The sequence below is a fragment of the Equus asinus genome, chromosome 4 (assembly GCF_041296235.1).
Source record: "Equus asinus isolate D_3611 breed Donkey chromosome 4, EquAss-T2T_v2, whole genome shotgun sequence".
Taxonomy (NCBI): domain Eukaryota; kingdom Metazoa; phylum Chordata; class Mammalia; order Perissodactyla; family Equidae; genus Equus; species Equus asinus.
Window position 1 is genome coordinate 111,462,029 of NC_091793.1, and position 121,896 is coordinate 111,583,924.

Genomic DNA, 121,896 nt, shown 5'->3' on the forward strand with positions numbered 1-121,896 from the left:
ACAAACTGGGGCTTTTTATTTCAGAGGGTTGGTTGTTTAAACATTTACCGGCATACCACTGCACAGTCACACACACCCTCCCTCAATGCGGACTTCTTCCATACTCTTTTTAACACAGGCATTACCACCTTTGCTATATGTGTCAGCACAACGTATCAAGGAAAACCTTGTCATGCATCAAAATATTGTGGTATATGCATCATTCATGATTAAGATTTCTTACCAAGATATTTACCTGCCTGCTTATTGGGGCAAGTAGGTAAACATTAGTAGACATCACAGTGCTTACATTTCTCTCTGAGTTCCCTTTAAGGGGTTCCGTATCATGAGGGGCCTCACCCAAATAAGATATCTGCATCTCCTTTCTTAGTTGTGGCATTTTCCCCCTATTATAAGACAACATTTGAGAACACTGCTGGTACAGAACCAGAAGTCTTGCTAATTTCCCAAGTCCTTGAAGGAGTAATCACTCAGTAGCCAAGGATAAATTTATATTGGATGAGTCTTTTGGCCTTTCTCGTGAATAGAAACATATATATGAATTCAGTGGCTTCACTGTCATATTATTTTCTTGCTTTGTGCAATTATACCAAGTGTAAGCTCAAAATAGAACCAAATCCTGAATAAATACTGTTTTAAGTTTGATGTAATTTCTTGCTTTTTGCAAGCTGCAATTGAACATACCCATCGAACAGACTAACCATACAGCAGCCCAGCCAATGCTTTAGACTTTTAATCTACTTAATGGGATAAAGGTCAGGCATAATTAAATATCTTTGAGCTTGAATTTCTCAGTGCAATAAGCAGATGACTTTGAATTAAATCCATCCAGGGGATAAAATAAAAACATTCATCAAGGTAGCGATCTTGAAGGAATAACTCTCCTAGTTAAATTTAAAATGGCTTGGTGCTTTGGCCAAATGCCTGAAAAATGCATATCAACTTTAGCACATTCTTAGTAATGGCATCATAAAGAGAATGAATAGAAAGATGAATTCCCTCATCTCAGTCTTCCTAGAGCCCCAGGATTTTCCTTTTGTTCTTTTGTTTCCATATTGTTCTATGAACTTTCTGAAAGAATGTCGGGGGCCCTGATGCAGCAAATGTCTTGGAACAGCAAAGGTCAAACATTCTAACTCTGACACACTGGAGGTTTTCCTACATCTTATAGCGATAAGGCAGCATTGAGGACAGGCAAAGACTCTGCTTTGAGAAAGTTATCTGTTCCTAGAAGAAAGTGCTCAGCTCCTGAAATGATAAGGGATGCCCATGGCCAATCAAGCAGAATTCCTGTGAGGTGCTCCCAAGCTTGACATCTTGCTGTCGCAGATCCTATCTAGAACCACTGTTCCGAGGTCTTGGTTTCAGCTCAATGTGGAATTCTCAGGGCTGATGACAGCTGACATCAGTCACTCCTCTTTGCTACTTGGCCTGAGAAGACTGTGGTCAGCACAGTTGCCCGTGCAAATATAGCTTGGCATCAAGGCTCAGTGCTGTTCTCTCCCACCTGTTGACCAGAAAATAATTCATCTATCTGCTGTCCAACAAGACAAACCAGGTAGACAGGATTCCTTGCAGGTAATTCCCTAAGAGAGTCCATACTACATCTGCAGAGAGATCTGTGCAGCTGTGGGCAGTGACATGAAGGCCAGGTGAGTGAAGGGATGGGAGAGGAAGGGGGCTGGGTAACCAGGGTCCTGTGTCAAGATAACCACATCGTGTCATGTGACAGTAAAAAGACTTTCTGTTAGCTGCTCTGATGCCCTTGTGTCTAATATCCGAGGGGGGTCCCCTAACCTAAAATTTTAATCTTGAGGGCTATTTCTTTGCTTCTTAGAATTAGCTAGTAGAAGAGAGAATGGGGGCCAGGAGATCTTCCCCAACTCCGCCCCTCTCTCTTTGTACATAATATATGCACGTGTGTATATACATACATGTATGCAAATGCACATGCACACACAAGCCTACACTTGTGTGTATGTATGTGTAAGCCCTGACATCAGAGCTTGTTTCTGACCATGTTTTGCATTTTAACAGATCTTTTTCTGCATCTCTATTTAGGAACACTGTATTATACTTTCGAGTTGTGACTGTGTTTTGCGATCTTTCACCTCCATGTTTATTTTGAGCCACTGATTCCTGGCACTAAGTTTTTAATATTCTACATTTTAAATTCTATCAGTGTGCTCCATACAACAAAACTTGTTTGGGCCCAATGCCCACAAAGAGACTGTTTGCTTAACAATAGAATAGGTTCTGTTTCCTTGTTGACTCACTTCAAGCCCTAGAGAGTGGAATGCTTTGCCCTCGCAAGCTGTCTGATAACCATCAGAGTCGCCCTATTTGACTAGGGGGATGGGGAGCACAAGAAGAACATGGTATTTAAGCTGTGATGACCAAGTCAAGTCCTTCCCTCAGCTGAAACTATCTGAGACAATTCTTCCCGAGGAAATGCAGGGATAGAAATTTTCCATGAGATCCAGAGGAAGAGGAGGCAAGTTCATGACTGACAAGTGCTGCAGTTTGAAGGACTTGGGGCCAAGACTAGGGATCCCTGGGTAGGAGCCAAAGGATGCAACTGTTCCTTTCACCAGCTGAGGAGCCTAATGGACACTACTTTCTGCCGACTCCTAGATCAAGTACTTCCTATGGCCAGCCCCCTGTGCTGGAACCTTCTCTGAATCCCTGGAAGTCCTACGTCTGGAATGTCTGCTCAGTTTCCTAGGGGCTTGAGCATTTCTTTATCTGTGTTGAAGAGGTAACCCAACCCAACCCAGACATCTTTCATACTTTTCAGCATTCTTTCTCAAGTAATGGAGATGAAACTAGAAGATGTGTGTGCCTGACGGTGCCAGAGGGACCCGATGGTTATGCATGCCTTCTTCAGACTAGTGGACACTGCTACCCCTCCCCTAGGCCTGAGATACACGTGAAGTCCTCACAGGTGTTACCCCTAAAAGACAGTCCCAAGGTCTGAGCTGCTTGGGTGAATTCAGGCACAGTGATGAGCTGAAAATCCTGAGTTTAAGAGCTTATGAGATAAAGGCTGTTCATTCCCAGCTGCAACTTTCACAAATTCAGTGGCTGTTAAAAAATAGCAGATGAGACTCAAACAGCTGGGTTCTTTCATGCCACGTTCCCCAAACTCGCGAAACCCTCCCATGCAGTTCTCTGCACTGGCAGGACTTTGTGCCTGGAGGTGATGCCCCTGAGCTTGCATCCTCTGTGATTTCTATTTAAAGGCAAATCCCAGACAGAGCAATATTTGTCGTAAATTATTACAGCAATGTGACACATGGCTTTTCTGCCACTAAGGTCACTCCACCATAGGCCTCTTGCTTCCTCCTCAATTGCTGTTCATTCCAGGAGGCTTCCTCAATTTCAGCAATTCTTGTGGTGCAGAACCACCCACCCAGCCATTTATCGCTGGTAATAGCCAGGAGAGTTGCGATCTTTCGCATCTCCACACAATGATCTAAGTCTTGGAAGGCTTCCGAAACGCCCCGGCCCCCTCTCTCTGGCCAGGGCCTCTCTTCCTTTCTAAGTGCAACAGATCCAGAGTTCAGATGCAGGGCTCTCCCGCTGTGTAGGAGCTTGTAGGTCACAGCGACACCCAACAGATTCATTAACATAGCAATAATGGGAGAGAAAAGAAGGCTGGGCGTCCTGGTGAATGCTGAGCCTTGTTCTAAATCCTCATATAGAATCTTGATAGACCCGCGAGCTGGGATTTGAGGCAGTGTTTTGCAAAAGAATTTCAGGGAGCCAAAAGCATGGGAATGGAGCCATCAGGATAGAAGGCCATGCATTGCAAAGCCCTACTGCAAACAAGCTTGGCCCTGGGGAGAGGTCTTAACTGAAATAAAACCGCGCCTTGGTCACTCTAACTCTATTCCAACAGGGGAAAGCATTTTTAAATTTGGAATGAAGCATTTTAAAAGTTTGAATGAAGGGAAGAATTCCTTTTCTCTCCATCGATGGTTCCCGTTCCTTACTCTCTTAAAACACAAGGTCCTTTCTTCAGTCCTGTCTTTCAGAACCAGAGGACCTTCCTGCTACTTGCAGACATTTCCATAGTTTTTGATGGACCCATCCTGGCATTGAGGGTGGAAGCACCTTGTGTCAATTAAAATACCAACTGCCAGGGGAGGCATTTCTTGAGGAAGCAGGCCCGAGTGTGCCTACATCCTTCTTAGTTCTTTCTTTGGATGTGTCCTGCCTGTGAGTGACCTTCCAGATAGGCACCCGTAGCTGGCCTGCCAGGACCCAGGACTCAGGGGTAATCCACAGTCAAGAATGTGGGGTCTGAACAACAGGTCATCTTGAACTCATAACTATATTTTGGGAACAAAAACTGCGCATAGAGATTTAAGGAATTCAGCATTCAGATAAAAGAACACTAATACTATGGGGGAGGGGGCCGTTTTTTGTCCTACCTACTTTTTTTGGCCACAAATTCCAGAAAACTTCTGGAATTGCTTATTCTAAGTCTCCATTGGAAAAAAAGAGTCTGAAACACTTCCCCAGTAGTATGAACCTTTGCCAGCCACTTTCTCATGAAAGAGTTCACTTTACAAGTACTGGATTTGAAACTTTAAAAAAAACCAACAGACCAATCGCCTTTCCCTACTTGGTGACTACATGAAATCAGACACACAAATAAGTTGTATTTGTGCTTTTGAAATTACCCTATTTCTTTCTCTTTACAGTTTATTCGGCAGTGAATTGCTGTAAAGAAATGTAATGGTAGATGTGCTTGCTCTGTGCTGATCCTCCCTCCTTGGCACCCCTGCTTCTTTGGATCACCCCCAGAGGACAGAGCACCAGCATGGCTGCCCCTGGGCCCTCCCTAGGAGGTCCCACATCACATTCTCCTTAATTCAGAAGGAAGAGTTGCCGTTTGTTAGTGGCTAAAAGTCGTGGTCGGCTGATGCTATTGATCTGGGTACCTCTTGTGTCACAGCAAAAGGAGCTGTAGTGGGATTGGGGAGAAGGGGACTGAGTAGGAGGACTTGGGTGTTTGAAAAGTGATCAAGTTGGGGTTATCTCTTGGAAGCACAGTGAGATGGCACAGGTTAGAGGTGCAGGGGGTGGGGAGGGGGCAGGCTCAGGGTCTGCTGCTGCTGAGGGAACATGTTTTCCTGCCACTGGGCCTCCTAAAGGGCTACCAGGCAAGGCTGACTTGTATATCTCCAGGGCCCCCATTCACCCTGAAACTGTGTAATGCTGGCTTCCTAGGCTTGCTGCCTGAGGGGAAGAGGTGACAAGGACTGGGCAGACCTATGACTCTGCCTCTACTCCACCTGCGTGTCCCAGTGAGCTTCCATTCAGAGTCACGCGGCAGACTGTGTACCAGAGTCTATCTCTGAGGGACAAGATGTGCCCCACATGGAGAGAATCTCTTCCTGGTTTTGCCACACACTAAACATCTGGCAAATTATTCTATTCCACCAGTAGAGGCCAACGACCAAGAGAAGGCTCATGAATGAGTTTTTAGAACTTGGCCTTTAAATTGTACTTCACGTCCTCTAGATTTTCCACTAGAACTTCTTTTTCTACTCTTGTTCTTTCTCTATTTGGCCCAAGCCCATTCACGTGACGTCCAAGGTGTAGCTGGGGCTCTGGGGTAGGGTGGTTCATCAGGCTGCCTCAAGTAATGGGGGATGTTGTAAGGACAGACACAGCAGTGCAAGAGATGGGGATCCCACAAGAGCCCAGACTAGAAGGCAAAGGGTCCTAATGGAAGAGGGAATAGAGTTCAGGAATTGGAAAGATCTCAAATTTCTCTAGGGCCTATTTTGTCAGTCCGTCAGGGGGACATTTTGAATCTCCACCATGACAGTGGCAGAGCTCTTCTTGTCTTCCCTGGGATTTTCCCAACATCTACCTGCCACCTGCATCATGTTCTATCCTGTGTATCTTTTTCTAGGTCAGGGATTTCTACTAGCCCACAGCTCAGGAATACTTATGCCTTCTGTTTCCTCCTAACTTTGGTTCCCTTGTGGACTCTCACTGCTCACTGCCATTCAATGCACTTGTACCTTATATTTGAGATTCTACAAGAGACAGAATCTGACTGGCCTGGGGTTTGTCACCAACAATCTTCTGGCCAGAGTCTTTGTTGTCAAACCACCCACCAGTCTATGGGTTGCCTGCCAGTCGTGTCCCATAGCAGGGGGCCCTTGGGCTTTTCCCCAGCGGAAAACTGAGGGCTTGTAGCACTTGATGGTTCCCTCCAGAAGATAAGACAAAATGTGAAAATGAAGAAAATGAAATTTTCTACCATTCCACAACAAGTTGGATGCACCCCTGACATTGAGGCATTTCGGGAGCCTGCTCTTAGCAAGGGTCCTATTACATGTATGGCATTTCTATCAGTAGCAGAGCCTGCAGGTTGCTGGCCGGAAAGTGACAGCCAGCATTATCTGCCTGCCATTTTGTAAAAAACAGAAAAAAACCCCAAACCTTTGCTTAAGGCTGTGAATGCTAAAATTTACCAAAGGAAGTGGTGGGAGCTGCATTACTTAAATCCTTTCAAAATTGTCTGAATGAAGCACTTCACTCAGACGTAAGGAGAATAGACCGGCTCTGACCCTGCGGGGCATCCATAAGATGACCTCAGAGGGTTTTCCTGTGTCTGGTTTCTATGAAGGAGAAAGACTGGAGCTGAACCAATGAAACAAAGAAGTAAGTTCATACCCCTTCCACCCCAAAGCCCTTTCATCTTTAGTTGGGTTCTGATTCCAGATTGTCTCCACCAAAGAAGTTTTAAAAGCATTCATACATAATGCCATCCTAAAATATGGTAAGATCATCCTTTCCACTGTAAAGCGAGAAATCATTTCCAAAAGCCTTTCGTGTTTCCATTTCTTCTTCTATAATTACTGCAAATGTCATCATGAGTGGACTCTGAATAATCCTCCCAATTCCCTCTGGTGCCTCAAAATGCCCTCCACCTTACAGCAGTCAAAGAGTAGAAGGTTCCCTCGCACGGCTTTTCCACGTCTGTTATGAAGTAAGTGCTATTTGTTCTTTGAGATCCAAATGATCACAGGGCAGCTTCTCAGTCAACAGCGAGAATCCAGAAAAGTAAAACCAGAAGGAAATGGGCATCTTTTGCAGGAGGTGTAGCTTGCTTTCTTTTCTTCTTCATTCATTCTGTTTAGAAAGCAGATAAGGAGGTATTATTTATTGAGAAAGAAGTGTGTGCATTAGCTACCATGGTAACTTATTTTACTATTGGCGATGTCCAGGCCAATTAAGGCCCTTTCATAAAGCTCATTTTCTTTCTAGGGGCTGAGAAAGCCACTCAAGTCAGAGACAGATAAGTATCTTACAAGCCCTGAGCATCAGGCTTCGAATGTCCCTCTATTGACTTTCCTGGAAATCTTACTGTGCACAATGGAGTTGCATTTACTCCAAGCCTCTGGGAGGAGTCTGGGCCCTGGACTGTACCCAGCTCCAGCTCTGGGCAGGGAGATCCCCTTTAGCAGGGGTCAGTCTTGCCACCATACCCTTCTGCACCTGCTGTCCAGCCACTCTGCAGTTAGATTCTGAGCCTCACTTGTTCGGTTCTATGGAGATCTTTCTTCCCTGGGCTCTTTACCCAGGCCCTTGGTCCTTGTAGTCATACCTCTTTGATGCTAAAACTGCTTTTCCGCCGATCACTATGTATTTATCCATTTACCCATCTGCCCATCTATCCATTTATTGCCTTCCTACTACATGCCACATTCTGTATTTGGTGCAGGGGCTATTGAGATGCATAGGACTTGGTTTCTGCCCTCAAGGAGCTTGCAGTTTAATAGATGAGGCAGGCAAATAAAAAGGCTGGTGATTTTACATATGGGCATATAAAATTCACGTCAAATCAAAGATTTACAGTGAAATATTTCCTTCCCACTCCTGTTGTGCAGATCCCCAGCTCCCCTCCCCACTACCTTCAACCAATGATTTGCAACCCTTCCAGGGATACATGCACAAGCATACCCAGCTATCTGGATGCGGTGGGCATACAGTGGATGCCTTCTGGCCATAGGGACTCTGACAGAAGCGGTAAGCATACAGTCACTCTAGCAGGGTTCCTGTGGAGCTCTGTCCCAGTCCTGGTACACCGGCAAACACACTTGCATTCTTTTCAACTCTCGTTTGTACAACTGTAGGTTAATCTTCCCAGGCTACCATGATATCTGCGATGTGTGCCAATCCCTAACTGCCTGCTGATCTTGACACATAACTGTTTCCTCAGCCACTTCTTTAGAGGTGACGTGAGGCACCTAAAACTTGCATTCCAAATCCTACATGAGTCACTTCCATTGCTTCTTGAGAGGCTCAGCTCCATCATTTCACACTTTATTATCCACCAACATGGGTGTTCACCTTGATGGAAAATGATGGGCAGGAAGAAAGGCCACATCACGTTATAAATGTGGTTGTATAACTTAGGGGAGTATAGCTGAGTGCTAGTGGCTCATAGCGTGGAGAAAATATGCACTAATCGAGGATGTCTAGTGGATAAATTTTGTATATGTTCAGCACTTACATTCGTCTAGTATGCACTGGGACAGCTATACTGGTTGTTAATAGCTGGTGTATTTCTGATTAGTTGGTGTCATGCCATATAGATTGGAACTATTTCAGCTATTAACAGTGTTAATATAAATAAGGACCTCATGGGACAGTTTTAAATGAAGAATGCCTATATTTTATGTATAATCGATCATATATTATATGCTTGGGATTTTAAAAGCATTTTCTGAGACCTTTAACCTTTCCCTGGAAATTTCTCAGAGCAGCCCTCTTGGGTGAGCAATGAGGCCAAGCAGGTAGGGCCTTGGGTCTCCTTCCTTTTCCTGCCTCCACTTCCTCAGAGCACCTGCTCTTTTGTGTTGGGTTCTGAGTAGGATTTCTTTTGAAGAAAGTACTTTGTTAATTAAAAATAAGGTTGAAACCCTATGAGATATATAATTCCAGTATTCTGGTGGTATTTCATTGGGGGCCATGGAGGTGCATGGGGAAGAATGCCTAATCCAGTCTTGGGTGTGAAGCATGGATCAGGGAAGGTTTTCCATAAAGAGTGATTCCTGAGTGCGTGGGAGCGGGGGTGGGGGGTAGCGCAATTGTGTACCTTCCAGGCTGAGGCAGCAGCTTGCAGAAAGTCCCAGAAGCAAGGCAAAGAAAGTTTAGCTTCTTCAGAAAAGTTCCAAAGGGTTCAATATGGCTAGTGTTTGGTTTAAGACCAGACTGAAGACAAGAGGGGAGGTCAAACCTATGTTCCTGCCTGTTTCACTTTGTCAGTTTCACATCCTTCAACCAGCACTCTAGACCTGGGCAGTGCCACCCAAACTCTTGAACTTCAAACCTAGTCAAGATACCATCTGTTTCTCCCCATCCTTTCAGCTCTGCTGAACTCTGACCCAACCACATTATCAGAACATACTTCCCACGTGAACCCAGCCTGAAACCTGGACGTTGAATGCAGTCAGCTCTGTTAACATGTAGGTTCACTTTTTAGCCATCTGCCTAGACCCATCAACTTTCCAATGTCCTGAGCCCTATCGAGCCTGATGTTTGATTTGTCCAAACTAAGTGCTGACTGACCTTCTGCTGGCTATGGCCTAGCTTTCTGGTTCTCATTTGGTTTCTTAGTCAATTCTTTGGACAAGAATCTTGCAATGGAATGATCGAGTGACCTCGCCAATGCTCAACACCCTAGAGCACGCTGGCGCACCTTTAGGAAGCCAGCCTTCGGTTGCCTATAGTTTCGGTTTGGCTCACCCTCAACAATTATTGCGATCTCCCTCCAGCTCACTAAGATATCTTTTATACCAAATTGTAGTCTGGGCTATGCCATTTTAGTTTAAAATAAAGATTTTTATTTGTGGAAAATGTTCCATCCTCTTCTTCACATTGGACTTCTTTTAGTCAAAGGGGATCTCCAAGTTGTGAGAAACGAAAATGTCAGAAATTTTCTCCCCTGGGGCCCTGTTGAGCATCATGATGACTACCAGCAAGGGAACTTTGGGCTTGTCAAAATCAAAGAGCTCAGTTCAAAGTCTTTAAGGAGCTGTCTTTTCTGGTGGAGAAACCATCAAGTCTTATACTGCTTATTATGGTCTTCAAATTGTTGATTGTGACAAAGCAAGTTTTGTGTACAGGAAACAACCACTTCCCTTCTCCCTTTGGAGGACTTAAAAAAATTTGATCTTAGATAAGAAGCCATAAATAATTACATAAACAATTACTCAGCCTTTGACTTTTTTCTTTTAATCCTGTAATGGTACTTTAGCAATAACATTAAACACTTCTATTTCTCTTCAATTTTCACAGTGAATAAAAATAGGAAGAAAATTTAAATATTATAAGTATTTGGTTTTTAAGACTTCCGTTAGCTCTGAGAAGACACTGTTATTGATGCATTGCTGGCTCCTAATTTGCTAACCATGCGTGACTATGCAAGTGGATGCAAGTTTTTTATTTTCCCCAAGCAGAGAACAAGACCATTTTTACAATGTGTCATTGAGCACATAAATTTCCCAGCTATATGAAGTGCTTCTATTAAAACGATGCTTTTAGATGTGAACCATAGCTCCAATATTTAGTTTTAACTATCTAAACTTTAACTTCTCCCAAGCCATAAAGAAGTTAAAAGCCAGGTCACTATCTAAACAAAGGTTGGGCTTTCTAATATACTGTTATCTTTTATGAGACAACAAGTGATGGCAACGCTCCATAAACGTTAAGTTGGCTTATCCTATGCAGTTTTCTACGGGAAGTTAGGAATGAAAATGTGATCCATCAATGTAAGCAATAAATATTTGCCATGTACTTAGTGACAGATAAGACATTTACTGTTTGAAAATGTTCTAGAAAAAAAAAGGAGGAGCCATTTTACTGTGGAGAATATGACTGTCATTAACGTGAGAAAAGAATTTCCTGAATTGGAAGTGACTCGAAACAGTTGATTTGATGTTAGTAATATGTACATTTTTAATATTTTATAACCACAGCAATACCTGCTTATCATTTGAATGTTGTAATGCCGGATAATACCATGTGACCAGTAAAGGTTATTTCATGAAAATTATCAAGGTGGAAGCTTCATTTAATGCTCTAAAGTAGTTGTGTAATTGTACCTTTTATTTTATTAAGCCTATTTGCCTCATAGTAGTAGGATTGATTGCATAAACACCCTTCTCTATGCCTCCTTATGGTGCTTTTGTCATTCATTCATTCACTCTACTTAAATCATTCATTATTCCTTCATTCCACGTAACACCTGTTGAGCTCCTACAGGGGCCAAGCCACTGGGCAAAGGTGCTGAGGAGGAATTGAAGGTGAGTGAGACCTGGTCTTTGCCTTCCAGGAGTAAAAACCAAGTGGAATGGAGTGTTTACCATGCTCTGACACAAGTGGGCACGTAGGAACAATGGAGGGAGGGGCTGGGTCTAGATAGACAGGGGCTGGTCTCCACAGTCCTTCTACAGCGCAGAATTTACCCACGAAAGGTGAGAAGGTGTCATGAAAACAGCCCTGCGTTGGGAATTAGAAGGCTGGGTTTGGGTCCTTGTTCAGCTACTTACTACATTTGTGACTGTTGGCAACTCATTTCAACTCCTTGTGTTTTCTCATCTACAAAAGAGAAATAATAATAGCTGCACACTCATTTCACAGCATGGTGGTTTTTAAGGCTCAAATGAGCTAGTACATATGCCAATCTTTAAAAGATTATGCATATAACTTTTTAAAAGATTTTCTCTATATATCTCACATTATGGGCACCAGCGTCCAATTTTAAATATTATGACTACTTCTCAATTTCATAATGAGAAAGAGAGATGAAGAATTTGCAGAGGACTCAGAAGACATGGATAAGAAGGGGGAAAAAAAAGAATAAAATGGGAAACTTGAGGCAACATGTGCAATAAACACAGGAAGGGCTCCAGGTGTTTCCTATCTTTATCAAGAACGAAACAAGAAGAAATCGATTTAAATCGCAGCATGAGGGACTTAGTTAGGAAAAAAGGTGATTTTATTTTCTCTAAAGAGCTATTAAAACGTTAAAATGGCCAGTAAAGGAGAGCTCTGGTTCTCCTCCTCTGAGAGTCTTTAAAGGTGGGAAGAACCAAGTCATCTCACAGTGGGTCACTGTTCAGTGCAGAGTATATAAACAGAGTTCAAGCACAAGAAGTGCCCAGGTGATGCTTGGAACATGCACCACTTTAAACGATTCCTTTGGGGGAGAACCAGAATCTGGAGAATTTCATCAGGACCCCACTCACCTTCTGGAAGAAGTAGATGGAAAAGATATGCCTTCTCTTCTGCAGACCTCTGTTATTCTTTGTTCCTTATTTTGTGTAACTTTAGACATTTTATGGCGTATCTACATAGCCTGAAGGCCATGAAAATCATTTGCTTCAGGACCAACCAAACATACAATTGCTTTTTCTTGAGCATTTGGGTTGCTTGTCATTCTTGGTGGGGTTCTGAGATTTCATCCCAGTTCCGTGTAGGGTGCCATACAGGCCTAGTGGACACCGGACTAACCCAAGCCCCTGACGTACAGCTCTGACCTCAGCAGAGTGTATTTCAAGGATCCCTAGTATGTCGCTGGCTGGAAACCAGGTACATTGGGCCCTAAAGACCATACTTGGTTATCTTCCAGGCTCTATAAAGTCAATAAAGTGCAACAGAATCTTTAAAGCAGCCAGGTACAGTCCTAGTCTAGGCAGAAAGCAAGGGATAGTTTGTATAACCAGCCCAAAAAACATACTTCAAAGAAGCCATTTGCCCTGCTGGAGTTGTTCTGGAATGTTCTTGAACCTACACCATGATCAAACCTGGCTTCCATTTCTCAAGAGATGAGCGCCTGCAAAGGAGCAAAGGCCTACAGTGGGTTCGCAACTCCTGCTGTAGGTTAGTCCCACATTACTCCTGCCTCTGCCCTTCTTTGGCTGGGGGAAGAGGAGGTCAGGGCCAGAGGATGCACCAGTGGGTCTCCTACTGTCTAGGTGTGATATTTGGGCCAGACCTGTTCCTAAAATGGCACTGTTCTTTCTTCAACTTGTTTCCCATCGGATTACACCGCAGCTTGGATCACGTACCGCTTTTCTCTCCCCTTCATGGTTGGAGTCTGCCTCTGTATTTGTGTAGCCAACAGGGATAATGGCAGAAACAGGAGGGAGTTTCTGTTGTAACCGTCTATTTTTAGTGGCTCATAACCTTCCCAATATTCCTTTGGCGTGAAGCTACATTTGCTTGGTCTCAGCCCAAAGGGAAGTTATTTTGGAAAGTTTGAGCAAAATCCTCTCCATTGCCGCTTGGGCTGGGTAAGGCAGACAGAAAAAATGGGATTCTGGAAAATCAGGTCAGTAACTTTGGGGCTGGTGTGGAACTGGACACTGGAATCCAATGTGGTCCATCCTCCCCCAGGCCCCCGTTAGAGGCAGGGCTGCCAGACTGAACTCTTAGGGGCCCTTCAGGCTGCTTCTAGTCACAGGAAAGTGGCTGCACCATTGCCTCGGAGTCGAGGGTGATGGCAAGTTGATCAATGGGCTACACCGTGGTATGAAAGGAGAAAGAACTGGATCCAAACTCAGGAAACTCAGAGTCGCCTCTCACTAGTTGTGTGGCTCTGGATGGATCTTCTCCCCTCCCTGGAGTTCAGTTGCCTCTTCTACAAAATAAAGTAGCTAAGCCAGCTCTCAGTTCTAATTCTGCTCTGGAATAAGGGGATAGAAATAGATCTCTTTTCAGGATGAAAGTACTAGGATAATTGGGAGGAAAGCTTCTTTATCCTTTAGGGGCATTGCTGGTAGGAAACCATTGAGAGCAAAGCCAGGCTTTTCCTGTAGCTCATATGAGGGAGAATAAAAAATTGAGTACAAATACATAGAGGATTCCTTGCTGGTGGAAGGTGGAGATGCAGGAGAGAAATAAACAAAAGTGAAGTGATGGTTTTTATATGGTCAGCCCATGTAGTTTCCCAGAACTGAAGCTATTTATCCATCAAAGCAGATGAAAACCAAGCTCAATTTTTTTTTCAAAAAATGTGAAAAGTTCATTCATCTGTTTATTCTTCTATTTATTTCTTCAACTAATATTTATTGAACGCCCACGAATTTTCACCCTTTCCTCTTGGAGTGGGAAAGGAAGTGGACAGGGGATGGAAAAGGTAAGAGAAAAAACTAGTTGACTATCCAAACATAAAAGGTGGGCTTGGGGTCTGGGTAGTACCCTGAACATGAAAATGGTGTCATCCAGGGAGGACCTAGAGCATCCCTGAGCAAACGGTGGCCACTTACATTATACATTTGTGCTGCCCACGTGATTCCAGGTTTCAAAGGCAAATTTCCCTTGCTGATTAGCAGAGGTGCTGGGGCTCTGTACTCAGGGACAGTTGGCAGGATGCCATCACACCTACATCAACCTTCTCGCTTCCTTGTTCTGTCATCCATTCCCATGGGAAGCTCTGAGTTCCCACACGTCCTCAGCCAGGAAGGTCAGTGTGGACACATCTGTGTGTATCACAGGGTGCAGCTGATAAGCACCAGCTGCTGGACCCTACTTGGCCCAGAGCACCACATCCTCTTCCATATCCACTACTGCAACAAAACCGCAGACCCCATCCCACAAGTCTGATCAGAGCCAGCTTTTAAGAAGGGGAGAAAGAAAGAGTGCAGGAAGCTTGATTGGGTTTCTTGCCGACCAGGCAGGACCTGGCGTTGGTACTGCTGCTATCAGAAGCAGCAGAGGGGGAGTGATGACATCCTTTTTCTGAGGGTTTGATGTGAAACCAAGAGAAAGGAATACCTACACTCTCGCCAACCTTAGAAAATGATCTCAGAGCATAGAGCAGTCCTTCTCAAGCTTTCATATGCATGCAAATCACCTGGGGATCCTGTTAATGCAGGCTCTGAAACAGCCGGTCTGAGACGGGGACTGAGAATTTCCATTTCAAGCTCCTAGGTGATGCCTACACTGCTGGTCCATGGATCATACTTTGAACAGCAAGACTTTATTTTATTATCCCTAGCACCCCTCCTCAGGGGTAGGAACATGAATACAAACCAAGCTGGACCAAAGCTATATCTCGACACAGGTCAAGGGGTGGCACATGACCCCTGTGCGGCCAATCAGAGTTTTTGTCCTTTTATAAATTGGGGTAAGGGGTCAAAATGGAACTAAGAGAAGGAAACCCCATCTTCTCTAGTTGCCAAAGTGTAAGCCAGAACTGCTCCTAGCAATGACACCCGTCTCATAGAGGAATTGGTCTGAGAAGATGCAGCAGATATATAGGAGAAGTGAGCAGGGCAACAGAGAGGATCTTGACCGTGTTCAGTGTCCTGGTTCTGGTTGTCCCTAAGGGCAGTTCCACCTGGCCCTTCCTGTGGTTTTCCTCAGTGACTCTGCAAATTACCCTCTATTGCTTAAACCAGTGTTTCTTAACCCGGCTGTGCATTAGAATCTGATCCTGGAGGCCCTCACATGGGGACTCTGATGCAATCGGTCTGGGATAGGACTTGGGTATGGGTAAATTTTAAAATACCCTAGTTGAGGAGTCGGCCCGGTGGCTCAGCGGTTAAGTTTGCATGTTCCACTTTGGCGGCCTAGAGTTCGCCGGTTCGGATCCCAGGTGCAGACATGGCACTGCTTGGCAAGCCATGCTGTGCTAGGCGTCCCACATATAAAGTAGAGGAAGATGGGTATGAATGTTAGCTCAGAGCCAGTCTTCCTCAGCAAAAAGAGGAAGATTGGTGGCACATGTTAGCTCAGGGCTAATCTTTCTCAAAAAAAAAGAAAAAAAATGCCCCAGTAGATTCTAACATGCTCCATGATTGTGACCCACTGAGTTAGATTTGTTCAAGTTAGGTATGCAGCAGCAGCAACTGAGAAAGTCCTAAAATAGGTTCTTGGGAACCACTGAACTAGAAGAGTCAGACTGAGCAAGAAGGCCAGGACAGACTCCTGAGAGGACAACATCTCCAGAAGGCCTGAAGAAAGGGAGGCTGAGGAGCATACTCCAGCCTTCAGTGACCTCTTTGCTCCCTAAACACTGTGCGCCACAAGATACCATCTCTGAATTACGTGTAGTGTTCAATCTTGTTTTGGTCTTTAGTTCTTTCCAAGGGGATTAGCTCTGGTTCCAGATCGTATGCTCCTTCAGGGCAGGGATGGTATCTGATCCCTATTTCATTTCTCCCAAAGCACCAGACACTGCACATGCACTTGAGGGCATTCCTAAATAGGAGGTGGTTCATGCATATCCCAGGACGTGCCGTAACTGGTCGGCCTCATCTTTCAAACCTAAGTCTTCCTAACTTCCTCCTCGATTGTGAAGAATTCCTAAGGCTGTTCACTTATTCTCAGCATGTGTTTTGGAGGAGGGGAAGTGGAGGATCATCAAGTGCTTATTTTATAGTCCAGACCCACATCTTTGCCCAGAGTGGATGGAACGTGCCAGAAGTTGGGGATCAAGGGGTTTGTGAACTCTCCTGCCACTTCAGGTTCAACAACTTGTTCTCTTGAAATAGAAATAGCTGCTAGTTCTATGGGGGTTTTTTCCCTCTTCAAGGTCAGACCCTTTTCTCGGAAATGCAGTTGCCTGTGGAAAACTGACACTCCCTAATGAGTCCTCAACAGCTGTCAGCCCCACTGCAACAGTAACTGTTCTGCAGGCTTCTTGCTAGATTCCAGTGATGGTCTCTGCCAGAGCCTGGGAACACATGCGCACTGGAGCGGCCGGAGCTCGCAGAGCTCTTTGGGTGGTATCCTCTCCCTTTCCCTCAGGAGGACTTGCCCTGGGAGGCTTCCAGGAGGTCCTTCCACAATGGATGTGAGGAGACCAGAAGTGCGTGTAGAGCTTTCAGGCTGAGCCTTAGGGCTGTTCCTGAATGGAAGAATTTGAAGCACAGGCAGAGACTGAGCTGATAGCTAGGAAGGGTCACCAGCCTTGCCAAGAAAAAAAACATACATGAAAGCTTGTTACTATGTAGAAAATCTTTCACAAATGTAAACACTGCCGTTCTTTCTTCTTCAGTATCCTTGTATGGATGAGAGCCACAGCAGATGGAAGACGCCTTCTGACCAAAGGCCTGGGTGAGGAGTCCAGAGCCCGGCTGTGGTCTTCTAGACTTATTCTACCACTAACTTCCTGTGTGACAATTCGGTTAATTTGTCTGGGCCTCAGATTTGTCACAGCTGGGTATCTACCTCTTCTAGCAACAACATTTTTACAATTTGGCAAATTATTCATTAGATAAGGTGTCAACGGTCAATGGCCTTCAAATAATGTGTGGGAAACTAATTACAATTATTGGCAAGAATGCTAGGGGGCTAATCCACACGGGGGTCAATTCTTTTATTTCCTGGAGACGTGGCCAAAATAAAAGGCTAATTGGGAAGAAATTGTATCCCCCTAGTTGTAGCCTTGGTTTGTTAAATGGATCCTCTTTGGCTTAGTGAGATAGAAAATTTATTTTCCAACTCAGTTGAGAATTTCTACTGTGCTCCGTTTCTCTCTCCCTTCTCCTGCCCCCAGGCTCAACAACTTCCTGGGGTGGGGGGGGGGGTGGTTTACCAGAACACCTGGGAAAGGCATGGGGGCGGGGGTGTCCTTGTCCAGTCAGCTGCTGCTTACAGCACATGCTAGAAGGGCTTTAAGCAAATAGTGCGGGATGCCTGTCCAGAGAGCTGCCCCTCCCAGGCCATTCCGTAGAGGTGGAATCCGGCCAGTTCTCCCCAGCTGGCTCCGAAATCTGATGCCTCAATGATTGATTTCACCATCTGACTTGCACGCTGGGGTAAAGGGACATCTCTCAAGAGTGTGATAATCCACGCTTCCTGATAAGGTTTCCAAATGCCATGCTTGCCAGTTTTTTTCTCACATGGTGGCAGATCTTTCTCTTGAGTCTGAAAACAGCCCACAATATTATGATGAAGTGGGTTTTGTACTTTCTTGTTCCTAGAACGGGAAGGATCCAGAATCCGTGGTTTGTATCCTTCACATGCCGACAGCACTTTGTACGTTCCTGTCTGTTGCCACATATCATGAAGTATTGTAATTATTTGTATACTTCTCCTTCACTCAAGAATGACCTCCTCAAGGCTGAGAGCCATGCCTTATTTATTCCTGAAGATTCAGCAACTAACAGAACATAGTTCTTAGCACATTGTAGGTGTTAACTAAATGGTATTTGAATGACATCTATCTATGAACTACATCATGGCATTTTGGTGATTTTTCCAGGAAAAGTGAGACCACTAAGAGTCAAAATATAAAAAGCCACATGGTTTTAAGGTTTCAGTAGGGGGAATACATTTGACAGCAAGTTCAGAGCGTGAGTTAACTTTTGTGTCTGTATAATCAAATTATTGGTTAAATTGGTTTTCTTGCTTATAAATAAGAACCCAAAGTCTCCTAAGATAACATAAAGGAGTCCTATGAGGCCTGAAACACGTCAAAGTGAAAAGCCTGTATGCTCATTTACCCATTCGTGAGTGTTTGGCAAATGAATAAGTGAACGAAAAAACGAGTCCTTTAATAAACAGAAAATATATAAATTCCCTTTAATTTTCTTTGAACTCCATTATTTAAAAAAAAAAAAAAATCACTTGGGCCACCTCATGGCATAATGATTGGGTTCGTGCACTCTGCTTTGAGGCCCAGAGTTTGCAGGTTCTGATCCTGGGTTCGGACCTACGCACTGCTTGTCAGGCAATGCTGGGGTGCTGTCCCAAGTACAAAATAGAGGAAGACTGGCACAGGTGTTAGCTCAGTGACAATCTTCCTCAAGTAAAAAGAGGAAGACTGGCAACAGATGTCAGCTCAGGGCTAGTCTTACTCACCAAAAAAAAACCAAAAAAAGATGTTTAAAGATGCTAATAAAGATCTGTAAATAAAATGGTGGGAATACCTTTAAAAAAACCCCCCAAAACAAAAACTGTACCTTTAAATGTATACATAAACCTAGCATGGTGTGTGGCACGTAAATGTCAGCTATTTTGATTACTTTAATGTAGGTAACAGAGTGGCATGCTTCCTCATTCAATATAAGTCACAGGTAATGCCAAGAACTCTCCCACCCTTTTGTTAAATTAAAAGCAAATAAAAAATAACTTTTGAAAACTTCTCTAGCTAAATATACAGAATAATTTCTCGGATCTGAAGCCTTTTTTGTTTTGTAGTCTTTAATCTTTAGGCACACTTTGATACAGCAAGGCAAGAAATATTATCTTCAATTTATAAATGAAAAAATCGATGGTGTAGGAGCAGAATTTGGCTCCAGCTCAGGTCCCAGTCTCTCTTCGGTGACCTGACTCTCAGCTGGTAGCCCATTCGTTCTCCTTTTTACTTCTGCCTCATTCCCTTTGCTTTGCATGGAGCTTGATGAGGACAATTCTATAACTGGGATGTTAGGCCCCAAAGGCTTCTAGGAAATGGGGCTGGACTAGAGGATTGAGAAGGAGAAGAACAAGGGGAAACGGTGTGCAATTCATTACTCACTGGTGTCTTCGAAACTCCTGAGGGGATTTGACTCGTTCCCTTAGGGAACTAGTGAGGGTCATTACAGAGGATCTGATGTTGTTTTTAATAACCCAGGTGAGTGAGGCCTTTTTATAGGGCAGAGAGTCCACTCTCCCTCTACGCAACCCTCTGCTCACTCAGTGGTGAGGACAGGCTTCCATCATCCATGCTACCCCATTCCAAGCCTAAATTGGGTATAGGGTGCTTCTCCCCTCTTCCCTCCCTCTATAGGGAGGTGCAGATTTTAGGTACAATTTCTGGCTTCACATTATCCAGGTGTCCCCCAATATGGGCACACGAGCCATGCCCATTTTAAGGATTGTTTTGCTATTTAGGACAAGATGACAGACAGGAGATGACAAACCTTACAAGGTGCACAGAGCCACCATCTCCTGAACGGGGCTGGAATTAGAGTGAGGTGAGTGAGGATGAGTCACACGAGCTGAGGGTCTGATCCTGTCTTTATTTAAAATTTCGATATTTTTTTGCATTAAATATTAATTACCTTGATTACTGACTTCTTTGGCAATCCCTTAATTTTTTTTTTTTTTTTTTTTTTGCAGGGAAAGATTTGCCCTGAGCTAAGATCTGTTGCCAATCTTTCTCGCTCTTTTTTTTTTCCTCCCCAAAGCTCCGGTACATGTTGTAGATCCTAGTTGTAAGTCCTTCTAGTTCTTCTATGTGAGCCACCACCACAGCATGGCAATTGACAGACAGATGGTGTCATTCCATGACCAGGAAACTAAGCTGGGCTGCAAAAGTGGCGAGAGGGCTGAATTTTAACCACTAGGCCATCAGGGCTAGTTCATGACCATTTTCACTGAGTCAACAGTATTTTAATCACCAGAACTATCAGTCAGGTAGCGGTTGACTGGTCTCAGAACATTCCAAGGCCTGGGCACCTCCATAACGTCACAGTGCACCATCTCTTCCGAGTTAACATACAGTGACCGTGCCCGGCACAGGGTGGGAACTCAACAAGTATAGGTTCCCTTTCTTCCACTTGAGTGTGGAAATGTCTCAGAGCTTGAGGGAATCTTCCCTACCATAATTAACATGTTTACAGTGAATGTGGGAGGTGAGCATGTCTGCGATCTATTCTCCACTGAAATGTTAGGGTTGTTTTTCCTTCTGATGGAAGGAAGCTGTTTGCTTCCTCCTTGGGGCTCTCACAGCACTTTGCTTCTCCTGGATTATAGCTCTTCCTCTGCTCCTGTTCACATGTCCGTCTCCCCAGACTGTGAGTTTCTCTATGCCGGGGTGCTGTCTTACTGTTTCTCCCAAGCACCAAGCACAGTGCCTGGCTCTGGACCTGTCCAACAAATGTTTATGGAGTGAAGGAATAGATTATGCAGTGTTTCTGACTCATGCAAAATATTTTGGGGAGACACCCTATTGCAGTGCTTTTTGTTGGCATGAACTTTTTGTACCAAAAAGTCTTTTTTGTGTGTGTGTGAGGAAGATTTGCCCTGAGCTAACATCCATTGCCAATCCTCCTGGTTTTTTTTTTTCTGGAGGAAGATGAGCCATGAGCTAACATCTGTGCCAGTCTTCTTCTCCTTTGTATGTGGGATCCCTCCACAGCATGGCTGATGAGTAGAGTAGGTCCACACCCAGGATCCAAACCAGTGAATCCTGGGCTGCTGAAGCGGAGTGCACAGAAGTTTAACCACTCAGCCATGGGGCGGCCCCCAAAAAATTTTTTAATAAATCAAAACCAAGTGATTTCTGTGAATGCTATCTAGTTCTTGCTTCCAATATTTCCATTTGTGAGAGCTCCATGTATGTAGGGTCTAGCCACTTAGAGAAGTCCTTAGTAACTGGACAGAATGACCGTCACTTGAAAACATTATTTGAGTGACTGAAAATTTTCTTGAATTAATCAGGACCTTTTGGGTTGCAAGCAACAGACTCCAACTCAAATTAGGTCAATCGAAAATGGGAATTGACTCAAATAACAGAGAAGCCCAAGGATGGCTGTCAGCTCCTGGGGCTGGAATGATGTAACTAAGACCCCCATCTCTCACCACTGGGGAAGATGGTTTCCAGCAACTCGAGGCTGCATGCAACCTGCTTCTAGCTCCCAATGAGAAAGAGCTCCTTCACTTGAACTCCACCAGGGAAGTCCTGGCAGAGACTGCTGGTCGAGCCCAGATCACATGCTCACCTGTGAACCCATCACTGAGGCCGGAGGGAACGGGCCACTTCAGACAGGCCTGGGTCAGATTCCCACACCTTCAGTGGAGGAGGGGCCAGGAGGGTCAGGTCCACCTGAGCTGCATGGCCTGGGGCCCTCAGAGGAAAGGGAGGCTCTGTTACAGAAGAATGGGGGTAGGTCTGGGCAGGCAGAAACAACAGAGGCCCACTATACTTGTTATATCAGACATACTCTTTTTCCATTTAATTTTCATTTTTTTTCCTTTTTCTGCTGAGGAACACTGGCCGTGAGCTAACATCCGTGCCCATCTTCCTCTACTTTATATGTGGGACGCCTACCACAGCATGGTTTTTGCCAAGCGGTGCCATGTCCTCACCCGGGATCCGAACCAGCGAACCCTGGGCCACCGAAGCGGAACATGAGCACTTAACCACTGTGCACCAGGCCGGCCCCTAATTTTCATTTTTGCATTCAATCTTATTAACTTATCTTCACTTAAGTCACAAGTTAGATTATTATAGGAGCAGTTGTATGGTTTGATCTTTACTTTTTTTCCTTTGGGAAATCTTTTCAGGCCTTTCCTGAGGTAGCCTGTTGTCTGGTTTCCAGCTCTCTATCCCTGGTCTGCTTTTCTTTATTTATCAGTCTCTCCCTCTTTGTCCTTGGCTCAGGGGTTGGTCTTCATCATCCAGGGTGTATCTTGGGCTTCTGGTTATTAACAGCAGAGTCGTGCATTTGTGTGTGTGTGTGTGTTGTTTCCAGTCCTGACTATCTTCAAATGTCACCTCTGATGGCTTCTAGATGGTTTCAACAAGCAAGCTGCCTCATTTCACAGGGCTTGCTCCTGATAAGCCCCACTGGGTGCACGTGGCCCGGGTGCTCAATGCGGGTGTTAGCTGAAGGCGCGCTGATCCTCCTGGATATGCACTGTGCTCTCACTCCACCAAGCATTTGCTTGTGCTGTTATCGCTGTCTGAAATGCCCTTGCTGGTCAATTTCTGTTTGTCCTTCAAGTGTCTAATCAGGCATCATTTCCTCCAGGAAGCTCTCTGGCCGTTCAGACCCGGCTAGGGACAGGGTTCTTTCATAATCAGCCGGTATAGCCATTTATGGTGCCAATTGTTTACGGCTGGAGTCAGTTCTGACCGGTCAGTTACTCGTCTTGAGTAGCTATGGTTAGGGCCCCTTCTGCGAGTCCCATTGCATCCCACATGTCGCATTGCATTGCATTGCTGCATATTCATCTGTTTATCTTGCTCTCCTAGAAGATGGTAAGCTCCTTGAAAACAGGCACTATCTTTTAACTCTATTCCTAGTGTCAGGGACCTGTTAGTAGGCTTCTGAGAAATGTGTGGAGAATGACCCATCCCCTGCACTCAGAGTCTCTTAAGCTCTGCTGCAGGTCCCTAGTTCTCACATCTATTACAGCACCTTGGCTATTTGTTACATGTCTCATTTCCCCTATTACATCGTAAAGTTCCTGTGGTAACCAACTATGTCTTTATTCATTTCTGTTATCTGGCACCCAGTCCACTTCCTGGCATATATAGTAGCATAGAAAACATATTTTAAACTTATATCTCTTTAATGAAAAAGTTTCCAGCCAGCCCTGATGGCCTAGCAGTTAGGGTTTGGTGTGCTCCACTTCGGTGGCCCAGGTTTGGTTCCTGGGCATGGAACCACACCACTCATCTGTCAGTAGCCATGCTGTGGCAGTGGCTCACATAGAAGAATTAGAAGGACTTGCAACTAAAAATACACCTCTAAGTACTGGGGCTTTGGGGAGAAAAAATAAAAAGAGGAAGATTGGCAATAGACGTTAGCTCAGAGTGAATCTTTCCCAGCAAAACAAAAAAAGTTTCAAAGTGGCAGATTATCATATACCCTTTTCTTGGTATCTTGCTGAAGTGCTTGGCTAGTTCAATATGAACCGAACCAAACCATGTGTTTTTTGTCAACACTTGGTTTGGATGTTCCTTAAATGTACTCAGGTGCCAGACTATTAAATAGCATGACCAGATGTCTGTTACTCTTGATACAAGGATGAGAACAAACTCTGAGAGACAATGAGCACAATCTGGGCATTCTGTGCATCCCACAGTCTTATTTATATCCTGGGTGCATCTTTATTAGGTACCTTGCAGAGGGGATCCAAGACTTTCACTGAGCTGAGATTTTAAGACCCCAGACTGTAATGGAGGTGAATGGGACTGGAGTTTGTGTCAAAAACGTGTAGGGGCAGGGCTGGCATCAAGTTCATACTGGTAGGTGCACAGCAAGAACTGGATTCCAAGTAGAGAATCCAACAGGGAGAAGAAGATAGAAAGACCCTGAAAGACGGTACTGGAAAGACTTCCAGAGGCATGGGAGGCAGCAAGGACCTTGTCACCACAAACCTGCATTTGAGTCTGGGTGGAGAGGGATCATTTGGGGCAATGGGTGAGCTCTGAAAGAGACAGGAAGAAGCTGGCCTCTTGGCTATATGCAGAGGCAAGCTTGAGGGCCACCACAAACACACTATGTATGTCAGAGGACATGGTGTAGACAGACACCCTAGATAAGTGTACCCCAAACCCGTCTCCACCAGGCCGCCTTTGGGGCCCGAGGCAACGGAAGTCACATATGGAAAGACAGGCTGCGAGACGGGGTTGTTGCTCTTTTCTAACTGTGCTGAGCAGCCCAGATTCGAACAGCAAAAGCTTCTCCTCATCTCACGGTGAGGCAGAGTCAGCTAAATAAATACAATTAATAACATGTCAGAAGCAGTCCAGATAAAGGAGTTCAGACTCAGCCCAGGTTACCCAGCCAGTGATTTACATGAGCTCCGTGGCAGTGGGCTCGCCATCTATGCTGGATAAAGGAGGGAAGACTGGGACGACAGAGAAAACGGGAAAGCTCACTTCTACTTTTTTATGATACCAATCGAGTTTGGCAGGATTAAGTGGGAACAGACTTGATCCCCTTTCCTCTCGGAAGGAGGCTCTTTCTTTCCTAGCCAGCTTACGTCAGAGTAGATGATGAGGATTTGATAAAACAATGTCTTTATTTCCTATGTATATTTCTTTGTTCCAAAAAGAGCACTAATGTGTTTTCATGTTGGGTTCAAAGAAGAGATTGTCCTGGACAATCACAGCTCCTCTGGAAGGGCAACCGGGACACGAAAACCTTTCTGCTAAACCTTCTCCCTGTTAAGCTGAGAACTGAATCTCCCTGGCCAGCGTGAGCTCACTGGCTCAGGTGGTTTTTAATTAAAGCAATTTATAGTCAAAGAATGTGCGCACATGCAGACTCACGCAAAATCAATGCGGTCAAGAGAGCAAACAGAGAAAAAACTAATGTAACCGAGAAGCACTTAGGGAAGGACAAAAAGAAATTTTTTGTGTCTAATTTCTGTTTAAAACATTTGTATACATAACCTCATTTCAGCCAAAATTCTAAATATGTTGCACGCTATTTACGATTCTGCCCCTTCCTGACATCCCCCTGCAAAATAATGCTGTTTCATCCTAGATCAGGCACTGTTCCTTTTTTTCTTACATTTAAACAAGTACACAGTTTGAGTGCCTAGTAGAACATGTGGAATAATTTGCTGCCACTTTCCTTCAACCAACTCAATGGGAATGAGGTATTAATGAGAGTGTCCCCTTAAACAAGCGGCACGGTTTTGTCATTTGCGTGAAGCTGGCTGGCATATAAATATAACCCCACATTCTTTTATGAAATACATAAATGCAATAAAATAGTTGCTTTGGTTCTGTTCTGGAGGCAGAGGGAGAAAAATGTCAAACTCTCATTGTTCAGTGTTCCTAACAGACCCCTTTTGTCTGACCGCCATGACTTTCCAGCGTGGTTCCAAACTGCAGAGAATAGCTTAAAAGGCTATCTGAACCCATTCTGTTATGGAGATGAAAGGAAGTCTTTAAAATTAATCTATGGCATCTCTGAAGAAAAAAGAAGGGCACTCATCCAACTTATTTCCTTGGGCTAAAGCAGTGAGTAAGCAGAACAAAAATGCCAAAATTCTGCTGCTCAAAAACCAGAGTTTGATGTGGCACAGGCACAGCAGATTAGTCACCAGATTTTTGCTTCTGACCTGTCACTGTTTGGAAATACGAAACAGTGTGTTATTATTCAACGTTATCACCAAATTAGCAGTTAATGTAAGCATCTGACTAAATAAACTGTAGCACAGAGGCTAAGAACCTATAACGTGGCTGTTTCATAACAAACCATTTTACCAGAGATACGTATTAAAAAAGAAAGCAAATAACCTTTATTTAAAAATTAGAACACTGTCTAAACCAAGGGGAGCAACCGAAAAATTCACCATGTTCGTCAAATTGGAATGAACAGACTGGGAAATATGCATGATGCATCATTCTAGAGAATCAATTTTATTAATAAAATTGCGTCGCCAAATTTATTTATATTGTAACAAATACCATATGAAGGAATCAAATGCCAACACCAGCAAAATAAGAGATTTAAAGAAATTCTGACTTAATAAGATCAGTTAAAATGGCATCTGCCATTTGGAGCACTCAGGTGAAAAGACTTGGAAGTCCTCAATTATCAGACCTAATAAGCATTAAAGGGGATCAGTTACAAAATAATTAAGCAGATCGATACTGTTCCTATATGCAAGTAATAAATGAGAAATATAATAAAAATATAGATCCCATTCACAAGACATAGACACACACAAAACATAAAATACATAGGAATAGAAATATGCTAGACCCATATGTAGGGAAAAACCAATTTCCTTATTGAGACATGTAAAATAGGGTTTCAATACATGGAGAAATACGTTTTATATTTCTACCAGTAAAGACAATGTTATTAATGAGTCAATCCCTTCAGATTAAGTTCTGATTTTTAACACATTCCTAATGCAAACGCCAATGGGATTTTAGGGAGAACTTGACAAAAATGTTCTAATGTTCATCTGGAAAAAAAAAAAAAACCCATGTAAGAATATCTAGGAAAATCCTGAAAAAGTCCAATAATGATGTAGGACTTGCCTTGGTTTAAAAATGTTTCATAAAGTTATTTTGATTAAAACAGTATGATACTATCACAGAAATAGAAAGATGAGACAGGAATAAATAAGATATTTGGTCGCTCCACCAACTGGGCAGACAAGGTCAGAAGTGAACATACATACCTGGGGTTTTACTCCCCAAAGAGGCTTCTCACCTCCCGGGAAACAGATTTCTACTGGGCATTTCTTCAGTTCATCAACTATGCTGTGAACCCTGAGGGTAAAAATACTATCATATTTCTCATTCTCATTCCTGCACAGTGCCAGGAAATAGTAGGTATTCAATGTTTGATGAATGAATAAGTGAATATATGAATAAATATGCATTGAAAAAGAAAACTTTGAATAATATCAGGAAGATCTATCAGCTTTAAAATCTCTGCTTAAAAGTTATTGCCAAATTCCTTCATAATAGCTAACATTAGAACGAGATTCTCTATTTAATAAACCAAACACCAGCTAATGCCTTGGTTCAGCGTTTTTCAAATTAAATTAATTTATAGACCTCTTTTCCTGGAAAAAATTCTTATGAGCCCAAGTGTGACAAATTATTTGTTTAAGTAGAATTACTTAAATATAGACACACAAAACTAGGTATATACTTCTTAAGTTTATGACCCTTAAACAAGCATAATACCAAAATACATTTAGCAATTAAACATCTGTAATTATAAAATAAGTAAAATTCAAATGAGCAAGAGATGATATTTTATGGAAACTAAATTGCTGATGTTGGGCTTAATAATAGGAAGATGTGTTTAGTCGTTGTACATTTCACTAGTTGACTTGACTCTTTTGATCTTGAATGTGATGGACCATTATCTGAAGCTTCACTGTTGTCACTGCTGTAATTTTTAGTTTTTACAGTTGGGTTCATATCCATCAGTCCATTGTATCCATTGTGCAATCGATTTAGTACACTGCCTTGTGTACAACGTGTGTACAGTGTGTATACAACACTGAAGAGTTAGCACCAGGTCTCTTGGAAACACAGATGCTGAACTCAAGACAGCATTTGGTTACAAGTGGGCATCCCGATAGTCCAGAACATTCTTATATTGCTTTTCTTAGATCATAATCCAAAGGAAAGCCCCAAATTAAAAAATTCTTTCAGAACTTGCAAATTTCTACCCTCATTTATTTCAAGTAGTGCCTGATTTCTTTTTTTTTAATTCCAGGATAACAGAAGAAATTGGGCAATCTTCTGTGATTGTTGTAAACGAGACTTTGTGACCATTGCTGGATGTTTTCAGCACCCATCTCGAGCATGGACCAACTGATCCTCCTTTGGCAATCAGCACTGCGAACCCTATTATGCAGATGAAGAAACTGAGGCAACGAACAGCACTCCAGGGGCACAGAGAAAGTTGTGATGAAATTTAGGTTAGAGGTCAAAGTTGTGCCCCACTGAGGGGAAAAGTGAGGGGGTATCACAGAAATTCCTTAGCCTTGGGCTTGCTCTGACAATCCTTTAGGCTTCCGCTTCTTTCTTCTTCTGGCTGAAGAGGACTCATTGGGATCTCAGAGCACAATGCACAGAGCCTCATCAAGCACTTGTGCTAAACACACACTCGCTGTTCCTCATCCCTATGTGTCCTATTCAGCTGCAGGGGACTAACCGGAAGCTAATAGCTTGTCTGAGACCATGAGAGCCAGAAGTCTGCTTGCAAGGTGTTATCCACTTGTAATTATAGACCCGCAAGGGGTGAATGCTTACCATGGGGAGTGACTCTTCTTTCCCAAGTACAGGTGTCCCTTCTTCTTGAGCCCCTGCCAGGTGCTCAGCAGCTTGGGATCCCGTCAGATAAATAGCAACTGAGGTTATGTTGCCTCAACTGTGGCATGTGCAGGCACGGCCCTCAGGTATTTGGGCCTGGACTTGCCTTAGTCACGGTGAGACTGGAAAGAACGTGCCTGCAAATCAGACCAAGTTATAACCACCTCTCCAAATATCAGAGGAACATCACCCTAACCATAGTGACTACTGTAACCGAAAGAAAGCACCAGAGAACACAGAACACCAGAGAGATTGTGCCAAGTAAAGTCCCAACTAGTGTTAAGTAAGATACTATTTAGTATCAGATAGAGATTTCCTATGCTTGAAGTCTTCTGCCACTCAGCAGAACAGCATTGGAAAATAATTTCAGTTCCATAGTTCTTATTATAAACTCTAGTAAGAGCTGGAGTCCTATTTTTAAATTACCAGATTTGACTTATTTGCATGTCTGGCATAACCTACCAAAACTAGTCCCTGCAGCCCGGTTGCCCTCTTCTGTGCTGATATTATTTCATTTGTTTGTATTTAGGATCCCCAAAGAAGGGCTTAATACATTATTAAGAGGGAGTTTGACCTATGATCTTTAATAAGGAGCTTCTTAGATTAGTCAAGATTTGAAAGCCAAATATTTATAAACATGTTCCTACATGTATAAAAGGGAGGATGTAAACCAAACTGTTAACAATGAGTATCTCGGGGGAGTGGTACTGGACAGGGTGGAAAATGTCACTTTCTGTTTTATACACTTCTATTGTCTAAGCTTTGTTGTTTAACAAGGAGCATGTGACTCATGTTTTAACTTTTTAAAAACATTGTGTTTATTTAGAATAATTTCATTCACTCATGGGAAATTAAACTGGATTCACACTCATGCCAAGAGCAAGTATGATTCAAGGCATATTAGAATCAGTTGATTGGAATTGATTGGCTTTAGGAGGAACTGGTGGAGACAGACTGACACAAGCTAGCGTAGAGCCTCTTCCACCAGCTGGAGGGATGCTCTCAGTCTCTTCTCATGCAAACCCCCGGATTAGGAGAGAATGAAACCAGGAAGATTGCAAGCCCTCGTGTGGAACCTAGGAGGCAGGGACTGGTGACCACTTAAAGCAGATTGGCTCCAGCCTCAGCAGAATGTGATGCCAGAACATAGGCATGGAATCGCCTCAGCTCTGCCAAGAGTTCGCTCTACAACTTTAGGATTTCTGGGCAAATATAACTTCCATGGTTGTGTTCTACTGCAGAGCCCTATGAATTCTAGTGTGTTGGGTTGTTGTTGAGAAAAAGAACATGGCACTTCTATGATGGTCTGGTCTGCTGGGGAATATACTAGGTGAGATTAGGAAGATCATGATCTGATCCTGATCCTGCCCCTAATCCTTTATAGGCCTCAGTTTCCTCAACTCTACACACATTGAGAAGACTGAATTTTACAGCATCCCTAAGGTCTCTCTTAGCACAAAACATTTATGATGTCTAAAGTGGTCCATAAGCCAAGAATTCTGAGTAGTGAGTACTACACAGTTCCTCTCTCAATCTTTTTTTTTTTTTTTTTTTTTGAGGAAGATTAGCCCTGAGCTAACTGCTGCCAATCCTCCTCTTTTTGCTGAGGAAGCCTGGCCCTGAGCTAACATCTGTGTCCGTCTTCCTCTACTTTATATGTGGGATCCCTACCACAGCATGGCTTGCCAAGCAGTACCATGTCCACACCCGGGATCCAAACCGGAGAATCCCGGGCCGCCGAGAAGTGGAAGGTCCGCACTTAACAGCTGCGCCACCAGGCCGGCCCCTCTCAATCTCTTTTAAAAAGCCCAACTTTAATTAAACACAGCAACTCAGTCAGATATGTCTATGTTGTATGTCATGTGTGGTATGATGCATCAGTTGGAGAAAAGTCAGCCTAACCTGCTTTACAGGAATGGAAATAGGAGAACTGAGAGGAGTGGTATGCTCAAGCTTTCTCATGAAATAAGTATGGATTTGGGATTAGGATTTAGCCTTCCATGCTCCAACATGGAGATAGGGCTGCCTTAAGTCTCTCTTCATCAGCATAGTACCTTAGAAATAAGGACCATGTCACCCATTTTCCTTCAAATTACGTCTTCACCCAGGAGCAGAGCTGTGCACAGCACGGGCAGCTCAGGGTGGCACCATAACTGATATTCTTCCGACCAAGGCATTCCTGCCCTGATGGAGGCCACTCCCAGGTGGGTTCCTGAAGTGAGCTGATGAATCAGTCTTGGCCTGACTGCTGCCCCCAAGGAGGTCTGCGGAGAGTGGGGAAGGGAGACTGCACACGAAGTGCCTAAACTCTTGGCCACTCTATTCGTCAAGCTCAGCTTGGGTCACTTCTAAACCAGGATGCGATTTGATGATGACCGTCCTGTTGCATACTATATTGTACAAAATAAGAGAGTTCAGAGTGACCTGTCATCTGAAAGGTAAATGCAACTTGACCACTTCCTCCGACACATGCCCCTATTTGCTTGTTTCTTCTTCTTCCTCTCTTTTTCTCCTATACTCTTACTATTTCCTCCTCCTCATCCGACTCTCGGCTCCCATGGCACTCATGGATGGACATTGTGTACTTCAGCTCCAAAGACTCTCCTGAGCTCTATTTCTCAACCATCCAAGACTTCCAGGTGTTTTCTAACTTTCTTCTCGCACATCTCCAGGGCTAGGCAGTCCTTGGCCTTCTCCTGTAGCCTGCCAACAGACTTTTCCTCAGGTTTGACAGAAAAGCTTTGACCAAAGCCCATTCCTACTTCTATGAATACAAGACATAACGGTGATTAAAAACCTTCCATATTCTTGAAGGCAAAAAAAAAAAGTAATTCCTTAGCTTTCTTCTCTCTAGAACAATTAGCCCCAATTCCTTGTAGCTTCACTTGTAAGTCGTTCTTTAATAATTTTAATTATTCTTGGAACCCTTGCCAGGAGCTCTATATCTCTTTTTTTTTTTTTAAATGGTGGCTAAAATGACACTGTGTGCTAATTAAGATTTGATTAAAATAGACTTTTTTTTTTTAAATCCTAGCTCTTTAAAAATGACAATTTATATAATACATTGTTTCAAACAAGTTAATATTGTATTGGTTTTTTAAAAAATGGCTTCACAGGAACATAATTCTTAATTTTGGATCTTTGTTTTTTCTTTTTGTGCATCAATATTACCCTAACCTAGTTTGGAGTAGAGGGATTTTGTCCAAAACTGAACTGCTTTTTACTCATCTGATTTTTGGGCTGGGTATTTCTGTTTCCAAGGAACAAAGACCCTCTTGAGTTATCCAAGGCCATGAGGCTTGTAAGTGTCAGTGTGGACCACAATGGAACATGAGAGCCAGCAGAAACCGCAGCAGCTCAAAGCATAGCCATCTCTGATTTCTCAGGTTCATTCATATATATATATCCGCTCTCTCCCTTTCTCTTTCAGTCTGTACTTCTGCCTCAATTCTCCTCTCCAAACTGACCACCTTGCTCTGCTTACTCAAAGCTTCTGCTCCCTCACAGCTTTGGCTTGCACATGCCCATGGCCACAGTGGCCTCTCCTTTTGTTTCCCTACATCTTAAGTTTTCAACGTAAGTTACTGTTGCCAACTATGTCACTCTATTTTCCAAAGCCAGTTCCCAAGAGTGAGGGTCTGATAGGCCCAGCTCATCTTCTCACTCCAGCCTGCGGGCTGACTGTGACCGAAGGGTGACCCAATACCCATCCCTGGGTCAGGTGTTCACCCATATCCAATCATCTGTGCTGGGCATGTGAGGGCATCATTCAAAGGACATGCAGCAGGGAGTGGCTGATTCAGCACTGTGATTAATAAGCATCTCTGGCACATCAAATGTGAGTTGGATAATTTTTATAGAACTATTTTCCCCATATTCTGAGAGTTAGTTTGAATTTCCATTGTCTTCCAGGATATTAACAATTTCACTAAAGTCATTATCATATAAAAATTGAGGGCATCCATTCTAATTCTTTTTATCTATGTAATAAATACTGATATTGAATGAGATGGACTCTAAGAATGAACCCTGTAGGACTTTCTTCAGAACATCACAGGCGGACACTGTCCCAATGAACACCACAACCTTTTGAGTTCAAGCTGTAAACCGTGACTCTAATTCGTACCAAAATAAAGTCAACAGATAATACTTTTTCTTAACTTAAAGAGTTATGTGTTCTGAGAATTAGCTGGGTGAGGGGGTCACACACGCAGGCTCTGGAGCCAGCCTGCCTGGTATCAAGGACACTTCTCATCTGTGTAACTTGGGGGACATATGTGACTCTGCTGCTCCTCACTTTCCTCATGTATAAAATGGGGCCACTGCGAATATTTATGATGCAGGTTATTGTGAAGATTAAATGAATGAATCAATGTAAAATGTTTGCTTCGAATAGCACATACGACAAGGTAGGAATATCCCATAAACGTTAGTTATTATTGTCATAATTAGTTCCATAACCTTTGGTGAATACAAATTGTATAGCTTAAGCTAGTTTTAGGTGGGATTCTGTGAATTTTACAACCACATTGGTCTTAATCAAGAAAATGCAGGTGGATTTCCCGTCACTTTATACCAGTCTATGTGGCCATAATTTTATTATAGAAAGAAATTAGACTGCTTTGTTATGCCAAGCTCTTTACAATTCACATTGATAATATTCTGCCATCTTTATATCTACATTATTTCATGAATTTCCTATTATGAATATTTTCAACTGCCTGGGATCAAATTGAGAGCAATTGCACAATTTTTGTCTTCCAGAATATTAGATATTTAATTTGATTTATTCCAATTGAAGTTTCCTTAATTTAATATGAAGTATTTTACAAAGCTAATACTTTGAATGTTGTAGTGACATGGTTGTTTGCATTTTTCCCCTGTATTACTTCTGAGTATGGTGACTTGAAGCTGTGAGTCTATTGGTGTGGGAGTCTATACTGAAATAGACACGAGAGGCACTCTTGAATCCGAGTTCATGAACTGTGAAAAGCTTAACAACAAAAGAAATGTGGTGTTGCTGGTGGTCATCTTGAACTAAAGTACAAGAGTCCTGATCCAAGATTCTGTCATATTCAATGCATTCGTCTTGCTAAGTATCTGCATCAGGTTCATCGCCTCTAAACAAGCAGCCTCTCCTAACCTAGCGGTAAACATTTTGATTAGTGAGAAGTGTTTTCACATCTGCTTGTTTCAAGCATAAGTGCTTTTCTCCCTCTCACAGCAAAATTGAGACAAGGCAAATATCATCATCCCCATTCATTTCCACTTGCCGTTCCAGCTAGTATGTAAATACAATGCTTGGAGGACTAAAAAATGTCTTAAATTTATACAGTATCCTAACTGCATTGCCCAGTGCTAGGGCGTGATGGGAAATTGGCATTCCTCATGGAGCTGTGGTGAATATTCATTTTTCCATCTGGAAACTAAGCATATGCAATTTAGGACATTGAAAACTGGTGCAACTTCAGCACTGTAACTACATCAAGTTTATAATCTTGAGAGTGTAATTCACATTAAAAAATGAATGTGTTGCCGTAAAAGTGTACAAATGAGAAATAGAACTGAATTAGTTGCCAAAATTAATTAAGTCCATTTTCAGAGGTAACCTGGGGAACAACCATGTTAAAAAAAAATTCAAGGGTGAGGAGTCAGGACTACACTTTGATCGCTATTATAGGGGCCATAGGAACTTGGAGACATGCTCTGCTCATTTCTCCACAGGATTCCAATTTCAACAAGAATTGCCAGGATCGCCTTAGAAATACAGAATATTGAGGAAATGGAAAGAAACTGAGTAACTCGAAGACACACCTTATGCCATAAATAAAAATCCTGTAGTTAGGGCTTGGATTGAAAACCTCCTGGGGATCGACAGCCCGTTCCTCTGTTAGCACCACTCTCTGGAAATTAATGGGCTTGGCTTTGTACCTCCAACTGTTCTGCACAAATGAACCAAACTGGGAATCAGTTGGAGTCACTGAAGCTGAACACAACTCCAGCTATTGTTTACATGGCTCCCATGAAACCCCTGTGCCAAACTGATTAGATTTACAGTTCATTCGATAAGCTTGTCTGCTCATGGCACAGAAGGCAGGGAACCTTTCCACAAAATGAAACTAGAGCTGGAGAGCAAAAACAAAATGAAACAAAAACAAAGCCTTCAATGAAGAGGGGGGCTGAGAGACTTTGGGGAGGAGGGGGTCGTTTAAGTTTTTAGAAAGCCTCTCTTATGCTGAGATTCAGATGCTCTGTGTTGGAATGACGCTTTGGTATCTGCCCTCCTGCTTACCAGAAACTCTGCAGTGCCATTTTAAAATTCGTTGTGATGATGGATATGTGTGATGCTAATGGGATCTGGGTCTATTATAGACTCTTAAAGATGAAGTGGGTCAGGGAGCACCATGGGGATCAGTGGAAGCTATCACCAAACAGACAATGCCACACAGAGCTGCTTTTTGTTCTCCCCCTCCCCATGCTAGAGGCTGGGAGACACTGCATAAAGCCTACCCTATTTGCACATGCTTTGGACCTATTATTGAGGGATTGGGAATTAGTCATGGAGCCATGAAATCATCACCCCTAAAACTCTTTCTAGTCACCTTTAAGCAAGTATAACTGATCTCATTTCTCCAAGACCATGACTCAATAACTTTGCCAACCATGGCCGAGCACTGTGGACTTTCTCCCGTGGAGAAAGATGGCAGAGGAGGGGCCAGCTGAATAGAAGCTGATGACTCCTCCACCCTCAGAGGAGGAGTCTCAGAGGACTCCCACATGGGAAATTTATTCCACATCTGTTTTGATTATGTATTGCTTTATCACAAACTACCCTAAAACTTAGTGGCTCAAAACAACCACCACTTTACTATATCTCACAATTCTGTGAGTCTGGAATTCTGGTGGCTGGGTCATTTGTAGGGTCCAAGATAGCTTCACTCCTATACCTGGCACTTTGGCATGGATGGCTGGGAGGCTGGGCTCAGCTGGACCTCTCCCTCTCTGTGTAGTCTCATGATTGCTCCACCGTGGAAGCTGGACTCCTTACATGGTGGCTCAGGGTCCAAGAATGAGTGTTCCAAGAATCCTGGGAATGAGCTCTAAGGCTCCTTATGCGTTAGCCTGGAAAGTCTCAAAATGTCACATCTGCTAATTTTTATTGGTCAAGAAAGTCACTAAGGCCAGTTCAGATTCAAGGGCAAATAGATAACACCTCTCAATGAGAGGAATATCAAAAATATGTGGCTATCTTGAGTCTGCCTCAAACACTTTCTTGTGATCTTAGAGAAAGAAGCCAGTATTATAAGTTGTCATTTTCAAATCCCTTACCCAATAATGGAAAAAAAATAGAAGAAGAAAACTCTCAATAAACCCATATGTATACAGTGAATATGCACTGAGTGATTAATAATATTTAGTAACAACTGAGAGATCGATTAAATGAAATACGTGAATGAATGTAATTGCCCAGGTTTAAAATAGATAACCCCTGGCTGACAATTTTACTATCAACCTTGAATAAATCACAGAGAAAACTGATGTTTATATAAAACAATATAGTATTAATATTAGTCTGTAAGTATCAAACTCTGAGACTCACACATTGGGTGCCTTTTCCCATTGTTTACCTCATGTTCTATTATCTTATTGTTATAACCATACTCCTTCACACACTGCCCATGTCTCCAGAATTCTATGAAAACTATCGTTGTGGCTTTGAACCACATCATATCATTCTTGCAGATGCAAACAGAAGCCTATTTCCTTTAGTCTTTTAATTTGCATTGCCATAAAAAGTCACACCTGTAGTCTTGCTTCAAGTTCATAAGCCTCAGCCATGTCTGCTATGATACTCATGCATGCTTTCTCCCAGAAATCTTTTCCTGAGAAGGCCTAGCTGGCATTGAGCGTCCTCCCATGCAGACATGTGCAGCTGGAATGGAGAGAGGGCAGGGTGCAGAGATGGACCCAGTTATATACTGTTGGGTGGATTGGGCGTGAAGTGGGGGAGGTGAGGGAAATTTATCACCTGAACCATTTCTACTTCACGTCACCATGTCTTCTCTTTGTTTGGTGATTAAAGGATGAAATACACAGAAGGTGGTAGTATTGTGAGCACTTTGGGACTGTAGACCAATGAGTGACACAAGTATATTTTCCAATTTAGAGAAGCTTGCCCTCCAAGGACCATGCTGCTTTCTTTGTTCAAAGGAATTCTGATTTGCAGCCATCATGCCCCATCTCCAATCCACCCTCCTCCTCTCCACTATCCCTCCAACCTCCCCAAAATCCTTTCATAAGAATTTCCACTCCAGGGGGCCAGCCCCGTGGCTGAGTGGTTAAGTTCACGCACTCCGCTTTGGTGGCCCAGGGTTTCAGTGGTTCGAATCCTGGGCACGGACATGGCACCGCTCATCAAGCCATGCTGAGGCAGCATCCCAAATGCCACAACTAGAAGGACCCACAACTAAAAAGATACAACTATGTACCAGGGGGCTTTGGGGAGGAAAAGGAAAAATAAAATCTTTAAAAAAAAAAAAAAAAGAATTTCCACTCCAGATCATGCAGTCCACTTTCACTTTTTCCTCACTGTCTTTGCATTGTTGGCAGGATTATTGCACCAGAGACCCTGCATCCAAAATGGTCACTTGATAACTGGCTGACTTGATGCAGGGTTTTCCATTTCCATGAGAATTACTGGTCTTTAGAGGAATCTGGGTAGAGAGGATGTGCTCTTTGACTAAAGTGCACCGTTGGGTGTGCTCCGTTTTAAGCATGTAATACAAGGGTGACACATTTCCTAAAAAACCCTCCAAGTTCAAAGAAGTCTACTGGCATAAAAGTGATGATTAGCGAAAACCCTTAGGTACCACAGTCAGTCATTTTTTAGTCGCTTCCACGTTCCAGGCCTAGTTATTGGTGCCGAGGATACGAAGACAAATAAAGCATGGCCTATATTTTGAAGGAACTAACAGTTTAGCAGCAGGCAGTTTTGTAGGCTGCTAAATCACAGAGTCACTCAATATGAAGTAGCAGAGAGGTGTATCCAGAGTGTTGACAGAGTCTGAGAAGGGAGTGCCTGGGCAGATGGATAGGGTGTCTACTTAATGCTACTGTCCTCTTTGAATATTTATTCTAAGTGGCTGATGGCTGGAATATATATATCCTTTTAATGAACATTTGAGAATGTTTCAACTTTGGAATATACTTTAAAAAGACACATAATATTCAAACTATTTTTCCTGCATTTGAATTATTTAAAAAATACAGATTGCAACTGTTTATAACCAGTAGAGACATTACTAGATGACCATAGTCAGCACATAAAGAAACTCTCAGAGAAATAGATGTATTTTGGTTATTTACAGAGTGTAAATTAGGAAATTCTACTAGCCCTTCAAAATCAAAGAGCTGACTGTCTCCCATACTCTCTTACCTCCTTTTCGACCAGTGTGGCATTTACCCAACCGTTTCTGTAACCAACAGCAACCAGGGGTTGGGGGAAGTAAAATTCTTCCGGAGCAATAGGGTGGAGATTCTATTTCCTAGTAGGGTCCAAGGCGGAAAACACCCACCCTGGTTCACTGGACTAGGTAGGGCAGGAATCCCCCTGGTTAGCCTTTCTATGCTTTCCATCCTTCTGTAAACAGGAAGAACAAGCATTTGTATTTACGTATGAACACCCTGACCTAACTGATAAAATGTTACTGGTGGTTTTTCCCCGCCAGAGAACACCTTTGATCAAGATCACCCTTCACAAACTGCTACAATTCCTTGTTTGGGAGACAAAAATTTGTCTCAGCGGACTATTTGTCTGCCAAGACTGAAGAAGGGTATGAAGGTGTGGTCTCGGTTATGAAATCAGAAGTTGGGATACCCCAAGTCTTAATTTGGTCAGAGATCCTGACATTCTTATGAAAAGTCCCTTCTTCGACGTCTCCAGAAATAAAATTAGGACAATGGCTTTTGCCATTGTGGAGAGGCCCTGACTTTTTAAAGATTTTTAAAATGAAATGTGGGATGAGGATCAGTGAGCCCATTTTTCTCCTTTTCCACCAGGGAATGTCTGGAAATACGTTGTATAATGCAGAACTGTTTGGCTGCTCACTTTTGATCATGTGATCTGGGACAGCAAAGCCATTGTTACTGGAACATTCTCAGCTATTAGGTGGTCCAAATTTCCTTTTCTTCTTTCTTTGTTATTTGTTCTAGACAGTGGTTGGTTCACAGCACAGAATTTATTACATTGCCTTCAAATGTCTTGTCAATATGCCAGTAGAAGCAACTTGTTAAATATATTGAGTACTTAATTATTCATGTGCAAATAGCTTGCTTTCCAGATTCAAAGATTTTGAAGAAATTTTGAAGTTCAGGGTCTGATTTCCCTATCAAGTAGCATGTTCTCTTAATTACCCAGCAGATTTATTTTAAGCAGTACGAGCTGCTTTAACATTAGCAGCAAGACGTATTCAATAAGATAAAACTTCAAACAAAATAAGTGATTTTTAAGTTGGTCATGATTTTGGATAATCCTTAGCATTAACTCTCCCCCTGGCCGAACAGACTGAAAAGAGGAAGATAAGGACATTGGAACATTCAGCTTTCATCTCTTTCTCCCCCCAGGCCTGCTAGCTGGCTAGTCCTGTGAACTGTTTTTCTCCTCCAAACTTAAGATGCCGAGTTTAGGACCCATTGTTGCTTCTCCAAATGCTGGTAAGAGATGGAAGTGGTCCATAGCCAGTGGGAAGCACAAACTTGCTTCCAGCCAAACCTTAGGCACTGAGAAACTGTGATATGACAGGGATTATTTGCCAAGCTATAACGGGAAGGAATGGTTTATCCTGACCATTTACAGGAAGTGCATGTGGGGTGCAGGTGACCTTTTCTCACATTCTCTCTGCTCATGTTTAACGCCCATTATCTGAAGCCTTATCTTGTTTTATTTTCTAGTATATTTTCTTCTCCTTCATTTTCATAGCTACTATTTTATTCAGCACATATTTAACAGCAGACAGTGTGCTACATAACTCACATATATAATCTCATTTAATCCTTATAACAACCTGGTGAGGTAAGAATTCTGGCCGTTTTACAGACTAGAAAACTGAGTCCTGGAGAAGCAGAGGAACTTGCTCCAGGCCCTCAGCTGGGAAGTGGGTGAGGCTAAGCTGCTTTCCTTGGTTGTCTGCCTTGGCCTGAATCGACAAACCCCAGAGATCACTGGTTTAAGTCCTAGCTCACAATCAACTTGCCTTTTTATTTTTCATTGAAGATATTTTTATAGAAAGTAAGAAATTAATTTAAAAAATGTCTCCTCTAAGTTTAGCCTTTCAAGACTGCATTGTTTGTGGCATGAGACACACACAGCTACATGTTTATTTCTGATGATGGTGGTGATGGCAAAACAAATTTTCCAAGTGGGGTTTTCACCTCAGTCTTAGGAGCTCAGTTTTAAATTTAACCTGATTCATTTAAGGTTTGAGTTTATTTCTGGCTGGCCGGCAAAATGTGGCTTCCTGGCTTAGAAAAATTCTGTTAAAACAAACTTGAAATAAAGAATCCCACCTAAAATGGCAATGTGAGATATTCTACAACATTTTAATGAGCTCATTATAAGTGAATTAGAATCATTCAAATGAAATATACTTTAAAATAGATCTGAGTGAACAACCTAAGTGTGCCTTGACAGATGAGTAGATACACACACACACACATATACATACACGCATTACACACACAGTGGAATATTATTCAGCCATAAAAAAGAAGGAAATCCTGTTGTTGGCAACAACGTAGATGAACCTTGAGGGCATTGTGCTCATAAGTGAAATAAGTTGGACAGCGAAAGACAAATACTGTATGATCTCACTTATATATGAAATCTAAAAAAAAACCCAAACTCATAGAAACAGAGAACAGATTGGTGGTTATCAGGGTGGGGGCGGGGGTGGAAGGGGGGGAATGAGTGAAGATGGTCAAAAGGTAGAAACTTCCAGTTAATAAGATAAATAAGTTCTGGGGATTTAATGCACAGCATGGTGATTATAGTTAACAATACTGTATTGTATATTTGAAAGTTGCTAAGAGAGTAAATCTTAAAAGTTCTCATCATAAGAAAAAAAATTTGTAACTATATGAGGTGATGGATATTAACTAAACTTATCATGGTGATCACTTTGCAATATATACATATATCAAATCATTATATTGTATACCTTAAACTTATACAATGTTATATGTCAATTATATCTCAATAAAACTGGAAACATAAATAAAATAGATCTGGGTGTTAAAATAAGGTATAGCTGGCACTTTGGACTCTCCTGATCCCAACAAAGCAGGGTTTGCCCCTATAAAATGTGTTGTGACTTAGAGCAAATAAAATGTCAAAACAAAAAGCATTAAGGTTCTGTGTAGAAGGAAAATCCCTGGACATTTATAGAGAGACAAAAAAGCAATACAGGAAAACCCTATTTCTTTTTCTAAAACTAAAAAATCTGCTGTTGAATTGCAGAATCCCTATTTGAAACAGTTTACTATATACATCTAGCTCACAAAACCATAGGCATATCGTGGGTCAATGCATAGGGTGTAACAGGCAAATTTTGAAAGCCTGTACACGGAGGGAAATTCAGGTGTTAGCACATTCTAAGTGCTTCAGATCACACTGGCTTTATTAATCCTTAAGGCGAGGCAGCTTTGTGGGGGACATGCTATCATTACCCCCACTCCATAGCTGGGGAAACTGAGGTGTAGAGAGATTGAGTGACTTAAGGCCACCTGACCAGCGTGGAGCAGAGGCAGGATTTGAAGCAAGGGCCTTGGGCTAACTTCTCTGATATATGGCCTTTCATTTTAAAAGGCTCCCAGGAACACGTAAAACTGCGAGTATAATGCAAACACAGAACCATATAGAGATGTTTTCAATAGCTACTTTCTGTGTTGCTTTAAAGCAGCACATACGATATTCTCTGCTGCTGGTGATGATGAAGTCAATATAACAGAGAACCTGACAGCAAAATGATTCAAGTAGGTCCCAGAAAGTGGAAAATATAGGTATCAGGCATGACATGAGTTCCTCAGACTTCTCCACAGGTGACCAATAGTTTAAAATTATTTGTTCTATACCCTACCTTTGGTCAAATAATTGCACAGAATTACTCTTGAAGCATGGGGTGATATTCAGTAGAGTTAACATCTGGTACGACATGGCCACACCCAACCAGAAGACACCCTTGCAGTGCCAGGGTTTAAGGGCTTAAACCTTTAGTTGCTGGACTGTGGGGAGGTTGGTGGGTCTTAGGAAAGTGGCCAGGGAGGGGCAGTTGAACTTGGGGAGCTTGGGGCAGAGCTTTTATCAACCAGTTCAGAAGTATTTCAGCAACAATTACAACCACATCAGTGGCTCCTGCTGAGGACCAGCCTGCAGTGAGGTTCCCTGTGCGCTAAATAAAATAGCTTGGACCTGTCACTCTGGAAGAGTATGTGTTTAACATGAAGAAGAAAGGCTAACTTGCACGAAAAATCATATTGCAGATGTTTCTTAGCTTAATATAGGCTCCAGCATTTTCTCAACCTTATCAAGTTTATCACACATTTGTTGAAACGGCGTGATTTCCAAGACTATAATGAATGAACCCACTGCATCCCACTTTTGACTGTATTTGACTGTAGTTACTGATTAGCAGAGAAGTGGGACATACCCCCACTATGCTGAGGGACTCACTCTGGCAAGCTGTTACCACCTCTGGACCCTTGATGATGTTCAGGCAGCTTTTCTGTGTGGCACCGACTGCTTCCTTGGTACAAATAACCCTTGAGGTGAAGGGGCACACTACCCCCACCGCTGTGTGCACACACACAGCTCCAGCTCTTTCCTGGGACTGCACTGTGCTTCTATTTTCAATGCAGGATGTCAGATTCCAAGGCAGGCTCCCCAAGGCATTCCAGGAGCTTTCAGGCCAGCACTTCTTAACCTTTTTTGTGCCATGGGGCTCCTTTGACAGGCTGCTGAAGACCACGGACCCCTTTTCAGAACCAGTTTTTAAATGCATAAAATAAAATATATGGGATTGCAAAAGAAACCAATTATAGTGAAATATGATTAGTACAATGTTAAAAAAAACTGTGCTACAGTAATATATTGACTTTTTAATTGCTATTACATAACAAGATCTAAGGGTCTATTGAATAACTACCATAATTTAAGATATTTTCAACAACTGCGACGTGATGTAAAAAACCTATGAGTTCTACTGGAGATGAAGTCATACGTATCCTACTGCCACAACTGTGGTGTGTTGCCTACATTCATAAGGGAAGGAAACGCTAAATGTCAGAGGTTAGTGAAAATACAAATTTTTTGTCATGCAAACTCACAGTAACCCCGAATTCTCTCTCCCATGCAGGTTAAGAATCCCTGCAGGATAAAGTTGCCCCAGGGGTCAACACCTCACTGGAAGGCCCACCCCATGTCCTGGAGGCAGCAGCCTTTCAGGCCACCCACGCTGCCTCTTGGCTGGAAGTTCTCCTTCTAACCACTCCTGGACATTTGGGGACAGCAAAGAAGGGCTCCTGAGCCCATGGATGCCACTTTAAACAACCCATCCTTTACTGTTAAGGGGCTTCTTCTCAGCCTCAGAACAGCTGGAAACCAAGTTTTAATTGCTGACACCGGTGTGACTTCTCCCACAAGCTCTCCTGGTCAACTGGGCGCAGAGCCCTGGGAGCCCCGGGACAGGGCTGAGCTTCAGTTTTCTTTTCGGCAAAAAGGAGATACCCGCCTCATAGGATTGTTAGGAGGATTAAATGAGATAATAGCTGGGAGCTGTAAATTCTACAGCACTGTCAAAGTCTGTGCTATTATCACTTTTGACAGTTAGCTCTTTGAGGGCCGAGAACAATCTATGGAGCTCCATTCCTCAAATATTTGGCACGCGTTCGGCGCTCCGTAAACACTTGTGGAATGAATGAATGAAGGCTGCCTCTGCACGTGGGTCTGGGCGGCGAGAACGCGCGGCTCGGGGCGCTCAGGGCCGGCGCATCACCAGCACCTCTCTTTACTAACAGGTAGTAAACCCCTTTCTGGCTCTGCGCCGAATGGCAACCACAGTTCAAGCGCTTCTTTCCAGGGTGCCCCCGGGACGGGGCTGCTCGGCCCGGAGCGCGCTGCCCGCCCTTCCACGCCGCCGCTTCCGGGCCAGGTGAGGGCGGCGGGCCGGCCGGGGAGGGCAGCGCGGGCCGCCCCGCAGCCGGGCGGCCAGGAAGGTGCCGGCGGCGGGCGCGCGAGGAGGGGCCAGAGGGTGGGGAGGCGAGGGGCGGGGCCGGCGTCCTCGTCGCTTGATAAAACGCCTGCGAGTCTCCAGAGAACAACGGGCTCATTCAGCGCTCGGGAGTTGCCCGCGAGGGGGAGCGGCCGGGCGCAGAGCGCGACTCGTCCCGGGGGTGGGGCCGGGCGCCGGGCGAGTGGAGACGAAGGTGGCCGCGGCGGCAGCAGCGCGGCAGCCTCCAGCCGGCCCGGAGCGCAGGGCGGCGGCGCAGCTCCGCTCCCCTCCCGGTGCGCCCGCCCATGGCGGCCGCGGGGCCCTTGTGGCTGCTCTACCTGTCGGCGGGGCTCCTGGCTCGGCCCGGCACCGCCTTCAACTTGGACACCCGCGAGGAGAATGTGATCCGGAAAGTGGGGGACCCCGGGAGCCTCTTCGGCTTCTCGTTGGCCATGCACTGGCAGCTGCAGCCCGAGGACAAGCGGCTGTGAGTTCCCCGACTCCCCACCCCCGACCCCGGGGCGCCGGCCCGCGCGAGAGCAGGGGCGAGGGCGCGCCGCGTTCCCGCCGGTCGGCCGGCCCCAGGGAGGAGCGGGGTCCCCGGCCCCGCCTGGCGCGGCGCCTCCCCCATGCGGCCCGGGAGGGAGGAGAGCCCGAGGGCCGACCCTGGGGCCCGCAGCGCCGTGCCAGGCGGGGCTGCCCTTGGGCCCGGGAGAGTTTACTTTTTTTTGAAACAAAGTGCTTTCCGGCGGTCCTTCCCTCCGGGCACGTTTGCTGCGAACCCGGCAGGTGGCACGCTTTGCTGAGCTTCGCTTGTGTGTTTGGGGCGGGGGCGACGTGGGGCGCAGGGTCGCCGGATAGCTGCGGTGGGCTTGCTGAGAGCGTTGTTCAGGAAAACCCGGCCTTTCGCAAACTCACGGAACACCCTGGCCCCCCGCAGACTCGCGCGCCCCGCGCACGTTGGAAAGCCACTTTTCCTCGTGTCCTGCGGGGCTTTTCCCGCACAGCGGGCGCTCCTGTAGGAGATACTTTTACACTCCCCCCTCCCCTTTTTTTTTAAAAGATGGAAGTGACCAAACACCTGTTCGCAGAACTAGATCAGCTGAGAAAACAAGACCCTCTGAGTAGTGTGCCCGGGCCCCAAAGTGCCCGGCGGCATCGGAGACCCTCTGGGCCCCTGCACTGGGCAGGCCCAGCCAAGGGAATAAAGTAAAATGTCCGATTTGGGCTGGGGCTTTGCAAACAAGGTTTGAAAGTGACAGCCAGCCCCCCACCATAGCATAGCGGGGCTCCTCCCAGGAGAAAGTGGAGACCGCCTCTTCTAGCCTGTCCTTTTCTTTCTTAGACAGTGTTTGGTTCCCACATGATCAAACTATTTAGGCTGGAGAGGGTATTTGGGAGCTTAGTCGCCTTAATCGCTGTGGGGCTGCATTCTTGATCTGTGCTACCGAAAAATAAACTCACAAAAGGTGCCCCCTCCTGCCGGCCTTTAGTTGAACCGGTGTCCTTCCAGGACCAGCAGACCGGAGAAAGCAAAGTGCGGCCACAGTAAGGAGAGGACTTTGTGTTTATGAGAGGTGAATGGGATTTTAGAGCTGGAGGAAGCCTCTTGATTTCAGCAATTAAGAACTTTGGAATTGGTGACTGTTGTGGGCCCCTGAATCTTAGAATCAGGTTTTTTTTTTTTTTTATTACACCTGCTAGTGAAGCAAAGAAATTAGTCCAGGGTAGGGAGACCATTGGCGGGTGGTCTGCAGGCCTGGCCAGCTGCTTAGATTGTACTCTGCTTTCTCTTAGTAGAAATAATTGTTAAGCCGTAAATCTGAAATGAAAGGTGGTTTCTGTTAACTCAGTTAATGGATGACATTTAGTGTCTCTGAATACTTGAGTCTGTAGATGTGCACCCATGCATATGGAGAATTTGAACTAGTTAGTGCAGAAATGACTGTGGGCCAGCAGAGGGAATACATTCTTCTTGGCATTCCCTCTCCTGCTCCAGACGCCTCCTGAAGCCGGTGGCTTCCTTGAAGTGCTTGTCAAGCAGACGTTGTGAAAGAGAAGTACTGGGGCAAGAAAATATCCTTGGGATGGTGATTTGCAAAATGTAAATTTCCCCAGGAATCTTGTTGAAAGTAAGCAGCGTGCTTGCTAAAACTTGTTACTGCTGGTGGGCTTCTCTGCTGTTAGAGCTGCTACAAGGCCCCTGAAGCTAGCGTAAGCCTGTGATTGGGGTCTGGTGCCTTCTAGAAATGCTCTTCTTGGGAGCTGACGGAGAAGAGTGGCTGATCAGATTCGTGGTTGGAGAGAGGCCCACCTTAAGGGGACTGTATCTTTCCCTTGAGCTAGCTCAGAGTGTGCCAGTAACTGCACTCTAGGGGGCTGTGGTTATGTAAAGTATTCCGGTTTCAGGAGCAGCGCTGGTCCTCCCAGGAGAACCAGCACACACATCAGTTGTCACCTTTGTCTGTAAAGGATGTGTGTATAAATAACAACCGGTGAGACTGAGACCCCACAACTTCTGGTCCAGCTTCCTAGACTCTGCCCTCTATGGACAAGCTCCGTGGGAGTGTTGTAGGAACGAATGAGAGACGTGAGCTCAGATTCCTTCTCAGCTATTTAGCAGCTGTTAATTTACTTTGAGCCTTAGTTTCTTTATCTGTAAAATGGAGATATGACTGCTGAATAGGGTTGTTGTGAGGAAAAAGAGATAACATGCAAAGTGCTTAATTTCTGCCTGACCTGGGTACTTGCTGACTAAATGGTAATGTCAATATTGGTAAATTTCGAAGCAGAAATCGAATTCCGGCTGTGGGCCAGCTCCCGAGTAGGTGTTAAATGTTCTGTGATTCTCACTGCCAAAGAGCAAACAGTAAAGCCAAAGGTTATTGTAGTTTGGTAATTGATATTTTAAACTCTTAGTCACATTTATGAAACCCATGTTCAAAGCAATTTAACTTTAATCGTTCTTAATTAGACTTACAACAGAAGTAAATTTACTGAACAAGGGACCTTATTGAGGAAGGAGAAGTAAAACATCAAAGATGTATGGAAATACCAGATGAATGCACTATTATAGAAACCACCATAGATTTTTGTGGGTTAGTTTTTCTATAATGCTATTTAGATATTTAATAACATCTTAAACTCTAGTTAAGATTTTATAACAGAATAATGTATCTGAGAGCCTTAAAACATGTTGGGTGTTCTACTTGGGTGTAAAACTTGGGGACTATATAATTGAACCAGAGACTGTAAAACTTCACTCAGGTTTTTAGTCTGTATATTAAAGAAATTTCAGACTCCAAAAGATTATTAGATAGTTGGCTGAGTTACTGAGGTCAGAGTTCTTTGGGATCTTTCATTTCTCTTAGGTAGTTACGGTTGAGTCACTCCCCGCCTAGGTAGAAAGTATGGGATGACGTGTGGGTATGTCCATCCTCTGAATCATCACTCCTAGCTCCTCTGGGCAGACGTGGATCTATGTGTGACTGCAGGGCAGAACCTAGAAGGAAGAGATCTATAAGTGATACTCCCTTATAGAACTTTGGATTTCTGGAGCAATTCTGGATTTCTGTCGATCCCCATTATGTTCTTTTTGGGAAGCTTCTGATCACCACTATCATCCAAAGGCTCTCTGGGCCCACTGTCACTTCTGTTCTGACTCTATGATGTTTGTTCTTGATTTTTCTCAGACTTGTGATGCTCCCGCTTTTAAAATCATCTTTAGTGAACTAGAGATCATCTAATCTGACTGGTTCCTTTTATAGATGAAGAAATTGAACCTGAAAGTTAGGAAATGTCTAGTCTCACAACTGCTTAAGCAGAATCTTAACAGAATCTGGGTTTGAACTTGCTATTTCTGACTCGTGCTCGTGCCACCTCTAAAAGGAAAAGTCAGAAATGTCCTTCAGACCTCAAGAAGTTGGCCAGCATCTGCGTTTTGGAAATGTACTATGTTATGTTGATTTTTTAAACTGCTTCCCATATGGGTCAGGGCTATCTATATAAATATCTGTGCCTGGATTCTCTTCCTGTTGCCTCTTATTCCAGCTGGCCTTGGATCAGCTTCTAAGTCCTTCTTTCTTTGCCTGTCACTCCCTCCCCTTCTGAAGAAGCCCAATGAGGGGTGACTGGAGCCAGCCGGGGATCCGAGCTGTGTCCAGGATGTGTACCTAAGCACTTGCTTCCTTGCATTCATTCAGAGTGCCATGTGGCCCAGGGCCATCATCCAGGACTGTGCTCTGTCACCTTGAGTCCTGAGAGTAGAGAACGAGCCAAAATGGGCAGGGAGACTTAGAGGTGATCTTAGGACTCTGCAAGAAAGCAGAAATAGACAAGTTTAATTTTAACACAGGCTGCTGTGAGACCATCTAAGTAATGACTTAGGGTTGGAAAAAAAGGTCAGAGTACATGTTCACATAATATGAATAATTTGTCAGGAAAGTCAGGTTAAATGCTCATATAATAAGATTCTCCACTACTATAAAGAAGCAGTTACTCTCTGTTCTTAGTTGTATAATACTCTATTTTAGCATAACAATAATATTAAGGTTTAAGTTAAGCTTTAGTAATCAAATAGTACTGGAACTATGGCACTTGGTTCCCCTAGGACCTTGGCTCAATGTATCACAGTGGACAGAGTTGGCCAGTGAATTAATTGGCACTTTCAAGAGGGACACTGGAGACAGATTAGAAAATACTATCATATGCTTAGATGACAGGGTCAGTTTTACTTGGAACACTGATTGGTTCCGAGTCAGTCCATCTTAAGAAAGAACATCATATCTCAAGAACCAGTTTAAATTTCTCTGTGAAAGCCTTTTGAGCCCAACCTAAAGTACAGCAGTTTCTTCTTCCTTGGAATGTCTGTAGCACTTAGTATCATGTGTCTGACAATTCTGTTGGTTTTGTGTTTAACTGTTGTCTACCGTTTTCAGAGGATGATCCAATCTCTCCCAACTGGATTCTAGGTTATGTGAGGGCAGGGGTCTCTTGTTCATTTCTTTGTCTGATACCACCTACCGTATGCCTTGCAGATACAATGAAGTCACATCATACACTCCATTTAACTTGTAAAATCAACTCTTGCAGCTTGGGGTAGAGAGATGGAGAAATCCCTTTATTTAACCCTTTGCCCTTGCCTGCTTAAAGTAGCCCTTGGTCTCTGCTGCCCCCAGGGAAAGGAAACTATAGCTGTAATGCAATGAGATACTCAAGACGTTAATTCTTGGTTTTTGCATTTTCAAGGGCTCAGGTCCCAGTTAAGGGATTTTCATGAATGATTTTTTTTTTTTTAAGATTTTATTTTTTCCTTTTTCTCCCCAAAGCACCCCGTACATAATTGTATATTCTTCGTTGTGGGTCCTTCTAGTTGTGGCATGTGGGACGCTGCCTCAGCGTGGTCTGATGAGCAGTGCCATGTCCGTGCCCAGGATTCGAACCAACGAAACACTGGGCCGCCTGCAGCGGAGCGCGCGAACTTGACCACTCGGCCACGGGGCCAGCCCCTCATGAATGATTTTTAATTACGCTTGACTTTTGCCTTCAAGGCAGACTTTAGAACTTAACCGCAGATGTACAGGCTGACCTGCACTGCAGTGGGTACTCGAGATTTGTTGGTTGTTATAAGACTCGAAAGAGAAGGATGGCCGTAGAATAAGATCCAGAAAGCAACTTGATAAGGGTGTAAGTGTGAAATGGGAGTAACTGTGGGAGGGCACTTATGAATTGATGCCTTAAGCTTTAGATATTCAAGGATAGCAAGGAAATCTTGGGTGTATGTCACTTTGGTGGAACGGAATGGAAGCTGTAGAATGGCGATGTGGGTGGACTGCATGTCAGAACCAGAGTTCTGACGGCCTCTTGGGAGGGTGGGCAAGACTGAGCCCTGCGGTAATGGGCATCGGTGGCAGGGCCAGACCCCACTGCTTATTTTACCCTTCCGTGTTTGAGTGCAACTTTCGAATCAAATGACTTTATATCTGCAAAGAACCTTAGGGGGTTCTTAAACCCGGCTGGTCATCAGACTAACTTGGGGAATCTCCTTATAAAAAGTATAGTTTGAGGCCCAGCCCAGATCTATTGCATCAGTTTCCGTAGATGTGATCCAAGAATCTGTTCTTAAAGTTTTCTAGGTTTGAGCTAGACTAGCTTTTCTCTTTTACCCAGAAGCCAGGGTAATGCAGTGGATAAGAGCAGACTCTAGAGCTAGAGCCTAGATCCTAGCTTCCACCTACCTGGGATCAAATCCTGCTCTGCTATTTACTAGCTGTGGCATTGTGCAGGATACCTACAATTCTGCACCCAATTCCAACGTGTGTGGGGGTTTTCCCCACACATCACTAAGTAATTCTTGGACACCAGCTGGGTGGCCTACAATTTAACTCAATTCTGACACTATCAACCTGGAGATAGCATCAGATCCCAAAGTTTAAGGGCTCAGTCCTAGAAGATTGCCTCTCCCCCCACTTCAGATGCCAATTGGAAGTCCAGCTTGTTACTTGTGCTTCTGACGAACTGGCTATAGATTGGTGGTTCCCATGACCTCCTCCTTGCATTTGATTAATTTGCTAGAGTGGCTCACAGAACTCGGAGAAACATTTTACTTATTAGATTACCAGTTTATTGTAAAAAGATATAACTCAGGAGCAGCCAGATGGAAGAGATACATAGGGCAAGGTATGGGGAAAGGCTTCAGAACTTCCATGCCTTCTCTGAGCATGCCACTCTCCCCAAATCTCTACGTGGTCACCAACCCAGAAGTTCTTCAAACTCCATCCTTTTGGGTTTTTATGGAGGCTTCATTATATAGGCATGATTGATGAAATCCTTGGCCATTGGCAATTGAACTCAACCTCCAGCCCCTCTTGCTTCCCTGGAGGTCAGGAGGGTGTGAAAGTTCCAACCCTCTAATCGAGTGGTTGGTTCTCCTGGCAACCAGCCCCCATCCTTAGGTGAGGTCCAGAAGGCACCTCATTAACAAAAGAAACCTTTTGTAAATCACAGTAGCTAACCTCTCTAGACCTCTCTTTCCTCAACTGTAAAGTGGGGATGATTATACCTTAGATGAGTCCTGGCCCAATGTAGGCACTTTGTTTATTAAATAAATGTGGAAACCAAGACTGTCAGAGGTGAAGTGGCCATGGCATGTTGGGCAAGTTAGTTCTAAATCCCCGTCAGCCATGCTTACTGGCCTGTGCAGTGCGAGTGCTTTCTCTTCTTGGGTTTGATTTTGATAAAGTTTAAGTGTACATCCTCTCTTTCTTCTATTCCGTTCTATGGTTACCATGTTTGGAAAGTATATCTCAGAAGAACCATGCCTTGTAGCCTTTTGGTAGCTGCCAAGCAGTAGGTAAATATCAGCGGGGTTTCAATATGCAGAAGAAATGAATGGGCAGACCAGTGCCCGGGTCATAAGGTTCTGGACGGGCAGTGACTTGGTGCGTAGGACGCCCAGGGAGGGTGGATTGTGCAGTTACAGGTTGGAGTTATTTATAAGGAATACCAACTGCCTGATTTCCAGATCTTCTCAGACCTCTATGACTTTGTGTCCTCCACCTCTGTCCCTGGAGGCTGGGTAATTTGCACTTCACCCAGGGCAGGGGTGATGTGGATTTATTTTTCTTAGTCCTTTGTTTGGCGTTAATGTATGGTAGGAAGGAGCTTGGGCAAAGCTGGATCTGATTGGCGATGATGAAGCTGCCTGAAGTTGAAAGATGCATGGACGAAGTGTGGAAGTCATGTCTTAGCAGATTTTTGTTTGTTAAACTAGCATTTAGAATTGCAAACACTGATCTCTTGGAACCTAGTTGAGAGGCTAATTGTTAATTAGGCCTGAACTGGGAGAGGTAGATAGACTCTTCACCAGTGTCGTCCCTGTTAGCCTGATAACAGGGTAGAATGATCACCATCTAATCTGCTGCTGTCTGGTCTGTTGAGATAAACAAGGCAAGACAATTCCAGGTCAGTTTACCTATTTCACAGTTGGTGTGTTTGCAGAACGGACACCTTTCACAGGCCACGGTGTATCGGCAGACCTTCCTCATATCACACACACATATGTGCATGCACACACACATACGCACGTGCTGCATTCCAGTTTTGGATACTACTGTCACTTCATCTAATCCCAAATTGGCAAAAAGATTCAGAAAATATTTAAGTCTCTAAAACCAATTAAGTGGTAAAGAAGGCTATTCTGAATTAGGGGGAATGGGAAAGTGCCACTAAAGCAAGTGCAGAAGGCAGAAACAAATGACAGAGACATCTGCTCGCATGTTTATTTGCCAACCAGCTAGATATATTTTGCATGCCGTACAATCCAAAGGTCACTTTTTTGGAAAAGCCATTTCACATATAGTATAAAAAAAAACCTTTTAGAGAAGTATGCTTTCTAAGCCTGGGAGTATAGAAAATAAAAATAAACTTCGGAATAATTTGGAAGGAGCACATTGGTTAGTGATATGAAGAATAAATGAAGCACAGGGTAATGCCTGTTTCCCCCAGGGCTGTGCTTGCTTTGCTGGGTGATATCAATGTCACTGCAGTTTCTTCATTTTGAAAAGGATGTTCACTTATACTGAGGTTATTTTAATTGTGTGTGTGTGTGTGTGTCACACAAATGATAGTAAACATTTCAGACCTAGATGGTAGGGTGTCACTGAACTGTAAGGCTCCTGGACCAAATAACCTCTTGTGTTTGTAGACTCAGAGTCCTTCTCTCAGGATTTACTGCCATTGATCAAGTAGGTACAGTCTACTGTGGTCCTGATGTAAAGTTAACTAGGGGATCCTCATCAAAGTGGATCACAGCCAAAGGTGTGGAATGGTTGTTCCCTGGTATGGATGGCCCGTTTGGCAGCACTGCTGTTTGAAGCTCTATTCTCCTTGCTCCTCGCTGAGGAGGATAAGAAATCTTCCTGGGTTCCTTTCCCACCGATAGGTCTTGTCAGATGATGGCCTGACTCCCCTCCTACTGTCTGTGTAGTTCTGCCTGTCCCTTGAGAACAAAAGTATTTCAAAGTAATGAAATGGAGATGTTTAGAATTCTACAAGGCTCTGGGGAGATTGCAGATTGGTAGGAAAAGATGTTTAAAATACCGAGGGTAAAAAGTAAGGTGTTGAAAACCTATTGATTGGGCTTAAAGAATCCAGCTTTGCTGTGACACAAATAAACCTAAGAGTTTTCAAACAAGGAAGAGCTGAAAGAGGCTCAGCTGTGATCTGATGGCTCTGCAGAGATGTGATTATAGGAAAATGGCATTTGCCACTGAGGCCTCATGGCTGCCAGTGAGACTAGGCCCAGGCGTCAACTTTAGGACAATACTCAGAAAAAGTTGAGAGCTGGCTTTAAGATCTGGATGGTGAAGAGTTCTCACAGAGACCTACAAGTGGGAAAAGAGATGGGTCTAGCCTCTGTTGGGCCTTCTAGAGGCTCAAGGATAGAGGACCTAGGGCAGACTGAAGGAGAGGCCTGCTGCAGTAGAGGGTCTGAAGCTCAAGCGAGGACTTTGGGAGCCAGCTGGAGAAGTGTTTTAGTGCCCAGAAAATGGTAAAGCCGTTTCAGGTACCATATCAGATCAGCCAGTTTAGAAAGAAAAGTACTTTTTCAGCCTTGTGTTACATTTAGAAAGGGCCCAAGGCTGCTACAGAGGTTGATTGAGAAAGGGTGTGGGAGTATGGAGAGAGGGGACCCTCAGTCAGAGGCTGATCCCAGGAGCTAAGTGCTGAGAGACAGTGATCCCCCAGCTTAGCAACACCACCAGCCAGAAGCCATCTGGCAAGGCTTTTCACTATCATAGGATAAGAAATTGGTCCTCTGTAAGCTCATTTGTTTCTATATGTGTGTATATATATATAAATATGTATTTTATATTTCAATCTAAAAGAAATAGGGATTTTTATCCTTACTTAAACTTGGAGGGGAATATGCTCTGGACCTGCTGGAGAAACCATAACCAGCTTTTTTTGGGTTTTCCTATGGAAGTTGTTAGTTCGACAGATATTCAGTGAGCATTTACTATGTATTAGGCGCTGTTCTAATGCTGGAGATCCAGCAGCAAACAAATAGATAAAATCCCTGCTTAGGTTCTGATGGGGAAGACAAAATAAATAGGGGTATTATGTTAGATGGTAATAAGTGATACAGAGGGAAATAAAGTGGAGAAAGGGACCAGGGAATGGGAGTGGGTGGGGAATGGTGGGCAGTGGGTCAGCCAGGGAAGACTTTTCTGAGGAGAAGCTGCAAGCCATGTCAAGACTGGGGGGAAAGAGTATCTCTGGCAGTGGGAACAGCAAGCGCTGAAGGCCCTGAGGCAGAAGCATGCCTAGCATGTTCAGAAACAGCAAGGAAGCCTGTAGTCTCCTTGGAGGCAAATGGTGTGGAGCCTTATAGGTCATTGAAAGTCTTTGGATTTTACTCTTGAATGAGATGGGAAGCCATTGGAGGGTTCTGAGAAGAATATGACGTGTTCTGACTTAGATTTAAATAGATTTCTCTAGCTGCTAGATTGTTGAGAATAGACTGTATGAGGGCAAGGATAGATGAAGTGATGCTAATTAGGAGAATGCTGTAAGAATAGATAAGAGATGATGGTGGTTTAGACCAAGGGTGATAGCAGTGAAGATAGTGAGAAGCGGTTTGATTCTGGATATATTTTGAAAGTAAAGTCAACAGGATTTCCTATGGACTCGATATTAGGTGAGAGAGAAGAAAAGAATGTCTCTGAGGTTTTTGGCCTGCGCAGCTGGAAGTGTGAAGTTGTCATGTGATGGTTTAGGGAGGACTATAAGAGAAACAGATTTTGAGGGAAGAGCAACAGTTTGATTTTAGACATTTTGGGTTTGAGATCTCTAGACATCCAGTGGAATTGTAGTATGCAGTTGAATGCGAGTCTAAAGTTCAGGTAGAAAGGTTTGGATCGGAGATACAAAATGTGGAGTCCTGGGCTTCTAGATTGCATGAAGAGTGATAGACTGAATGATGAATGGGATGTCTGAGGGAGTGAGGACAGAGACCAAGGGCAGAGCTGTGGGGCACGCCCATATAGAGGTTAGGGAGGTGAGGGGGCCACTCGGGAGGCTGAGAGGAAGGGCTAATAAAGTAGGAAAACTAGGAGATGTGCTGTCATGGGGCCAGAGGATGAAGGAGTTTGGGAGAGGGAGTGGTCGATCAGTTGTGTCAAATGACACTGAGAATTGATCACTGGAATAGCTTTTTGGAGGCCGTGGGTGACCTTGTCCGAGCACTATGGAGAAAGGGGTGGGAGCAATGCCTGCTTGGAGCGGGTTGGCAAGAGAACAGAAGAGGGACTGGAGACAAAGAAGAGGAACTCTGAGCCCTCCTGAAGGAGGGGAGCGAGAGCTGGAGGGGAAAATGGAGCCAAGAGGGAATTTGATTTTTTTTTTTTTAAATGGGAGGAAATTATAGTGAGCTGGTTTGTTGATGAGGATGATTCAGTAGAAAAGAAAAAGTGAATGTAGGGGAGGGGAGAATTGCTGGTGTGATGTCTTGGGGTAGTTGAGAGGCATGTACCCGTGGAGGAGTTCGCCTAGTTATCGGAGCATCAGCCCACAGACTATAGGGGCACAGGTGCAGGTAGGGGGGGAGTTGTCCTGGTGGGAGACTGGGAGGTTTTTTCTGATTTCTTCTAATTTCTCAGTGATTAACAATAGATCGTTAGCCCTAAGTTACACAATACCTGCATAGCAGTTTGCCTTGTAGGTGTAAGAACTCCATTCTAGAAGCAAAGGAATGTGAGGTTTGAATTCCAGCTTCTTCACATTCTTTTGATTTGACCCAGGACAAGTTCCTCGTCCTCATCAGTAAAATGCAGGCCCTAACTGTACCTGCCCCTTAGGGGTGTGAAGGTGAAATGTGGTGGTGAGTAAAAAACCCCTAGCATGGTGCCTGGAACATCCAATAAGCATCAGCCTTTACTGTTGTAGGCACCCTAAAGTAAAAGATGAGTATAATTCCCTCACACGGGAGAGTTTTTGTAGCTATCTTATCTTTACAGTCTGGCGGACAGCAGAGAGCCTTTGAGGGTCAGGCCAAAGGTGAAGTTGCCCCATGGGTGGGGCTACAGCCAGAGTTGGGGGCAGTTCACAGGCAGGTGGGAGCTATAATATTGCCTTGAAGAAGCAAAGAAGGGGAAATATGGGACTTAGAATGGCAACACGTCAAAAGTGTTTAACAATCTCTACTTCCTTACGCTATATTTGAGCTACAGAGAACCACAGCTTTTTATTAAATTCTTACAAGGCTCATTTTAGGTGTTGAGTGAGTATTTCCCATGTGGGAATATCTGCAGCTCCAGAATCTGGTACTGTCTTGATGACGTAGTGTCCCTGTGTCCCCCAGGGTAGATACCAGGACATCGACAGGTGGGCGTGTGCTGTGCACGGTGGAAGTGAGCCAGAGGGTGGGGGTGCCAAGGCCTTGCTTCCTGCTCCTGCTGGCCTGGTCGATAGTCTTTGTAATCCTGGTCAACATATCCAGCGTTTTACCGCATATATTGAATGAAAATGACACATGGCTTGTTGAATTGTCGGAAATGTGGAAAACGAGGCTCGATAGCACTTTGGGTTCTAAAATACTGTCAAGTTTCAATCTCTTCTTTCAAGATAAGTAGTATAGGCTAAAAGAGGTATCTTGAGGTAAATCTGAAACCAAAAGGAAACGGAATATCTCTGAAATTATGCAAAAGTATGAATCTTCAGGACCTTAGCACCCGTTGCCCTGGAATGTGCCACAAATTAATTACAGAATATCTTGCAGAGGTGGCATGGTGAGTTATTTATTTTTAAAGTTAACTCATTATAGTGCAGAATGAAATGCGTGTATATTTTTAATATAAAATATGAGGCTTTAAAGACATTTAAAGCTTTTGGTGCTCATTGTGGGCTCTGTCATTGAGTGCTTTTGTGAAAATGGTTGAGAAGCACTGAACAGCCCAGCTTTTCTCTGTGGAAGGATGACTCAAACGCACAAAAGTCAAGTGACAGCTAGGTAGTGGCAGTGTGGGCCCTGAAATACAGCCACCTGATGCCAAATCCGCCTAATACTGTGCCATACACGTCTACCTTTGGTGAAGTAGCTCATTCTTGGAATTAAACCTGTAGCACATAATCTTGCCCTTTATTAATGGTATGTTGGGTTTTTAAATGTCTTCCCACACAAAGGCCTGGCATAGTGATAGCAAGTATATAGCCACTTTTTCCCTTTCCTCCCTCCTAATTGGGGGCACTCCAAATGATCATAGTACCTTTTTCACTGAGTCTCAGAATTCTTCAGGTCAGCATGAGTTAGCCTTTGCTGATGAATGGGCGTTTGCACATAAGATAACACCTGTTTGCCCTCTTGGCCTGGCCAAATCCTCTGCATCTGGAAGACACTCTACAAATGTTTGCCTGATGGAAATGATCCCTGCTGGTTTGTGAGCTTCTTAAGAGCAAGGCTGACGGCTTGTCCATTTTTGGTTAAAATCTAATACACAGAAGTGGGTACCCAGTAGTTTTTTGTTGTATTCTTTGAGTTGATTTAATTTCTCAAATACCTTAAAGACTTCTAGAGAATAGGAAATAGGATGACCATTTCTTTAGAATGATCCTTTACACCCTGTACTATTACTTCTTTTTAAAAATTGTGGTAAGTTATATATAACATAAAATTTACCATTGTAACCGTTTTTTTTTTTTAAGATTTTATTTTTCCTTTTTCTCCCCAAAGCCCTCCGGTACATAGTTGTATATTTTTAGTTGTGGGTCCTTCTAGTTGTGGCATGTAGGACACCACCTGAGCGTGGCCTGGTGAACGGTGCCATGTCCACGCCCAGGATGCAAACCGGCAAGACCCTGGGCTGCCGAAGTGGAGTGCAAACTCAACCACTTGGCCACGGGGCCGGCCCCTATCTTAACCATTTTTACGTGTGCAGTTCTGTAGTGTTGAATATATTCACTTGGTTGAGAACACCCTGTTAGTTCTTAAACTTGTTCTGGAGCGCCCAGAAATCAGGATGCCCATGTTCTGAGGCCATAAAATATTGATAAACTAAACTTGAAAGAACTAAGTATGGAATTGTGCTAAATCATATCATCTGATATGATATTCTAATGTGGATTAGTGGCAACAGAAGTAAAAGTTTAACAAATTTATGGTAGAAGTGAACGTTTCTGTCTCGTAGCTTAGTATGTGTTTTACAATTTCGTGAAGGACTGCTCTGGGTTGAATTCAGCAGCTGTGCACTTGGCTCCACCTGTGGAACTCCAGGGTTCCTCACGCACATCCTTTAAGAAGTAATTTGTCTTAAGTTTTTGACTGAATTAAAGAGAAAATTGCAACGGATAAAGAGCCTGACCTTATTTGTCTCTTGCTTATGTCTTGCTGCTCTTCCTACCTAACTCTTAGTAGCTTTAAAATGAAACAGCGATTTCAGCGGCACACTAGAGTTCAGGTTGAAGCTGAGGTTTGATATGACAGTGGCGCATTTGTGGGTCGAAGTTCAGAAGGAAGTGTGTGTGTGTTCAGGGAACGGCGGATTAGACTCGCAGCTGTCCCGGTTAGTAGGGCCACCTTTAGCTTGTCTAGCAAATACTTTCCTTGTTCATACCACCCTCCACTACCGCCCCCCAGCTTCCTTTAGCACCATGTTGATTTATTACCTGGGAGCAGCTTTCTTTTCTTCTTCTATTCCTCATCTCTTTGATTTTCTAATGACATATTTCTCTATTGCCCCGATCCTGGGGAGTTTAGTTTAAGAGGCTCTCTTTATTTTTACTGATGTTTTCATTATGAAATTTCTAATAAGCTATTTGGGAGCTACCAGAATAGAAGTTTACTGAGGCTTCTGAATTGTGGGCCCTCGAAAGGCTAGGGCTTGGGTCTCATTTATCTCTGTTTGCCCAGAGCTTTTAATGTGGAGCCTGACGTATGTCAATCCTCAAAAGTAAAACAAAAATGTGCTTTTAAAGAGATCTAAACCTTCTGCTCCCGCCATAGATATTTTCATCTGCACAAACCTGGTGCACATATTCTGATAATCTTCCCCAATAGCGCTTTTGTGAATTTCTTTACCATTGAAATGATTTACCACCTGCAGAAGTTAGGAAAGAACTCGGAAAATGATCTAGAAAGGTAGACCATCTCCCACATTTCATAAATCAAGAGAGAGAAGTCTGGGATTTATTGTAGGTCATGTAGCCAAGGACTGACGGCTGTACCCACATGCCTCCTGCTCCTCATGCCCTTGGAGGTCTTTCTGCTTAGTCTTCCATTTGAACCCCTGTCCTCCAGTGCCCACTCCCAAACAGAGGTCTTTCTAGCCAATATGTCTGTTTTTATAGAATGTCACCAGAAGCTTAAAGCAGATCCATTCAAGTCCCACCAAACTTACCTAAAAGTCTTTTCTCCTCATGGAGAGTTGCCTTCCTGAGTTCCTGAGATACGCAGTTTTCGATGGAGAAGCAGCCTGGATTTGCCTTTGACCACAGATCCAGAAGCACTTGTGTGTTCCCCCAGTGGATCCCCACCCCCTCTGTTGTTTTTGAACAAGGAGTCCTGGTTCCCTCCACCCTCTCATTCATGCTTAGATTAGATGAAAGGTAAGGTGCCTGACTCAGGCCGTGACTCACTCGGCTCCACCCCGTAGCAAGTGGCTGCTGCAGGGCCAGTTGGGCAGTGTCCACAGCATCCAAGACTAAGGCGTCCGAACCCTGCAGCTGCTGTTTATAAATGGCACTTACTGTGCTTTAGCTCTGAATATCGGGATGCCCCTGAACTGAATGGACTTGTTCCCTTCTAAAGGAGGATGGGAGGGGCGAAGATTTTGTGTTGATGTTTTTCTATAGCTGAGATGTTCCCCTGAATGCTTTCGGTGCCATGAACTTTTACAGTGCGAGTGCGAGTTCCTCTCTCTGATGTCATCACGTTTATTCTCACCTCACTCGACTGTGCCTGCAACTGCCTCCACAAAGGTAGCGTGTGTGAGCTTGTCTGACCCAATTATGAGGTTTGCTTTCTTCATGACTTCTGGGCACTGATTTTAAACTCTGCAACCATCTCTGTCATTTTCCCTGCAAGACTTCCAATGACCCAGTGTCCACTGACTGACATTTTAAAAATTACGTTTTTAATATGTTTTTGAATAGATAATACAGTCACATGGTACAAACATAAAAACTGAAAAGATGTGGGTGAACACCCCTGGTCTCTGGTCACCCTCCTCTTCCTGGGGCAACCATTGTTTTACCCGTTTGTTGTAAATCCTTTCACAGGTCCTTATACATTTGTAAGCAAAATATTCATTTATATTTTTTACACATATGGTAGCATGCCATATGTATTCTGCACTTTGCCTTTTTTCTCTTGGCATGTTTTAGAGCTTACTGGATGTAAATAGTGTCCTTAGTATTTTCATTGTCTGTATAGTGTTCAGTTGTAAGGGTGAACCATGATTTATTTGGCCAGTCTGGATATTTGGGTAATTTCTGATCCTCTGGTGCTACAAGCAGTGCTGCAGTGAAGAACTTTATACCTCTCTTGTTTCACCTTAAGCAGAGGGTCAGTTCCTCGTGCAGTGGCTTGCCTGGCATTGTTCTAATGATTATGGCTGATCCTGGACCAGTGGCTGGCTGCTCTTCATGACCTTATTGCAAACTGTCCTACCATGTGATATTATCACAGGCGACTCTAGCAGTGGGCTCGCTGGAATTTTTTCAGCAACCAGAATTGACAGTCTTATGCCTAAGCTGCCAACAGCTGATGGCTTCAGCATTTGTGCCCCACCTCTACCTATACTTGCTAAAAAAGTACTTGCTAGAAGTTAGAATGCCGTGTTAGAATGTGTATTAACTGAATGCTGATAAGAACATGTATAGGGCTTCATCACTGTGTTAGATTTTACAAGGTTGACATTATTTCATTTGATCCTTGCAACACCCTATGACACAATTTAGATAGAGCATTTCATGGATAACCCATACAGATGACACCCAGCTAACGGGACTTGAACCTACCAGGTCTGCTTGTAACTTCTTCACTGATTATGGTTTTAGCTTGCCAGTCCGTTATGGGGCAAATAAAAAGGCGTGCGCTATCTGGAGGTAGTAGCTTCTACAAGCACTTACCATATTATCTGGATAATGACAGGCCCAAGTAGGACTGATGTTCAGCCAGTATACACCAGTGGAGAATACTAGTTGTTAAACTATCGAAATACTTCTGGTTGGTAAATAGTTTTGCCCCCATCCCACTGAGTGTCCATCAACGCTGCCCCGACTGGCCATTCTTCCTGTAGCACCACCCCCCCCCCAGTACCTTCCCCCCATAATCCAGCAACTAAAGGGGAAATGTCCTAATACAGCAGGGGCCTCTGGGACGTAGCTCCAGTGCTGTGTCACCATCTGTGTTGATTAATTGGTTCCCAAGCCATCCTAGTTGCTAAATATTTTTAAATATCATCTCTAAATGTAGGAGTAGAGTAGCAAACAATGTGTTTGGCAATATAATTTCTGTAAATATTTATATACATACACTTTTTTTTTTTTTGAGGAAGATTAGCCCTGAGCTAACTACTGCCAATCTTCCTCTTTTTGCTGAGGAAGACTGGCCCTGAGCTAACATCTATGCCCATCTTCCTCTACTTTATATGTGGGCCGCCTACCACAGCATGGCTTGACAAGCGGTGCCATGTCCACACCCAGGATCCGAACCAGCAAACCCTGGGCCACTGAGAAGCAGAACGTGCGAACTTAACTGCTGCGCCACTGGGCTGGCCCCTACGTAGACCTTTTTTTTTTTTTTTTTTTTTTTTGAGGACTATTAGCCCTGAGCTAACATCTGCTGCCGATCGTCCTCTTATTTGCTGAGGAAGACTGACCCTGAGCTAACATTCCTGCCCATCTTCCTCTACCTAATATGTGGGACGCCTACCACAGCATGGCGTGCCAAACAGTGCCATGTCCACAGCCAGGATCCAAACCGGCGAACCCTGGGCTGCCGAGAAGTGGAACGTGTGAACTTAACTGCTGTGCCACCGGGCCGGCCCCCAACATACACTTTTTAAATTGTATTTCTTTTTTTGTTCACAGTATCCTATTTCTAAATCTTTTTTCTTCTTTAACCTGAAAGACCTCTTTTGGTTTGCTTTTTGCATTGTTGTTTTTTGTTTTCCTGTTACAGAAAAGTCTGGGTAGGTGGTGTGAGGTGTCAGGGACCCAGAACTCATTCTCCTCGTAGCTTCACAATATGTAGCCTCAACCTCATGATCTAAGATGGCAGCATCTCCATTCTAGGCAGGATGAACAAAGGAACAAAGAAGAACAGAGCCAAAGTTACATGTGCACCATCTTTTAAAGAAGATTCCTGGAAGCAGCAATGTGATACTTTGTCATGAGTCTCGTTGGGCAGGACTGAGCTGTATGGCATGTCCAGCTGGAAAGGAGGCTGGGATGGGCAGCCTTTATTCAGGGTGGCCTTATGCCCAGCTGAAAATTCTTTTACTATAGAAAAAGGGGAGAGTCGATACTGGGCAACAGCCAGCAGTCTCTGGCACAGCTACTAAGCCTGTATTTTCAGTTATCTCATTTAAAAAATAAACTATGTGGTCATATTAATTTCCTTTCCAAAACATCGAAAAATTTGGATTTCCTAAGCTGTTGGAAAAGTAAAATGGATATGGCGACCTACCAGGTGTGTGCTTTTTAAATACACCTTTTCTCTTCTTGATTTTTATTAAAAATATTTTCCTGAAAAATGATGGAAATTGAAGTCACTTTTTCCTTTACAAATGAGCTATTTGATAATAGCTTTTAAGAAATGTCTTTTTTTTCATTTAGCACTGATAACATTGATGCTTGGTACACTTGGCATATAAAAACCTACTTGATAACAATTAAGTACTCAAATTATTGAATGTGACAGGGATGGCCCCGTTGCACAGCAGTTAAGTTCTCGTGCTCCTCTTCAGCTGCCTTGGGGTCACCAGTTCAGATCCGGATGTGGACCTGTGCACCGCTTATCAAGCCATGTTGTGGCAGGTGTCCCACATATAAAGTAGAGGAAGATGGGCACGGATGTTAGCTCAGGGCCAGTCTTCCTCAGCAAAAAGAGGAGGATTGGCAGTGGATGTTAGCTCAAGGCTAATCTTCCTCAAAAAAAATCAGTAAAAAATAAACTAAATTATTGAATGTGATGATGAATTACTTATACAATAAACTTCATTCATTTAACAGAAATGTACTAAGCATCTACCATGTGCCAAGCACTGTGTGAAGGTCAGTGACGGGAAGGTGGGCTCACAGTCCAGTTCATACAGGTTCTTAGTCTTAAAGGACAATTCACTAGAAGGACAAACGTGACTTGGCAACTGGAAAGTCAGGTACCTAATAATTCAGAAGCACAGGAAGTGGTCACATGTCACATTTGACAAGGTCTGGCAGCTGCTTTGTAAAACTGAAAGAACAGTGTTGCTTGCAGACTTTCATTTTTCCTTTTCTTACTGCAATAGATAACCATTTTTATTATAACTCTGTGTGACTTCTTACTGGTATGAGTTGCTTGGTCAGCTGAAAAGCCCTTTTCAGCTAGTAATTTTATTTTCAAAATGAGCTGGTTATATATTTATACCTATAGTTTATAAATTTTTATTGAATTGAAGTGGGATTCTTGGCCATTTTAAATGTAGGCCGGCATCTGTGGTCATTTTACCTTGTTGGGTGCTAGTGGTAATCTTTCCTTGAGATTATTTACATCCTTATTGTTGGGAGATTAGAAGCAAGTGTTGAGCCAAGGTCACCCCAAAAATTGATGCCAGGGATAGAACCAGAATTCCTTCCCCACCCCCTTCTCTATTTTGCTGATCTGACCACTCTGGTTGGCATTCCATTTAAATAGTTGAAATTGATGCCATGATTTCACATCTTTCTTTCTTCTCCCCTCATAGCTGGTAGAGGTTTCTGAGCTGGAGGAGGAGTTGAATGTTGTAGATAATAAAACACATTCTGCCTTGGGTGTTCCTTTATTGCCTGAGCGCCCTTGTTCTTGGTCAGAGACACACCTGTAGTAAAAGGTACTGAGTCAGGTAAGAATTTGAACCCTCAGGCTCAGATGTCACAGGAGTTTCATAGTCACTGGAAACAGGATTTAGTTCCAGCATGTTTCTCAGAGGAGACAGGCAAAAAGTCTCTTGTGAAATTTGGGAAGGCCAGGACAAAATTACTGGTTTTGTGATGCAGATAAAGGCAACAGGTATTCTTGGGCCCCTGTAGCATGGATCTCAGAGCACTTTATGGACCTTAATTATAGCCAACCACACGCTTGTAAAATACTGTTTTTTAAAAAGGAGGGTAGATCGAAGTGCTTTAGTGACGTTTTCATCCAATCAAGCAAAAAGGAGATTGTGGGGTTGTGATTTAAAGCAACATCAGAGAGTGCTGGGCACAGCTCCTGTTTCATTGCTTACCGGCAGTGTGACCGTGGACAAGTTACTTGTCCTCTCCGAACCTGCATCCACATTTCTGAAATGGGTGGTGGTAACAGTGTCTACTTCTTAATGAACTTATAGCAGAGGGCCTAATATGTTATAAGAGCATGGGAGATGGTAACTGCCAGTGTGTTGCTAACAATAATAGCTTGTTTGCCTTAGTTTACGGGTAAGGTATTTCTTATTATGTGATTTCTTGGAAAGTTATTAGAAATCTAGTCTTTTGAAAGTGAGATTGTAGTTCATAGAGACAAGGGAGCCTCAGCCTTTTAATCACCTTTCTGTATAAACATGAAAACCTAGACTAGGAAGTGAACAGATTTGTTCCACTGTGAATATTAGCTCATTCTTGCCCAACCGGATCAGCCAGTTAGTATAATTAAATAGGGTTTTGGTTTTTCTTGGCCAAAACACCCTTGATGTTCCTAAAATATGGGACCAGATTCCTGGCTTCAAGGAGTTTACAACCTTATCAAGTGGAGTAATCTTCATACAGGGAAGTTTATTTTGGAGAAGGTGAAACTTGAGTGCAGGCTCTTGAAGGCAAATCCATGCGTAAAGCCTCGAGCTGGAGGTTGGAAGTTGTTGGTGAGGAGAGCTTTCGTGGGGTCGGGGCAGGATAGCAGGAGACACGTGATCAGAGACACCAAGGCCATTGTGTGCTGGGGAAGTGAGGGAGTTGGGGCAACTTGTGGTGGATGGCGGGGGATGGCTCCAAGTTGTAGCAGGAAGAGCATTGCACGTGGGAGGGACATTGGGCTTGAAGCCCTACCTGTGTCAGGTGACACCTGAGCCTCGGTTTCTTCCTCTCTCAATTGCTGAGACGTATTTGAATAAAAGTGTATATGAAGAGCTTTGTAATTATTGAGTGCCCTACAGATGTGAGTCGTTTGCTTGCAAATCAGGTTTGCCTCTCTTTGAAGAAAAATATTGAGATACATGAGTCCTGTTTACCCAGGGTTACAGTCCGCCCATTATTGAACACCAAGGCTAGGCCAGGTGCTGCTCTAGGTGTTGTATTCTGGGAGCAAGAGCAGAGCCCCTGCACCTGCGGAGCCAGGAGCGTTCTAGAGGAGGAAAGGTGAGCGGTTGGCGCAAACAACCGAATATCATAATTTCAGGTACTGATAAGGGCCATGAAGATTATTGAACAGGGTGAATGTAGGGCAAGCTCTAGCTGGGAGGGTCAGGGAACGGCCTTTCTGAAGAGGGGGCGTTTGAGTTGAGCCCTGAGGGATGTGAAGTCTGCAACCCACAAGTGTCTTCGGCAAGAGTCTTCTGAGCTGAAGAAAGTAACTGCACACCCTGAGATGGAAACCAGGTTGGTGTGTTCAAAAGACAGAAACTAGGCCAGTGTGGCGGGAGTGCACACCTGATGGGGAGGAGGCTGGAGCGGCAAATAAGAGGGCAGTTCACATGGGGCCTTGTAGAGCACGGTGGGAATTTGAGTTTCATTCTAGTGGCCATTGGAGTCCATTGGAGGGCTGTAAGCAGAGGAGTGGTGTGATGTGACTTACGATGTAGAAAGAACAGTAGTTGCTCTGTGGAGGATGGGCTGGGGTGGGACAACAGTGGAAGCCAATAGACCAGTTAGAATGCTACTATGGTTGTCCAGGTTTGACCTGATGGTGGCGCAGACCATCCTTACAGCAAGGGAGCCACTGAGAAGTGGTAAGATTCAGAGTAAATTGTGGAAGCAGAGCCAAGAGAATGTGCACTGGATGCGGAATCCAGGGTGACCCCTAGGTTTCTGGCCTGAGCACCTGGATAGATAGTACAATCGTCCTCCCTTATCCTCGGTTTCTCTTTCTGTAGTTTTAGTTACTATGGTCACCTGTGGGTTGAAAATATTAAATGGAAAAAGCTAGAAATAAACAATTCATAAGTTTTAAATTACATGCTGTTCTGAGTGGTGTGATGAAATCTCGAGTCATCCCGCTCTGTCCTGCCCAGGAAGTGAATCATCCTTTTGTCCAGCATATCCACGAGGTATACCCTACCTACCTATTAGTCACTTAGTAGCCATCTCAGTTATCAGATCGACTGTTGAAGTATCACAGTGCTTGTGTTCAGGTAACCCTTATTTTACTTAATAATGGCCCCAAAGCACAAGAGTAGTGATGCTGGCAATTCAGATAAGCCAAAGAGAAGCCGTAAAGTGCTTCCTTTAAGTGAAAGGGTAAAAGCTGTTGACTTGAAAGAAAAAAAATCATATGCTGAGGTTGTTAAGATCTACGGTAAGAATGAATCTTCTATCCATGGAATTGTGAAGAAGGAAAAAGAAATTCGTGCTAATTTTACTGTCACACCTCAAATATGTATGTATAAGAAAATAAACAGTACACCTGGGGTTCTGTACTATCCAAGGTTTCAGGCATCCACTGGGGGTCTTGGAATGTACCCCCTGAGGATAAGGGGGGACTACTGAATACATTTATTGAGATAGGGAAGACTTGTGGGGAGCATGGCTCAGGGAAAAGCTGAGTTCTGTTTTGAACACATTAAATGTGAGATGCTAAGGGAAGATGTCTAGTAGGCAATTGGGGATCTGGGTGTGGAGCTTGGGCAAGAGGTCTGGGCTGAAAAGAGATGTGTGGAGAGTCATCTGTAAATGGAAGGTGTTTCCAGCTTCAACGTGAGAGTATAGCTGGAGACTAGGAAAGAGTCTCAGATCTGATGGAAGAGGAGCAGCCAGCCAGCCGGAAGGATGAATCTGGCAAGTATTGACTGCTTGCACAGACCTTGCCGACCTTTCTCCAACTGCCCGGTCAGTTTCTAATTGTACAGGATTAGAGGGTCAGAATGGAACTAGACATGGGAAGTCACAGAGACTCTTTGGTCCCTCTCCTTCTAAATAAGGGAAGTGAGCCCACAGTTTAAAGCTGCTCTTGGGGTGGCAAGATAGGAATGATCATAGTGGACACAGTTCCTAAACTTGAAGAATATGCAGGTAACAGGACACTTTCAGTTAAATAGGAGGTGAAAAGCTTAGAAAGGGCTCTCTCTGCATGGTACCCTCCTAGAGTTATCTTTTAAAGTTCTAACAATGAAGAGGAGCCCCTGCTACTTAATCTCATGGCTAAGATTGTGGAGGAATTTGACATTCTGGGGATTCCTCTCAAAGGATGTAATGAAATGTCATTTTAGAACTTGATTCAGAAAGAGGTAGAATGTAGTCAGTTTTCTTGTCCAGCTTCAGTGGGCCTTCTAGTTCCTCTTTACAGGTGGTTAATTGTTTTGACTCTTAAGGTCGTAAATGCAGGCTGCATAATTGACCATGGGACCTGGCCAGGTCTCCTCTGCACCTTCATCCTTGTTTCTGTAAAATTAGGGGCTCAAATGAGAGCAAGCTGAGCTCCTCTGGGAAACCAGGGCCTGGTGGGGGTCAGTGGGCAGCAGGTCAGCCCAAAGTGATACCAGAGCTTGGTTACAGTATGTGTGGTGACCAGCACCTGAGGAGGCAGAAAGGGCTGGGCTTCATGAGCAGAAATGTAGGGAGGAGCTGGGGACAGGGCAGATATTCTGGGAAATGGACAGCATTTGCAGAACATTTGCAAAGAATGGAAGTGAAGGGAGAGCCTGGTGGAAAGGATGCATTCGGATAGTTGGCCTGGTCTGGAGTCTAGGTGGGGCATGGAGTGGGGCAAGTGATGGTGGTCATGAGGTTGCAGTGTTACAGGATCAGCTCCAGGTGGTGACCCCATGTATAGGAATAGGGTGATTCTGTATTTGCTCATCTGTAAGTAACCACGTGGAGAATCCAGAATGGGTCAAGTAAAGACATGCAAAAACATTAGGGCTACTAGTTCTGCGTGTATAAAACCAGAAACAAAGTTCAGTCTTCATTTGACAAGTCGAAGTTTCTAAAGCTCTCTCTCAAAACCCATTTAATGGGCTCATTTTGGAGTTTGTTGTTTTAGCTGATGAGTTACAGGTAAGGGCATTTGTGTTGTTTAATGCTACCTTTTGAAACCTCCCAGCCCTCCTTTGGTGTGGGCATTTGAAGCAAACTGCTGTCTGTGGAAGATGTTGCTAAACATTCCGTTTGGAAAGACCAGTTTCCTTTGCATTAATCAGTGGGAATCCAGGAAGTTGGAACCACTCACTCCTCTAATAGGTCCAGTTGAGGTGAGGAGGTGGCCTGATCACAGTGTAGGGCAGAGCACCCATTTAGCGAGGAGCTCAAGAAATATTTGCTGAAGGAATGAACGGATGATTGCAAGGCTGTGCTCTCAAACTGGCAGCCGGCATTTCAGCATCATTTTGCTCAAAGATTTGTTGGCAAAACTTCGTTTTTGTTTAAAACAATGCGACATTATTAATTATAATCTAACTTTGACGTATTTTTAAAAATCACAGGACAAACAGAATGCAAACATTTTTTTCAAAAACAAACTAGAGCCCTCAGAGGAGGGTCTGAGTTGCTGGTATTAGGCTGAGAATAAGGGGCGGGGCATCAGGAGGCAGGACTCATTTTCCTCTGCCTTTAGAGGGCTACTTGTAGAAACGGTTGAAGGTTTCTCAGAGTTGTCAGAATTATTAGAAGTGAACTTTGCCTTTTAACTGTGTAAATTACTATAATGAAGGCGGTCCGTTAAAAATACCTGTTGAGTATCCTGTAAGTGCTAAGCAGTGAGCTGGACGCTAGGGGAGGCCACAGTGAACAGACAGATGTCCATCTCCCTCACTGAAGGTCAGCTCTGTGGGGACGATACACAGGTCATCTCACATAGTTGCAGATGGTTAAGGTTGCTGATCAGCTGACTTGAAGATTAGGGAGCGTATTCTGGAGTATCCAGTTGGGCCCATTGTAATCACAGGGATCCTTATAATGTGGAAGAGGGAGGCAAAAGAGATTCAAAGATGCTTCGCTGCTGGCCTTGCAGATGGAGGCAGGGGCTGTGTGTGAGTCAAGGAGCGCAGGCAGCTTTAGAAGCTGGCAAGGGCAAGGAGACAGATTCTCCCCAGAACTTTCAGAAAGGAGCTGCTGGCACCTTGGTTTTTAGCCCAGGGAGACTCATTTTGGACTTCTGAACTATGGAAGGGTAAGATAATTTGTGTTTTAAGCCGCTAAGTTTTGGTAACTTGTCACAGCAGCCACAGCAAACTAATACACCTGCCCAACTCCAGGTCTCATTGCATAGATGGCTGTTGCCACCTACTCACTTGGTAGTAACGACCTCTGATACTTTCTTCTTCAGTGAATCTTACTGTGCACTGCCATGTGCCAGGCCAGCTCTAGGAGCTTGGGACAAGTCCGTGGGTTAAAAACAGCAAGATTCGTGTCCTCGTGGAGTTTCATTCTTGCTGCTTCACAGCCCTGACCTATGTGGAGGGCCGGTGAGGGCAGAGACTTGGTGTCCAGACGTGCAACCAGACAGTTGGGCGCTTCTAGATGGTGGTGAATAGCAGGGACTGGCCCTGAGAAAGAAGTCAGTGCCCTGTCTTAACTACTGGTAGGAAAATGAGAGTTTAATCCAACGTATTTATACTTAGTTTTCCTTTCAGGTTGTTTTGAGATGATTATTCAGGACTGATAAAACAGGACACATTAAATACAATAATATCTGCTAATGCACAGCTCACTACCGCTGGATATAAATTTTTGTGAGTGCAGAGTTCTCAGGTGTATTTTTCGATCTCCGAATAACCAGTCACCAAAATAAGGAAAATAGTTTTTAAAGTTTCATAACTTGAATTGTGTATATATATATATATATATATACACATACATACTTTGGTGGGAAAGCCTAGCATGGGGTGTTAGTCTGATGACTGACTGATTTTCTGGTTCCACAGGAGAGAGAAGCAGCCCCTTTCTCCTGTGAAGAAATGTGACTCAGAGGCAGAGGTGCCGGGTTTAGAGAAAAGCACAAGAAAGCTTTAATGCTGCCTCCACTTCTCTTTGCCAGATGGAGAAGGGAGGGGAGAAAGGACAAGAGTCCTCAGCAATCTGGGCAGGCTGCCTGGTTCACAGATGGTGGCGGCGGGTGGTAAGGAGTGTGGACATTCTCTGTTGACCACTGGTCCTTGGAAAGCAGGTACTTCTTCCTCCAGCCAGAGGAGGGACAGTGCTGCTGTCAGTGGACATGTAGAGAGTCAACCTAGTGGGGGCAGTGGTTTCATAAGGGCAATGGAGCTTTGGCGACCAGGCCAGTTGTCGTCAGGTAGCCGGGTCATGTGGAGATTGACCGTAGGGCCTCCTGGGCCTGAGCAGCTCACCAGTGCCTGTGAAACCACAGCCAAATCCAACCACATAGTTGTAATTTCAAACCCAGCAGTATTAAATTCAACCTGTTGCATCAGTGACATTCCATCGCTAGCTTTGTATTTGAGGCTGGGGTGACCATATAATTTGTTTACCAAACTGGGACATTTTTGAGAGTGAAAGGGGGCCCAGGGCAACAGGTATGAACAGGACTGCCCTGGGGAAACCTGGATCTAAGCTCAGCCTAGCTAAGGTTAAGTGGAAGCTTTAACCACTTTGTGGATTGTCTGTTGACCAAAAATGACTCAATACAACGTGGCCTTTGTGTGAAAGGGCCTAGACCTTCCAGAAGGAGAGAAGGAGAGTTCCAAGGGCCTCTCCTAAGATGCATGTCCATAGCCCAGAGGACTCTCTAACTTTGGGATCTTGAAGAGCTATTTTCAGTATGTTCCTAAATATAAGGCAAGATCTGTTTTTCACCCCCAAGTTATTCCACCTTATATTTGAGCCCTTATAAAATCATTCTCCACTGAGAGCTGCCCTCTTGATTACTTTATTTTGAACAAGAAAGTTCTGTTTGTTGTAAACACATTAGCCTAAAAGGACCCCAATCAGTTATAATTGTGCATGCTGATCGAGGTTAAATTTGATTTTAAAATATTTTAAATAAAATAAATTGATTTAAAGGAGGCAAAGAAATTTAGCTCATGTTTAGTAATAATTCCTCAGGATTTGACACCATAATTGCCAGTCTTGGGTATTGTTATAAACTTTAAAATGTCCTGGAAATGCTCTGACAGACTAGGTTAGACATTGCTTTCAGAAAGTGATGTCAAAGAAGCATATGGAGTTTGAATAAAATTGCTTCATGAAATATGAATAAAACTACTTTTAAATGAATGTTTAATATGTTATTTAAAATGTTTGTATAAATGATCAAATATTGTCAATTGACCATTTCATCTACATTCAGAAAGCTTGAATATACAAATTGGCAAAAAACCCTTTTTTAGGTTTTTCCCCCATGCAAGGAGTCTTATATGTAGGTATACATGGTATATGGGGGTGGTAGCAATGATAAAGAGATGTTGTGGTAACAATTGGGAGAAAGACAGGCACCTTCAAGCTGTGAGGAAACTAGGCTGGGATGAAGTCTGATTCCTTCCGGAAATGATTGGCTTTTGACTTCTAAGGTGCACAGATTTCCCTCCAGGCTCCTCAAAACTCTGTAAGGGCTGAGAGATTACTAAAAGGCAGAAAGCAGATAGGATCTCTGGCTGATGACCTTAAGAAGGGAAGGAGCCATAATCTGGAGCACATCATGCGGGGCTGAGGAAGGGAAGTGGTCTGCCCTCTGACCACCCTGGGAGTCATCAGATAAGGCAGGGACTGGAAATGAGGCTGGATCTGGAAGTGAAGGTCTGTCTGCAGGGCCACAGACCCCAGATGATACCACCATCCCCATCTCTATAGAGTATAGGCTGGGGGCATTTGATACTCCGGCCAAAAGTGAAACAAAAACCTATAGCGTTGTTTGGGGGAGAGGGAGATGGAAATGTTGCCAGGTGTGTGTTTTATAAAGCTTAAGTCAATTACACCTCAATTAAAAATAAAGAATGGATTCTTGTAGAGGTAGACAAGGCAGTTACAGCATTTTACTTGAAAAAAAAAAACCAAAAATGAAAGCCAGGGAGAGCTGGGGCTTCTAGGAGGATGTGGGCACCCCAAGAATGAAACCTCCCTTCTCCAGCATTTGAAGATCGGTTTGCAGTCTGATGACAGCTCCCTATCCACTCAGCCTAAAGTGATCCTGCCATCAGCAGGCTCCACCCAGGACTCACTTTCAAAATTCCTGCTCAGGGTGAGATCGAGCCAAAAATGGACCTTTTTAGATAACAGCGAAAGAAGAGAACCAAGGATTATCAGGCATTTGATGAGAGCAGCATAAAAGGGAATGGTTGAAGTAAACCCACAGAAAAACTGGAAGAAACATAATCCAGGAACAGAAAGAGAACCAAGGGAAAAAAAGCTTCTAGGTAAAATGCTCAGCATTTTGAGAACCTGTTAATACGCAAAATAAGTATAGAGTGCTTTGTTATGTAAAAGGCACAATCAGAGGAAAGCTTTTTTTGGAGATTACTCATATAACTGCTGAAATTTAAATTTTTCAATAGAAACACTAGAAAATTAAGTTGAAAAATCTCAGAATCACAGAGACGGAGGAAAAGGAGAGAAAAGGAAGATGAATCCAGGAGGTCCGACACCTGACTAGTTAACAGAGGCTCCAGAAAAAGAACAGAAGGTGGAGCAAGTGAAGTGATCAATCCACCATGAGTTTCCTGGAAACTAATGTTCTACGTCTATAGATTGAAAGAGGCCACGCGGTGCACCATTATGAATAAAGGCTCACACACAGATACACTCTCCTGCTGTTCAGAGCGCCTGGGGTAAAGTGGAGAGCCTGAAAGTCACCTTCAAAGAAATGAAAATTGGACTGACATCAGCATTTTCTTTGGCAGTGCTGCATGCTAGAATAAATTAGAGCAGTAACGTCAAAGTTCTGAAGAAAATGTTTTTCAACCTAGAGTCCTACACCAAACTATCAATAAAGGGTGAGAGCAGAATAATGACATCTTTGTATACGGAGGGACTGAGTTTACCTGTCATGTGTACTGTTCCTGAGGATGATATTTAAGAAAATAAATAAACGGAAAACATGGGATCCCAGGTCAGAGCAGACCAACCCAGGAGGAGAGTGAAGGGAAGTCCTGGATGACCCTGTACATGCAGCCGCCTAGGAGAAAAACCCATCTGTGTAGGAGCAGGAGGCCAGAGGGCCCTGAGAGGGAAGCCTGAGCGAAGAAGAGATCCTGATTTAGTAAAAGGTACGATGGGGAGCTCGGGAGCTTAGAAATGGTTGAGGCTAGAATAAAAGCAAACAACATGAGACAAGAAAAGGCAGTGAGAAAAGCCAAGAAAAGCAGAAGACATGGTCCAAATGTAAAGGACACCAGCAATTGATGGAATGTAAGAAAGGTCGGTTTGACCCTGATGCTAGGAACAGTTTCCTTTGAGGCCAAGAGCTTCTGGTACTGGTCTCAGATAGAAAGAGGATAATTTCAATGCCGTTTGGTTCAGCACTGAATAATATTTACCTGGTTATGTAAAAGAACAGATGACTGAATTGTGGTTACAAGACGAAGTGTCAGTGGTGATAGCTCTGATAATAGTATAAAAGTGTAGCTAATGCATGGCAGGACTTGGAGAAACCAAGAGGGAAGTTTGGGAGGAAGCGTCAGAGTGCCGATAGCTTGGTCTTACCAATGGGGAATGGAGACATTTTGTTGAAAGTTGACGAAGGGGAAATAGAGGTTTAAATATATTATTTAAAGCTTAAAGAGTGGCAAATAGATGTGAAGTAATATAATTATCAAACCTAGGAAGGAAAGTAGCAAGTAGTTTAAGTTCTCCCCCTTTCATGTTGTGTGGTCAACAGTTATTGGTTATTGCCTAAAATTGATAAATCAAGAAATAAGTGGAATATCTAGAGTCATAGAGAAGTAAATCCAGAATTTTTTAAAAAAGGTTTTGCCGGGGAGTGGCGCTTGGGATGAATTTGGACTCTGTTGCTTTGCACCGTAAGTTCTTTCTTTCTTTTTGATTTCTTGTCATTTGTATTTATTACTTTAACAAAAATTAAAAATCGAGTTTGGAGGTGGGTTCAATGTAGAGGTGACACAATTACCATGGTAATGCCATCTTCTAGTTCTTTAAGGTTTAATTTGTACAAACTAAGAAGGCTGTGTTTTAAATTAAGCAATAATAGTGTCTTTGTTCTAATGAAGCGATATTTCACGTTTCCTGGGACCAAGTTGCATAGCTAGAGGCAGAATCTTTAATCCTTGAAGAAATGAATTATTGCCAAAAACAATGAAATGAAGCTGCTATTGTCCGTAGAATTTTAAAAGTCCCCCAGTGTTTAGAACTTTTGATTGACGTAGTTATGCAAAAATATATCAGCTTTACTTGGAGAAGAACTTGAACATAGAAACAGGATTGTGGCTTGCTAGAAGTTTGAGATAACCTCGTGGTTAATAGCATAATAGTTGGTCCTGAATCTTTGTACCAAGAATTCTCATCTTAGACACCAAAGACCTGAATTTATGTCATATCCTCAGCCAGTGTCACACTCGTGTAGCCTTTTACGTTGTATTTTACTATTTCAAGTTTTATTTCTTATTTTTAAAGATGACATGGTTTTGCAAGTTTTGAGTTTTGTCTTTTATTTTAAATGTGGGTTTCCAATAGGTTGGAATCCCCAGGCGCTTTTTATGTCAGTATAGCATCAACACAGTGGAGCTGATTGTCCACTGGCCCTCTAGAAAGCAATTTGGGAAGTAATTGTTCTGCTCTTTTTGGTGTCTATAACAATCTTAGTTCAAACCTGGATTCTCACTCTTCCATGATACAGTTTTTCTTTTGACCTGGTATAGTAATCGACTTCTTAGACCCTATTCTGTTAATTTCCACCACTTCCCTTTGAAGGCCGTAATGTACATCCCTTGGTCGCTGTCACTCTCGATGTGAGTTGTTACTGTAGTTCTGAATTCCTCCGTACATACCGGGCGGGTCAGTAATCAGAGCAGCTGCCACCACTGCTGCTTAAAAGAAAATGAACTGAACAGCAACAGCTGCTACCTGGGTCCTGGGAGTTCTGTGGGCATCCTGGCGGTGCCCAGAGAGTGCCTGCCGCTCACACTGAACCCAGCATCAAAGGGCGTTGGGGTGGGGGAGAAAACTTGGGTTTGAGCAGAAACTGTGGATTTCGATGTGGACTGAGGGTTCCCTAGATGCGGACTGTGCCTTCTGGAGCTGCAGCCACTCTGTTAGCTCAGGAGCCGCTGTGTTCTGAATGGTTTAGACCAGTGCCCAGGTCCTAAAGGACTCAGATTAGCAAGTGGATGGGTTGTACTGGCGATGGTGTCATTGACTGGTCGCAGCTCTATTTTCGATTATTTGTCCCTGCCAGACATAGCCTCAGCTAATGGGCTGTGACCTACTGTGATTCAGGCTGGTTCTAAGCAGAATTAAGAGTTTGCTTATTTCCTGAACCAGAGGGGACAGCTTTACCGTGAGGATTAAAGTAACTCAACACCTGCCAATTGTTGGGTTACCGTGTTCTCCCGTCAAGGTGCTTCCTTACCTGTTCTATGACTCTGACTTTATCCAACTGAATTCCACCTGCCCCTACTCATTGTTCTCCTGATTTTCCTGTAAGTGTGGTCCTGGGGAATGGGGTGCAGCCAGAGCAGGGGTGCACCCCCCCAATCTATGTCTGCTTTTCCTCCTCTCGCTGACCGGGACCTGAGGCCACAGAGGGGATCTGCCAAGTGCTGCAGTGCACCCCTGCCTCCTTCCATCCCAGGTGGGACAGATTCTACAGTGGGCTCACTGTGCCAGCTGTCCAGGGACCTGGGAGGAAGGACAGTGCAGGCAGAGCCCCGGGGAGGCAATGTGACAGCTAACATTATTCTCCAGAGGCACACGTTTATTTTGTCAAGTTCTTTTCTTAGATGTTATCTCCTCCCACCCCTAAAACCTTCCTGCTGCTTCCATCCTTCTGTGTGGTCTGCTTTCATCTGCAGTAGCCACCACAGTAAAATGGGAGAACTTCTACAAGAGCTTGGCATTTTTAGCACCTGTGAGATTCTGTTGCCACAGCCCCTGTAATCACCAGCACACTGGAGTTAAATGCCTGTTCTTTGTCATGCACGTGTTAAAGGCCTGGCCTTTAAGGGTCAGGGGAACAAGTGGAAGATGGAGGTCCCTAGGAGGGAGAAACCCTGCTGCGCAGCCAGGAGGAAAGGGGCTGTAGTAAGTGGCTCCCTCTGAAGGACTGTCTGTGTAAATGGAACAATCTCTGCAGCTTTGTAAAGGACAGGAAACTCTGGAAGCACCTGTACCCTGCAGGCACAAGGGTCAGCAGAAGCCTGGGGCTCCGCCAGTGTGCATCTCTGACCCTTCCCCTGAATGTGGAGCTCCGCGGACCCGGCTGCCCATCCCCAACCCCGTCTTGTTGCGTCACTGGCTCTCACTCCTCCATTTCATCTAGGTCTTTCTCTCTCAGCCCTTGCATGTGCCGTGCCCCTCACCTGGCCACCTCCAGCTCCACTGTCATCTCTCGGTGACGCCCTTCCTCGCTGGCAGGTTTTGGCACCCTCCGCTGGACCCCGCACAGCACTCGGTCCCGCCCTTGCATTGCCTCTACCTGCCTGGGGTTTAAAGACCTGCTAATGGATCTGGTTCCCTCAGGGCCAGAGTTTGGCGAGGAGGAAGGCAATCCTTACTCATCCTTGGAGGTTCTTGATGTTTGTGGAATGAATAAGTGAATGAATGAGCGAGTGCAGTAAACAGGAGAGAACAAGCCCGGTACCGTCGTAGGTAGCTTGCCAGCTGCCCCTTGGGTGTGGATGCGGAGGAGAGGAAGTGGTCAGAAGAGACACACAGTAATAACCTTGGAACTCCTGGGCTGCTCTGTATAGCCATCTGGTATAAGGTGGTTACCTTTACAGGAAATCTCGTCCCCGACCTTCGCCTCACCCAAATGCAATAATGCCTTCCCACATCCCTTCTGAATTTAGTCTTAGGTCTGTCAGTAAACCGAGCAGTTCTTGTTTCAGTGTTTTGTTTGTCTAGGTTTTCCCTTTCAGCGGGGTTGTAAATGCCTTCAAGTCCTGGGTTGTATTTCTTAGGAAGCAATTTAAAGGAAGGGAGAAAACATTGCTCCGAAGTAATTTTGTCCTGGCTACCAACCAGCCATGAGATCCGAGGGGCAGGCAGAGTAATCACCCTCCTTCCAAAGGCCTCTGTTTCCTCATCTGTGAAGTTAGAGGGCTGGACGTTCTCTCTGGTGCTTCCGATACTCAGATCTGTGATTCTGTGCTTCTGACCCCAGTACCTTGCTTCTCCCTCTCTGTACCTGGGACAGGGTTCCATTCCCGCATCTGCCGGGTAATTGAACTTGTTCACTAACTGTCTAGGCTAGTTCACCTCTGAGCCATTTGTCCGAGCTCCTGGGATGAGGGACATTAGTGGAATAGGCGTGGTGCAGCCCTTGGCCTTGCCTCTGTCCATTGCCGAGAACTTCCAGTCACTGAGGACCCCACCTCCATCCTGCTCAGCCTCCGCTCCATTCTATACCTTGCTGCATGCTGTTTCATCCCTTCAAGTATGGGACAGATTCCCAGCTGGAGGCTGACTATGCTGCCGTCCAGAGGTCTGCGAGGCAGGGTGGTACTAGGACAGACGTTGCCACACGAGCCATCCCCATTCTGTGGGACCTTCTTCACTGCTCTCCCTGGGCAGAGTCTGGCTCCCCTCTGTTTTCTGAGCACATTTTCCTCTTGTTGCACCTGCTGCATTGCATTGGTTTAAAAAAAATACATTAAATTCTTTGTTGGGATCCCAGCAAAGACAGAGGTGGTAGGAACTGTTTTGATTGGGGGGTGGTTTGTTTTTTTCCTGAGATTTGTGGGTTTCTTGAAGGCCAGGGGTGGCTTGCGTCCTGTTTTGGGAGTTTGTTGTCTGTTCACATTTGTGTTCCCAGCTCTTGACCCCAGCTCCAGCCTCCTTGCTCTTTCAGCTGTTTCTCTCTGTGCAGTCAGGTGGCGTATTCTTTCCTTTTGTTTCTTTCCTGGTTGTTCCATCAGTCAGCCAGACCCCAAAGATTGTAAGACTGGCGGTGAGTGAAGAGCATTCGCAAAAGGAGCCTCGTGGGAAGGCGGTGGGTCTCTAAAGCGGCCTCCTGGCTCTGAAACAGTGAGATTTTAAGGACTGTGGGTTTGGGTTAGAGGCTCCTCTTCTAGGAGATAACAAGAACACTGAGGTGGGAAGGAAGAAGGAATATTAGGATGCTTCGTTCGTAAGTGGCGCTACCCAGACGACCCTCCCTGAATCCTTCATGTGAGACCGATTGGATGACAGTGGAGGGGCTTGTCAGGGATGACGAGAATACTAAGAAGTAAGAATTGACTGTGAAAGAGGCCAAGGCTGCAAAAGACAGTAATTGAGTCGAGCTGTATCTTGGGCAAAGGTTAGGTTCTAAATCAGTATTGTTAAAAGATAAACTGAGGCTTATTAAAGTTTAATGAGTTTATTTGAGCAAAGATCGATTCGAATCTGGCAGTGCCAAACCGAAAGTGGTTAGGAGCCAGGAGAAAGACTTATAACGAGCAAGTAAGGAAGCAAAGAAAGGAAATTATTGATTGGCTCTAGCTCAAAGCCTGCTTGGCTGCCTGTGATTGGTTGTCCTAAGCGTTTGATATTGTGACCTTGAGGCTTTCACAGGCTTAGATGTCTTGCTTACGTAGGCCACCACGGCATAGAGCCACGTCAATCTAATGGCTTCCTAGATTGATTGATTTAACCGTGTATAAAGTGAAAATCTAGGTATAGTCAAAATTACCTTTGAAAAATACCTCAGGAAGGCACGGTGTTAGAGATTGACATTTTGTTCCTTGTCAAGTTTAATGTGACCCTTTTTCTCCTCCAATGTGGATGTGTTTGTCCTGTCCTTGGCTTCAGTTTAGGGGTCGTGTTCTATGAAAAGCATGTCTTTTAAAACACCGCAGTCATACTCGGCAGAGAGCTGCTGAGAGGAGGAGAGTTGGGCACGTTTTTCCCTGAGTTTCAGCAGCCTCTCTTGTGCTTGACTTGCGTGGTTGTGATTGTATTTGTGTGTGTTGCATGAGCCAGTCACAGGGTCACAGAACTCTGCCTTTGCCCTCCCCCACCGCCTAAGCTGGCAGGGGATTAGTGGGCTCCTTGACAAAGAATAATCCTGATATCTCTTGGTTCTGACTAATTGAAATGTTAAATGTGTATTGAACTCAAATGTCTGAATTCTGTTTCGTCAACAGGTTGCTGGTGGGGGCCCCACGGGCAGTGGCCCTTCCACTGCAGAGAGCCAACAGAACAGGAGGCTTGTACAGCTGTGACATCACTTCCCGAGGGCCTTGCACACGGATTGAATTTGATAATGATGGTATGTTCTTCTGCACTCAGTGTTCGCTACTACCAACTCCCCTATACCCCTCTTGCCCTTTTCACGAGGAAGGAAAGGGAGGGGGTACAGGCATTTATTCTTGGAGAGAGGGCCTCCTTTAATTGCATCAGCCTTAACTGTTTCTTGTTTGCCCTGAAAGTGTTTACTTTCTAAATCACGTTGGGATGCACTGTGTGGCTGCCTCTACGGCTGCCTCGCCTCACCCTGCTTTCTGAATTGATACAGTGTGTTGATGTTGCCACCTAGTGGTGTGCTGCGCTTCTACAGGAGGCTGTTGAAAAACTGAACTCAGAGCAGCGAAGAAAATTGAACGTGCATATCTTGTACTCAGCAGCCCAAAGTTCTCCCTTGCTGTTAAAATATTTGAGAGAAAGACTGTTTTACTTATCAGACCTCTTGGAAATGAGAGCTGGCCAACATGGATAAATTTTGTCCTGCTGTCTCAGATAGAGGCTTGTCTTGTGACGACTCTCACAAGAGTTGGGCAGAGCAATTAGCGTGCTGGGAAGCTCAACCCAAACCTAAGTTGACATACTTGGTCTGACATTTGCACATCCATGTTTATGTTCTTCTCTTGCTTTTTCATCTTTTAGAAGTAACCTTTTTTTTTTTTTTACTGATTAGAAAATAATGCATGTTAATCGTGGGAAACTTGTAAACGACATCAACCTATAAAGAAAAAAACCCACTGGTAATCTAGGCATAATCACTCTTTAACATTTTGGCATTTTTTGTTCTGTCTGCTTAAAGTTGTTTAGTTTTCGTATTTTTGTAATGATTCAAGATCAGAAATCCTACCTGCCTTGCTTCTCATTGAGGAAGGCAAAAATTTGGGTATAGGGTCATAGAGTAGGTTCAAATTGATACTGAAATGAGCACATGATGGTATTTGGGGTTTCTCTGTCTTTTGGGGGAGGGAGAAAGAGGTGAGATAAATACATCACTTTCCTTTTTATCAGTGATAGAAAGATGTAAAGTGAATCTGAGGCCTTGTCTTCCCATCTGCAGTAAAGAAAAGAACAGTTTGTGCTGTTGTGCAACAAATTTGGGAGCATGTAGAGAAGTGCCCACTTTCTGTTAGTTTGGATGGTAGTTGGAGTTTGGAAACTAGATTTTTACATTGTTGCTTTAAGGGTCACATGTTGGAAGGCAACTGCTTGGTCTTAGCATTTTCAGAGAGGGTGAAGGGCCACCAGGTAGAGCTATGTATTTTATATAAAGAATTTTATGAAAGTTTCTTACCAATAACCACTTACTATTTTCTTAAGATGAGAAATAATTTTTCTGGAGTGAGTAACTGAATTTGCTAAGTAGCTAGACTTGGAGTCAAGGCAATTTAGAAACTGTCTTTCGTATTTTTGCTCATCTGTTGGTTCATTGCCTGTTTCGGTCCCTTTGAAGTCCTAACTGTGTGTGTCACCTGTGCTGCTTTCCACAGCTGACCCTTCATCGGAAAGCAAGGAAGATCAGTGGATGGGGGTCACCGTCCAGAGCCAGGGTCCAGGGGGCAAAGTTGTGGTAAGTGTGGAGAAGCGTGTTCATTCCACAGTGTCTGCGTGCCTGTGATGTGCCAGCACCGAGCGAACAGCGGTGAACAGAACAGGCAGAGCCCCTCCCCACATAGAGAATACATTCTAGAAAACTGACCGCTTTGAGGTAGGAATTGGTGTTAAGAAGAAATCAAAGCTGTGTTTTTCCTCTGATTCCTGACATACTTTGAAACAGCTAGACAGCCTGCTTTTCTTTATAACTTTCAGATTCAAAGAACTTACTCGAAAACCTTTTGAATATCCTGAGAACTCTAGAAGGTCTTAAAATAAAAAAGCTAAACAAAATTAGACGTGGTTTCTGTCGCAGAAACTATGTAGCTTTTATAGATGAAGTGTAAAAAAATATGGGAATGGTCATAGGAAGTAAGATCAGATAATTTTAATCTGTCTTTTGTTATTTACTCTGAGCTTCTTCAGATAGAAGTGGTAGCGAAGAAAAGAGGGTTTGTTAGATGGATTATGGTCCTTGGCCTTGAAAGTACCCCCAGCCCGGCTGGATTATGATGATCTCTTGTGTCTCTTTCAAAATCTAGTTGCTGTAACAAATTTATGTGGAATTTGAGAAAAATGAGAATTTTACTGAACATTGAATTTTTATATATAAGGGTTGCATTATGGGAAATTGACTTGGATATTGTCAAGTATTTTCAGCCCATGTTACATGGAGTGTAGCCACGAATACCCTGTAAAACTATAGAGATTATTTCATCTCTCCTGGAAGTGTAATTCTCTCTGCCCCACCCCCCTTTTTTACTTTTTTTTGTGAGGAAGTGTTACCAATCTTCCTCTTTTTGCTTGAGGAAGATTGTCACTGAGCTAACATCCGTGGCAAGCTTCCTCTATTTTATGTGGGATGCCCCACAGCATGGCTTGATGTGTGGTGCTAGGTCCACGCCCGGGATCTGAACCTACGAACCCAGGGCCACTGAAGCAGAGTGCATGAACTTAACCACTATACCACTGGGCCGGCCCCTCTCTGCCCCTTTTAAAATAAACTTTATCTCAGAGTTTGGAGTACAAGTTACGACAGATTATAAGGAAATAGTTTTGGTAAAAGGAAAACGTCTTTGTTTGAGCTGTGTTTGCCTGATCCCTATGAAAATATGTCTGTGATTTCTCTATCCTGGAACATAATTACTTATTTTCACAAACATACTGATGTGAAGGTTTATACAGCTACTAAATGCCAATTAAATTAAGAAAATGAAATAAAGTATTTCCCATTGTTTATGTGACAGGTAAATTTACAAATAAATTGCCTGTGGATTACAGATTGGCATTCAGTATTTGGACTGGAGCATTATTGTCTGGGTGGGAATAAGACAGAAGTCTTAGTTTCTGTATGCTAGATAATGGTCTCCTTAGTGCCACTTTGGGGAAGATTTGCTGGTTTTGGATTCAGTCCCAGGATGAGGATATGTTCAATTTATAATTAAAAAAAATAGGATTAAGGTTTGTAGACATGAACAGGCTACTTTATTCCATCTGTTTGCAGACATGTGCTCATCGATATGAAAAAAGGCAACATGTTAACACAAAGCAGGAATCCCGAGACATCTTTGGAAGGTGTTATGTCCTGAGTCAGAATCTCAGGATTGAAGATGATATGGATGGAGGAGACTGGAGTTTTTGTGACGGCCGATTGAGAGGCCATGAAAAATTTGGTTCTTGCCAGCAAGGTGTGGCAGCGACTTTTACTAAAGACTTTCATTACATTGTATTTGGAGCCCCGGGCACTTATAACTGGAAAGGTATGACGTGTGTATTTACAGAAATAGAGATTGGAATGACTATATGATTTCTGTTATATACTCTATGATTTAGTACATTTTAAATTAAAACAAAATGTGTTATAAAGCACTTGTATATTATACAAGTAGGGTAGGATATTAAAACCTCCAAATTATATGATTTTTAAAAATAATGATGGAAATGTACATTTTAAGAGATTTTTTCCCCTCTACCAACAATTTACATTAATGTAAGTAGTTAATTTTTTCCCAAGGGAATGTAATAATTAACATTAGTAGTTTTTGCAGTTTCTATTTGTCTATTCCATGAAGCTGAAAGTTTTAATTTTAAGATAGTGATCTGAAAACTGAGAAGAATTGCGTGGCATCATATACAAATAACAGTGTGTTAATGCAGACGTTTCTGTCATTATATTTTATCTTAAAAGGCTAATAAAGCAGTAAAGTTAGAAGTGTAGTGACAAATTAGGGAATTTTGAGATGATAATTTCAGATAACTTATGGAAAAATTGTTTGATGGCATTGTTTAATTATTATTGTGATGTAGATAAAGGAGACATTGGGAGGGTGGGAGGAGAATGGGCCACAGTCTTTGCCTGGAGGAACCTAGCCAGCTCCTGTGATAAAAGTTTAACTTCTCAAGAATGCGAGCAGGTGTAGAAAACACTATGTTATAAACGACGATTAACCTAACTCTAATCCATAATGAAAAGAAATGCATCTGATTTGGTAATAAGACTCTTTTTTTTGAGATATTTATTAAAATAAATCTTATGGGGGGCCGGCCCCGTGGCCGAGTGGCTAAGTTCGTGCGCTCTGCTGCAGGCGGCCCAGTGTTTCCTTGGTTCGAATCCTGGGCGCGGACATGGCACTGCTCATCAAACCACGCTGAGGCAGCGTCCCACATGCCACAACTAGAAGGACCCACAACGAAGAATATACAACTATGTACTGGGGGGCTTTGGGGAGAAAAAGGAAAAAAAATAAAATCTTTAAAAATAAAAAAAATAAAAAAAATAAATCTTATGGTAGTCACTAGTCAGGAAAAACTTAGGAAAACTTTCCCTTTCCTATTCAAAAATTTCCAAGTTTTAATTCCTCTTAGAAATAATCCTGAGAACACCTACCTTCCTGTGTGTGTCATCCATCGTAACCTTTTGGAGTCATTTCCTTTGGCTTCCTCACCCCCAACCAAATCTTTCACATAACAGTATTTGTCAGGTTATTTTGACCTATTTGAAATAACACATTGAATGTGGAAGTAGTTTTATTTTAGCAAGAATAGATGCTCTATATAGTAAAATAAAACAACAAAAACACTCACCAATATGTCTATTTTAATTTATGGGAAACGTGTCTTATCTGCCTTATAAACTCTCGATTAAAATATTACCATTTTTATAACGTCATATTGTGGGCCTACTATATAGAATCTTTTTAATTATTAATTGTAGAAATTTTAAAAGGATGAAATCTTGGTTAACATGATTTGAAGAGAAGATCAAAATATTGGTTTTACTTTTACACTACAATAAAGAAGGTAAATTGATTTAGGATTACAGAAAATGTAAAATATCAGGTTCATATAATTAAAAAAAATTTCTGTAGGTTTAGTTAACTAAGTAAACATTCCATTTTCCGTTTAGTTTCATGGCATTATAAAGATAATTCATGAAAGTGCATGGGGCTTTTTTTTTTAATTACTAGAACGATTTCTTTGATGTAAAAATTTACATGAACATGATTTTTTAACTTTAGTAACCTCAAAAGTCATCTCTTTCCTCTGCCTTTTCTTCCTCCAAACTTTTCTTCCTGTATTTAATGGTAACATGAAGAATGTTTATTAGGAATTCCCATCTATTTTATTTTGTTTCATCTTCATTTTTTTGTTTGTTTGTTTTTACCATTTCATTCCTTTAGGGATTGTTCGCGTAGAGCAAAAGAATAACACTTTTTTTGACATGAACATCTTTGAAGATGGGCCTTATGAAGTTGGTGGAGAGACTGACCATGATGAAAGTCTAGTTCCTGTTCCTGCTAACAGTTACTTAGGTAGGAATGAGAGTAGATGGCATGCCTACCGTTCAGATGCCTCTATGTGATGCTGCCCTCACCGGACCCTGAACTTCTAGGCTTGAGCATCGGCCAGGTGGAGCCTGGGACCTGGGGCTGCACTTCCTGAAATTTGGTTTAAACCTTGGTGATCCCATGGTAACCTGACTAATGCTTGGCATCCTTCCCTTCTGACCTGGGCCTCCTCCGTGGGGAGGAAACCTACTATCTTCTAAAATCGTTTGTCGTCCCGCATGGAAATCTGTCTCCTGAGCTGACGTCGGCCTCTGTAACCTGAAACGGGCCGTTCATTGGCCATGATAAAATGCATAGATGTTAGCAGTAAGCTGAGCTGCCTCCCCTCCCTTCAGTGCCTCTTTCTAGAGATACTCTTAAGAGCTACATTTATGCAGTTACTCTTAAGTGGCAGGTCAAGACCTCCAGGTCCTTCCTCTGTGATTGCCATTCTCCAAGGGTTGGCCCTGCTTCTGGATTGGGACCCCCATGTCACAGGGCCCTTGGGGGGTGGCACGGGGGCTTTCCAGCTGAAGCTGAGCAGTACTGCTAAAGCAGCTTCGAGGACACCCGGATGGTGTCTAAGTGCCAATTCCTTAACTCCGAAGGCTTGTTTGCATTACTAATGGGTGTCCTAAATTATTCATGTGCATTATGGTAATTACACAAAGGCTTTTAACAGCTTTAATTCTTGGTATGAGTTGACATAAAGAATAATTACTGTGCATTTCTTGGAAAAAATGTAAAAAATCTCCTAAACCTAAATAGTAACCTATTTTTTTTTAAAAGAAAAGTACCCATATGCTAGAGATTTTACTGGAACAATGGAAGGTAAAAAAGGAAAAAATAGATATAGATATAAGAATAATTCTAAACAATCTGTTAGTAAACATTCTTAAAAAGTAGTTCTAATGTATAAATATGTACAAACAGTGCTGTTAATTAAAAAGAAACTTCAGACACCTCCCTCCCCCAAATTTGGTGCGAAGGCTTCGAAGGAAGAGGAGAATTATACCTATCACTTGTTTAGCACCTGCCATGTGCTGTACGTCAAATCCTCTACATAGGCCTTATTTACTGCTTTACGGGTCTTATTTGATATTCCCAACAATATTAGAAAATAAGAATTATTGTCCCTCCATTGCTGATGAAAAATACTGTGACCTAGGGAGATTAATTTCCTAGTCCAAGGTCGCGGAATATAATCCCCTAGCCAAAGAAGGAAATTCTCGTGAAAATGACTGGGGCAGAGTGGGAAGCGGCTGGGTGTGTGAACACTGTATTAGTGGCTTTGCAGGACAGGAAGAGATCACATGGTAGAGCGGTTTGCAGTCTCAGTTGTTATATATGGTTTTTAAAGGTGAAATCCTTTTCAAGGTAAATATTATCAAGAAACCAATATTTTATTTGAATATATTTTAACAGACAACCTTTCTTCAAATGTATTATTTGGGGATTAGTTTATGATGAGAAGTATCTGATTTTAATGGCTCTGGTCAAGAAACCAGCACTTTGGTCTTTAAAATAGGTGCCTATGGATTTTATAACCTTAGTTGCTAACGGAACATTTGAAAATATGAAACTTTTTTTATTGAACACATTTGCCACTTTTAGAATGGATTTCTTCAAAGGTGGATGCCTGGGGGAAAAAAATCAAGTTTGTGCTGTTACATTTTGGTTGTCCATGCTGTCTGTGCATCTGTCATTTCAAAAAATCAGTGGGTTTCAGGAATAAAATGATCTGCTTAGAAGCTGGCAAGGAGGGCGGCTGGCGGGATACACTGGTGGCCTCATCATCCAGCAAGAACGGCAGTAGCTGTCATGTCTCTTACCTAGCATAATTGCTTTCTCTTCAATCTCTTCCGTCCCGTGCTTGTGTACAGGCCTGCTGTTTCTGACCAGCGTTTCCTATACAGATCCCGATCAGTTTGTTTATAAAACACAGCCTCCCAGGGAGCAGTCCGACACATCCCCTGATGTGATGATGAATAGCTACCTAGGTTTGTGACCTCTGAGATGACAAATAAATTGTCTTGGTCATGGTCATTTAAAAATTTTTTTGATTCATACAGAGCATAAATCTTTTTATTTTCTATTTCATTTCAAGTGAAGCACACATAAAAAGCACCGTTGAGGCTCTGCGGCCAGATGGTTTTCAGAGCTGGATTCGATTAGATCACCCTATTTTAAACTTGTAGCTCATCGTATTTTTCAACTCACTTCACAATTTGAGAACTGCAACAGTAGTGGTGTAGCTTTTCCTAAATAGAACCCAATAAAAAGGGTGAGTGTATACTCCTCCACGTCTGCCTCGCCTTTCTGTGGAAAGATTTGCTGATTTTGAATGGTTTTGATATGGGCATTTATATTTGCTCACCACCAAATCTCAGTCTTTCTAATCTGACATCCTCCCTGATGCTTTATCAGTAGGTGTTCTAACGTCTTTCTGCCCTCTGAACAAGTACGTAATTGATAATAGAAGACAACTTGCTCACCTCTATTGTTTATACTAGGTTCTCAAATACTCTATCTCATCAGTCATCGTTTCGTTTGCATGTTTATGTCTGAGAACTCGGTTGGTCCAAAATAGTGAAATGCTGTCTGGGATATATTAATGATGTTAGCAGTTGTTCCTTCCCAGTTACCAAGGAGATTGACGAATATAGGAGTTACTAATCATTATAGCAGAACCCTATCACATGTACTCAATTATGCTACATCAGGTTGTCTCGCTCTATGTGATGTAACTTTCCCATGATAATTCAGTTTCTAGCTTCATCTCCTTTTACTGCAATTTCAGTATTAAAGTGGGGTTTGAACTGATTCTTAAGATGCATGAATGCTTCATGATTCAAGTTACACAAATGATAAATAGCATAGGTGCTTTTCTTTGCACATCTTGATGTATAGAAAGCATAGAAATAGAATAGAAACCATAGAAAGCAGGGAAATAACCTATTACTTTATACTTGTGTCAAACCTCTTAGCTCTGTAACTCTTTCCTATCATAAATCTGATAGCTAGTGGCCAGGGGCTGGTCAGGAGAAGGGTGGGAAGCAAAAGGAAAAGATAGTGATGGAGTTATCAGTGGTAGATACCTCCTGAAAAACAGAGTTGATATGAACTATATTTTGTTTTTCTAGGCTTTTCTTTGGACTCAGGGAAAGGTATTGTTTCTAAAGATGAGATCACTTTTGTATCTGGTGCTCCAAGAGCCAATCACAGTGGAGCTGTGGTTTTGCTAAAAAGGGACATGAAGTCTGCCCATCTTCTTCCTGAGCACATATTTGACGGGGAAGGTCTGGCTTCTTCCTTTGGCTATGACGTGGCAGTGGTGGACCTTAATAAAGATGGGTAAGAGCATCTTAGGTTGTTTTATATTTGCAAAGAAATGTTTTCTTCTTTGGCTTCTGTGGGTCTTGAAAAGAGCCATCCCTTCAGTTTAGTTGATTCAAAAGAATATTTTTGCTGCCAGATTTTTATCATCCCATCAGATCTTCATCACTTACATTTTGGCAGCAGACATTCATTACCCTCCCCGGGGTGTAGGATTACGTTTTCAGTTTTACTCATGTCTTGGATCATGGGTCCATGAGAATTAAAATTTGGAAGAAAAAAGATTAACTCAAAAAATGATACCTGCATGGTTCTGTTCTGTGGTTTCTTAAGGGGCTGTCAGCATCCCGAAGTCCTGTTGAAAGCAGGGATTGGGAACTGATCAATACATAGGTCTATGGCTGGTGGTGCCAATTTGGGTCTAGGATGGAAGGTGGAGGGGAGTGGAGTCTTTCCTGGGAGTCTCTCTGCACTGTAGATCTAACCTGGGGAACTGGCTTCAAGTTCTTACTCTCTATATTTTTCTTTGGGTGTTTATTATAGGCTACCTTCATTTTTTTACAAATGTTTTAATTGATGAGATATAAATTCCAGATTTGTGGTCCTTTCTGTCATATCTCTTTGTGTCCTTCGTACCTGGGCTGGTGGCATTCTCCGTAAGCTTGCTGGTATTTTAGCTGGTGATCCACAGTTCTTCCCCTCGTATCTAGGTGGCAAGATATAGTGATTGGAGCCCCACAGTATTTTGATAGAGATGGAGAAGTTGGAGGGGCAGTGTATGTCTACATTAACCAGCAAGGCAGATGGAATAATGTCAAGCCAATTCGTCTTAATGGAACCAAAGATTCTATGTTTGGCATCGCAGTGAAAAATATTGGAGATATTAATCAAGACGGCTACCCAGGTAGAAAATAAATTGTGAAATGGTTATGATTTATAAATGATTTTTTGATTGTCCAAAGTAATGAGTGCTTATGGCATCTTATTTTAAAATACTATATTGAAATGTTTTTAAAGTATAGTGTTTGTTGAAATGTGATGTTGTCAACAGATATCGCAGTTGGAGCTCCCTATGATGATATGGGAAAGGTTTTTATCTATCATGGAGCTGCAAACGGAATAAATACCAAACCAACACAGGTAACCAATAACCTGGATTTCCACCGTAGGGGGCTCAGCTTTTTGCTTTATAAGAGAATATTTAGGTTTAAGTGAATTTTCACGCTAATCGTGTTTTATTTACAAATCTACAATAGTATGAGTTTTATGTTTTAAAAAAATGTATTTTAGAAGATAGCTTGGAAATAGATATAAATACAATGACTTGCTTGTTTTAATTGTAAAATTTCTTTGATAAGTTAGGAATCAAAATAAGCCAAAGGAAAAGACTATTCTACTCTGACAGCATAAATAGATGGAAATGTGATAGATTTCCTTTAGTAGCATACTATATAGAAATGGAACTGGGCAAACGAAAGAGATGATTATAATTGCATGGGGAATTCAGACACCAAAAATTTAAAATTGCTTGTGAGAAAAATAGGACATTTGGAGGGCAGGTAGAGAGGTTTGGTTTGAAATACCCTGATTGACTTACTATAGTACACAAGCTTATCAAAAATTGGCCCTTTTATCCTTTCAGATATGATACAAATCAGATGACTTTTATTAAATAAAATGTATGAAGTGTTAGATCCTATGTATACTTATTTATAATTTCTTTATAATTTAACTTATTTATAAGTAAACTCTTAAACTTCAATTCAAAGGAAATTTGTGTGTCTTTTTCAAAGCATATATAAGCTTGTTTTGGTGGCGCAGTGTCTATTCTGATGTCCTGTTCATTTCAGATTCTTGAGGGTAAATCGCCTTATTTTGGATATTCAATTGCTGGAAATATGGACCTTGATAGAAATTCCTACCCTGATGTCGCTGTTGGTTCCCTCTCAGATTCAGTAACTATTTTCAGGTGTGTTATCTCTCACTTTAGTTAAGCATGTTCAGTAATAATCAGGTTACACTGAAATTTTGACCTTTTGAATTGAAATTTGTCATGCCTGTACTTCAAAGTGTATGAATTTTGAAGATTTTTCTTTTGAGAGTAGCGTAACAATATAATAACCTATTTTGCTAATTCTGAACGAATTGAGAAAAAAGTCAGAATTAGTAAAAATTTTTACTTCTTAAGTATATTGTAAAAGCTTTTATTTGGATCAAAGCCAAAACATACAGAAAATTTGACAGTACAAAGAATATAAAGAAGGAAAGAAAAATCCCCTATATTTCACCATCCGTTATTAAACTCCAATATTTTGGTTTATGTCCTTCTAGTCTTTTATTTTCTGTGAATGTGCATGCATGTTTAACAAAATTGAGATCATAAGGTACATATTGTTTTGTAACCTGCCTTTGTCAGTTGATAATGCCTAGTGGACTTTTTCCAGGTAAATGAGTTTATAATGCATAGTAGGCTTTTTCCCTGTTGTTGAGTACTTTTCTGAAATGAAGTTAGTGGCTGTCTATGCAGCATCACATGGCTGGATCATTGTTTATTCACAAATGCCATAGTGTTATTGGACGTTTATGTTGCTTTCCAGGTTTGTTTTTTTTCCATGATACACAAAGCTGCGGTAAACATCCTTCCTTTGGTCATGTCCTGGATATTTCCTTGTGATAAACTCCTAAAAGTGAGTTGCTGAGTTGAAGGGCATATGTGTTTTAAGACATAAGGTTCACCAACATGGCCTCCAGGAAGGCCGCAGTGGTTTGCCCATGAGCCGTGGTTGAGTCGGACTTTCCCAGTGAGTTCGTCACCACTGGAAATCACCATTAAAAATTGGTTTTTTATTTTTATTTTACTTTAAAGTAGCACATTCTTGTATAAAAGTTAATACAGAATTACAGAAAGTACAAGTTCCCCAATACTCCTGTCTTGCACAGAACAACTTTTAATAGTTCTGATCTCTCTCTCGTAGGGTTTCATCAAGAGGCCGTACGTAACTGCTGTTCTCTAATCTGATTTTTAAGTCTTATCTCTTTCAGTTCTCTCTCCTTGTCAGTGCAGATATTTCAATCTTATTCTTTTCAACAACTTGATATTATTCTATTATATGCATTTGACTAATCCTCAATTGATGGAATTTTTAGTCTCTTACCTTTAGCTGTTATAAACAGTGTGCTATAGAATATTGTATATATCTCTGTGTGATGGGCCTGTTTTCTCCTTAAGAAAAACTCCTAGAAATGGAATTCCTGGAATAAAAGTTAGCACAGTTTTGTGTTAATACATATACCCATAGAAAAGTAACAATTTATGCTCATGGCAACAACCTATGAGAGGGCTTATTTTCTCATACTCTTGCCAACATTGAACAGGATGAATCTCTTTCATTTTTGCCTGTGTGATATGTGATCTCATTTTTTTATTGAATTTGCATTTCTTTGATGCTAATGAGAATGAACCATTTGTTTTTTTCTTTATACTATTTGGCTTTATAATCATTTTTATCACAAAGAATATCTGTAAAGAAATGTGCAGTGAAACCCTAAATGAAAAAAAAAACTGTGTGCCATGTGTACACTTGGTGCCATCATTGCCCTATAGACTTCCAGAAGGGTGCCAAGTGTAGCTATAGCCTCAGTTATCTGAAATATGATCCTAAGCAAAACTCCTGGGGATAAGAAACCCAGGCCACAACACCACGACACTTCTAAAGAGAATGCTACACAAAAGAGAATATAGTATATGTATGCAGAGTGTCGTATAGAATACTATAGAAAAATAGTTTTCTGGTTAAATAGCAAGATCTATGAAAGCCATTTCATGTGAAGACTAAGAACCACAGGAGAAGTTATATGGCAAAAGTAGGAGACATGAAAATAAGTGGAGAAGAATGTATCTGAGATAGTAGTGAGGCCAAAGGAAGAAGTCAAAAAAAAATTCATTAAATGAGCACATATGTGTGATTGGGGGAGGAAAGGGCTCAGGAAGACACGGACGCATCAGTTGTGGTTTGTGTTTGTGGTGATAAATATCAGTCTCAGGAACCTCTTGACTTTCTGAGCTGTCACACTGGGGAGTGACATGGAACTGTGTGTCCTCCTAGGTCGAAGTATTCAGCCTTGTTCTGTCTATCAAACACTGCCTTCGTATGCCTGTTTCTCTCTGTTCATAAAGATATTATTAACTTTAAAATAGTCAACGTTTTTAAAAGGTAGAAAAGTATGTCACATTCAGCTATTTCAGCAGAGTTTCTATCAAAAAGCGATTGAACTTCTGGTTCTAGTTTGGGGTATAGCCCTCAGGTGTCAGAAGACTTGACTTCCTGTACCAAAATTTGGTTTCCAAGTCTTCCCCAGTACATGCCCTCTCTTTAGTCAGGTGAATGTTCGTCTCTGTGGGTAACTGAGATTTTAATGCCTTTACTTTCCTGTCCTCATAAGTAGGTTATAAACCCTGTAAACTTGTTCCTTCTTCCCTCGTAGATAGTATGAAAGTAAATTTCACAATCCTTCCATAACAAGAGGAGAACCAACTCCCTTATTTTATAAGTGAAGGAATGGAGGCCCAGGGCTTGCTTGAGCTTTTAAGGCTGGATCCTGCGAGAACAGGATCCCAACTTTGGTCCTGAGCATTTTTCCCATTAAATCATACTAGTACTTCAGAGTAATTAGTAAATAAATGCCGATTGCCCATGAGGAAGCTGAGCCAATAAGATTTGCTTTATGAGTTAAAAGACACATTTTTCGTGGTCCATATATCCTACGCACTTAAAATTGTGTGTATGTTGTGTGTTTAAAACACAGAAATAAAAATAGGGTTTGGGCAGAAGTGTGTGTTAAAATGTTTCCTTTAGAAATTTATGCCATGCTAAAGCCTTAATACCATATGTAAAACACATTAGCATGTGTTGCAACTGGTTTTGAAATATTTGTGAATTTTTGCCTTTTAAATATGCTTTCAAAACTTTAAGAATGTATCTAGTTAGTATCTTAGAAACTAACAGCTGTCCAAAATAACAATAGAAAGATAAACAATGGAGATAAAGGGAAATGAAGAAGGGAATGTGGGAGCATTTGCCTTTTATTGGCTTCCACCTTCCCCATAAATATGCCTGTGCCCTCTGTAGCCTGCTGGTAGATTGATTCCAGAAGTTTGAGCCAGCCATTTGGGATTTGGAGTGCATTTTCCTATGGAAACACTGTTCTCCGGGATGGCTTGGTTTACCACAAACCCACTAAAGTCAGCCTAACTGAATCCGTGTGGTAACGACACCATGGAACCCATTCTGAGTGCTGGCTGGGAAGCCACAAGAAGAGAGGTGCAGTATCTCCCCATCCCACTCGCACCCCAACCACCATAGACTTGTGTTGCTGGTGCCTGTGGCAGAGGTCAGGCCGTAGGCTGGTGGTGACCCCTTTGGCTGTGGGGGCTAGAGGAGACTATATAAGGGAGAAAAAAGATGTTTTTATATGGTGAGAAGGGATAAGGTGTGGATTCTGGCTTCTTGAGTATTTGGGAGGTTGGAGTTAGAGCAGAGATGGGAAAGGTTAAAGGATTCAAGTTTTTGCCTGCGGAGAGATTATGGGGTAGAAAAGTTGTAGTCAGTTCTGGCAGCAAGACGACAAAGACTTAAGGTTGGGGGTGGGAGATTCCGAGGAGGATAAGGAAGAGCATCTGTTTGTAAGGTGGAGACCTGTATTGTCTGTATTACTAAAATTCATGGGTATGTAGAAACCCTGATATGGTGTAACCTTTTTGGAGGGTATTTTGGCAAGATTGCTCATAATTAAAAACGTACGTATTCTTCCACTCAGAAATTCTGTTGCTAGGAGTTTGTCCTACAGATAGATTCAAATGTGTGCCTGGATGCATGTACAAGGATGTTTGTCAGAGTTGAATGCCTAAAACAACATAAATGTCCACAGTGGGACTGGTTAAAGAAATGAGCTTACGCTTGTGCACTGCACACCACCAGCTGTGAAAACCACCGAACTAGATTTATGTGTATGCTATGAGAAGACCTCTGAAATATTACTGAGTGAGAAAAAGCAACATGCAGAACAATAAGCGTGAAAAGCTCCCATTTAAGAAAATTATATGGATATTTCTATATTTAATTTTAGGTAATGTTTTTAATAGAAACAGACTATGATGTGCGTCTGGAAGGACATACAAGGGTACTTAGAGGTTTAAGTGGGGACAGAGACATAAAATTTGCCTGAAAACCCTGGAACTTTTATATATTGTACATATTACTCTTTCAGTTTAAAAACTCTAATATTAAATCTATAAAACATTTTATAATTTTAAATAAATATTTAAAAATTCTTTATAAATGTTGTATTACTAAGTTTTAAATTTTATCTGTTAATAGTTATTTTCTTTAGCAATGGGGGAAAATATCCCATGGGGGAACATTTTTTTCCCCTGTGGTTTTTGAGATGTAGTAGGCAGCGGGGGATGCCCTCTAGAATATGAATTCATCTTACATTCGGGGCACCAGAAGGCTGAGCTTCTCTTCACTCCTTTGTCTTCAGATCCCGGCCTGTGATTAACATTCAGAAAACCGTCACAGTAACACCTAACAGAATTGATCTCCGCCAGAAAACAGCCTGCGGGGCGCCCAGCGGGATATGGTAAGAGTTTCCTGTGTCCGAGTAATCCCCCTCACTTTCACACCTCTGCTTTATGATGACCCTGTGCCCCAAGGAGCCACAGGGAAGACTGAAGGAGAAATGGGCAAAGGGACGAGGAATCTGTCGAGTGAATATGTAACATTCTACTCATCAGTGGGCAGTCAGGGATTTGAGAGCTGGGAATATGTTGGGGTTTTTCCTACTGCAATAATGCATCTTTTAAGAAATATGTGTTTGATTTTCTACAGCCTCAAGGTTAAGGCCTGTTATGAATATACTGCCAAACCCACTGGTTACAATCCTTCAATATGTAAGTACCTAGTACATCTAAAAATTGTGTATTTTCTGTCTGCCAGGTTGAAAGTTCTGCAGAAATAACAGAAAAATAAAACTGCAATGGCCAAAATGGGTCCATAAATTCTTGTTTAAAGAATTAAATGTGTCTGTTGTCTTCTCTTTAATCAGGACGGTGAAGCCCATGAGGGAAAAACTCTCCATTTGGTCCCCATCTGAATTTTCCAGGGCAGCTGGTTTAGGACAGAATGCCTTGGAAAAGTACTCATTTGCTACCACAACCGTTTCCTCCGTTTCTGTCTTTGAAAGGCAGTGTGGAAAATTGGTTTTGTGGTTGTGAGGTGGTGGGGGGTGGTTGTAGGAGAGCGACTGCAGAGCCGCAGTACCACACAGAGTAATTGCCAGTTTAGACCCCCTGTACTCCCCAGTCCCCTCCCAAAGAGGCCTCCGTGGCCTGGAACACCCAAGCTGTGTCCCCGAGTGCAGGCCTCTGGGGGATTTGAAGGCTGGTCTTGAGAATTCAGAGACTGGGGCTCTGCTCCTGGTTCCAGCTCTGATGGTGACTGACCCTACAACATAGAGCAAGTCCCTTAGCATTAGAGTTTTTATTTTCCCGTCAGTTAAAAAAATGCCTCTGATAAAAATTACCATATAATATTGTGGTAGAGATCAAATGAGATAATGTGGTGAAAGCAGTTTGTCACTTATGAGGTATTATTCTGCTTCCTTTCTTGATAATCCGAACAGGATTTTTGCTACAAATTCTGACAGGGCTTAGGATTCTCTCACAATAGCAGTTATCACCAAGGCCTTCTCTGGCATGTTTTTGTAGCAGCCACACCTCTTCGGGTGTAACCACCTGCTCAGCTCCAGAGTGAAGATGGGGCTGTGGAATTTAAAGAAAATCTTTTCCCCAAAGAGGAGGCACAAAGAGTGAGAGTGGTTTCCATTCTGGGTCAGGCCATGGTCCCAGCGACTTGGTGTTACCGTGTAGCATGCCACCAACGGACGCTTTCTGGAAGGGCAAGGTGCTTCTGTCCTTTTCATGTTTTTTTTATTTTATTCCACCTTGAGGTAATGAGTTCTCTTAAGGTTTCTCCATGTTATCTAAAGAATTACTCTGTTTTCTTTATTAACAAGATGTCCCTTTTAATGTTCCAGAATTTGGCAAATAAATCTGCCTTCACCCACTTCACGCTGTCGTAAGCCCACTTAGCTTTCATCTTTCCTGAGTTAAGCTTTCCTCAGGTGGTTTCTTCATCTCCCTGATCTTTTAGGCCCCTTCTACTAGGCGGTCTCCTGCTTTATCTTCTCTCCACGGGACCTGCAGACCTTGCCTGCAGCGTGCTTGGTGTTGGTGTATTATGACTTTATGCACAGGGGGAGCCGTGGCCTTTCACTTTGCTTTCTGATGTGGCTGGCATTTATTGAGTATAGAAAACAATTCTTTTGTGTGGCTTTTAATGACAAGAAAACAGCTTCCATGATTTCTCACCATCTGTCATCCTTTCCAGTATCTTTTGTGTTATTTTTACCCCAATACAATACCTTACCCTTACCTGCTTGGACAACAGACCTTTTACCATTGTGTTCGGAAGTGGACTAGAGAGACAAGGAAAAACAGTGATTCTTTGACTAGGCAACAAGAGGAAAAGAGGAAACGTTTTCATTCTGTTAGTCTGTCCTTTGCTCACACCTCTCTCAGTTGAATATAGATGTGAAGTCTCGCTAGAGTACTCCTTATCCCCCCGATCGATCATTTATATAAAATAAATTAAAACTTTCTTCTAGCTTTAATGCAACGTATGATGCCATATGGATTAATTTTATGTTATGTAACTACTCCCTTACCCAAGTGTTTATTCATGGCTGTGTGGATAGAACTTTTTTCTCAGAAGACATTTAGAGAAAATGTATTTTTGTTACCTGTATTTCCACAGTATTGGGAAATGTGAAATCAGATAAAACAGAACTTCCACAAAGCTGCCTAAGTTAATACGTCTAAAATCTGTTCCCAGTGTCTGAGAATGTGAGATTATTGTTTGAGCAGGCTGTTTTAACTCAGCAGTCCTCAGATGTGGTGTTCCATACATACACATATTTATAATTGAGCCTTAATGAGTATTCTACTTGGCTTGCCCCTCAAAAGGTCAGCAAAGGTGACCCACAAGGATTTTAAGATGATGTGAACTGTCTGGGGGGTTAGGGAAGGTTAGAGTGGGTTTGGTAGACAAACGGTTTTAATGTACCCACACCCTCCCCTACTTTTGCCGTGAGGGGCACTCAGCATGTGAGCCTTCGTCTGGTTCATTGTGAAGTTAGCAGGTCACCAATAAATGGATGATGTCAAGGCTACAGAGGGCCTAAAATGGAGGCACATTCCATTTGGCAGCTGTGACATTTAAGAATTCTTCAGATGGACTCAGAAATTACTATTGAAACTGTCAGTGTTTCTAAATTTTGGTTTCACACATCTGAAGAGCTATCGTCTCAGCGTAAGAGTAACATCACATCGTGTGTGTGTGTGCAGATGTGCATTGTGTGTATGGTGATGCCAGTCACTCCCACTTCTGTTCATCTTGTCTACAAATCGTATGTATATCAGGTGTTGTGCTTTTGCTGGGGAATGCAGTGATGAACAGACCGATGTGGTCCCTGTCCACGGCTTTGCCCAGGAGAGATGGTCAGGCAATTACAGTGTAGTGGGTTAAGTGGAGTGATTGGAGACATAGAGTACTGTCCGATCCCCTGGGGCGGGGGGGGGGGGGGGGGGGTCAGGAAAAGCTCCCTGGAGAAAGTGATGTCCCTGCTGAGATATGAAGGAGTAAGGCTACCCAGGCAGTGGAGCAAGCTGGAAAAGGAGGGGGTCCGGCCTGGAGGAAGTGGGAACTGGACATATCAAGCAGTCATCTTTTGTGTTTGTGACAGAGACTTAGAAGCTGGCACTGACTTTGTCCCTCACTCTGTGTCCCTGGGCCAGTCACCCAGCTCTATGGGCCTCCATTTCCTCATCTGTAAGAAGAGGGTATTAAAATAAATGCTCTCAGAAGGTCTCTTCCCAACTCTAATGTGAATACTAGAACATGAGTTGTTGATAATTTTCTACGTTTTCTGGGGCAGATTTTTTGCCTTGAGGTTACCTTCTCTGGCCCTGTACACACTTTGGTTTGCTTCCCCTTCTGATGGTTAGTGAGTGATTATTGAGTGTAGGTTATTTAAATATTGGCCCATAAGGAAACATAGCAGCTACATCCAGCAAACTGGCAAAGAATGCGTTCTGAAGTCAAGAAATGAGATTTTGATCATCCAAATCCTGGCTCGCCTCCAGGCTCCGTTAGTATGGTAATCAAGGGCGGGATGTGCCTTCCCGAGCTTTGGCGGTTGGAAGCTTGTTGTGGGAGCTGTATTACGGGCCCTCCAGCCACTCAAAGGAATATGTTTTACCTTTTAATTTTTCTTTAAGTGAAAAGTCTCATCCTAGTGTCAAAAGACACTTCCTCCTCCTTTGGACAACTGCCCTTTATCAGTGCTTATTAAACTTTAATGTGTATAAGAACCACCTGGGGGGCTGGCCCCGTGGCCAAGTGGTTAAGTTCACATGCTCCGCTGCAGGCGGCCCAGTGTTTCGTTGGTTCGAATCCTGGGCACAGACATGGCACTGCTCATCAAACCACGCTGAGGCAGCGTCCCGCATGCCACAACTAGAAGGACCCACAACGAAGAATATACAACTATGTACTGGAGGCCTTTGGGGAGAAAAAGGAGGGAAAAAAAAAAAAGAACCACTTGGGATCCCGTTAAAATGCAGATTCTGGTTCAGTAGATGTGGCGAGGGTTTCCTAGTGGCTTTAGGAGATGCTGCTGCTGCTGGTGGTCTGCAGGCCTTTTTTGACTATCAAGGTGCTAGGCCATTTGAGCGTAGGACTCTTGAAGGGGAAGTCAGTTTAGGCCCTTAGGGACTGTTGAGTCCCCTCCTGTTATTTTTAGTGCTCTGTGAGTTCTTGAAATTCAGCCAGAAACTGATTCTTAGATGCTGCTCAGAGGTTTTGACTTATTCTCGAGCTCCCCCAGGTGGCCCAGTGAAAGTTTCACTTTAAAACCTTTGTTAACAGCAATGGGCGGGGAAGGACAGCTCGACTGGAAACATCCTAAGTCAGTCAAAATGTGCATTAGCAGGCAATATGAAGAGAAACAGTGGCTGTGGGAACAAGTTCTTCTACAGGGAATTGAAATATTTTGAAAAGGAGCTCTGCATACTTATAGCTGAATTGTGCATGAATGCACTTTAAGTTCATAGGATTTTGTTCGTTTTATCTAGCTATTGTCGGCACGCTCGAGGCTGAAAAAGAGAGAAGAAAATCTGGGCTGTCCTCAAGAGTTCAGTTTCGAAACCAAGGTTCTGAGCCCAAGTATACTCAAGAACTCACGCTGAACAGGCAGAAGCAGAAGATGTGCATGGAGGAAACCCTCTGGCTCCAGGTGAGGCCTGCAGACAGTCGCATCAGTGTTTTAAAGGGCACAGAAGTTGGGTTTTATGGTGGCATACGTGGATTTCTGAAATTTGTAATAGCAACACATTATTCAGTTATTCAATTCAATACAAAATAAGGCATTGTTTAGGAGTCCCCAGTAGCGTTCATATCGTGCTTAACCATCTCTCTGCATACTTTTCAGGAAAATATCAGAGATAAACTGCGGCCCATTCCCATAACTGCTTCCGTAGAGATTCAAGAGCCAAACACTCGGAGGCGAGTGAATTCAATTCCAGAAGTTCTTCCAATTCTGAATTCAAACGAACCCAAAACAGTACATACAGACGTAAGTCTTTCTGACTTTTGTTTTACCAAAGTTTTCTCATATTATTATGCTAAATCAAATGTCTTTGAAGGCAATAGAACCTAGTGATTTCCTTTAAAGGCCATTTCTTTGTATTAAATAAACTTTTTAATATATGCCAAGTTTGTTTGAGAAGATTTGTTCCCCAAATTAGCAGTGAATATAGAAACATACGGAATATAGTTTGGAGCCAGAGAGTGTTTTTCTTAATGATTTTTGGCCACTGCAACTTATTAAGACTATAATGGGCAGAACCTACTGTTCTCACATCAAATTTCTCCTATAGCTGTATGTGGAAAGAAAAATACATTGTATTTTACCACTGAGAACATTAAAATGGAGAAAACTTTTGTCAGTCTGAACATTAAAATCAAGGAATATCAAAGTTCAGTAAGGCAAAAAAATATTAGCAATGAAATAGTCATTTAATGCCTAATGTAGCCCAGGTAATCTTAGGAAGAAAAATTTATATTAGAATATGGCTTGCTGTATACCTCATGTGAGGTGGGGTCTATTTGCTAGGGTTTAGGATGGTTGAGATGCAAGATTAAGCCAGGGAGCTGTGACATCTGGATTTGTCCTTATGTGCTTGCTGTCAAAATCCAGTTGGTACTGTGGGCCAGCCCGGTGGCATAGCGGTTAAGTTCACACTCTCTGCTTCGGCAGCCTGGGGTTCACCAGTTTGGATCCTGGGTACAGACCTATGTACCACTTATCAAGTCATGCTGTGGCAGGCGTCCCACATATAAAGTAGAGGAAGATAGACATGGATGTTGCTCAGGGCCAATCTTCCTCAGCAAAAAAAGAGGAGGATTGGCAGTGGGTGTTAGCTCAGGGCTAATCTTCCTTAAAAAATAAAAAAACTCCAGTTGGTGCTAGAGCCTCCCGGTTCCGGTGACGCACTGATGAAGCTTTCCAGGAGTACTCACTGCAGTAGGCTTAGGAGCTGATGCCTAAATCTACACATTGCCAGTCTTTATTGTCACCAAGTATAGCTCTTTATACTTTTGGATACTTTTTTTAATATACTTTTGATGTCATTGATTATCACATTAATATTTCTTGTCTATATTCTCAGCTCTGTAGTCATGTTAAACATAACAAGCAAGGAGATAGTTTTCCTAATTATTTATCAGTGTGATTATCGAGCACCCATTAGTACTGTGCTAGACACTCTGTGCTATTTGCTTTCCTGACCTGAAACTCTGTTTCCTCGTCTGTACAATGGGGCTCCTAATAGAATCTTTCTAATGGGTCTGTTGTGAAGATTAAATGAGTTAAAATATGTAATCGTGTGTTGGGTGGCATCATCATTATTGTAATTCTTACGGTAGCCCTATAAAATAGGGTGGTGGTATCCCCATATTACCTATGACGAAACTTAGACTCTGAAAGGTTAAGTGACTTGCTCAAAGCCACATAGCTAAGTGAGTGGCAAGGCAGGCTGGAATGTAGACCTGAGGCTGCGGGGCTCACGCTCTTTCCTACCCCACACTACCTCAATGCCAGGGGCAAAGCGTTCTTAAAACACAGTTTTGTTAAAGGACAGAGTGGGCATTAGATGCATGGCAAAGTATGTTTGAAGCTTGAATTCTGCTATGGTAACTGTCACACAGGGAAATGAGCTGTATGGATACAGCCAGTCACCTACTCAGAGTCCTCAATGGCATAAACTACAATGGTTTTGTTTTCCTACAGGTGCACTTCTTAAAAGAGGGATGTGGAAACGACAATGTCTGTAACAGCAACCTTAAGCTAGAATACAAATTTTGTACCCGAGAAGGAAATCAAGACAAATTTTCTTATTTACCAATGTAAGAATCACTATCTAGTACTAGCAAAAATGACTCTGGCTTTGCTGTGGCTTTTTGTTAAGAAAAGGCTACTGAAAATGTATTGAGGACTTGTCATTTTCCTTGTGTTTTTTATAGTCAAAAAGGTGTACCGGAACTCGTTCTAAAAGATCAGAAGGACATTGCTCTAGAAATAACAGTGACAAACAGCCCTTCCAACCCAAGGAACCCCACAAAGGATGGTGATGACGCTCATGAAGCTAAACTCATCGCGACGTTTCCAGACACTTTGACTTACTCTGCATATAGAGAGCTGAGGGCTTTCCCTGTGAGTATTTTTAGAGACCAGCTGAGAGGGAAAAACCAACACTGTGTGCAGGTGACTGTGTTGTGATCTACTGTATTTTCTGTTATAGGAGAAACAGCTGAGTTGTGTTGCCAATCAAAACGGCTCACAAGCAGACTGTGAACTTGGAAATCCTTTTAAAAGAAATTCCAGTGTAAGTGATGCCTTCACATATTGGATTTTACTATTTTGAATACCTTTACAGTGTCGATATGCTTGGCCTGTGTTGATGACTATTTCTGTTTTTTAGGTTACTTTTTATTTGATTTTAAGTACAACTGAGGTCACCTTTGACACCAGAGATCTGGATATTAATCTGAAGTTGGAAACGTAAGAGTTACTTCAACCTTTCCATTCAGAATTATTTCATGAAAACACAGCCAGTCAATGAATTGGCCCTGATCTAACTCATAAAAGAAGTGTAATTGTAATGAGAAAAATGACTGTTAAAATAAAACCCTATTGTTTCCTTTTCATTTTCAGAACAAGCAATCAAGATAATTTGGCTCCAATTACAGCTACAGCAAAAGTGGTTATTGAACTGCTTTTATCGGTCTCCGGGTAAGTGTTTGTGTTTAGCATAACAAATCAGTGTTTGAAAGAACCATTTACAGTCCTCACTAAAACTGGTGTTTTTTAATTTAACAGAGTTGCTAAACCTTCCCAGGTTTATTTTGGAGGTACAGTTCTTGGTGAGCAAGCTATGAAATCTGAGGATGAAGTGGGAAGTTTGATAGAGTATGAGTTCAGGGTAAGTAGTAGCAGTTGGTCCTTTTATTATACTTACCGGAAGCTGACATGTATGATATGTGGTCTTGAATATGTAATTTTCGTAATATTAATAAGAATGATAAATGCTCAGTTTAAAGTGAGTTTGCCAGTTTGTAAACAACATACTGGCTTTTGGTAAAAATATTGTCTTCCAGATTGGGGAACGGCAACTGCCATTCAACCCAGGACTTTGTTCAGAATCCAGTTCAGTTTGGTCTTTTTCTTATTAGAGAGTTTTAAATGTATAGGTGGTGCAGAGACAAAGGAATACTTGATTTTTCCCCCCAGAGTCTATCTATGAAACAAGGAAAAATCCCAAAGTAATTTATATTTGGCTTTAGAATGTGTTGTGATTTATTTCTTCCTCCAGTATAAGGTCACCTCTCTTATTGCTTGTGGTTAATGTTCACTTACCTTTCACAAGTGCAATTTTGTGATGGCAAATGTGGATTTGGCATATGCCAGTAAGGACGATTAATGATTGCTCTGAACCGTTTCAAAGTAGGCCATCATAGTGCCTCTAAGTCCAGTTGAATGAACATACACACGTGGTACAGAGTTGGCTTGTAACTCATACATGGGTTTGGGTCTGCATGGCTCAAATCACTTCCCTGAAAGAGTAGTGACCATCGTCGAAGTGAAAATCTGAAATAGCAATAGTGGGCCCACCCCGACTCCAGCAGGATGAAGAGGCTGAATTCTCCTCTGTGCATCTCTTGGCATTATAAACACAGTTGTGACAGATAGTGGTGACACATGTGCACGTGTGACTGAAAAAGAAGTCTGTGGATTCCCAAGCAGTCCTCCACTCAGACAAGGGAGCCCTTACCTCTTTTAGCTCTTGCTACAGGATGTTGCTCCATCTCCAGCTTGGACTTGTAGGTTCATGGCTGCCATCATGGTTTTACTCAGAGTCTCTTAGTTGTTATCCCAAGCCTTCCCTGGGAGTAGAGGGCAGAGGCAGCTTCATTTTCAGGGAAGGTGGGGTTACCCAGAAGCAGGTGGTTGGTGCACTGCCACAGCACAGGCTTTCTCATCTGCCAGGCAGGGTGGTTACAAAGTGCTTCACCAGCACACGTGTGAGTTTTCCCTGGGCATGTTGAGAGCATTGGCTGATCTACACTGCAGATTCTGTTGCACACAGCAGGTATTCTTGGATTAAATGAGCAATCATTTCTCTTTGACCTTTTTTCCCTTTCTTTCTATTTTTATTGACAAAAATCTTTAAGCACAGATCTCTATTTTGAATACCCTAGCTATAGTCCATTTTTGGAGCCTGTGCTTTTCTTGTAGGATTATGCCAGATATTTTGGCTTTTTCTCTTGGCAATAGGAGCTGCTACTTAATTTTACTTTGAGAGAGTTACACTGAGATAATGCGTATTATTTTCTAACAGGTAATTAACTTGGGGAAACCTCTTAAAAACCTCGGCACGGCAACCTTGAACATCCAGTGGCCAAAAGAAATTAGCAATGGCAAATGGTTGCTTTATTTGGTGAAAGTAGAATCCAAAGGATTGGATAAGATAGCTTGTGAGCCACAAAATGAAATAAACCTCCTGAGACTAAAGGTATGTTGGTGGATTTGTCTCATGTCTCCATAGATGTAAATAAGAGAAACTAACTTTTGAGGGGAAAGTCATTACTTTGAGGAAACTGACACTCTGGCATGCTGGCTTTTTCTTTGGTGTCACAATTTCTCTTTTATAGTTGAGTAACCAAGTCAGGCTGAGAATTTCTGCTGGTTAGCAACCATTATGGTACGTAAGTCAGGGTCATTCAGTGCTTGTTGAAGCAAATGACATTTTCTGAAATTTTGTGACCCAGTATGACATATAAGGAGGACTGGGACATGCTCCCCGGGGGTGGGCCAGGCAATGTGAACTCCCAGTAGAACCAAATTCATTACAAAAGATTAGAACCTTAGCAAGTGACCTTGAAAGCTTTTCATTCTTATTTTTTGAAATAGTAAATATTTGTTGAGTACTCATTGTGTCTTAGGCGCTGTGCTGATAAGCATTTTCTCATTTCATTCTCTTGATAGTCCTGTGAGGTATTTTTCTTATCCTCACCATTTCATAGATGAGGAAATTGAAATTCAGAGACATTAGTTTTCTCAGAGTCCCTCACCAGTTAAGAGGCAGATTCTGCATTCTGGCTCAGCTCTGCTTCCAAAGCCTGCACTCTTAACCCCTCTCTGCTGCTCCACACTTACGTAACCCCTTTATCATTTACGCTGCAGTTTGATGGTTTGCTTTGTTATTGCATGTCTGTTTCTTTTAAGTTCTAAGATGACTGGGTGTGATCAGTGTTCATAGTTGGTAGCTTATAGAATGATTCTCTATTCATCAACTTTGAAAAACAAGATGATCCTATATTCCTAATCTTTTTTTTTAAAGATTGGCACCTGAGCTAACCTCTGCTGCCAACCTTCTTTTATTTTTCTTTTCTTCTTCTCCCCAAAGCCCCCCAGTACATAGTTGTATATTCTAGTTGTAGGTCCTTGTGATTGTGGCATGTAGGACACCGCCTCAGCATGGCCTGATGAGCAGTGCCATGTCTGCCCCCCAGGATCCGAACCGGTGAAACCCTGGACCGCCGAAGCGGAGGGCGTGAACTTAACCACTTGGCCACGGGGCCGGCCCCTGTTCCTAATCTTTATTTTAAGGAAAATGCAATTTTAAAACTTATTATGTGGCTTAACTTTCAGTACTCTACTCTGAATAAGTCATATGCTAGTTCTTTTTTCTTCTTTCCTCCTTTTCAGTGTCACTCATTCATTCAAGATGTGCTGACTTTTTACCGTGTGTTAGGTACTTAGCTGGGTGCTAGGGATGTAGGAATGAGATTTGATCCCTGGTCTCAGGATGCTCACAGTTTGGTGGGGAGACAGAAGAACAGTGAAGGCCTCTGTCTCTCGCTGAGTTTTAAGGTCAGAGTGGGAATAAATTACCTTAATAAACTTGAAATGAAATTGGTAATAACACTTGCGATTTTACGCTTAAATTATTTCTGTGCCTTTGGTGACGGGAGAAGGACAAGTATTAATTGTCGATTATGTGAATCCTGCATTGTCTGGGAGGGTGTGCTCAAGAGATTTGTACAGTAGTGACAAAATTAAAGGGGAACTATTTTGGATATCATTCTCTTTAGGAGTCTCACAACTCAAGAAAGAAACGGGAAATTGCCGAAAAACAGATAGATGATAACAGAAAATTTTCTTTATTTGCTGAAAGAAAATACCAGACTCTCGTAAGTATTTTTTAAGAGCCGTGACTGTTGGACAGAGGACGGGAGGAAGGTCTTCCCCAGACCACTGCATCGTAACTACTATTCTTCCTTTTCTCTCCAGAACTGCACTGTGAACGTGAACTGTGTGACCATCAAGTGTCCCCTGCGAGGGCTCGACAGCAAGGCCTCTGTTGTTTTGCGCTCAAGGTTATGGAATAGCACATTTCTAGAGGTGAGGCTGTCCCCTGGAAGTCATTCGCCACCTCCTAGGACATTTCTCACTTTCCTAATGCATTTTCTAACTTTGTCTCCAGGAATATTCCAAAATGAACTACTTGGACATTCTCGTGCGGGCTTCCATTGATGTAACTGCTGCCACCGAGAATATCAAGCTGCCAAACGCGGGCACTCAGGTGAGAAGTCTCCCGGCTTCGGTCAGTCCAGAGCAAATCACTCTTTCCTCTAGCCCAGGTCACTCGCCTGGGGGCATGCTACTTTGGCGATCATTTCCCCGACAGCACCATTACCCCCATGAAGGAGAAATCAGAAAATGTCTTAAGATGCTGCCACCCTAAGCTGTATTTTAAGAGAATCATTGGAAAAAGGAGTAAATCTAGGGGTCATCTAGTTCTCAGTGCACAGGATGGCTTTGAGAGCTGTTGGCTCCACGGAAGAATGAGCGCACCTCCTAACTATAGAAACCCCACGTCTTATACTGTCACTGATGCTGCAGCCATGGTTGGAGTGCCCCCAGTGATGGCAACCTCACCACATTATGGGGTAGCTGGTGCCATGTGTGGCCAGCTACAGTTATTAGAAAAGATCTCTTCCTATGTGAATCCAGAATTGAATCTTGTAGAATCAGCCCCTATTGATGCCCCTTAGAACAAGTACAAAATAAGTCCTATCTTTTGGCTATGTAGCAGCCTTTGAAATAATTGAAGGAAACTGTCACACCTCCTTGGACCTGTCTTTCCTATTCTCTCCAGAGCTAAGCATCCAGCTCTTTAGTTAATGGTCATACTGGGCACTGCTGGACTGGTTCCAGGCTGCTCTCCTGCCTGGGCTGGCCCTTGTCAGGCAGTATGACTTCCGCTGGGCAGAGAGCTGGTATGTGGTCTGCCTCATTCAGTTTGCCCTAGGGCCATTACCTTCCAGCATCTCAGCTCCACACTCTGTCACTCCAGTCTAAAATGTGGTTTTTAAATGTTTGCTGAGAATTGTGTTTGCGTTTCTAGCAGCTACCATTTTTGTGTTTGTGTTCTGTTAAAACTTCTAGGTGTTTTCATCAGAATTTGTTGTCACACTGTATTTCTCATATCCTGTCCTTGAGCAGTTTTTAAAAATCTAAATGCATGGGGACTGGCCTGCTGGCGCAGCAGTTAAGTGTGCACGTTCCACATCAGCGGCATCGGTTTGCCGGTTCAGATCCCGGGTGCAGACATGGCATCACTTGTCAAATCATGCTGTGGCAGGCATTCCACAAATACAGTCAAGGAAGATGGGCACGGATGTTAGCTCAGGGCCCATCTTCCTCAGCAAAAAGAGGAGGATTGGCAGCAGATGTTAGCTCAGGGCTAATCTTCCTTAAAAAAAAAAAAAACTCTAAATGTTTGGCTTTAAATGTATCCTCACATTTTATGTGCTTTGGTTTTGGTTCGTTGTTTCAGTTTACAAAGTAATTTTGAGCCTTAGTTATTTGCTGTCTTAACTTTCTATCCCTGCAAGCTTTATCTTTTGCAAAGCTCAGAAGCATGTCTTCTGTGTCTTCACCCAGGTACTTAGGAAAAATACAGAGCAGGACTAGGAGCAGAAGCTTGTGGTATACCGCTAGTGAGGGGCTCCTTGCGCAGGTCTGGAACCCACAGGGGCCTGTATCAGGGTCTCGAGGTAAAACGACTGCGTGTTATGGCTGGGAATGTTTTGCAAAAGACACTGGAGAAAGAAAGATTGTGAATTACTGTTCTTAAGTTGATCTACTCATCTAATTATGGAAATGTTCTGGTTTCAGTCCTTTAGCCAGCTGAAAATTCAGCGAGTTTCCGGGATGACTCTGGTTTCTGAAATAAGTGATCCTTAGCTGTAACAATGTATCATCCAAACCAGAATACATTTGTCTGGGGCAAATGCTAAGCCAGGCAGGATGCTGGACAAGTGGTGTAAGCTCAGACTGTCCCAGGGTCAGCAGGACATAGGGTCACCCTGGCCTTACATGACCTTGGCATGTTACTGCAGCCCACCTTTCTACATCATATCAATAGGGCATCATCAGGGGCTGTCAACTAAACCACACCTTCCCAGAGAATCCATTCTCTGTTCCTCTGACTGAAGGCAGCAGTTATAGCATCCTGTAACTTTAAATCAGCAACCCTGAGAATCCCTGAGTTTTTAGAGCCGAAAAGAGAATGAACACTTTAGAGGGAAGGGACTAACATTTTAATAAGATGTTAATAAAATGTCTACAATTTACTGGACATTTTACCTATATGCTATCATTTAAACCTCAGAAGAATACATTGTACCCATTTTACAAAAAAAGAAGCAGGCACAAGAAGGGGACATAATTTGAGGTCCTGGATTGAAACCTATAATTGTCTGACTTCAGGGCTCGTGTTCTCTGTCTCTGTGACACTTGCTCCACATTGAGTCCTCAAGTCTCAAATTTAGATGAGAAAACTAAGTCCAAGGAAATTTGTCTCTCTGTCAGGGTCACAGGACCAGCATGTGGAGGTGAAACCAGACCTCAGGCTTATGACTTCTCATCAGTTGCTTTTGTTTTCTGGAAGGTGATGGAACTAGAAGCCGTGGCATCCAGTCTAGTGGCTGGGTCACAAATGAAAATGAGGTTCTCTTGGGCATTTCATGTTCTTAGGGCTTGGGGAACCCATGCCTGCTGATGGGAATTGGAGTCATTGCTGTGTTCCTACTTTGTTTAATAATTGGTAGATTTGGGAATGGGTTACTGGTCTCTTATATCTAGAACCTATTTTTTTTGAAAACTGAGACATCTCCTGAGCTGTAGTCTTTTGATACCTCTTCTATTAACTGTAATTTCTGAGATACAAGAGCTCAGATATATCTACACACCTCTTCAGTGTTTTAGGTGCAGTTTTTCTGGACTTAAAGATTTGAGCTTAATTCAAGTGTCAGGATGCCTTCTTTTTTTATTCCCTCACTTATGATGAGTTTCAGTTTCATCTTTGTCTTGGTTCATCTGTTCTTTCCAGTCTGAAGATTATTTTTCTTTGGAGATAGAAGCAAAGGAGGTTGAGTAATCTGACTTGTCTGTTGGTCTTGATATTGAAACTTCTTCCCACTGCTTTTACTCTAATCCTGTTTTGTTTCATTTTGTTTTTAAAAAGAAGAGAAAAATCTTTGTGTTTCCTTACAACCCAAGCAATTTCAAGAGTTTTGTGTTCACTTCTCAATAAAATACTTTTAAGACATTGTTATAAAAAAGTCAGAGAGAGCTGGTCACCTAATAGAACTAGATAAGATGGTTAGATTCTATCGTCAATTAAATTAAATCCATCCATTTAACAAGCACTTATTAAGGGCACACTGTATGCCTTCCTGCACAAATGAATAACGTACAGTGTTGATTATTAAGAACGTCATCATCTAGGAGACAGTGAACCAGGAGAGAATTGTCGGATTAAGCCAGGGAAGGGGGGATTGTTGATTGGCTGTATTTACATACTCCTACTTCATTCCTAAGGGATTGAGAAGAGAGTATTTAAGCTTCCTGGCTGCCAAAGACTAAAGAAAATGTGATAGGTAAAAGTAGGTACATCATTCTTCAGGGGAATGAGATTTTCTTTTTTGACTCTAAATTCAGAGCAGAACTTAAGATACGGACCTTGTATAAGATGGATTTCTGATGTAAGGAACACTCACTAAGAGACTGATGTCTTGAATAAAGAGTTTGGTAAAAGATACGAAAATCCCTTCATTGGGTGGTTTTCTATACTGACGTTCCGTAAGAGCAGAGATTATTATATTACAGAGTGACTTAGGGAAACGATTTTGCCAGTGGGCAAGCTAATGTGGTCTAAGCACTGCTCTCTGGTGATAGAATTCAATGCATCAGCAGAGCTTAAGCCCTTTTTCCCCTTAGGGGCACATGATGGATGAGGTTCACATGCATAGGTCATCCCAATGGAAGTGCCTAGAGTTCAACAAAACCAAAAAAAATTTGTTTTTGGAGTTGGAGTAATTTCTACTCACCTTCACCTGTCATTGTCCATCAGTAAGATGAGACAAGGCTTCCCAGAGCTCTGGGACTCTTAGCCCACAGTTGGTCTCCCCTTACCCAGTGTTAAGGCCAACCCCCCCTTATTCCCAATCCCAGCTGGAGAATGACTGTCGTACGAGAAAAACAAACTTCAGTTGACAATTTAAGGACACAAAAAATAAAATCTTGCTGACTGGCCTCTCTTGCCTTCCTGGACTGCAGTGTGGTCGTGCACACAGACTGGGTTTGCAGAGCACATGTGCCCTTCAAATGTGTGGCCCAACCCCTAGTTGCAGTCCTCAGTCTTTGACGCCCAGTGAGTTGTTTTGCAATTTGTAAAAGGCTCTAAGATTTGGTTTGAATGGTGGCCAGACCTGGGGCTTAGAGCTCTCAGCTGGATTCCTTCCCACAACCTCCCCATCCCTACAATCAAAAATTACCTTGTTCAGCCCTTATGCTATTGGATTGCAGCCATTTTGGGGAGTGATTCCCCACCCCTGACTCCCACTGATAGCAGTCATTTAAAAGGCTCTGGTACACAGCGTGATTGTAGTAAGGCTGGTTCCCCTTGCCATGGACCAGTCCCCACTCTCCACTTCCACGTGTCAGAACTTATTCTTAAAAATGAGGATGGCCCTTCCAAGTTGTCACCTTGTCCCCAAGGACACACTGTTGTGCCTTCTCTTTGCTAGATACTAGGAAAGCAAAGTTATACAAGCTACAGCATAAGTTATTGAAATAATCTTTTTGTTTTCTTTTACAGGAGTCAGGTCTACCAATCATGTCAACTATATTATTTCTTCACTGGTCTCTATTCTGTCTTCCCTATTTCATGGCTACCCCTGTGTTAGAACCAATAATCTCAAGAAAGAGTTGCTTTAGCTTAAAGCTGGGATACCTATGGGGGGAAGGGAGGCTGTGACACCCCCCGCCCCCCCCCCCGGGGGGGTTGGGAGCTTGGCAAATGTGAATCCTTTCCTATTAAATGTTTAAAGAACAGCAGTTCTCTTGCTTTTAAGTACATTCTATAAGTCAAATGAGGTTGAGAAGCTGTTTTCTAGTATAAGTAGAAAGTGAAGTGCTTTAATGAAGAGATTGGAAAAAAAAGAATTGTAGTATAGAAGTATTGATGCACAGTGTAGACACAGAAGCATGTTTAGGCGGCATCCAGAGTTCGGTGCTAATATGGAATACTTGACAAAAAACACTTCTCAGAAGTTAAATGCTCCCTCTAAGTTTTGTTTACCCTTCACTTTGCTTTCTCTTAATCCAGAAACATCAGAAACTTCAAACTGGTAGATCTCTAATCAGTGTAGTTTACAAAATCTTATTCATAGCAATCACCAGGTCTTTTACGTGCTTTGAAAAATAGTCTCCTGGCATCACAAAAATCCACTTGAATTCTAAACCTACATAACCAAGTTGTTGTGAATTGCCCTAAGCAACTTTTTAGGTTTATGAATAAACACCATTTCTGTTTAATTGGTATTTGCCAACTATCAAATGTTTAGAGCTTAAGCTTCTCATCAGCTGCTGCTTAAAGCTCCAAGCTGCCCCTCACTGAATCCAGAGTCTAGCTTGTCCATACACATTGTTGTGGAAGACAGCACCAAGCCATTTCAGGAAGTTTTATTGTTTATGAGGGTCCTTAGTTTGATATCCTAAGGGAAAGTTAAAATGGTATCAGTACTGCAGCTCCATTCTTATTTTTATATTTCACAACATCTTTAAAGTCTGAGCGAGGAATATAGGCTAATTATGCATAAACTAGCCCTTTTATTTCCATTGCTGAAAACTAACTAAAAGAGAGAGTGATCTTTCTCAAAAAGATACCAGATTATACAGCTGAAACAAGATTGGCTGTGTTGTGATAATTGTTGAGACTTGGTGATGAATAAATGATGGTTCATTGTACAATAGTCTCTACTTTTGTTGATTACAAAAATTTTAAAAAGATAAGTTAGCAAAGAAATAACCACTTTGTCAAAACACAGTCCAGCATTGTCCAGGTTCTGGGAAAAGAGCTCCAAGAAATACCTTTCAAAGCAAGATTCCATTATTAAAGGAAAGGATCTCACATCAAAAAAGCATCTCGTCCCCCCATAGGCTGCATTGTCCAAAATGTGTCCAGAAGCAGAATTAGAACTATAAACTCACTCCAATTTATGATGATGTTGCTTTTTATGCCCCGTAGGTTCGTGTGACTGTGTTTCCTTCAAAGACTGTAGCTCACTATTCAGGAGTAGCTTGGTGGATCATCCTAGTGGCTATTCTTGCTGGGATTTTGATGCTTGCTCTCTTAGTGTATATACTCTGGAAGGTAAGTAATATCTAGCATTTGAGTTTCGTGATACAAACTTTATTTCATGTTTTTAAAAAGGTGAATTAACACTGATAGTATGGACATGTCTTTTTCTTCATTGCTTTGTTTTTCCCAACATTTTATTATGAAATTTTCCCAACATAACAGCAAACTTGAGAATTTTACAAGGACTCCCTGTATATCTACCTCGTACTGTGTATTTAAAGCTATATTGTACATAATAATGTTTCTTAAATGTATAAATTTTGGTGTTTTTCACATATAGTTTAGCGTGTTGGGCAAATAACAATTTTTTAAAGTTGTACTACTTTTAGTATTTTTTTCTTCTAAGATCAAATTCTGAATCTAAGCCAAATTGTTGTGTATCCCATTAATCTGAATCTGTAACCCTGTTAATTTCAACTTCTAGAAAGAAATGTTCATGGCAGCCATTGGGACTTGTTACAGCAGCACGTAGAGTAGGAATAGAAAAGCAAGAAATTAATGAATAACTCCATCTCAAGGGGTCATCATGGCCTATATCAAACATGAGGAAGATTTGGGTTCGATTTGATGTTCTTCATTAGAATTTGGTCCTGCAAATAAAATGTAGTATCTTCCTCCTGCTTCCTACCAGTAAATAGTCTACATTACAAAAAAGTGTGTATGAGATAGATACAAACTTTGTTGCCAAAGATTACAACCTATAGATTTTGGATTATTCTCAATGAGTAATGGAGGTCCACAGTCCCTATCAACAGTTACAAATTGCAAAAAACTCTGAAAACTGAAAGTTTTTAATGACTTACTTGGCAGCAAAACTTGACATGATGTAAAGAGAGGCTATTTATAGTCTTTATCTTTTATTCATTCGTTTCACTGCAGAAATATGAATGTTTTGATTACAGTGGCATCATGTATATAGTGTATTACTTTTCTAAAATGCCCCAAATTCCGCATTTCCAAGCATGTCTCGTACAGAGGACTTTGGATAAAGAGTTATGAACCTCAACCAACAATCTCTAGGATCAAACCATCCTTATCCTTTCCTTAGATCCAAGAGTATAATAGACAAGGGTTCAGAATATTCTCACTTTCAAATATTGGGCATCTCTTTTTTACTTTATTTTTTCAAGTAACTTCCTCTTGCCAATCTGAGATAATTTTCTGATGTCCTCCAAATGTGTGATTGAAGGTTGGTATCTGCTCATACCAAGATTCCTCCTTGCATGAGATGTTAGCCTGTCCTCCTTCTGATATTTACTTAAGGCAAGAGGTTTGTCTGGTAAAGCACAGCCAGCCAATATAGGAGATGCTCTGAGAATTATTTTGATATCAAAGACTGAATTTGAGGATTGATATTTGAGGATGAGCTTCTTGTGCTCTCTGGAAGAGGTCACAAGTTCAATCTTTTTCAGAGCAGGTCTTATTGGGAGTCTTTAATGAGGGTGAGACATAGCAATGGGTTCAGAGTTAAGAAACCCAAACTGTATATAATCTTGGGCAAATCGTTTCACCTCCCTGGTACACTGCTTTGCCTTAGCTGTTTAATAAGTCATTCAGACTAGATGATCTCATTGGGTTTTTTTGTTTGTTTTTGTTTTTGAAGTTCTAAAGTATCCAGACTCACAAGTAAACTCTAAAGTAGTCAGATAACTTCTAAAACCCCACATGAAAATAATTTTTATTAATTTATAGATGCTCTTCTTTATGAAATGGACGTATTTGTTTTTATGTGTTAAAAAATTGTAGAAATTGAGGTCCAGAAAGGACTCTATTCCATGGCCTTTAATTGGGTTTTGCATATCCACATAGGTGCTAAGACTAAGCTAGGCAAGTGGGCCTAGGGCCAACATCCCCACTTCAACAAGAACAGTTCTGATTTCATCTGCTTTAAATATCGGTATTCTGCATAAGGTTTTCTTTGGAGGTAAAAGAGGAAAGTCTTCCAGGCTGGTCCAGTCACCTTCATTTTGCAAACAAAGATGCTCGTGCCCATGGATATTGGGAATGTTGCCAAGTTGGAGGCAGGACCAGGACTCTTGGTTCCTGGTTCATTCATTTTCCCATCCTATTTACCTATACATGTTATTGAAAGTTGACTGGGTGTGTTCACTGTGTATTAAATTGAGAGTCACAAATAAATATCAAGGTAAATAGTCTAGATCAATGCTCCTCAACCAAACTTTTTGTAATGGAAGCGTTCTGAAGCTCTACTATACAATATGGTAGTCACTAGTCACATGTGGCTATTGAGCACTTGGAATGGCTAGTGCAACTGACGTATTGACTTTTAAATTTAATTTAAATTTGAATAGTCACATGTAGTTAGTAGCTACTGTTGTACAAAACAGATCTAGGTTTTTACCTTAATGAGTTGCCAGACTAGGAAGCAGAATTTTCCAACAGGGCAGAGATTTATTCCACCGAGTTATATTTCAAAGGGCAGTTCCATGGCCTTATGAGCTAGATAAAAGTAAATAGAAAAGTTTCTCCATCGTTGAATGAAGGAAATTATAGTAGAAAATGGAATTATACTTTTATCCTCATTTTGAGTGACCTAACCTGAGGAGCATACGTTCCTATCACTTAAGCGTTACATGGTAGTTCAGAATTTGAGAAAATAACAGCAGTCATTCTTTCATAATGGTGTATTCGAATTTATATTGTGATTTACCGCACAAATCCAAAGGCCTCAAGTAAATGGCATTTGTTCCATAAAATTTCCTGTGAAAGGAAGAAAAATACTCACAGTAGCTATTTTATTTGGATTTGCACTAAATCTTACTTAGAGAATTGATTCTTTAACCTTTGTCTCAATAAACTACAGAAGTCAATCTTTTGCCTATTTTAGAGTCCATATTCTCCTGTAAGAAGAAACCACCCAAAACTATAATAAGATGTGTATGATTTTCCCTTTTAGGATGATTTTTGTCCTCGGGATTTCTGTTACAAATAGAAAAATCAATTAGCTGACTAATGTCATCCATATAAATATTTGACCAGAGACCCATGGTAATAGAGCTGGGTTGATTGCTGTCACTACGTAACATAGTGCAGTGGCTGTTTGCTTCTGGTTGATCCATAGTGGTCTCTTTGTAAACAAGCTAAAAGTAGAAAACAGGTTAAAATCTGAGATTTTCTTTTGTTTAGCTCTTGTACACAAAACTGTAAAACTGACTAAATACCTTGCTTCCTTGTAGTGTGGTTTCTTCAAGAGAAATAAGAAAGATCATTATGATGCCACATATCACAAGGCTGAGATCCATGCTCAGCCGTCTGATAAAGAGAGGCTTACTTCTGATGCATAGTATTGATCTACTTCTGTAATTGGTAATTGATCAATGTTTTTTAATTGCTAGCTGTGGGACCTGCTATGGTTGTGGTGGCTAACTTTAAGAGCAACAGCTTGCTGTGTGTGTGTCCCATTAACAGATGTTTCCAAATGTCCACACTGGCTTGCCTTGCTTGGATTTATTTTATTTTATTTATGTCACTTGAAAGCTTACAGTTTTTTTAAAAACGCACAGAGAATCTTTGGTTGCAGGTGAGTTATTTTGTGTTGTTGTCGTTCAACATCACCTACAGCAATGAAGAAATCTAAAATCTATGTACATATAAAAGGAGGCTTTAGACCTCCACAGTAGCCCAGTCTGCCGTGAGTTGTTAATCTAGTATGTAGTGTCCCACTCGGAATTTCAAAGATGCATAAGAAATCATTCCAGATTTCTTGTCCATTTTGGAATTTTCCACAGATAGAAGCTTGTGTTGATTGCCTAATTAACCTGTTGCATGTTGGAAACATTGTGTTTCTCTTGATGAGAAGGCTCTCTCACTGTCATCTTTTTGATCTCCTTGCTTTAAAGTGATGGGGGAAGGCTTGGAATGCTTTTATTGCTGCTCAGAAATTGTTTTATGCTAGCTAAGCATGCAACTTCCTTTTCCTGCATATCTACTACAGGTCAAAGACCATTACAACAAACTATGACTATTGGCATGATGGACACTACAGCCAATTTCAGAAGATGGTTCTTTATCAAAGTGACCTTCGATATACAAAATTCTAGTGTAAAAATGCTCTGGATAGTTTTTATTTCAATATGTTGTGATGGAGTTTGACCTTGTTTCATGTTCCTAGAAATTTCATTCACATGTGGGTCTCAGTTGATTTTAAGTTCATGTTTTGCTTTTTCATATTTATAAATCCATGGAAACAGGAATTGGCAGTGATTCCTTTTTCCATTTCTGTGGGCATGAGGGGATAGAATTACTCCTAGAATCCCTTTCCGTGGCATCGTCACGATGAATCCCAACATTTCCATTCCAGTTTTACATATCACCCTTGATTTCCTTCTTTGATTACATGGGGCAGGAGCCACATTTTGTAATAGATAGGTATTGGCTTTTTTGCACAGAATGATAAAGGAGTCCATGTAGAAATGGCCTTAGAACAAAAAACTTCTTGGTCCATTTTTCCTATTGATTTAGTGATAACTGTGCACATAATTTTTAGAACATAACATCATCCAACTTAAATGTTCTGTTCCTGTTGATGTCACATAATAAACACATTAATCAACCATTCTAGTATCTTCCTCATCCTCCCATCTGCCTTTTTAAATGGAAAACACATCTTTTTTAAAAAAACATATATTTTATTCATTTAAAAAATTCAATCTGATTTTAAAATTTCCAGATATGTTCTCAGTAAAATCTCCTTTGGATCCGATTGAATGTTTTTTGAAAAATGAATAAAATATATATTCATTAATCATTTAAATGTAAATGTTGTCTTTTGCAAAAAAAAAATAAAGAGAAAAATTAGGGGGTGCTCGGAAATTCAATCTAGTGATGCTTTTCCTCAAGTTCTTTGAGGTACGTGATTGACTTTATTGCAGGACACAGTGACTACACGATTTATTAATGAAACAGCTTAATGTGGAAGCACAACAGCAAATCCAGGTAGTGTAAATTACCTCCTAGTTAATGAGAGATGTGTCCTGGACCCTCGGAGGAGAGAAGATTCTTAAAGTGAACCATTTCAACACTGGCATATTCAAATAGTAATTTGTGAAATATTTGTGACCCAATTTCCATTTTGTTAGTGGGAGAGGGGCATGAGATAAGCTTTGGTTTATCGCCTTTAAAAAAAATTGTTCTTTAAATTAAAATGATGTTCTAATAATCTGAAAATTAGATCTTTTACATATAGTATTGTGATTATAAAAAAATGGAAGCACTGTTTCATAAACCCTTAAATTGTTAGTAGAGGTAGCTTACATTTGTTATAAAATGTAAAGACAAGATGGAAAACCGGATGTTTCTTCCAGTTTTACAGCTGTTCTTCTCTTCCATTTATATCCACTGGCTGTTACATTCTTTTCTATCTGTTAGTTCCTTGTTAAAAGAAAACCATGCCTTTTTTCCTTCGTCCAAAGGTAGGCAGAGCTGAACAGAAAGCTTAGGCGTTCCCATTTAGTGCTCTTGCTTTTCTTGAGATAATTTAATTTGTTTCTTTTTCTCTTCCCCCTTCTCCAGTGTGGATTCTTTAAACGCTCTAGGTACGATGATAGCGTTCCCCGATACCATGCTGTAAGGATCCGGAAAGAAGAGCGAGAGATCAAAGATGAAAAATATAATGATAACTTTGAAAAAAAACAGTGGATCACAAGGTGGAATGAAAATGAAAGCTACTCCTAGGGGGGCCAAACAAGCTTCACTGTACCCAAACTGCTTTTTTTCCCAACTCAGAAAGTCAAATGGATTTAAAAGTCTGTTCAATACCTGCATATTGATTTCAGACAGACTACACACAGTACGAACCTACAGTTTTAACTGTGGACGTTGTTACGTACCTGAGGCTCCTGTTTTGCACAGCCAAATTTAAGACGGTTGGAATGGATTTTTCTTTAACTGCCTTAATTTAACTTTCTGGGTTGCCTTTGTTTTTGGTGTGGCTAACTTAAACATGTGCTGGGGACGGGCCTGCCCAGTTGTGCTTTTGCGACATCCTCCCGATAGTGTAGCTGGAAGAAGGCACCCACAGTGACCGCGCTAACAGAGTGACCGTCCTAACCTCAACGCTGCCCCTGCAAACGTTCTTCCTGTAGGACTGGAGGACCTGCAAGTCAACTGTCCCGCATCCCAAGACTCCACCATCGGGGTAGTTGTGTTTCAATTTTAAGTGCTATCTTAAATTAAATGTGCAATAGAAGGTGATGTTGCCATCCTACCATCTTTTTCCATTTCCTAGATGTGTGAACACTTGCTCACACCAAATATATACAGGTCTCATTCTCCCTTTTCACTAAAACATCCAGGCGCAACAGACTTGAATGCTAGTTATACTTATTTGTATATGGTATTTATTTTTTCTTTTTTTACAAACCATTTTGTTATTGACTAACAGGCCAAAGATTCTCCAGTTTACCCTTCAGGTTGGATTAAACAATCAGAATTAGAACATGGGAGGTCATTAGTGTGACCTAAATTGTTTACTGCAAAAGGAAAATAATAATTCCTTATAAATTGCTAGAGAGTTCTTATAATTTACAGATAGGTTTAAGTTATTGAAACATCTCCCTTCATGACAGCCCTTACCCACTTCCTCCAAACCCAAAAGCTTGGCTTAAGAAATAGGATTTAACCATAAGATGTTTAATTCTTATCAGACATTGGATATTTTGGAGTTTAGAGCCCTGTGTGATATTTCTGAATTTCATGCTATAACTTTCAAGAATCCTTGGAAATTATGGGTTGGTTGGTTCGTTGAACTTTAGTGCAGTTTAGTCACTGCTGCAAATACTGTATATTCAGGACTTGAAAGAAATGGTGAGTGCCTATGGTGGATCCAGACTGATCCAGTCAGTGTAAGACTACTGAATATCTGACCCCAAGAGTCAGGGAGAACATCCTGGCCTTTAAGTTTTTAAATGTTATTGGAATCATTTAATCAGTGAGATGATCTATTTTTTGCTTTGTTTCCTCCTCTATCTATATTTCCAAAATTACTTTGGGAATGCTCTAACAAGAACCTTAAGTTGTTTTTTAATTTTAAAAATGAAGGTGGGAGAGGAAGATATTATTCTATACTTTCAGTAGAGACTGAATAGCTATGAAAGCTGAATTTTTTTCCTAATTACTGTACTTCCAAATGTTAAGTTATATGGGGAGCAAAAGTAACCCGGTGCTAATTTGTTGGGATATAGTGTAAGCAGTGTCTCGGTCTTTTAGAAGAACAAAATACAGCTACATGTGCCATTGTCGCTTTTAATTTTTTTGCTTTTCAGAAATCTTATGCCCTTAAGATACTAAGGACATTATTCTAGTTGTACTTTGGAATTTTCATTCACAAAAATAGTTTTACAATGATATTTTGTTTACAAAAATTTCTCTAAAACAGGTCATAACAGTGTTTAAAATCTCAGTTTCTTGCTTAGGTAACTTAGAACCGAACGCACTGGCTTCATAGGTTGCTAAGAAGCTGATATTTTGAAAGTGTTTCTAGACCTTTGTTATAAAAACAAATGCCCTGAAGGTGGGGAGGGAGGGGCGGGTGGTTCAACAAGAAAGAAACGGGAAGGTAGTGGTGTTTAAATTTATAGTTGTTAAAAATGTCATCTCAAGTCAAGTCACTGGTCTGTTTGCATTTGAGACATTTTTATACTAACTAGCATTGTAAAATTGTTTCATGATTAGAAAATACCTGTGGATATTTGTATAAAAGTGTGAAATAAATTTTTTTATGAAAGTGTTCCTTGCTTAGTAACACAGCATTGTATATGTGAAACAAACTCTAAAATTATAAGTGAGAACCTGAATTGCCTTTCTTTTTATTTCATCAAGCCAAACTAAAGTTTTTGATGTTTTTATTTATTCTTACTGCTCCATATAATCTCAGATCAGCCAAAGATACCAGTACCCAAGAAGATGCAATGTCAATGTGATTGAGGCTTTTTTTTTTTCCTCCTTTTGGCTCTACTGCTCAGTTGATACTCAAAAGAAAATGATCTTAAAGATGGTTTATTCAAGATACCTACAAATTGGGAGATATCTGTTTGCAATGATTCATCTGCTTCAAAGGATTATGCTTGTGAAGGGCAGGGTATTATTTAGCAATGATACCATAGCATGAAGAATAAAAGTCCTTATGGCTAAATTGCTTTCCTCTTAGAACACGTTTTGGTTGTGAGAGCAGTCCAGCTGTGACGTGTGTCATTATATTGATCACCAAGGACTGATTTGGCAGAACTGACTGGTCAGAAAAGACTTCCTGCACCAAAGGATTTCCTTTAGATTTAAGCAATTCTATGAAACTTCTCTAGCTGGATTATCACAATTTAATAAATAAAGATAAGGCATGTATATAGTACCCAGACAATATAGCATGCCCTGGCCTGAATAAATTTCCAGTCTAAAATGTGTTATCTGTCCAGTGTATTAGGTAATAGTTTTCCACTGTACTTGGTATATTGTCTTAGCCTTTTTAGTGCTTTGAAGATCAAACAGGTGTTACCACCCAAAGAAATGTGTGATTGGCACTTTAATGATGGGCCGGTAGCTGTGAACCCTTCTTAGCCACAGTCTCATGGATATACCCAGATTTAAAAGCTGCAATAATGTGTAATCACCAGAAGCATTAAGAATGTCAGTAGCTGTTCTTGGCTAGGGCTGTGGCATAATGACCTGGGGTGGAGGTGCTTTATATGATTCCTGCGATTCCACCCCTTTCTCTCCCTCTCAAAACAATCATACAGGAATGCCTAGGAATGACAGGCATTACTATAGGGATATCCTTGGGCCCATTTGCAAACATTGACACTTTATTGTTGGTTGCAGAATAATTGCCACAGCCTCCCAATGGATTGTGCACAGTCAAGGCTTATGTCATGCCCTTCTGGTTGAGAATATTCTAGAATGTGAGGTAGATGTAGGTAGGAAATGCTTTAAATTGTCCAGATCAGGGAGGTAAGGTTCAGGCTGAGCCTTCTACCCTAAATGAAAACATCTTAATGAAAAACTGATCTCTAGTACACTAACCCATAAAAGGACAATGTGAGAAGACAGACTGGGATTGATAATTGTTTTGTTTTAAAGTTGAGAAAGAGGGAAATGTTGTAGTTGACTGGGTTCCACATAAGGCCATCCTCAGGGCTGAGAAAACAGGAATGTGGAAGAGTTGTTTGATCAGCTTGGGTAGCATAAAGTAAATGATTAAAAAGGCAGTTC

At 42.4% G+C, this 121,896-nt stretch overlaps 1 protein-coding gene across 2 annotated transcripts; it reads left to right on the forward strand.

Annotated features, from left to right (window-relative positions):
• The first annotated feature begins 43,851 nt into the window (after window positions 1-43,851).
• Window positions 43,852-120,488, forward strand: ITGA6 (integrin subunit alpha 6). 2 transcript variants are annotated; one of them, XM_014846575.3, is made up of 26 exons: window positions 43,874-44,254; window positions 79,374-79,498; window positions 80,958-81,037; window positions 82,565-82,820; window positions 84,741-84,872; window positions 88,031-88,241; window positions 88,934-89,127; window positions 89,275-89,363; window positions 90,074-90,192; window positions 94,764-94,862; window positions 95,111-95,172; window positions 99,475-99,635; window positions 99,831-99,974; window positions 101,691-101,806; window positions 101,924-102,113; window positions 102,202-102,285; window positions 102,382-102,461; window positions 102,615-102,692; window positions 102,780-102,882; window positions 104,299-104,472; window positions 106,055-106,153; window positions 106,254-106,364; window positions 106,447-106,545; window positions 112,561-112,686; window positions 115,872-116,001; window positions 118,207-120,488. In XM_014846575.3, exons 1-25 carry the CDS (start codon window positions 44,073-44,075, stop codon window positions 115,977-115,979), a joined length of 3,222 nt encoding a protein of 1,073 aa, XP_014702061.2. In that variant the 5' UTR covers window positions 43,874-44,072; the 3' UTR covers window positions 115,980-116,001; window positions 118,207-120,488. The 2 variants fall into 2 exon arrangements, with proteins under 2 accessions (XP_014702060.2, XP_014702061.2); XM_014846574.3 differs by lacking the exon at window positions 115,872-116,001 and having other exon boundaries at window positions 43,852-44,254.
• The last annotated feature ends 1,408 nt before the right edge of the window (window positions 120,489-121,896 follow it).

Excerpts from the sequence above, each read along its gene's own strand:
- ITGA6 (XM_014846574.3), top strand. The coding sequence starts at position 44,073 with ATGGCGGCCGCGGGGCCCTTGTGGCTGCTCTACCTGTCGGCGGGGCTC. Across the intron at positions 44,255-79,373 it reads CAGCCCGAGGACAAGCGGCT|GTTGCTGGTGGGGGCCCCAC; the intron begins GTGAGTTCCCCG and ends TTTCGTCAACAG. Across the intron at positions 89,364-90,073 it reads TAAATACCAAACCAACACAG|ATTCTTGAGGGTAAATCGCC; the intron begins GTAACCAATAAC and ends TGTTCATTTCAG.